We start from the raw sequence: 124,201 nt of genomic DNA, 5'->3' as shown, positions 1-124,201 counted from the left end.
ATAGCAATGTATTGCCCACACGTGTGTAGTGAGCTAGCCAACCAGGCCCAGGTGAGAATCCTGGCCACAGGAACTTTCATTTTATCCACACAAGTGTCACGTTTACAGGAGGGAACTTACCAGAAAAGCCGGCAGGTAAGTGTGGAAGGCAGCAGAATCAACTAGGCTGGCTTGTATTAGGTTGAAAGACTGTGACCCAAGTGGGAAGAACTGGCTCGGGTAAGTGACAGCTGCCAATTCACAGAGATGGCTCTGTCATTCTGCACTCTGTCCTGGGCCCTAACGTTGCTAGAATTTTATTAATAACCTGGGCACAGATTCACAGCAAAGTCAATGAAATTTTCAAATTGAAGATGTCTTGGAGAGATACCTAAAACAGACGAAGACCAACAAGGTGGGAATTTGCAGGGATGAACATGAACCTCTGCCTTTGGAGCAGGCCCCTCCCCCAGGCTCACCGTACAGCCTCCTGATTGCTGAGTGGAGAGACGTGAGAATTCTGAACGCGGCTGTGTGTGCACAGCAGTGCTGTCTGACTCTGGCGTGGCACTTAACAGTGTTTTCTCATACATCAGCTTATCTGATCAAGCCTAGAATCTGTGCAAGAAGCTACCAGAGATACTTTAAACGCATTTTATAGACAGGGCTCAGAGAAGCCATGTGACTCCTAGAATTAGAGTGAGCTGTTTTGGAAACTGGGTGTTTTATCCCAAATACTATGTTCATCCCACTCTGCTCAGAGCCCAAGGAGGGGCTGTGCACCATGGGCCGAGGGCAGAGCCTTAGCTTGGACTCTAAATACCAGGGGCAATCCTTTAGGCATCCAGATAAAAAGTTAAGGGAAAGAAAAACAGACTTTGTCACTTCAGTAGCACAGTACAGTGGGTGGAGTGTTTTCCATCCAGTCCAGTGGTCTTTATGCATAAAGGTAACAAATAGTTTTGGAAATGAAGAGTTGCAGGGAATACTTTTCATATGAATCCTTGAGGAAAATGGGACAGGATGAGCTATAACCCAGCATAGGGTGACTAGGAAACATGGGCCGTGGCTCAGCCATGAACATAGTTGAGAAAACTGGACTGAAACTGAGGGGTTGGCACGGAAGACTAGCTGTCAAGCTAACAAAATATCCATCTCACAATAAATGTTAGAAGACTTAACTCATCCATTAGGATAAAAAGGATTTTCAAACTGGACTACTGTATTAAACATCTATTGCTGGGTAACAAATCACCCCAGCTTAGTGGCTGAAAACGGTAACTATGAATCAGTAACAGTAACATGTTCTGTGGGGCAGACTTGCAGCACATGAGGGTCCTGCTCAGGCTCTCACGAGGTTGCACAGGGTATTGGCTGACCCTGAAGCCCCGCTGGGCCTGGAGGGTCCGTGTCCAAGGTGGCACCCTCACACCAGGCAAGCTTGTCTTTCTCCCCAGTAGCCTCTCCACGGCTGTACTCCAGGGTCCTCACTGACGTGGCATCTTTCTCTCCAGAACAAGCAATCCGGAGCCCCATGCAGAAGCCACAGTGGCTTTTATAACCTAGCCTTGGGAGGCACACAGCATCCTTCCTGCCATCATCTACTGGGTACACGGCCCAGCTCAGGCTGGGTGGGGGGACCTCACTGGGGCCACCATGGAGGCTGGCTGCCACCATCAGGACACACACCCAACTCTACAGCTGTGTTCAAGACACTCGCCCAAAACAGTTACTGTAAAAGGGTAGAAACTAGAGGATAGGCAAGGTGCACACACACACGCACACGCGAGCGTGCATGCACACACACACACACACACACACACACACAGAAAGAAAAGGCAGAGGTCATAGCCTTAATACAAGACAACAAAGTAAAACGATTTGACCCTGGAGCATTATAATTGACATTTAAGATGTAACAGTAATGATATTAATACCCTAAATATTATAAAAGAAACTTTGAAAAAGCAGAAATTACAGAACATACAAGGAAATAGGCAGACACGTGATTTAGAGATTTTGTTTGTTCTCTCTGGTTGTATTAACCCTTATTTGGGTTATTTGAAAAGACTTTTCAGTATTCCGTTTTAAATGATCTTTTATCTTTCTGGCTATACCTCTTTACATAATTTTCCTAGCAGTTTCTCTAGGGATTACTGTGGGGGCCCGGCCTACGGCCGAGGCTGAGCCCCACTCCAGCTGGACAATGCCTTAAAGATGGCACCTGCTTCCCTGTTGGGGATTGGCCCAGCAGACTTCCGTACCGTGCACAGCTCGTGCTGCCCGCTTAGGGTGGCGCGTGACACCTATCCGCTTAAAGGTCACGCATGATACTGTCCCGGATTGGTTGGGTGACTGAATATAAGGGAGCCCGCCGGGAGGGAGAGGAGCTTCCCGACAACTGCTGTAACCGCCACGAGAGATTAGACAATAAAGCCTAGAGAAGAATCAAGACCTTGGGCGTGTTGCTTCGGTCCCTGAAGGGTCGCGACAGATTATAATAGACTTACCACTACGTCAGTCTTCTTAGAGTTAACACGTTACCACTTCAAACTGTAGCAGCCTTACAGCCACGCTGGCCCCTCTGTCCTCTCCTGCTCCTGTTACAGTGACCACATTTATTACATCTACAGGGTTAACAAACCCAGAACGTGTCATAGTATTTGCTTTCAACAGTCATACACATTTCAAAGAATTTAAGAGGAGAAATGGAGTCTGTTATCTTAACCCAGGTATTGACTATTTCTGTTGCTCTAACTTCATTCACAAAAATTCACAAAAGTTACAGACTACACAATAACTTCCAATTAATTTCAAAAAGGAGAAATAATGTAGAAACACTTTCTAATCATAATTAATCAAACTAGAAACTGATAAAATCACAAAACCAAAAAAGGCCTTCATATAGAATCAATTCCCTATCAATGTTTGAGTCACAGAGGGAATAAAATAAAATGCAGAATTTCTGGGAAACAACAAAAATGAAAATGCTAGAAAGAATTCATGGAATACAAACAAAGCATGCTCATAGACTTGAGTATTTACATCAATAAAAAAGAAATTAATTCAAAAAGTTGGAAAAAGCAGTAAACTGAAGCACAGCAGAAAAAAGCAGTGAAGATAATAGAAAAAATGTTCTGACACAGAATAACAGCTGAATTTATGAAAAAAATAAGTGGTTAATTCCTAATCAAAGAAAAGCGAGAAAATTTAAAAACCCAACTGTGGATAAAATGAAGGTTCCTGTGTCCAGGATTCTCACCTGGCCCGGGTCGGCCAGCTTACTACACACGTGTGGTCACTAAGCTGCTATTGACTCTATATAAAGAGCTCTGCCCAGTGCTCTGGGTGACACGGTAGCAGGGCTGCAAGGACACAGAGGCTGGAGTGGTGGCAGCACCGAGGACAGAGTCCCAGAGGACGTCTGTGTAGGCAGAGGGGCCCAGAGGCAGAGACCGGCTTGCTGCCTGCAGACTTGCTCTGAGTGGGTGGGATTCTACTCATTGACCTGCCACCATGGGAATAAAGTTGGGTATAAACCCTTTCACCCCAGGAACATTCTACTGTCATTTCTTTGGTCTCATTGAATCCATAGTGAACTTGCCCGGGGCTGAAACCCATTGGCAGGACACCAACCCAAGAAGTGGTCAAGGTGCTGTGACCCCTGGCACTGTGCTCAGAGCTCCCCGCATGCCAGCACACTGACCTCTGTGACCATCCCAGACGAGCAGCTGCTGGTGTTGCTGTAATTATACCCATGTCCACTCTTTAAGCGAGACGATCAGGTTCAAAGAACTGACTCAAGTTGTTCTCCCACTGCAGCCGTGGTGTGACTGGACCGTGAGCCCGCACCGCCTGCCGACACTTGAGTGTGACACTACTGTCTCCCATCCGATGACAGTGATGGACTGGCTGTTGGCACAGATGCCAGGCCACTTTGATCTGAGGACACTGGAGGCACTGATTCAATAGGTGGGGGCCCTGGCACCTGCCCCTCACAGCTCCAGGGGCACCTGCTGTACAGCACCACACAAGAGCTTGGAGCCTGGTGAGCATGTCGGGATGGGACCCCAGTATGGATAAACTGAGAGTTCCTGTGGCCAGGATTCTCACCTGGCCCTGGTTGACTAGCTCACTGCACACCTGTGGGCAATACAGGGCTGTTGACTCTATATAAAGAGCTCCACCCAGTGCTCTGGGTGCGATACGGTGGCAGGGCTGCAAGGCTGCAAGAGAGCAGAGCAGAGGCTGGAGTGGTGGCAGTGCCGAGGACAGAGGCCCAGAAGACAGCAGTGCAGGACGACTGTGCAGAGAGGCCCCAAGGACGGCTGTGCGAACAGAGGGCCCCAGAGGCAGAGAGCAGCTTGCTCAATGCAGACTCGCTCTGAGTGAATGGGATTTTAGTGACTGACCTGCCACCTGGAAATAAAGTTGGGTATAACTCTTTCACCCCAAGAACGTTTTGCTATCGATTTCTTTGGTCACGTTGAATCCTAGCAAACTTGCCTGGGGCTGAAACCCATTGGCAAGACACCCAGTCACAGGAATCAGATGTCCTGGTCACAGCCAACTTCTGCACGGCAGTGGTGGCTGCCGTTTGTGGAGTACGCTCTCTGAACAAGCCTGTGCAGAGGGCCTCAAGTCTGTTATCCTATAGCAAACATGAAGGCAGGACATGTCGGAACTCACTCCCGGCTGGGTGGGGCATCTGCGTTTTTTGACCATCTCCAACTGACTCAGGTGTCGCCAGGCGGGAGTCACTGCGCTGGTGGAAAGCGTCCTAGAGCAGGATGCCGTGGCCTTGGGTGCAGAGTCCTCATCTGTCCACGAGGGGTGGGGTGGGGCAGGGTGGGCAGGAGGTACTGGCAGACTGGCCAGGGGCCCAACCCTTCAAAACTGAGCGAGGTCAGCTTTTCCCAAACCACAGGGGAGGTTCATGGGCAGAACTGCCCGACTTTTAACATTTGGTTTCTTTTCCTTGATCATCTTCCCTTCAGCCTTGACACCTGAGCAGACAGTCACTACCACCATGGTGCCAGCAGACGCTCTGTCCCTGTGCTGGAGCCTCCCAGGGCCGCAGGGCTGGGGTCACGCTTCGCACACTGCAAAGTGCTGAGCCTGTGTAGCCAGCTCGGTGCACACTTGGTGCCTTTCTGGTTGGAATTTTATTTTCTCTCAGGTGCACTCCCGGCAAAGGGCATAAGCAATTCATTTCCTGGCTTAATCTGTGCTGTTTACGGCTTTCAAATTCTGACCCTCATGGTTATGCTAACGCTGTCTTGGTGATTTAGAACTTCTTGCCAGCACTCAGTCTGGGTTCCTCTGGAAACCTAATGCCACCAGGCCTGCCAGTTTTAGTGCATCACTGCACTGGCCAGACTCTCCTAATGAAGATGTTGGCAGTCCGTACTGGTGTTTAAGCACACATATCCCAACTTCAACTTCAGGCTATATTGTCCCTTGAGGTAAATATTGATTTGGTATTTAAGTTCCATCAATATTTACCTCTTAAGTCAATGAAGCCTGAAGCTTATCTCAACTGACACTGATAACTGTTCAGAGCTTATTCTCACGTCCGACCTTTAATCAAGAACCTGGGGAAGGGAGTGGGTTTGGTGGGAGGGACAGATCCACAGGCCCGCTGGGTTGTGGTTTAATTTCTCCTCCTCGGGCCTTGGTGTCCTGCATGGTTTGGAGGTCCCTTCGTCCCTGACACTTGACAGCTCCATGATGGCTTGCTTAGAAAGACAGCGTACGTCAGGTGCCTCGGCTGTGGGTGGCAAAACCTGGAAAGTAAAATGGTTGTTCCATGTGGGTGGACTAAAAACACACACCTGGCGCCCATCTCGGTGGGAACTGCTGGGAACCAGATTTCTGGGGAAGTTATGCAAACAGATGGTCTTAAACCCAGGACCCTGGGACCAAGGAAGTGAAGATTTTGGAGGGAGCAGGAAGGCCCTGCAGTGCCTCCCAGAGGAAAGGGGCTCTCTACCCAGCCCTGTACCAGCCCTGCCCGGGCCAGCACCCACCCTGCCTCCTGGGAGGTACTGGAGGTCAGCTTCGTGCAACTGAGCTGGAAGATGGAGGTGGGTACTGGGCCTGTGCCTGCCTCCTAGGAGGGCAATGCTTCCTTAGCACCGTGCTGGACCAGCCATCAGATGCCAAGCACACCCTCCCAGATCCTGGGAAAGGGAGATGTGAGCAGCCTTCACCAGGCATGATGGATAACTGGACATGTCCACTTGGCAGGCCAGGGGTGCCCAGACATTTGGGGTGACACTACTGGGGTTATGTCTGTGAAGGTGTTTCTGGCTGGGATTAGTATGTGAATCTGTAGACTGAGTGTAGGCCCCTGTGGGCGGGCCTCGTTCAAGCTGACAGAGCCCTGAAAAGAACAGAAGTGGATGAGGGAGGACTTGCCCTCTGCCCCGCTGTCTTCCAGCTGGGACATCCACCTCCTGCTCAGGACAGACCCCAGGCTGCCAGCTCTCCTGGGGTCCAGCTCAGGGATGGAGCTGATCTGGGGACCTGTCAGCCCCCTCAGCAGTGAGCCGATTCCTTACGAGGCGCGTTCACCTCTGCGTCTTCACTCGCTTCTGCCTCTGGAGCCCCTGGCCGACCCCCAGGCCATGCAGCAGGCCCCCAGGTGAGCTCTGGCTGCGCTCTTAGGCTGAAACTCTCAGCTCCTATGGCCTCTGACCCTGGCTCTGCCAAAGCCGCGGCAGTGACATCTCCTGGCCACCGAAAGGACTGACTGGCGTGAGCTTCAGGTTCCAGACTGCAGGACTGCGTCTAGGGGCTGATGGAAACAGCGAATGTTCCACAGCGTTTGCTCAGCTGGGAGCAGGGAACGTTCCTGCCAGGACTTCAAGCTGCAGGGGAGACCCGCACAGCCCAGGGCCAGCATGTGCCAGTGTGGGGAAACCCAGGCCGCTGGGGGACCTGGCAAGGGGTGTGGGCAGAGTGGGAAGAGCCAGGTGTGGGGTCAGGTGGGCCCAGATCAAATCCCTGCTTTGCCCCTTGACAGTGGAGACCGCGTGAGCGCTCCCTCTCAAGAGCTCCTGGGGTGTTAGCATGCCTCCCTCCTGGACGGCTGCGGGCACTCAGGGACAGGGTGCATGAATGACTGGGCGTGTATAGGTGCAGCCCCGATGCTTCCCAAGGGTGTCACCTGCTTTCACTGGCTCCAGGACCAGGGACAATGGTGGGGTCCAGACTTTCGGGACATGGGAGCCTAAGGCTGACTCTCAGGGTGAGAAGAGCCTGAGGTAGGGTGTGGGGGGAGCCAGGGGCAGTGTGTGAGGGTGGGCGAGGGCGGCGAGCACACAGGCCTGGAGCACCTTTCTCAATTCCACCCACAGCTCCAGTGGCCAGCAGAGCCCTGTGAAGGCTGAGGTGGAACTTTCCAGAGTGCTGTTAGGACTGCCTGTTGGTGTGATCGGCCCTCAGAGTCAGGTTTAAATGGACACAGAGGGGACAGTGCATGCAACCACGCGTGTGCCCAAGGACAGCCACATGCCCCTGCGGCTGAACCAGCAGAGGGCTCTGAGCTAACGGGCGTCTTCATGAGGACATGGGCATGCTGAGCCCTCCCCCGTGCCCCCAGCAGCTTTGTCTGGGGTCAGAGACACTGCAGGGACCCAAACCCACCCGGGGTGGTCTAGCAGCAAGTCAGTAGGTGAGCAATGTCAAATAGGGCAGCATCGTCTCGGAGAGGTGACCTCCCTAACTCAGGGTCCCAGGAAGCAGTCCAGGCGGGGACACCAGCCAGGACAAGGGCACCAAGATGAGAGTGGCCCTGGGTCTCCAGACTGCAGCCAGGAGCCCAGGGTGGGATGGGCTCCCGGGGTGGGTGTCCTCAGGCTGGCAGGGCAGATGCACCTGTCCCCCACCACGGGCCTCCATGCTGCGCCAGCGGTATTTCCCGAAGTCTGGGTGTGCCTCTGCTGACACAGCACTCCAGTGGCAGTGTGGCAGGCGCCCTCCCTGGCCCACCTGGGCATACCTGGGGGCCTCTTGACCCTTAACTCCTAGGGACCTGGTGGCTACCCTGGCAGAACCCCTCCCAGGCCATCACCTCCTCAGCCCACTGCCCTTCACCCCGTGCCCCGAGCCTCTGCTGAGCACTTGGAGACCCACCTCCCCAAGGCCCAGGGGGGCTCCCAGGGACCCATGGAGTCCCTCCTTACCAGCTCTGTGTTTGTGTGCAGCAAATTTCTTTACCTTCTTCAACCAAAACTACACATCACAACAGTTGGGTGCAGAAGCAGACAGGAAAATCCAGCACCTCCTACTTGGAGTAAAGAGATTTACTAAAATGTAAATGTGGCTGTGTCATAAAATACATTTTAAAATATAAAGGGCTTATTTTTTAAATAATAAACATTTTTTTATGTTCTGGTTTACTTTCTCCATGGTAAATCTCTAGCTGGTAATTTCTGATAGGCTGTAAACATCAGTGGGTCCCCAGGCCCCCAGTAACTTCCAGGAGGGTGAAGAGGTCCTGACGCTGAATGTGCACTTTGCCCAGGGCCACTGCACTGAGCCCCTCCAGCAGACCAGCATCTTGTGTTCCGTGTGGCCTGTCACCTGGGCCTCTCAGGTGAGGCTGAGTGGCAAACACATCGTGTTCTCCATTTTCCAGGCGATGTTCGAGGCCTTCTGCAAATATTAATGCATATGATCGCCATGTAATACCATGCAGTAAGCACCATGCTGTCCCACCCCTGCCACCGCCGCTTACAGAGGGAGCCTAGAAAGGTTAAGACCGCTTGTGGTCACACAGTGCTGAGCCTAGACCCAACCCAGCAGCCTGGCTCCAGAGCCTGAGTCCGGGCTCTCGTCCCCTGGGCTAGGCTGCCTCGCACACTGGATTTTTAGTTACCGGTACTCACTAGCCATGTCCTCTCAAACTACTGCACTTTAACAGCAGTCTTTGATGTCCTGACCCTGTGGTTTTTAAGTCACTGATGGCACCACCTCCTGTGGCTTACAGAAGTATGGTGTGTACAGCGTGTGTCTGAACAGGTTCACCAGGGCTGCTGTGACAAACACTGCAGATCTGGCAGCTTAAGCAAGACATTCACTCCCTCCTGGTCCTGAGGACGGCAAGTCCAGGATCCCACTGGGGCAGGGCTGTCCCGGGCCTCTCTACAGGGCGTGCGATGGCAGCATCACCTGCACAGGGCGTTCTCATGTGCACGTCTGAGGCACAGTCCCCCCTCCGTAAGGACCCCGGACACTGGTGTGGGCCCACTCTGCTCCCTTGTGCGTCATTTTAACTAATTACATCTGCAATGACCCTGTTTCCAAATAAGGTCATACTCTGTGGGGCTCAGGTTAGGACATCATATGAAGGGGGGCAGAGCCCCTAAGGTTTACTTTATACCACAGCTAGGTTTTTGTATTTTTTTAAAGCTTCACTGAATGTACTAGGAAATCTCTAAGGGCTGGCCCTGCGGAGAACCGTTGGGAAGGTGGGCGACCGCCACTCAGGTGGTCCGGTCCAGAGGGGCCCTCGGTGCCCGGGAGCCCTGGGTTCACTCTGCTGTGGTCTGTCACTTCTTGCCTGGGTCCAGTCTGTTTGGGCCACAGGGTCACAGAGGTGCTGGCCTGCTGGTTCAGCTTCTTCCAGTGTGACATATTATTATTTGAATACGGTCAGTTCATAATTTCAACAAGCTTTGGCAAATATGGTAAAATAAATGTCAGTAATAAGTCCTTCGTGGGTCGGCTAGGTTATTCATTCTCCTTGCTGAACTTGGATGCTTTGAAGAGAGATCGTTCTCTTAGTCATATTCGTTTCTTGACCACCTCTTGCAACCCTGTCGTAGAGCAGGTGCTTAGTAAATATTTACTAAACCCAACAGTTGACCCTAAAGATTTTTGCAAAACTATTTGCAAAATCCATCCAAACACCAACATAAACAATCTGACCATATATTCATAGACACAGTACCTAAAGTGGAAGCGTTGTGGATAACCCAGACATATGAAGAGGTGACGAGGGACTCATGACCCAGAACTGCCCCGCCACACCGGGAGCGGGGCACAGCTGCTCTTCCCCCCGTCCAGCCCCCATCACCCCCAGGACAGAACCACCAGAAGTGGCTTTCCCCGAGTCCTTGGGTGGGTTCGGCTCCATCCCCTGGACCTTCCTGTCCCTCACATCCCCAGGGCCACTCACACACTCACACATCCAGCTGTTCACACGATGACTGCTACAGAGACCAGCTGGGGATCTGGGAACTGGGAAAGCTCACAGGAGGCAGAGCCAGGCTCCGGACTGTCTGCACGGAATGGCACGGGACGAGTTTGGATGGAGTAGCCAAAGATATGCAAACCCTCTGAGGGTTGGGAAAAGCCACCCAGTGCCCTAGGAGGAGGGGAAATGCTCAGGGCCATGCTGGTGAGGTCCCGCTCTCAGCAGAGTGAGTGTGTGCTGAGGTTCTGGCAGGGAGGTCGGGATGCAGGAGCGGAAGGCACCCCAGGAAAGCCTCTCTCCAAGTCGGTCTGGGCCAGCGCCGCACCGGGCAGGGCTGTGGCCCAGGAGCCTGTCCAGGTAAGCGTGGTAGGAGCAGGACGATTGGACTGGAGTTACTTTTTGCCTCCAGGATTTGGTGCCCAACTGAACGTCGAGGACAAGAGGAGTGGTTATCCCCGTTAGAGCGCACCTGGGGTTTCCCGCTGAATCGCCAGGAGGCTGAGGGACGATGATGCCATTTACTTGGGTACCAAGGGTCTCGGGGAAGGTGCATATCTGACAAGTGGCATGAGCTCAGTTTGGGAAGGAAACTACTGTTTAAAATAGGAGTAATTGGGAAGAAATGGAACACAATTTCAGACCTGGCATAACACACAATCTAGTTGGAAGGCTGAAATGCACACATATGAAGTGTCTAAAATGAGTTATAAAGGGATTCATCTGTCTGTGCAAAATAACCGAATCTAAACGGACTGTGTAAGAGCTGAGAGGAATGTTGGCAGAGCCACCCAAGAAGTATGAGAACGCCAGGAAGCCTTCCTGCAGGCGGTGAGGGTCAAGCCTGGTTTTACAGGTTGTGGATTGGTGACCAGAATATTAAAAAATGAGGAGCAGTGTGGATAAATGAGAGTTCCTGTGGCCGGGATTCTCCCCTGGCCCTGGTCGGCTGGCTCACTGCACATCTGTGGGCAATACGTTGCTATCGACTCTATACAAAGAGCCCTGCCCAATGCTCTGGGCAACACGGTGGCACGGCTGCAAGGCTGCAGGAGAGCAGAGCAGAGGCTGGGGCGGTGGCAGCGCCGAGGACAGAGGCCCAGAGGACGGCTGTGCAGAGAGGCCCAGAGGCAGAGACCAGCTTGCCGCCTGCAGACTCGCTCTGAGTGAATGGGATTCTAGTGACTGACCTGCCACCGTGGGAATGAAGTTGGGTAAAAACCCTCGCACCCCAGGAACATTCTGCTGTCATTTCTTTGGCCACACTGGATCCATAGCGAACTTGCCCGGGGCTGGAACCCACTGGCAGGACACGCAGCATGAGCCAATACTCCAGAACGGAGGCCTTTCGTGCAGAAGTTTTGTTTTAAGAGAAAATACTGAGGCGGGGAGCCGGGAGCGGGGAGAGAGGCAGAGGCAGAGAAGAGAGGGCAGCCTGTCATTCCGCCTGGGGACAGAGCACCTAGGAGAACGGATCTGAGTGAGGCCTTTTCCTGGAAGGCCCTCCTGCTTTGTTCCACTTCTCTCTAAATGAACTATCTGACCTCGGGTCAAGATGTCTACCCAGCCATAGCGGTTGAGGCGGGTTTATTTAATTGGAGCCATGATTTCAGGCTGCCGTTAGGAATCGGTGAGACCCTCACACCGCAGCCCTCCGGCCCAGGGGCCCATTCACCTTACGACCCTGGAGGCTATTTTTACCCGCTTGATGTCAGAGGGATTAGTAAAGGCAATGAAGCAGTCAGACGGAGCTCCGGGCCACGTGCCTCTCGAGGCTCTCTAACAGCCCTGGGAGGGTTCACAGAAGGAAACCTGGAAGAAATGAGTGGCAGTGAATAAACAGCACCTGAAAAATGATAGACGACCTCATTTCGCCTCCAGGAGAATGTTCAGGAAACCTCGGGAGCAGAAGGCGGCCTGCCGGCTGGGAGGGGAGGGACCCTGTGTCTGGTAGGGGAGGAGCCTCCTGGCTTAGAGGGAGGGGCCTCCTGCTGGGAGGGGAGGGGCCTCCTGGCTGGGAGGGGACAGGCCTGCTGGCTGGGAGGGGAGGAGCCTCCTGGCTTAGAGGGAGTGGCCTCCTGGCTGGGAGGGAGGGGCCTGCTGGCTGGGAGGGGAGGAGCCTCCTGGTTGAGTGGGAGGGGTCCTGGCTGGTAGGGGAGGGGTTTGCTGACTTGGAGGGGTGGGGCCCTGTGTCTGGGAGGGTGGGGAGGCAGGGGGGCCTGCTGGCTGGGAAGGGAGGAGCTTCCTGGCTGGGAGGGAGGGGCCTGCTGGCTGGAAGGGGAGGGTCCTGCAGGCTGGGAGGGGAGGAGCCTCCTGGCTGAGAGGGAGGGGCCTCCTGGCCGGGAGGGGCGGGGCTTGCTGGCTTGGAGGGGTGGGGCCCTTTGTCTGGGAGGGTGGGGAGGCAGGGGGGCCTGCTGGCTGGGAGAGGAGAAGCTTCCTGGCTGGGATGGAGGGGCCTCCTGGCTGGGAGGGAGGGGCCTGCTGGCTGGGAGGGGAGGAGCCTCCTGGCTGGGAGAAGGGGCCTATTTTCACTGCAGCTTTCCCAGGTTTCCTACTTGCATATACCTATGAAGACGTTAAATGTTTTAATGTTTAATAAAACATCTCATTCTTCTGCCTTAATTCAGTGTGAAATGCTGAGAATCTGCTTTTCTGCAGCAGTAAATTGAAGGTGCTGGTAGAAGGGCCCCCAAGACCCACCCTCTATTTTGTGGCTCTTTTTAAATACAAAGTGCTATGCTTTTTTTTTTTCTTTAGTTGTTTCTGAAACATAAGGACCAGCCATTATTTATAGCTACACACCAGGTGAACTTACTGTGCCCACTGAACCTCCCCGGTGTGGGGGTGACAAAGGATCTCAGAGTTGAAGGCCTTCCTGCAGCGGGGAAACAGGACAGAAAGGGCCCGCCCCACGCAGCCCGGCCCGCTGGCCCCATCACTCTCTGGATGAGGGTGTGCGGCAGGCACCCGGCCGGCGGCCAAGGAGGGCTGGGGAGGCTCTCTCCACGCTTTTCAACACAGCAGGGCCGAGCGTCCTGCAAGGAGGAAGAGGCGGTGGGGGTCCAGGACAGGACTGGGGGCTCACGGGACGCTGCACGGAGCAGGGGCTCTGACGCCGGTAAGTGGGACGGAGCGGCCCCGCCGGCCGCATCACGCTGGGCCCTGTGCTGGCCGGCCGTGGACGGATCGTGGACACTGGCCCCAGGCCACACCCTGCCTGGAAGATCACCCCAAGCTGGCAGGTTCAGGCTCTGAGGACTCCATGCTGGGGAGGCCGCTGCATGGCAGGTGGCAGCCTGGCAGAGGGAGGGGTCTGCGGAGCTCAGAGGGAGGCGGCAGAGACGGGGACAGAGACAGGGACAGAAGGATGGCAGGAGGAGGAAGGAGGCAGAGACTGAGGAAAGGAATGGGGTGCTTCCCAGGCCCAGCCACACACAGGCCTCTCTCCTGCTAGGCTCCAGGGAACCCTCTCCCTTACACCAGTTTCTAGCTGGGCTGTCTGGGGAGACCGCTCTGTTGGGGACAGGTTTTTACTGATATGGTAAATGCCCACGAACTTTATGCGAAAAGGTTAGAAAAACTTACCTGCTAGCGAAAGAAAGAGACCCGTAGACTGTGAGGCTGTCTGGGAAGGGGAGGGGTTTCTGGAAGGCGGTCAGTCCTTGCTGGCGGCAAGGATAGCTGATCCCACCCAGCCCCTCCTTACCAAAACCACACTGAGGGTCCGCTACCTGCGCATTACCGCACACCATGGTTTCTTACATTGGTTTCATACTGGCCTTAATCCAAGGGTCAGGCAAGTCCCCCCTTACCCCAAGCCTGTGTTTTGCCCGGAGAGGTGGTGACAGCATATCCAAGTATGCTTTTTGAAGGAGAGGGACCAATAAACACAGCCTCCCGGGTTTCCTGCACTCCCTGTTTACATGCAGCTCCCCCAGCCCCACCAGCTGGAGCCCCCGGTTCTGCGGTGCTGACACCCTGAGGACGCGATACTCATGGCCCAGCATGTGCTCCACAGGACACTGCTGGGAGGCTCAGCCAGATGCCCCCAGAGCAGGCAGGTGCCTCTCAGTGTGAGCGCACCCTGCCCTGGCAGCCACTCTTCTGGGGAGCCACAGCCCCACCTTGGGTGTCCATCACTAGGGCTGTGTGATGAACCTCGTAGGCTCAGATGGGGGTGGAGCAAAGATGAACTGACATCACCCACTGAAAGCAGGTAATAACCTGAGATTTAACAATAGGCAAGGCCCTGGGGATGCCTCTGGAGCAAGAGGCTTAGTGTTAAGGACAGACACTGGCACAGGGGCTCTTGGCTGGCCACTGCCGCTGCTTTGGCAAAGCCACAAGGTGTTTCTGTCTCAATGAATCACGAAAGGTTGCTCCCTGTGGTTGGCAGGATAATGCCCCCTGAAGTCATCCACGTCCTGATTTCTGGAACCTGTGAATATCTTAGGTAACGTGGTAAAAGAGAATAGACAACACAGATGGACTTAAGGTTGCCAATCAGATGACCTGAGGAACGGAGCCTGGTGAGGGCCCTTCAGAGGGCAGGGGGAGCAGGAGAATCCAAGAAAGGCGTGCTGGGAGCAGGCTGGGGGGCACTGCTGCAGGCTCTGGAGGCCCGTGGGTGGGGAGTGTGGCCAACAGCTGGCTGACACGTCGATTTTAACCCAGGGAGGCCTGCATCCTGGACTACAGAACCGTGAGATGACGCGTGCTGCTTGAAGGTGTCAAAATTGTGAAAATACGTTAACGCAGGAGGACAAAGCTCATACAGCCCTCCGCACACACACACCCGCTTTGGGACTGGGTCGTTGAGGCGGAGAGGGATGCAGGTAAGGACGCCTGTTTCTTGTGTTCAGTCCTATCGTTCTCAATCTATTTGCTTCTTGCCAATTTTATATCAACTCAGCACAATAGTGCTATTTATATTACTGCTGGCAGAAATGGGCAATGCCCTTCCGCACTTGCCCAGAGCTGACGGAATTCCTGGAGGTGGTGTTGAAGCACAGGTGGTATCTTTAAACACTGACACTGGGCGCCTTTGAAGTAAGTGCCCTCCCACCTGGCAGGTGAGCAAACAGCAGGGAGGGATCAGGTGACCAGGGGGCCCCGGCTGCCGCTGACCCAGTTCTTCTGCTTTGTCAGCCATACCCAAGGCCCGTGGGGGCCTTTAATCAGTGGACATTCCTGCTGGGACACTTCAACATTGTTTTTAAAGGACTTGGAAACACATTGTCTGCCAGATAATTTAGATATTTTCTTGACAAATCTTGAATCTTTGAAAGTGAGAAATTCAAGCTTAAGTCAGTTGGTGTCTGAATTATCACAAATTCTGAAATTCACTCAGTATAAAGAAACTGGTCTAATAAAAGCAATTCCAGATGTGTAACCCTGAGGCTTGTCTAGACGTTCCACTAAGAAGGACTTCACTGCTGACATAGTGACTTCCTACTGGGTTTTTCAGCCTGGCTACCAAACACTGCCTTGACATTTCATCAAATGAAAAAAATAAAGTTTTACGCCACTTTACCCTAGACACATCCAAGTTCATTGGCTTCTGCTCTAAAACTTTCTCAGGAATGACTCTGCTATCTATCCCCAACAATATTTATGTTCTTTCCGTCACCAAGAAAATAGGAACTATTAGCAAGGACTCTACCTGGGCCGCAAGCAGGGCAAGTTTCTGGCCTGCAGACAGAGCCCCAAACCAAGTTTACAAATAAAAGCCTTGCTTGGGCCTCTGCGACGTGGGCTTTCGTGTCAAGATAGGCTGCCAAGAACACTCTGGGTGGAGCGTGATCATGGATAATTAGAGGGAATGTCCAACCCAGTAATGAGGCCAGAAGAGGCAGGTGTCAGGAGACTGGTTTCTCAGCCTCCGTGAACTCCCAGCCTGTCATTTAACCCCTACCTGTACCAGATGCCTGGCCTCTTACGCATCAGGGAAATGTGTATTAAAGCAGATGCAGCCCCACCACACACCCACCTGGTGCCCAAGTCACCTCCTTGTCATATGGTAGGTCACTGAAGTAAAATATAAACGCAGGAAAGCACAGCCCCACCCACAAACACCGGAATGATGATCATGGAAAAAAGAGCCAGTGCCTGGGCAGCCTTCTAACTTGCCCAGGCACCTGATTTCTGCAACCCCAGGGTGGCTGTGGGGTGGGCATCTTTAGCGCCATCTGAGGGCACTGGATGGCAATGAACCTGGGCTCCAGCCTGAATCCTCCCGGCAACACAGCTGTAAGGAGAAAATGCTAGAAGGCAGGAAACATCGTTCTTTCCCTTAACCTCGGGATTTCACACCTTCTCATCATAAAATGTGTGTGTGACCTATAGTTATGTCTGTCTTCCACAGCCACAGAAGAAAACTGCTTCTCGGACATAATACCTGTTTGTTCAAAATTCAACATCCCTGACGCTACACGCTGCGGTTCTGATGACTGTATCTGAGATAGAACTCAGAATCTACACTTTCAGTGAGACTCCTCGGCGCTTCTGGTACAGGTGGCCATCGGCCACACCGGGACCTTTGGGGAGCAACAGGGACGCAGTCATCGATCAGGCTGAGACCGCAGCTTACTCCGGGACTGAGGTGCGCAAGTGGAGGTGCACGGGGCACAGCGCCGGACCACGCTCCTTAGGACATCGCGAGGAACAGCGTTAGCGGCTCGCCAGGGGTCTGACTTGTGCCCTGCCCATCATGCACATTGGCAGAGGGTTTGCAGCCAGCTGATGGTTCAAAGGCAAAGAGCAGCCACTCAAGTGTTGTCCTGCTTTCACAGGCATGGGAATTATTTTCCAGCATGTGAACTGGCTCCAGCTCCGGGCTGCTCTCCCACCCCGAGGTGCCTCCCCTACGCCTTTACCTATGTCGGTGTCCAGCACCTCCTCGCCCTAGAAGGCCATTTCTGTCCTTATCTCCAAGAAGCATGGCTGACTCAGAGAGTATCTCAGGCCCCCATCACCCCTGCAAGGGGCAGGCAAGCCCTGACCCATCCTGGGCTTTGTCTGTCAGCATACAGCCATCACTGCCCTCTGGGGTGAGGCCTTGGGGGAGTCTGGCATCTCGAGTTCCTACCAGCTGGACCCCACACAGGGGCCTCTAACACTGGCTGAAGCAGTGAGAGGGCAGGGGCCACATGCTACCATCACTCCTTTCTCGCAGGTAAGTCACAGATGAACCCTGCAAGCCTAAGGGCCATGGGGTGGGCCAGGAGTCTCCTCAGAAGGGTGGATCTTTCTCATGTGACTTAAAAGAAATTTACTAGCTTCAAAGACTGAATGTGCTCCTAAAACTTAAAAGCCCACCTTGATAATGAGTCTTAAGACAGTACATTAAGTTGTAAGTCCAAAGGTGGTGGCCTGGACAATAAGAATTTAACTTAAAAGATCTCTGAGCAGTGTTCTTCTGAAAGACTTAAAAGGGAACAATGTTATTAGCATTTCATGTGCATTTAACAAGCATTTTTTGGGCCTTTAGCATTTGCCAGGCACGGAGGGCTCCGAGGGCAGGCTCCTGACTCACTGCGTGGACCTGCCCGATGATGGGAGGTGGCCTCCACTCTTTCCCAAAGTGTCTACAAGGTGCTCTGTGTCCAAAGCATCCTCCCAGGAATGTGGGCAGACACCAGCCCTTCTATTCAAGAGTTTGCACTCGTGGAGGAAGTAAAGCAGTTAAAGTCAGGTCAGCTCAGCCAGCCAGTGACACGGGTGCCATGGGGACCAGTGACATGAAGGGACAAAGCAGGTGGGTGGGTGGGGAGTGACCGGTGGGCCCTGCCCCCACAGCAAGGGCCTCAGGGTCTACCCTGAGGGGCAGGGGCTGGGCCTTCAGGAAGGGCAGTGTCAGGATCTGACAGGTCTAGCAGCTCACCCTGGCCTCTATGTGCAAAGTTGGGGGTCTCACAGCGCCAGAGCAGGGAGCCCCTTAGCAGGCTGCTGCTCCAAACGGGTGAGCCGAGACAGCAGCAGGGCTGGGGTGTCTGAAGAGAGAGACAGCCTGGGCCACATGGTGCCATGCAGGTGAGGGGAAGGGCAGAGCGGGCTTGGTTCCCAGGTGGCAACTGGGCAAAGCGTGGGTGTGAGAACCCAGGGAAGGTGTGGATTTGGGGGGGAATCTAGATCCTGTTTCGCACACATGAAGCATGAGGCGCGCTGTTAGGCTGGCAGTGAAAAACCCACGACAAGGCAGGCAGCGCCACGCCCAGAGCCGCCCTGAGCTCAGCACTGTTGGCGTGACTCTGTGCAACCACTTGTTTTCCAACCAGTAATCCACGCATGCCTTCTGTTCACTGCTAATCGCTGCATGGCTGTGTCAGCCTGAGCCCCAGGCACTGCGTCCTCACGGGCTACGGGGAACAGCCAGGTCTCAGTCGGCTTTGCCCTGGGGCCTCCCAGCCAACCCCAGGACTGGCAGCGCTTTGCCTTCCTCCTCCTTGGAGTTGGTTCTGGAGAACCACCCTGCTTTAGACAGAGCCAAAACAATGGGCAAAACGTCAGCCCTGTCCGCAGGCGGCATGGGGGCAGTACAGGGATCGGGGACTGGGCAAAGTGGTCCTCAGCCAGCAAGAGCCACGCACAGGTTTCACCCCCTCCCACAGGGGGTGCAGTCACCACAGGCAGGGGTACACAGAAGAACCCTCGCAGCCCGCAGATTCCAGGCCCCCACCTTGCCCTGCCTTTTCCCTCCTGCCACTCACAGAGGCAGATGATCCCTCTCTTCCCAAGACATTCTGCTACCCTGGCTCAGTCTGAGACCACCCAGGCACAAGGGGCAAACAGGTCAGAGGTCACAGTTCACACATGCTTGGTGCCCCCTCGGCCCTCTGGGTCCCGGGACATCATCACCTGCGTGCTAGTAGCACATGCTGCATAGTGTTCAGCAGAGGGGACACTATTGGTTTGTAACAGCTGGTGGAGGGACTAAGGTACCACCTGGAAGCGGGCAGGAGCCGAGGGACAGACCAGGAGAATAAAATGTGATCCCAGTGATTCCGAGGTGGCCCAAAGAGGCCAGGCTCTTCCATCTGCCAATGACTGCAGCCGCAATCAACACATAATGTAAACTCTGTTAACTGTCTCATTTACAGCAACACACACTTGAGTCCCGCCAGGTGAGAGGCCTGGACAGGTCCTACCTCCAGCCCAGAAGGAAGCGGCCCACACTCCCAGTCTCCAGAAGCGGGGTGATAACCAGCCGTGTTTAAGCTGCCCTGTGGCCTTTGGTAGGGCCGCCCAGCAAATGCATACAGCTCCCACGGCAAGTGTCCCAACTCTGCCGGGTCTCATTTGTGATGGGATCTAAGAGGCTGGAAAATAACCTCTCCCCCGCCCCCCTCCCTGGGTTCCCGGAGGTACAGAGTGTGAAGGAGGGGCAGCTGGACTGCTCGCAGGAGGAGGATCGTGAAAGTCCATGCAAGTGGGGTGTACAAGGCGAGGACCAAGGCTTCAGACAACGTAGGGGTAGCGACAGGAGTCACAAGTACCGAAAAAGAAAATGAGGGACCCCAGATGCCAGGAGGCTCAGCCAACGTCCATGTGGCCTCAGGGCAGAGCCCAGGTGAACTGCTCGAATCAACAGCCCACAGTCCCCAGAAGGTGGCAGCGGCCCAGAGCCCCTCCCTGCCCCTCCCCCTGGCACTCTGCAGTCACCCTGGAGGTGCGGGGCTGGGAGCCTGGAGCCAGCTGTTTCTTTTCTTGGGGTCAACCAAGTCTCATGACAAATGGTGTGACTTAGCAAGCTTCCCACTTCCAGATGGGGTGGCACCACTTTGCACTGGGTGACTTCCAAGTTTCCAGAAAACATTCTGTTCCCACACTTGGCTCGCTGGAGTAGGAAACATTACACAATTGCAGGCGGATAGGAATAAGCCGGGTGCGCTCAGCACAGGGGCCACTGCGTGGCAATCAGGGCTCACAAAAGGGCGAGGGGGTTGAAATGGGCATTGGGCACATTTTTAAATGATCTGTGCATCTCTCCTGTCATAGGACAAACACCCATGGCTCGGAAGGCTGGCTGCGCCCCCCTCTTGTTTCAAGAGCAGCTATGAGGCGAAGGCACATGTGCACAGGAAGAAAGATTGACCATGTCAGCTCTGCAAATAAGGGTTGAAAAACAAAAAGGCTGGGACCCGGAAATCACAGGAGGTGACCACGTGCGGTCGGGTGGGTGTGCACTGCATTCAGTGGGCTTCAGTAGGGGATCCTACAGATGGAGCAAATTCCCATGGGGGGAGGAAAAGAGGATTTTGCAATACTGTCCTAAAAATGTGCACTCTTACATAAATACACAATGTCAACACCAGCCCTGAAGAGCAACCACACCTCGGTGCTTCGGTCCCCAACCTTCACCCTGACTGTCATGTATCAGTTCACAGCAGCCATGGCATCAGCCAGGAGCAGGCTTTAACAAAGCTGTGACAGCAAACCCAGGGGCAGTCACAGAATCAATTTTTCTTTCATTAATAATATCCCAATCTGTATGATTCATATGGTATAGTCAACACACACAACTACCAATAAAATCACTGAACAAAAATGCCACCTGCCGAGCAAAAAGAACAAGATGAATAAGTGACTTGACACAGCTAAATGAGCAGGAGACACTCTGTCTCCCCCAAACGATGTCCAAAATGCTTGACATATCACCATTATTGGGACAAGGGGCTAAGGAAGGCAGAGACAAGCATTCCAGCCTGCTCCATGGAAGGATGAGCTCCAGGGTATCTGTGACTCTGGCAGGTCACCACAGGACACTTCCCCGAATCCCAGACAGGGATTGCTGGCTGCTCATCGGGTACCCTCCTCACCCTGCCCTCCTTCCTGGGCAGCCCCAGGCCCCAGGGCAAAACATTTAGGCCACAGTGGTGCCACCGTCAGACCAGGTCCTTGTCTTCCTCCAAGCCTCATTGATTTTTGGCCAGAAGTGAAGGCGGGACTGTTTCCGAAGGCACCAGAGACTGCAGGAGCGGAGCCTCGGCGCGGCTGGCCAGCCCCTGCATGGACAGTGGCCCAGGGCTGGCACAGTGTCAGGGGCTGGGGTGAAGGTCACACCTGGGACCTGGGTACAGAGCAGCCCTGGACCCGGAAGGCAGAGCAGCCATGGTGGAGGGCGCCCTGACCAACCGTACTTTCTATGGTGACAGGAACATTCTAGAACTACAATGTCCAGGGCAGCAGCCACCCATGGGCCACATGTGAACGGAGCCCCTGAAATGTGGCCATGGTGATTCAGGAATGAAATTGCCTACTTCATTCCATTTTAATGAATGTAAATCTAAAGAGCCCTGTGTGTCTGGTGGCCACTGCTTCCAACAGGGCCTGGGAGGCATCCCACACCAGGAATAAAGGCAGTGTGGGTCCCTCTGCCCTTTCCTGGCTGTGTGACCTTGGGTGACACATGTCACCTCTGTATTTCTTTGTCTGAGGCACGGGGCATTGGATTAGCAGATCCCTGGGTCCACTTTCTGCATCCTCACTTAAATATCTGAGCCACCTGCTCTGTTCATATTTGCCATCTTTCCAAAATCTTAGCTGGCTCTACACTGCTTACCAAACATGGCTTCTGGGTGTGACTGGAGACCTTCACAGCCTGCACCCCTGCATCTGCCACAGGATGCTGGTCACACCTCCTGTGGCCCTGTGGTTCCCCGTTACTCTCACCCAATCCCGGAGGAGACCTGCTCGGTGGCAGGGATGGGCTCCAGGGGCTCCTCAGACCCACTCGGTGGGGGCTGCAGCTCTGGCTTATCTATCCCTCCTTATTGTTTATGTGCAGGGATGTTGCGCTGTCATGGCAACAGCAGGGCAGCGCAGCTCCCACTTGGGGCTGGCAGGCAGCAAGGGGAGACAGAGGCCTGGGAGTTCCGTCCCTGCCACTGAGCCATGGTGTGGCCTCGGGAGGCCCTGAGCGCCTCCAGCTTTGAGGCCCTGACCTGAACATGACGACGGCGACTCCCCGCCGCAGGTCGGTGGGAGCCTGACCCAAGCCATTGCATAGGCCGTGCGAGCCTCCCTCTCACCCCCGGGGACAGGCCACTCCTCCGCTCGCACCGGCTCCCAGCAGATGGTGAGAATCTGATGCCAGTTATGGGGCAACATCTCAAGTGGCTTTATCTCCACCTCCCTTACTTAACCGGCCCCAAGTTCTGTAGAATAAAATTGTAAAATGGTAAGGATGCCTCCCTGCTCTCCCACTTCTGTTCTGGATTATCTCTGCCCAGTCCCCTTGGTTGAGTTTTCTCATCTTCCTCGTTGTAAAAAAAGGAGGTGGAGGGGGAAGAACGGAAGCAAGATGGAGAAGGTGCTCTGGAGTCGTTTGTGTCCCACCGACTATAAGGGGCAATAAAACCGGGGGCAGTGGGATGCCTGTGACTCCTGACCCCTTCTCCCAGGCCCCAGGCTCAGGACTGAGGTTTGTCTCCATCCTGACAGAACAGCAGGGCCACAGTGAAGGCTGAGAAATGGGGGGACCAGAGGCCAGCACCCCATAGCCTTTGACTCCCTGCCCTTTATTTCTGTGCTAAGATCTATAGGCAGCTCCATCAGTAAGTTGACAGAATTCTCTACCTTCAGGGACCACATTTATCACCAGTTGTGTTGTTTCGTCACTGCAGTGATGACTTCTGCTTTCTCGGTCGTCGTCGCGACAAGCCACCTTGCAGACACGGTGCTGACAGAAGCCGGGTGAACGGGGAGGGCCACATCTCGGGGCCCCACAGAATGGGTGTCACTGCTGCGCCCTGCGGCCAGCAGGGTGCTGCCCAGGCCCCTCCCCAGTCCCTTCTCCTCACTCCTCCTGCCCCTCCCATTTGCCCAGCAACATTCAGTAGAAACCCATCACCAGCCACATGCATGAGGTTAAATTTTCTCATAGAGACATTTAAAGAATAGGTGGAATCGATTTTAATATTACGTGCTTTCAATGTAATAGATCCAAAATAGATCCAAAATAGATCTCAACATGCAATAAAAAAAATTATGTCTTTGGATTACTTACAGCATATTTCACATGATTGTTTCTTCATACTAAGGTTTTGAAAACCAGTGTAGATTTTACACTCTACAGCACATCTCAGTTTGGACTGGCCACCTTTCAAGTGCCCAGAAGCCGTAGTAGGCAGCTCTAGTCCATTCGGATGTTGTGAGCTGAATGTCTGTGTTCCCCCAAGTTCATATGTGGAAGCCCCGACCCCTGGCGTGATGGCCTCTTGATGTGGGGCCTCTGGGGTGTGACCCTAGAGGTCGTGAGGGTCGGTTTAGTGTCCACGAGGACTAGTGTCCTTATAAGAAGGGCTCTGTCTCTCTCCCGGCCTCACTCGTCCTGCCACAGGAGGCCACAAAGAGGACATGGCCAGCCACAAGTCAGGAAGAGCGTCCACACCAGAACCAGCCTCCCTGGCATCCTGATCCCAGGCTTCCTGCCTCCAGACTGGGAGAGAGAAGCACCTGTTCAGTGAGCTGCCCCATCTGCGGCGCTCTGCGCTGCTCGGCCACCTGAGCTGACTGCGAGTTTCCGCAGACAAAAGCCCCTGAAAGGTCAGGCAAGCCTGAACTGTCCCAGAGGGCCAGGCGGGGGCAGGGGTGATGGGGCGGGGGCCTCTGCACATCCTCACCATGCATCTCGGTGCTCCACGCCAGTTACTGCACTTGGCCATGTGTGCAGAGAGTTACATGTCCAGTTTCTAAATTCACGAGGCTTCCCTGTTCAGTGGGGGCGACAGGATAGTAAGACTCCTCCATGTCGTGCTTCACTACTGGACCCACTGCATATTTGGGGAAAAGGGACAGAAGACCCACAACCAATACATGTGTAACTGAGGGGGGAAAATGGTGCGGGGCTAGGGGGCCTCCAGGTGGAAGTGGGATTATCTGGGGACCAGGCAGGAGGAACCCACAACTTCTACTACCTACTGTTGGAGATCTAAGAGGTTATACTTGTCATCGTCAAAAGGCCACCGACCAACACAAACAACAACGGTGTCCGTGGCAAGGGCCACGATGGCATTCGATGTGGCATCTAATGTGACTCCCCCTCTTCCCATGGTTTCCAGCTGTCCCTGGGCCACATACTAATTTTTTCCATATATTTTCAGATGCTACCTTTTCCAACTGATCAAACATAAAGGAATTAAAGGAAAAAGTGGAGATGCAAGACCTGGGAACCATTAAAAAATTAATTGCTCAGATTTATCTAAGTGACAAAAAAGTCCCAAACTTTCTCAAGGTCAGGATTTTAAGTGTTTGAAAAGGGAGACCTGGAGAAGTTAGAAAACACTTGCCTCAAATTGCCATCACCAGCCATCATCATACCAGCAGCTCCTACAGACCAGGTTAAGCCACATCAAGGGACTCCCACACTCCTAGATTCACAGAAGTGTAAGAAAGTGATTAAACAAAATAATCAGAAATGACTGGCAAGTACCAGAAAGAGTCCTTGAGTAAAAAGATAGGATCCTGGGATCAATCTGAGAACAACCTGAAATATCTGACATACAGTCTCTGTATTTTCATTGGCACAGGAGGCAGAGAACTCGAAGCCCCACCCTTGGCTGTGACAACAGAGTGTAGTCCGGTACGGCCAGCCTGACCCTTACCGGCCTGACAAGGCTTACAACCATCTCTGAAACTTTGGAGAAGGCAGGCGTCCGCTGATTCGAGCAGAGTGGACAAGAGGAAGCTTAGAAGAGGAACAATATTATAAATTGTGCAAAAGGTGCCCTGGAGAAAGGCAAGGAATAGCGCCACTGACAGGAACCAAGCCAGGAAGAGCTGCCAAGGGGCTGAACCACAGAAAATTAACCTGATCACAGGGCCAGGGCCAGGCTGGAAGAACACGCTGAGGGGCTCAGTGACAGCGTGGCCACAGAACGCTCCAGCCCCGCTGCTCAAGGACAGCCCACCGCCTTCCCCCGAAAGCTCCAACCAATGCTGCCCGGACTGCACAGACGCTGCACAGATGAGGACACACAAGGACAGATGTCCTGCTGTTGCCCAAGGGGTCACATGGCTGCAGCAGGGGCGGGTGTCCCCACCACAGAGGGCTCTCCCTCGAGGTGCATATGAACTTGAGTCTCATGAGAGCAACAACTATCTTTTCTCAGGATATATGGCATCTGTTCCCATGCCATAATCTTATTAAAAGGCACTGGCTGCAAGACCTAAGCCAGAGTTCACCGGGCGTGCCAGCTGGGACAATGGGGTTCCACAGCTGCCCCACCCAGCATAGCTTTGGGCTTCTTTGGCAAAAAGTGTCTCCCCAAGTCCTAGGGTACACTTATCGACTGAGGAATTTTTCGTTAACACTTTCTGGCCCTAAAGGTCCTTCCCAGACCTAAAGGACGTGTCATGAGGTGTGTTTAGGGTGATGGAGTCACCCAGTGACCATGTCCACAGGGCATGCCCGGGTTCCCTGCATCCTCCCCACCCCCTTCCAGACTCTAGCCCCTGCCAATCAGATGGAGAGCAAGGCAGGCCCTGTGCAGAGGAGAGACCAGCTGCCAACTGTTGCTCAAAAGAAGCACATGATGAGCCTCGGAGGCATGACATGGAGGCAGCTCGTATCTCAGGAGGGTTAATCTGGAGGGGACTGCCTGCTTATCACATTGGGGTTGACATGTACCGATTTAGGGACAAGCTAGTGTCGTAGCTACTGGGGAGGCTTGGCATGTGTTTGGCGGTCCACCCAGACTCCTAGCACATCGATGTGTCCACCCAACACACCCCTTCCGGCCTCAGGAACTCAGGCACAACAGCGCCCTGGGTGGTACCGCAAAGCCCTGGGTGGCCAGGCAGGAAGCCCTGTCACTGCCCCTTCTGCCAATCCCTGCCTTTTAGAAATCGAGCTCTAGGAAACCAGGCCCTGGCAGAACTTGGGCTTCTATAGTGCTCAGGAGCATCTTTCTCAAATCAAGTGTCTGGCTTTGGACCCACGAGGAGCAAAGCATTACACTTGGCCTAACACGTAGAAGAGGGAAGGAGAGCCTGGTTGCATGGGCCCTTGGGCACCGGCGGAAAAGGCAACAAAAGCAAGTGACTTGGGATCAGGGGGGCTCAATATCCAGTACAAGCATTACTGCCTGGCCGCCCCTCTTGCAATGTACATGGAGAAGAGCGCCACCCACAGGGGCCTCACCAGGACACAGGACAGAGCTGCTGGAAGGCCAGCGGAGCTGATGGCGTTCCCTGCTGCCACAGGTCCTAGGCTCTCTGCTGCAGGATGGGCCCCCTCCACGTGCACGACTCTGCAGGCAGGAAGCCTGCTGCAGAGAGCCGGCCCGGGGACCGGCTTAGCCTTCAAGGAACAGGACGAGGGACTCAGGGCAGCTCAGCCACTGGCGGGGTGGCCTCTGCTGCCAGGAGACCGAGGGCACAGGGGCAAACCCGTGGAGCCTAACGCAACTTGCCCTGCGGGGCTTCGTAACCACTTTACTCCTGCCAGTGTCTCCTTTCAGAGTGGGAATGCCCTCCTCCAGTGGCCGCCCCTTCTCCCTCTCCCACCCACCGCATCATGGGATCCAGTTCAGCCATCTGTGAGCAGCAAGGGGGTGAGCTCCCTGCAGGCCAAGGCGACAGCTGGTTCGGTGTGCATTTCCCCCAGGGCACCTGCACAAAGTGGCAGACGGACAATCTCTGCTAACTTGATGGAAAAGCAAAAACATTGTGCACCAGTTTCTGCTCTTGCTTAAAATCTCGCAGTGCCTCTTGAAGCTCTGCTTTAAATAATGCTCCTTTTGATAGATTCTGAATGCAAATAGTCTCCCTGCCAGATTACTTGAAATAATAATGAGATATAGTATAATGTTCTCTTTGTAAAATCCAGTTAGATTGTTAAAGATCATAAATTGTTCTTCATTTTGCAAATCTTTGTGGTGTCTAGTGCAGTAACCACAAACACAAGCACTGTTTCTTGTGTTCATTCATTGATTTATAGTTTATTACCCACTTCCTCCAAGCAGGCTTGTTACATCTTTCAATTCTTAGACCCTGACGGCTGGCCTAACATTGGGGAACTACCCTGGGGATTGATGGCTTCCTGTGTTACAGCCTTAAGAAGAAAAGCTACAGGCCTATTTCTGGCCAATGAAATGTAAGTGGAATTCTGCTGGCAGGGTTTCCAGGAAACAAAGGGCCAAATACAATTCACGCAGGCCTTTGTCTCCTTCCTTCCCCTAGTTACCTCTGGCTGGAAGGTCTGTATGAAGCGTGGAATTCTGCAGCCCTATTGAAACCATGAGGTGACTGACAAGTAGCAGGTAGAAAGCTCACAATGTAAGGACAGGAGAAGCCTGGATGTGCTCCTTTGCCCTTCTAGGTCCACTGCCCACTCACCCCCACCCCCTCAGCACTGTCCCCAGATGCTGGCCTCTATGGGCTGCATGGGCTTCTTCATCCTCTGGCTTCTAGCGGGGTTTATGCAAGGAGGAAGGTGGGAGGCACCGATGACTGTGGGGGTGGGAGGAAAAGGAAGTCAGTCTCTTCCTCCTCCCTGTCCTGCTGGCAGCGGTTCGTCCCTCCTCTGAAAGCACAGCTCCTGTCCAGCAGGCCCCGGATGGCTGCAGGCCAGCAGCAGCTCTCCCCAGATGCTGCCCATCGCCCCTCGCTTTGCCCTGTCAGGCTGCGGATGGGAAGAGCTCCCTGGGAGCTTATCCATCCCAGGCTGGTTTCCCTGAACTACTCCACCCCTTTTTAAATGATAAATCCCGCCCCCCTTTTTAATGCTCCTAAGCCACCTACTGGAGGGGGCCATCGTCTTCTCACTGGAACCCTGAGAGCAGCTCAGGAAGCACGAGCGGGGGGGGGGGGGGGGGGGGGGGGGGGGGGGGGGCAGCAGTGTTGCTGAGCAGTGGGAGGGGCACCTCCCTGCCGACCTCATGTCAGCTGATAGATAAGTAATCGGCACTGGTTGTCACTGAGGGCACCTTGCTCACACCTGCACTGAACTCATTCCCCCGGGCTGATTCACTAACAGATCCATGAGATGGAAGTTCTGTCCTCAGTGAGACAGCCTTTCGGGAATTGGAGACACATAAATACATGCATAAGAAATAAAGCTATTTTTTAAAAATAATAGTTCTATTAAGATGCATGGAGGATGCTGAGGAGAGAAATATCCTAGGTTGCCAGGTTGGAGAGTCTCCATAGAGGGGCACCCCAGGTAGGGCACAGGTGGACACAGAGCTGGGAGGCAGGCAGGGCTCCCATAAACCTCCCGTGAGAAAGTCCTAACACTTAAAGCTTGAGTGGATGGTGTCTGGGGTGTCGGGGTGGGGCATGCATGCTGAGCAGCAAGGCTGGAGACAGGGCCTTCCTAGGGTGACAAGCCCCAGCCAAAAGGGGTCCCAGAGCAGACCCATCTCCATGGGGAATGGACAGAAATATCTGGGTGGGGCGGGGAATGGATAAAAGGCTGCACCTCCCATATTCATGGTCGGGGTCTGCTATTTGCAAGTGAAAAAAATAATGATGCCACCCTGGAGAAACTGTGGGTTAACACTTGGGTTTCTTAGATAATTGGCCTCAGTATAGTATTTCATTGAAAACAGATTTCCTGAACTTATTTTTTTTTTAATCTAAACCCTTGGCTAAGATATTTCTTACAGGAAATTTATAGATTAAGCCCTGAGAAGAACCTTGGGTTTGCTGGAAGTAAGAAGAGAAAAGGAAAAAAAAAAAAAACGCTGGAAAACTGGAGCAGTGCACTTGAAATCTGGGAGATTGTCTTTCTCTCCCAGACAGTTTCAAGTTTAGAAGTGAATGTTTTGTTTTTCACATTGGGTTTTCCCCCTTTCTGCTTTTTAATCAGTGAAAGTCAACCTGCACCAGCAAATAGGTTCTGGAATGGCCAAAGCTTTTGGAAATCAATCGGTAGTTTGTTTCTCTCAAGGTTAAGAAGAGAGTTCACATGTCAATAGCACACCTGTGTTGCAACTCCCTCACTGCCAGCCCACACCACAGCAGGGGTCCCCATGTTTCCAACCCAACTCAGTGGGAGCTGCCTGGCCTGCAGCACCTGCCCCAAGACACAGACCTCTGTCCCCTAAGGAGGCCATCTACTGACTCCCCAGTAATTCGAAGGAACACTGATGCTTGAACAGCGCTGTTTTCAAAAGCTTCAACTTACCAGTAAAGCAACAAGAAGCTGTGGGAAGCACAGACACTCCCCCACCCCACACCTGCCCCCACAGAGGGAGGCCCCGAGGTCATTCAAGCAGGAGATGGTGGAGACTGCCTCTCGGCACTGAGCTGGGATCGCCAAGAAGAGGGCCTTGGTGTCAAACTCCAGGAAGCAGTCCGGTCTTTGACTTGATGTGCCAAAGGTCTCTGAGGTCGGGAAAGAGCCACCCGAGGATCAATCAATAACCCGAACCAAACATACACTCTGACGCAGGCACCGCAAGTCATGACCAGAGGGAGAGAGGGCAGGAAAGGTAACACCTGCTAGAGGCACACACGGTGCCCGACCTCCAGCTCTGCTCTGAGCCATCAGGTGCCCACAGAGCAGTCCTGTTCGACATCATGTATCTGCTTGGTTGCGTTAGAGGCGCTTTTATTTCTACAGCTACATTTTACTTTGAGAGAAGGCACAGTGGGTGGTGGGGGCTGCAGCAGGTGGCAGGTATGGGGCTGACGGCTGGGGGTACCAAGCTTGCCCAGGGCTCCCCAACCGTGCGCACATTCTGCACACACCCTTCCCGGGTGCAAGACCCTTCTGAGACAGCGATGAGTTCTCCCAACTCTGAGTCCTGCTCGATGAACTCACTTGCCCGACAGCGCATGCCGGTGAGCGCAGGAGCGGGATTTGTATATTTGTACTGGCATCTGTTCAATGTGGTTAAAGCAATTCCCTGAAAAGAACGGGGGATGGATAATGCAGCCCTGGAACCCAGTACTGCAGACATGAATTCCCACACACAAGGACTGACAGTATTTATTGCTCAAACACAGGTCAGAAAGTACTTCTAAACTTATTTAAAAATTTTCAGTACTTTAATTATATATATATATATTCGTATCTTTTTCCAGGGATTTATGCAAATATGCTTGAAACACACAAAGCGAAGAATGGGAGAAAGAATGGTAAGAAAATGGGACTCAGAGCTGTGAACGGCCTTCAGCACTGCCTGCTGGTCCCTGATTGTCAGCTGATACTTGAGGAAACTGAACTTCAAGGAAGGTTATGATTTATTCCAGGTCACATGACGAGTTGCTAAGCCAGAACTGGAACACAGAACCTCTGATTCAGAGGCCAATTGCCTCATAACACTCTGCCTTTAAAATCAAATAAATACACTTCCTTGGTTATGGACACACGGAATATTCTCGTAAGTAAGAATGACACACTAAAGATGGCTCTTAAGACATATTTAAGGGAGCAGCTGCATGGAGATAGGTCTTGCTCTTTCTATGTCCTGCTCTGTGAAAAGGGGAAGTGGGGGGTACTCTAACTACGTCACTCTATTTCTTCTGCGAGTATCTCACATCTGAAACACATTAATAAAATAATATTTAGAAGTGCTGTGGAAATAGTAGTATTTTAAGTAAAGTAGCAGTACAAGCCTTAATATAATACTCACAAATCAAGCAGCATCTGGAGCCCACAGGTAGGCAGTTACAATATAACCACTTTATGCAAAGTGCCCCTTAAGATACCACTCCTGAATGAATTGGTCTAAAACAGTGGTTCTCAAAGCATGGTCCCAGGCGTGTCAGCATCTTCTGGGACTTCTCAAAATGCAAATGCAAAATGCAAAATACAGCCCCCCTGATCAGACAGGCTGAGGGCAGGACCAGCGGCCCTCACTGCCCACCCCACCTCCCCAGTGGTGTTCCAGTGTGGTCTCATGTTTGAAAACCTCTGGCCTGCCACAAATGAGGTTTCTGACTTTCTGGTGATGGGAGGTCTAAGATAAACACTGCTCCGGTTGGTCATCTATCTTACATACCCTGTGGTTTGATGATTGCCTTTTAACTGGCATTTATAATCAACCATTTTCACCCCCACAAGAACCACAGGCTTCTCTTTGGTTAAGATCATTGTTATGCAGGTCAGTGATGAATCTTTAATAACAAAATCAAGCTGAAATAACTTTCTATCAACATGATTTATCATCATCAGTATTACGCCCTGAAAAAAACGATTAAATATATAAGAAATCCAGTTAGGAAACGTTGCCTCACTCCCTACCAAGGGTCAAAAACTAAGGCTCTAATAATAAAAAGCACTTGGAAAATTCTCAGTGTTCCCAAGTAGATGGGGAGTGGTTTAATGTGCCAGCAGCCAAACATCTGCTGCCAGGTTCCTGCCAGGGAACCCTGGATCCTTGGGCCCCACCCAGACTCAGACCTCAGAATCTGCATTTTAACAAACTCCCTGGGAATTTGTATTCACTAGCATTTGAGAAGAAATGAATTAGATGAGACGTGATGAATATTTGGTGAAGATACAGAATTTCCTACTCTTTTGCTTTTTCTACACAATGAAAACCAAACTGCTGTCAAAATAGGTATATTATTATCCATAATGACACTACTGAGCAACTATTAAGTGCTTTCTGTAAGTATGACATTGGACGAGTCATTTTTTTTTAAAAGAGGACCTCATTTTTATCCTTCCTAAAAAGACTAATTTGAATTAAAGTAATAACTGCCCACTTATTCACAGTTTTGAAGTTTTGAAAAGTCTCTTGAAGAAAGAAGTCTTCACAAAATTTCTTCAGGTTAGAGAAAATTTGAAATTTAGGAACCAATGGAAAAAGAGATTTGGAAGTAAAAGAAAGAGAGGTTACCGGAAAAATAAGTATCTCAGGAGCAGCATGATGGAGTCCTGATAGCTCTTGCCATGCAGAATTGGGGTGTGGAGAAAAGCAGAGCGGGGAGTGAGAAGGCCGGGACAATACTTGGGTGGTAGGTGGCCTCCGGGAGGTCACGTCAGGGTAAGATCATTTGCCCAGGAAATGGGAAGTGAACTGCTGTGGTTAATTCACTAACAGACCCCACTAGGCTGGGGTGCGGGCTGAGCTGCCCGGCAAGCAGGCATCTGGAGGAGACCCTGGCATAGACTGTGCTTCTCCTGGCCCTGCTGTTACCCAGGAGGAAGAGCCCAGAAGGCCAATGGCTTTACAAAAGGTACAAATCCATCTTTCATGTTGAAAGCACTCAAACAGTCCTGCCTCGGGGCCTGGCATTCTCTGCTGGGAGGGTGGACCCTACTCATAGTAAATGCATCTACAATATTCTCTTTAGTGGGAAAAATGCCCTCACCATCTGCTCCATTATTAATGGCTCTCCTAGGTGCTGGCCTAGTATTCTGACACATCCAATAGTTTCATCTTTTCATTTGCTTGCAGGTTGCTGTTTTCTGTTTTCTGACATAACTCCTAGAACACAAGCCACCTCCTTAGCATCTTGCTGGTGAATCAAAGGCATGCGTATCTCTGGTGAAAGAATAAAATGTATTGACTGCAAGAATATAAAATTATTCTCCAGCCTTATAAATAATGTTCCCTTTCAAACACTTTTCTCATAGCACATGTATTTCAGATCAACCCTGGATCAACCACATCACTTACAAAGACAAGTTTCACAAACACTGTTTGACAGGGAAGCAGGCCCCTCTCTGCATGCCCTTCTGGCTGTGTCCTGACAGTGAGGTCATCACAGATGCTGCAGGAGATCCACCAGCCCTGACTGCAGCGTCCACGGCACCAGGTGCAAGTCCTGCCTCCAGCTAAAGATGAGAGGCTGAGCGTCACGGTGCAGCCAGACACACCCCAGGGAGGGCCTTGGTGTGTGCCAAGGATGAGCGTGTTTCCTCCTCTTCGTAACGCAGGGAGTTGTTTGAAAACTATAACTTTATGTGCTTTATATCCATGTAACACACATGGCAGCTGTGGCACAGGTAAAGTGTAGCAAGCAGATTTTTTTACAGGTGCATAGTGTTTACATTTATGTGAAGTGATGCAGTATTAACTCTAAGGACACAGTGACAAGTGAAGGACGTATATTGTAATCCCTACAGTAACCACTAAAAAAAAAATACAAGAAGAGAGACAGTTTCAAAAGACAACAGATAAAATGGGGTTCTAAAAACTAACCAACTCTGAAGGCAGGGAAGAAGACAAATGGCAAAATGGTAGACCTCAAATCATTTCCATACAATAAATATAGAGGATTAAACCCTCCAAAGAAAAGCCAGGGATCCTCAGAGGGGATTTTTAAAAAGGGAGGCTCAATGGTGTGCTGGCTACAAGACACCCATTTTAAATATAAACACAGATAAGCTGAAGGAAAGAGGACACGATCACCCACCATGCAAAGGGAAGGCCTGTGGAGTGGCTAGGGTAACATCAGACCAAAGACGGCAAGACAGAGAGTACTCCAGGAATGAGGAGGGGCATTTCATGGTAATAAAACGGTCAGCTCATCATGAAGGCAAAACAGTCCTGACTGTGTATGAACCTGGAGCAGAGCTTCAAAACACAGGCGGCAAGACCCGAGTGCCTAGGCGCGCCCCTCGCGTGCAAACGCAGAGCTCCCCGCCCGGCAGCCAGCCACAGGTTCCCTACGGATCACCCGCGCTTCAAGAGAAAAGCCCCGGCCCCCGCTGGGGTCAGAGATCCTGGCCGGCTGGGGAGAAGCCAGCACGCCAGAGGACCCTCTCCCCACTCCCACCCATGCTTCCTACTAGAAGTAGCACTTGCAGGTGGCTTAGTGGTAAGTTCGACTGTAAAAGGTCCTGCTGTCTCTGGCTGCTGAACAGGCCTTGCTGGTAAGCTGGCCACTCTGACGGCAGCCCGGTGTCCCTTAGCAAGGGGTCATCTGCTGCTTCTCCTAGAGCTGCTTTCCCCTCAGGGTGGGACCTCTGGTCAGAGAATAGCAGGGACCCTGAGTATGGGGAAGGGGGAGGTTTATTTCTTTTCTCAAGTGCTAAAATATAGAGATTTTATACCAAACACCCCTGAATCTAAGGAAGAAATTAGTCTAACACTTAATTACAATTACTAAATTATAATTTGTAGAATTTGACTTAACTGCAAAAAGGAAAAAGGAGCCCATTAGCTAGATTCTATGGTTTGTCATTCAGCAAAATTAAATATGTAACAAAAGCAAGCTGGTCGTAGCACCAGTGAAATGCACATGCCTTGTTCATAAATGGCTGTGAGCTTTAGACACTATTGTAAAACTGCAGCTGAATATTTAAAAGAATAAGCAGTTTACAGATTTCCTGTTAAATCAGATTGAAGCTCCGCTCTGATTTTAAAAATATAGGGAAACAGGAAGTCACTGTGAATGAAAAGCAGAACAAGCAAGGGCCATTTGTCCCCCAAGTAACTGGCAGGAGATGAAGATGAGTGGTGAGATCATCACTGATTCCACCTTGCTTCCATCTGAGGGCCAGCAGGAGCGCCACGCCAGAGATAGAACTGATAAGGAATATTAATTCCAGGGTCGGAAATCAGATGGAATATAAGTGATCAAGAACTGCACACATTTGCTGGGCACAGCTGAACCTCCGTCTCATCCCCCATCTCTGGCCAAGCCCCAACCTGCAGGCAGCTAGCAAGGGGGTCTGGAGATGCAGGCAGCTGCAGGGGCCAGACAGGGCTGAGACTGGGCACACGGGCAGGACCCAGTCCAGGGAACTCGGGGAATCATCCTTAGAGAGCCGACCCAGGGCACCGCCCAAAGGAGGCTCAGAATTCCCAGGTGGCCCCTTTAGGCAAATGTTAACGTCAGTGGGCAAAGATAATGAAAACAGAGAAGTCAAGCATCAGGAGACCATGGAAGAGAGACCAATGAACATTAAGAGAAGAAACTCAAAAAGGAAAACGAAACTGAACAAAGGCTGGGCGCCAGCCTTGCCTTCCTTCCTTCCCAGCCGCGCTGGCCCCACCCAGTGGGCGACAGGACGGGTGCAGGTACAGTCGGGGGTAAGGAAGAACCAGCTGTGTCTGCCTTCATCCACCTGTCGCCCCACATTTACTTACTGTAGCTAAATATACGTAACCCATGACTTACCTTTCTTACTGTTAAACACACAGCTCTGCGGCCTCCAGCACATTCACACTGCTCTGTGGTCGGCACCATCACCATCTCCAAAGATGTTCGGCTCTGCAGACTGCCTCTGTGCCCGTTAAGTTCTGACTCCCCACCTACCCTGCCCCTCACACCCCTGTAACCCACCACTCCACTTTCTGTGTCTCCTCTTGGGACACCTCACAGAGTGGCTCCACACAGTCTTAGTCCTGTCGTGGCTGGCTTATCTCACTTAGCATAGTGCCCTTGAGGTCCATCCCTGTTGCTGCAAATGGCACGATTTCGGTATTTCTTTGGCTACATAATACTCCATTATATACACATATTTCTTTATCCCTGCATCTGTCCGTGGACATGTGGGTTGCTCCCACCTCTTGGCTTCTGTGAATAATGCTGTGAACATGGGTGTGCAAACATCTGTTCAAAAGTTTACCTGCCCTTACTTCCTTCAGGTACATGCACCTCACGGATCCCTGTCCAGGGCTTCCTCACGCCCTCTCCCCAAGCCACCACCACCCCTGCTCTTCCTCCAGGATCCACGATCCTGAGCTCTATGGCAGCTGGGAACCTCCCTCTTCCTGCCACCTCCCCAAGGAATCCCAGCACCCGCTGCTGGGATGCGACTGGCCCTGCCTCAAATCCCAGGAGGTCTCTTACCCTCTCTCTCTACTGCCACCATCGCTTTATCCCTTAGGGCCTCCCCTGTCCACGCCCCCCACCCCAAGCCTGGCTACAAAACAACCACATTCCCTCTCTCTTGTGAATCTCAAGCAAGGGTGCACAACGAATGCCCTTCTTTTGTTTCAAAGATTTTGTGGCCAATAACCACCGGGAAACTGACAAGGGACTGAAAACAGCAAACAAGGAGAAGTTACAGGCACTCCACAGTCCTCCAAGATTCTCAGAGGCGCTGTTCCCAGCCTCTAGCCCTCAGCTGCCTCCTGAGGTGGCTGGTGCGTAGAGCCAGGGATTTCTACCTTCAGCACTGGGTACTGGGCTCTGTGCCCTCAGCCCAGCCCCGGGCTCAGCCACGTAGACAAGACGATCAACTGTGTGATGCCATTTCTCCTTCACAGATCCTGCACTGCAGACGCTCAGGGTCGCAGGGCTCGTCCCAGCCAGTCCCAGCCCCCGTCAGCCAGCGCCCGTCGTCCTGCGACCAAGGCGAGAGACATCACGGCCAGCCACGGCGCTCCACATTAGAGCTGCCAGGCCAAGGCCACCTTCGGGACTACAGCACGAGCCATCATCACACTGCGGCCTGTCTCCCGGACAGTTAACAGCAGCCCACCCAGATACCCAGCCGGCAGCTGGTCGTTTTCCAAAGCAAACAATGTCCACTGGGCTCCTGAGCTCATGGCACCAGGCACCCAGGGCTGGGCAAAGTGTCTCTAGAAGAGAAATTCAGTTCTGCTAACACTGTCATATAGGTTACAATGGCACCTCTACCAGCCAGGCTTCCAGCTGCAGGCATTGCCCACATGGGGTGCAGGCACGTGGCCTCAGCACCCCACTGTGTCCTATCTCAGTCCAGCTGCTCAACTGCAGCTCCTGAAGCAGCCTACAGAGCAGCCTGACTTAAATATTGCTTTATAATCCTTGTAATTCTTATACTTACATAATTATAACAAGATCTTATAATTCTATAAGGAGACGGGGAGTGGCCATGAAAACATTTTCGCCCATGCAGAACCCGTCTATCTCATGTCGAAGGACTTTAACAAAACTACAGAACTTGAACACATTTATCAGGCCCAACCAAAGCTGCTGCAACAGGAGATGAAATAAGCGGTGACTGAGACAGCTCAGCTCTCTGCTGCCACAGCCCGAGGAGCGTGGCTTGTGCTGTCGTCCTGAGCTCGGTCTTGTGGAGTAGGGCACTGTCTTGCCTGTATGGTGGCAGCTGGCTCACCTTCCTGCCCACGCTCCCTGGTGCACGAATAGACAGATTCCAGGCAAGTGTTTTGTGCTTAGAGATGAGCCAGGAGGTGCCCACGGCACTAGAGTGCACGTCCCATCGGCCCAGATGTAGGCCCATGACCACACCTGACTGCAAGGGAGCCTGGCAGATGTGGTCTCTAGCTGGTGGCCGTGCATCCAGTCAAATCTCAGGGGGGTTGTTACTAAACTTCTACTGCTTATGCATCTCATAATACACACAAGGTAACATGGTGACATGTATACAACTTATAAACGTTAATATACTTCAGGGGTGAATGTAAATTGTATGTGTATGGTACAATTTGTAAACATTAATCTACTTATTTAGAGGTGCAGGGTGAATACAGTTTAACGAACAGGAACATGAGATCCAAAAAAGATTTGGAGCCATCGCCCCGCAGGACAGAGGCTAAGCTTTTGGCATGGCCCTCCCTCAGGGTCGGCCCGCCTGTTCTCTCCCACCTCTCTGGACACACAGCGACATCTCCAGCCACGCTCAGTGTGCTGAGGGCCTCGCACCGTTCCGCCCTCCCCGCTCCACAAGACAGAGCTCAGACGTCACATCTTCTGAGCAGCGCTGCTGATCATGGCTCTTTGGTTCTCATAACGTTCCGTGGACTTCAGTGAGAAGGTCCCTGCCTTGTGCCCTGAAGTGGTGTTTGCACATGTCTGGGGGCAGAAGGACAGAGCTCCTCTCTTTTGTCCATGTTCTAGTCCCTGGAACCTGAGACCATGTCACCCCACATGGTGTATACATGTGCCCAAGTGATTAAGCCAAGGATCTTGAGACCAGAGATCCCCTGGTTCACCCAGGGGGGTCCTGTGTGAGCACAGAGACCTTGGAACTGGAAGAGGCACATGACAGAGAGATGTAAGGACAGGAGCAGAGGGGACTGATACCCTGGGGGGAGCCACATGCCCAGGAAGGGGGCTGCGGGTGGGCGGTCGGGGGGTGGGGGGATTGTCAAGACGCAGGGTTGGTAGGGAAAGGGATTCTCCCCTGGAGCCTCCAGAGGGAGCTCAGGCGCAGACACCTTGGTTTTCGCACACTGGATCCATTGCAACTTCCGACCCCCAGAACCAAAGATAATAAACATGTTGTTTCGAGCCCCTAAGTTTGTGACAATTTGCTACCAGCTCCAGGACACCCACGGTGTTCTTCTTGCCCCACACGTGAGCTCCCTCTGTGTCTAGCACAGGGCACACAGCAGACGCTCAGCGAGGGTTTGCGGAATGAAAAGCAATTGGGGGACAGAAGCAGCTTTGGACCCGGACCTGAATTTGAATCCCTCCTCTGACATCTGCTATGTGTGACTTCTTGGAGCAAACGTCTTCAGGACGCGGCTTCTTCGCCTGCTAGGTAACCACGGACACCTCTTCAAGCTGTGAAGATTCAGTCACAGAGGCCATGCAGGGACCCATGCCCACGGGCAGGCCTCTCTCCCGCAGGCCTCAGCGTCTGTCTGTGCCTGTGTCCTGGTGCTGCCTTCACAAAGCACCACATGCTCAGGGCTTAACACAGCAGACAAGAGTCCCCCAGCTCAGACAGCCAGGAGCCCAAACTCTCGGCGTCAGAGAGCCATGCTCCTTCCGGGGGCTCTAAGGCACAATCCCTCCTTGCCCCTCAGCTTCGGGGTTCCTGGCTGCCGGTGGCCTCCCTTGGCCTGCAGCTGCCCCACTCACCTGTGTGTGCCCCATCAGTGCGCAGCCTTCAGGGATACCAGTCACTGGAGAGGGCACCAGGGCTGTTGCAGCCTCATCTTGACTAATCAGATATGCAATGACCCTGTTTCCAAGTAAGGTTTATTTTGAGGTCCCAGAAAGGACATGCATCTGGGGGGAGCCATCCAACCCAGTGCACCCTCTTTGCTACAGCCAGCCACCAGTCTCCGAGTCCATCTTCATTTCTCGGGCACTTGGGACCTGGCACATGGCCCATCTCCACAACCCGGACCAGCTATCAGCCAGAGCAACTTGGTCCTCCTCGAGCCCGACCCATGCAAACCCCGGCCTCTCTATCCCCAGACCTCCACCGCCCTGTGGCTCTGGCCACACCTCTCCAGCCACCAATCCCAGGGCCACTCTGTGGACTTTGTCATCATCTGCAGCTGGTGTCCCTCTGAAGCCATCACTCACAAAACGTCCTGTGTGACTGTCTTCTCCTCCCCATCGCACAGCCAGTAACAGACCCAAAGGTGCTTGTGTTAAGTCAGCGGGCCAAACAAGCCCCTGTGTCAGCAGAGCCAGCCTGCAGAGCGCGCACGGGGCCGCCTGCTCTCTGATGCTTCCTGCTGGGCACAGCCAGGAGGGCAGCTGCCTCCCCATCGGCCTCCTGTTCTACTGCGAGGATTCCAAGACTCCACCAACCCCAAGTCAGCATCCAAAACATCCTCGTCCCCCATCCTTTCTTTGTTCTGCCTGGAAAAGCCTGTGCAGGGTCCCCAACACCACCCCGAGGATGGCACAAAGGAACAGTCACACCCCTGCAGGCCCGGGGGAATTGGCATAAGCCTTAGCCAGGCCTCAACTGCGAAACCTGTGATCAGTGTCCCCCTCACTTTTTGCCTCTCCTTCCAAACAGAATCCATACCGCCTGGGCATTGCCCTCGGGCCCACCCACCACTTCCAGGCCTTTCCACCCAGCGTTACACTAAACCCCTACGTGGCTTCCTCTCATCCTTAATCCCCACCCAGCCTCGCAGGCTCTGAGGGAATCACCCACACGTTCCACCTTTTTCAGTCTCTACTGGAATCTTTTACCATCATTAAATGTGCTCATGTCTCTCTCCTTTTTAAAACAAAGGGACTCCCTACAGATCGCCTCCTTCTTCACCTTCCACCCTCGCCCCTCCTTGTGCACACTCACGTAGCACTGTCCTCTCACGCCCCCTGACGTGCAGCAGCCTTGCTTCTCTGCACTGCTCGACTCCACGAGGTTCCCACAGCCCGTCGCCACGCCCTGTGGACGGGGGTCATGTGCCCCCGCTCGCCCTCCCTCCTGGCCCGCACTCCCCTGGATTTCTGCATCGCACACCTTCTTCCCAGCACTTAGCAGCCTCTCCTCCTCTCCGCCTCCAGGGGTGTCTAAGGCTCATTGATACCTCAGCCTTCTACTGAAAAAACAAAATTTAACCAAGTAAATTTGAAGATCTAATTGGCTTTATTATGCGATTTGGGCAGCAATCCACCCAGCAAGAAGAGATCCGAAGCAATTGTACAAAATGGGAGGTTTTATAGGAAGGAGGGGGGGTGGGCAAGGAAATTATTAGCAAAAGCAAAGAAAGGACTGTCAGGCCAGGTCACCCGCTTAGGGGAAGTGCATTCTCAGCATGAAGTGACCTCATCTTCTGGGGATGAACAGGGCCCACGTGACAGAGTACCTGATTGGTGCTGTCCAGAAAATTCCAGATTGATTATTAAAAGGTCACATTCCCGGGACAGGTTTGCAATTGTAAGCAAGCCTTGTTTGGGGGTGCAAATTCCTCCATTTGGGGCTTGTCTCTTTTTCTCCACACTGCACTCTGCCTGGCCCATCTCCCAGAGGTTGTGGCGCCACGTGCAATGGCTTCTGCAGCTGCTCCACCTCGGAGGGCTGGTGTCCTGGCTAGTCATGACCCCTCAACTCCCCCTCCCAGGGACGGAGGTAGGCAGGACAGTCTGGCCCCACCAGACCTTACAGAAGCAGCTCTGGGTTCTTCTAGTCCACTGATGCGCCTGCTGTTGGCTGTGGAGTCCGGCTGCCCCGAAGCTGCACTGAGGGGCTGAGCCCCAGAACCAGGAGAGCAGAGGAGTTAAAGACTGTGGGGCAAATCTGAATGGACAGGAGCTGGAGACAGAGAGCTAACAGGTAAATTTTTTTCTTTTTCCCAAAGAACTGTTCTTGTAAGGCCTGGTGGCTCTCCACATCCTGCACGGAAGACAGGCTGATGGCCAGGCGACTGGGCGTTCCCCTGCACAGCGGCGCTGGCTCGGTGAGGCCCCACCCACAGCTCGCTTTCCTTCTTCACTGGCTCACCTCTTTCCCCCTCTTGTTGGGCTGACACTCAGCAATAAAGCCTTAGCAAGCGAGCTAAGACTCCCCAGCACACGGGAATACCATCCTGCTGTCAACAGGATGACGTGACACCTCGTACCCACTGGGATGAAAGACTCCAGGAGTCAAGTAATAACAGGGATGGACAAGGGCATTGAGAAATCAGAGCTCTCGTGCCCTACTGGTGGGGTTTTGAAATACTGCAGCTGCCATGGGAAATGGCCCAGCAGGGCTGCGGATGATCCAAGAGAGTTACCCAGGCCCGGCTGCACTGTTAGCAGCCCCACCCAAGAGCAGGAGAAACACAAGTCTCTGCAGAACTTCCACACAAGCATCTACAGAAGCACCATTCATCACAGCCACAGATGGAAGACAACACAGCGGTCCCATCAACTGGCCAAGGAATAAACAAAACGCAGTATTTCCGTATAATGAGATACTGTTCAGCCCTAAAGGAATGAAATACTGATACAAGATACAATGTGGATGAACCTGGAAATATTATGCTAACTGAAAGAAACCACTCACAAAAGACCGTGTACTGTCTAATTCCATTCACATGAAACTCCCTAACAGCAAGACCTAAAGAAAGAAAGCCGGTCAGTGGCTGGAGACGGGAGGATGGTGGGGATGGGTAATGGGTGACGGCTAAAGCATGTGGGAGTTTCTTTTTGGGGTGATGAAAATGTTCTAAAATGAGACTGCTGATGGATGCACAGCTCTGTGAATGCATCAAAAGCCACTGAATTGTACACTTTACATGGGTGAATTGCTCAGTATGTGAAGTTTATCTCAATAAAGCCATTAAAAATGATGACATAAGGATGCTCACTCTCCCCACTTTCATTCAACATAGTTCTGGAAGGTCCTAGCCATGGCAATCAGACAACACAAAGAAATAAAAGGCATCCAGACTGGCAAGGAAGAAGTTATACTGTCCCTGTTTGCAGATGACATGATATTGTACATAAAAAACCCTAAAGAATCCACTCCAAAACTACTAGATCTAAAATATGAATTCAGCAAAGTTGCAGGATACAAAATTAACACACAGAGATCTGTTGCTTTCCTATTCACTAACAATAAACTAGCAGAAAGAGAAATCAGGAAAACAATTCCATTCACAATTGCATCAAAAAGAATAAAATACCTAGGAATAAACCTAACCAAGAAAGTGAAAGACCTATACTCTGAAAAATACAAGACACTCATGAGAGAAATTAAAGAAGGTATCAATAAGTGGAAACACATCCCATGCTCATGGATACAAAGAATTAATATTGTCAAAATGGCCATGCTGCCTAAAGCAATCTGTAGATTCAATGCAATCCCTGTCAAAATACCAATAGCATTCTTCAATGACCTGGAGCAAATAGTTCTAAAATTCAAATGGAACCACAAAAGACCCCAAATAGCCAAAGTAATCCTGAGAAGGAAGAATAAAGCAGGGGGGATTATGCTCCCCAACTTCAAGCTCTACTACAAAGCCACAGTAATCAAGACAGTTTGGTACTGGCACAAGACCAGACCCACAGACCAATGGAACAGACTAGAGAGCCCTGATATAAACCCAACCATATATGGTCAATTAATATATGATAAAGGAGCCATGGATATACAATGGGGAAATGACAGTCTCTTCAGCAACTGGTGTTGGCAAAACTGGACAGCTACATGCAAGAGAATGAAACTGGATTATTGTCTAACCCCATACACAAAAGTAAACTCAAAATAGATCAAAGACCTGAATGCAAATCATGAAACAATAAAACTCTTAAAAGAAAACATAGGCAAAAATCTCTTGAATATAAACATGAGCAACTTTTTCCTGAATGCATCTCCTTGGGCAAGGGAAACAAAATAAAAAGTGAACAAATGGGACTACATCAAGTTAAAAAACTTATGTACAGCAAAAGACACCATCAGCAGAACAAAAAAGCATCCTACAGTATGGGAGAATATATTTGTAAATGACAGATCCGATAAGGGGTTAACATCCAAAATATATAAAGAACTCACATGCCTCAACACCCAAAAAGCAAATAACCCGATTAAAAAATGGACAGAGGATATGAACAGACAATTCTCCAAAGAAGAAATTCAGATGGCCAACAGGCACATGAAAAGATGCTCCACATCACTAATTATCAGGGAAATGCAAATAAAAACCACAATGAGATATCACCTCACACTAGTTAGGATGGCCAACACAGAAAAGACTAGGAACAACAAATGCTGGCGAGGATGCAGAGAAAGGGGAACCCTCCTACACTGCTGGTGGGAATGTTAGCTAGTTCAACCACTGTGGAAAGCAGTATGGAGGTTTCTCAAAAAACTAAAAACAGAAATACCATTTGACCCAGGAATTCCACTTCTAGGAATTGACCCAAAGAAAACAACTTCTCAGATTCAAAAAGACATATGCACCCACCCCTACGTTTATCACAGCACTATTTATAATAGCCAAGATAGGGAAGCAACCTAAGTGCCCATCAGTAGATGAATGGATAAAGAAGTGGTACATATACACAATGGAATACTATTCAGCCATAAGAAACAAATCCTACCATTTGCAACAACATGAATGCAGCTAGAGGGTATTTTGCTCAGTGAAATAAGTCAGGCAGAGAAAGACAAGTACCAAATGATTTCCCTCATTTGTGGAGTATAAGAAAAAAGGAAAACTGAAGGAACAAAATAGCAGCAAACTCAGACTCCAAGGGACTAGTGGTTACCAAAGAGGAGGGGTGTGGGAGGGCGGGTGAGGAGGGAGAGAGAAGGGGATTTTGGGGTATCATGATTGGTACACATGGTATGTGCGGGGTCATGGGGAAGACAGTGTAGCTCAGAGAAGACAAATAGGAACTCTGTGGCATCTTACTACACTGATTGACAGTGACTGCAATGGGATATGGGGGGGATTCGATAATAAGGGTGAATGTAATAACCACATTGTTTTGTGAAACCTTCATAAGAGCATATATCAATGATATCTTAATAAAAAAATGATGACAATCTATACTGATTGACTCTGAAAAATACTCTTGACCTCTGAAGAACTGGTCCATTCTATTGACAGCAGGATGTGAAGTCTGATCCTATTTATGTTTTTTTTTTTAAAAAACATGCATTTATGCATAGGACAAATATCTGAAAATACCTCAAAATGCTGCAGTGAGCAGACTCAGAGACTCCAAGAATGAACTAGTGGTTACCAAAGGGGAGGAGTGTGGGAGGGCAGGTGGGGAGGGAGGGAGAAGGGGATTGAGGGGTATTATGTTTAGGACACATGGTGTGGGAATCACAGGGAGAACAGTGTAGCCCAGAGAAGGAACATAGTCGATCTGTGGCATCTTACTACACTGATGGGCAGTGACTGCACTGGGGTATGGGTGGGGACTTGATAACATGGGTAAATGTAGTAACCACATTATTTTTTCATGTGAAACCTTCATAAAAGTGTATATCAATCATACCTCAATAAAAAAAAATGCTGCAGTGAGTATCTCTAGGTGGTGGAATGATGGATGCTTTTAAAAATATTTCTCCATATTTTCTGAATGTTTTACAATGAGCACATGATGTTTTGCTATTAAAAATAATATACCTAGTCACATATCCCATTTTAAAAATTATTATAAATGGTTATTAATGTTATAATAAAAACATAGCAGGAATACAGACTAGGGGAGTAGATGGCTCACGGCATGACATCTCAAAGTTTCTAGACCATCAGCCATGATCCTTGTGTCCAAAAAAGCTACAGAAGCCTTGCGTCTGCAGAGATTTGGGGAGTAGGTACCATACGAAGGTGCATAAGTAATAGCAGACTTCCTTGCATCATAGCAGGCGATGATGAATATAAAGTGGTGCAATTAAGAACTAAATTGTACCTCATGTACATTTCCCTGAATACTTAATGCAGAGTAACTTACTGGGGCTGCACAGACTAGATCCCATGATATTCAACACTTCCTAGAGAAATTACACCAGTAACAGCTTCCCCAGGGATAAGGGAGTTTCAATTTCTCAAAATATTTGAATATGGTTTCAGACATCAAGGCTGCAGTTTCCAAAATGGTAAATTCAGATTCTTCCATCATCATTCTCTAGACTGACTTTATTCATGGGACCAGACTCCAAAGACATTTAGGCAAACCACATACCCTGGGGCTGCAGTGACAAACTCTACCTAAGACTGAGACCATACTGATGACCGTCTGCAGGGACCCAAGGAACTCAGCCCACATGAGTTCCTCCCACTTTTCCACATGCCCAAAGGTCCCCTCCGGTGCTCCAGGAGGCCCCCTGGTTCACAAAGTTCCAGTAGAGATACAAGAGGACATGAAAAGTCAGAGGCACTGGGCTGTATTATAGTATCAGATGAGGAGAGAAAAAATGGTAACCAAGTGAACAGACCTTACACCAATTAGTGAACGGAACTGCTAGTCCCTTTCCACATGGGAGACAAACAACACAGAAACCCACAAAATATTTTATACAGCATGTACTTGTCCATAAGCGATGTGACAACAGAAAGACATTGGCCAATATGCACAGCCAAGCAGCAGAGCGGAAGAAAAGAGATCAGGAAAACCGAATACCCCTGCGGTCACGAGGACACACTGATTCCTGTGCAGAGGACTCCACATTCACAGCAGCTCTAGGTAAGCAAAAAACTGTCACCTCTGCTTAGTGGACCTCATGTACCTGAAAAACAGTTTTTGAAAGCTGATATGCTAAAAAGAAGCTTCCTGCCTTTGCTGATGTTTCCTAACTAAATCCATGACATACCTACATTTCAGGGTCAAGACTGTGATGTAGATGCGTCTCGACTTCCATCGGTGCTTCTCAACCTGAGTATGTGAGACTTGAGGTTGACGGCGGCATAGGAGAGAGACAGTACAGGCTTCTGACGGTTGGGAAAGGGCTGACTCTCAATTATACGACATCCCACTGTACAGACGTGCAGTCATTTATCCAACTATTTGCCTATCGGTGGACAGTTGGACAGTTTTTGTTTTTGTTTTGCTTTTGTTATTACTAAGTTCCCATGTTACTGTGATGGTGTATCTTCATACACATACGGTGGAGGGGGGGTAATGGCTAAGACCCAGGTTATAGTATTTCTTGGAGTCTAACTGCTTTGAACCTTTGGGGACAAATTATACAGCGATGACCAGGGCTTAGAGAGGAATAGAGAGTGAGGTCTGATGCATCCGTTCACTCCCACTTCGGGTCACGCTAAGTGAATGAATACTGGTCACATTAATAGCAAATCCTACTTCTCGATTGAGCACAAGGGTTCAAGAACAAATTTCAGTTGTAATCCAGGGTGATAACACTTTTTATTTATGCTCTCATAGAAACAGAAAAAATTAAGTCAAATTCATGCCAGGCTGTCCACAGCATAACTGGGCTGTCTGGCCTGTCAGTTAGAGGTGGCAGAAAAGAGAAACCAGTACTGACCCTGGGCAACAGTACCAAGCTAATGAATGGCAATGCCCTTACAGAGAGCTTCTCAAAACTTTCCTAATGCAACATTCCTTAAAGCCAAGGGGTGTGAACACAGCCACTGCAAGCACTTTTCCTTGAAATCTCTGGTCCTATCATTTAAAATTCATGTGAATCCCCCTCCCCTCAAAATAAGGTTTGAGAAATATCAATATCTCAGGAAAATGTTTTCTTTTAAATGTTCTGGCATATAGCCACAAACCTGGATGTTGAAGACTCCACGATGGTCTTCCAAATGCCTAGGCCTGTAAGAGGATTTGCTATTTAGGGCACAAATTTCCTCTTTCAATCTCTGCTCATCCACAGGTAGGTATAAAAGACCACTGACTCTCACTGTTGTTGCTGAAGAACACCTTGAATACTATGATCTAGCTCAAAAAGATGTGGGGTTTTAACTAGCATGGGGCCTGCCCCCATACTTAGATGGCGTGACACAGGGTGGCAAACAGGATATAAATACATCATCACACATCAACAAAATAATCTGTTTCGTAGATAGAGTTTAAGAGTTTGTATTTTTCTTGAACGATTTTGATGGTTTGCTTTTTCCAAATGTCAGGAAGACAATTAGAAACTGGGAGCAATGTCTGAGTGAAATTTTTTTCATTTACGTTTCGTGAAGGGCTTTCTATCAGGAAGTTTCTGAACCGCCCTGGCAGCTGGGGGACATGAACGCACTTCGCTCGCACACGCACTTGCACAGGGAACTCGTACCTTGGCGCCCTGCCTCCCGGTGTGCCCGGCGCCTTCGGGTCCCTGCGAGCATCAGCGCATTTCACTGGGGCGGGCGTGGCGCCCATCAGGAGCCCTGGGACGCGGGACACGGAACAGGGTCGCAGCATCACCCGGTGGCACCGCAAGTGCGGAGTGACCACCTACCGGCGACCAGGCGGAGGGGACCCGGTTGGAAGGGGAGGCGCATCCGTGGGCCGCGGCTGGGGGAGGATTTAGGCCAGCTGTTCAACCTCGGAACACCGAGGGGAGGGCGACTGCTAAGGGCTACGCGCTCTGGACATCGCTTTCCCGCCCTCGCGTCGGGTCTGCGCGCCGCCTCCCTCGGGGGACAGCCCGGAGCTGCACCCAGGATGGGGGAGGCGCCGCTCTCGGCCGGCCCGGCCCTCCCTGCCGGCCCCCCAACCAGGCCCGTCCGTCCGTACCCACAGACCCGCCTGCCCGGTCCAGCCCGATACGTCCGCACAAGCCCAGCCGCCCGCCCCATAACAGTCCCCGGGCCATCCGTCCGTCCGCGCTCCCGGGCCCGCGCGCCGGGAGCGAGGCGGCGGTGGCGTGTGATGACGTCATATGGGCCGCCCGCCCCCGATTGGCCGCGGCCGCCTCACCAGACCGCGGGCGGACGGGCGCGCGGGCGGGGCGGGGGCGCGCAGAGACCACGCCCCCAGCCGAGCTCGTCTCATCACGTGACCTGGCGCCGCCGCCCGCCTTATAAGCTGCGCCGCGCTCCCGGCGCCGCGGGCCTCACTCCAGGCTGTACCGTCCGCGAAGTGTTTGCTGGCGAACCCCGCGGGCGCTCCTAGACAGGTACGCTGGCCGGGCGGGGGGCGGCGCCTCCACACCCACACCCCGCGCCGCGCCGTCCCGCGTCTCTCGGGGGCGCGACGAGGCGGGCGGCCCTGCCTCTGGCTGCGGTACCGACCCGAAGCCAGCCCGGAGCAGGGTCTGTGCGCCTGACCCCGGTGGGCCAGGCAGGGCACCCCGTCTGAGCCCCGGTACTTGTCCTGGGGCGGCCTGTCCCCGGCTGGGCTCTGCCTGCAGCCATCGAGCGGGGTATGGAAAACTTTGGACGGGCGGGCACTCGGAGCTTATGCAGAGGGCATTTGCGGCCGTCAGCCGGGAGGGCTCGGCCCCGGTTCGGGGCAGCGCCCAGGTGTACCGAACATGTGGCTGTCGCTGCAGGCACTCCGTGCATCCCAGGTGTGCCGTGTAGGCATGTTCCGGGCAGTCCTTGCCAGTCCCTGCCCCGTGGGACCAGAGGCGTGGGACGTCCTATCTGGCCGACTACCCCAGGGACCTACCTGGAGGGTGGCGGGGCCTTCCTGGACCTGCCCTGTTTCTTGGAAGTGAATTTGATCAAGGTTCCCCCGCACCCCTTTTCCTTATAGGGAAGCCTGTCAGACTCTGGAGACTGATGCCCAGACTGGACCGGCACTTCTGGAGCTGTTCCTGCACCAGGCACAGAAGCCACCCGAGAGCCTGCGCCGGAGGGCTGGCAGCCAGAGTGGGAGAAATGATCAGCTCCTCAGCGTCCCGCTCCTCGCGCCTGGGAGCCCCCAGCGGCCCCGACAACGAGCCCTCCCTGCGGCCTCGGAGCACTGGTGTCGGGGGCCATAGTGGCAGCTGGCATCACCACCTGGTGCAAAGAAGCCTGGTGCTTTTCTCTGTGGGGGTCGTCCTGGCGCTGGTGCTCAACCTGCTGCAGGTCCAGAGGAACGTCACCCTGTTTCCCGAGGAAGTTATTGCCACCATCTTCTCCTCAGCCTGGTGGGTCCCTCCGTGCTGTGGGACAGCAGCTGGTGAGCATAAGTTAAAGATGTCTGTTTGGTTAAAAACGTTTTCAGCCCATCAGAAGCATTTATTTAAAAATGGGACCAGCCTCACTTTTCCAGCATTTGTATTTAGGAAAGGAGGCGGGCGGGCAAGGAGGATACAAGAACCCTGGGTGCTGGTGGCGGGAGGCTGGAGGGAGCCGGTTGAAGGCGGTGGGTGGGGAGATGATGGGCTGCGCCCGGCCAGCCGACGGGCTGCTTCCCGCTCACTGACCTGGCCCTGAGGACAGTGTGGAGGGGAGCCCCGCAGCTGTCAACGCGAGCGAGCAGCGCCCCGATTGGCTGCCTGCAGAACTGGTGAGCGGCGGGCTTGGAGTGCGATTGGCTGCCCCCTCGAACATGCTACACTGCTGGGTCACTGAAAACAAACCCATCACATGGGCAGAGGCGGTGCCCGCAGCCGCGGCTCCCACTTCCTTTTGCAGGGCGGCCTAGTGAACGTGGCTGAAGGCAGGCCCTTCCCCACAGAACTCTTAGGGCTCAGAGGTGAAACACGTGAGCACAGGGTCAGGCTGCATTGTGGACAGGTGGGCTGTGTAGAATGTCTTGACTATTTAGCTGGTTTTGTAACAATGCTGAATCGATCTTGGCCCAGAAGATCACTTAATACTTCCCTGGTCTCATGGCATCTGTTGATCAACGGACGTTTCCCAGGTGCTCCCGGCAGCCTAAACAGCTCCAGCTGTTGAAATCCAGAATGAGCGGACAGCCCAGGTCCTAAGCATTCCCTGGTCTGGAGGGCACAACAGACATGTGTCATGGCGAGGACAGAGCCATGGGAGGACTGCCCTTGTGTCTGCCCTGTGGCTGATGTTCGTGGGCTGCTTACTTGGCGCTTTGTACGGCTGGTCCGGTTCCTCCTCACAGCAGTACTGTGCTGTGTGTGGCTCCATTGCACAGGTGTGGAAACAGAAGCCAGAGGTAAAGCAGCTGCCGCCAAGGGGAAACAGTAAGTGGCAGGGCCACCGTTCATCCATTCAGAACTGCAGACTGCCTCCCCGGAGCCCGGGGTGCCCTCTGCTCCGTGAAAGTCCCTCACCTTTTCAGCAGGCTCCCTTCAAGGAGCAGGAAGATAGGAGGCTTGGAATGGGGAGCCGTGTGTTCCAGCCAGGACACAGGCTGGCAGGGGCGCTGGAGTTCTAGGCAAAGGTGGAATGTTTTCATCTTTGTTCTCGGAGAGATAGGGCCCTGTTTTGTTTTTCTAAGCCCTTTAAGTATATGGCTATGCTATTTAAAATCCTTCTTCGGAAATAGATCTAGATATAAAATTCCATTTTTTTATACACATTCAGTGCAATAGTTTTTTTCTTTGAATCAAAAATATGATCTTATAAATGAAACATTTTAGATTAGGACTTATTTGCAATTGAAACATCCAGGAGTTCCAGGAATCTCTGGAACAGTTAGTTTCTCATGCCTTACCTTTTTCTTTTTATCTGTCAGGCAAGAGGATAAGGGGAGACTCCCTGGTACATTTTTACCTATTTAGTTTTTAACCTTAAAAGGTAAGGTTAAGTTATAGTCAAGTAAGTTATAGAATTGTTTGGGTTCCATTTTTCAAAACTCCAAAATTAGAACTTGATAAAATGTAATGGAAAATTGAAACTGAAAGTCTTTCATTCAATGTTTGTTTAAAACTGTGTTTCTTGTTTCCCTGTTCAAAAACCTAAAACTGTTACTTCTTTCACAGGACACCAGGGTGGAACCCTGCAGGCTTCAAGCCTCAGTACTTGGGGAACTTTACGGGGGCACCTTGTGTCCCATAGTCGGGAACCCTAGGCCTGGATCCCCACTGGTCACCACACACCCTGTCTTCTCCTGCCCTTAATTCCTCCATTTTTCTTCTGTCCTGGAATGCCAGCCTTCCGCCCGGCTAATCCTCTTTGTACTCCCTTATGCTTTAAAGTTCTGTCTGTAAAAACTTCCCAACTCACCCAGGCCACAGTAAGCCCTTCCTCCTCTGCCTTCCAGTTACATAACCCTCATCATTTTACACATGAAGAAACAAACAGGAGGAGACAGGTCCCATCAGAGCCATTTGGGAGTAGAGGCCCTGCTTTCTGTGCCTGGCCCTGTGCTCTTCCCACATTCAGGGCCTGGACTGGGCCAGCAGCTCACACCTGGGAATGGTGCACAGTGTGTGCTCGGGGTCTCCGACAGAAAAGACTGGAGCCCCTTAACAATGCAGTCCACTGCCATCCTCTGGGCAAATGGTCTTTCTGATCCAGATGTCAAAGTCAGATCCATGTACATGTGCCCAGAATCATGCTGGTCCACCAGAGGAACATCAGAACCTATTGTACAACTTGTGGTCTCAAGGTGCTTATAAAAGCTTATCTTCATTATAAAATGGAAACGATAGTGATGAAAATGAAAGGCTAATGAGCAGGCATTTAGGTATTTTGTACTTTAGGCCTATATGGATATTAAACCTCTGCTCGATTCACTTGTGTTAAAACAGCAGTTTTATTTTAAATCTCTCAAAACAGCATGATTTGTGTTTGTACAAAAATATAAAATTAGTTTTAAAAACTATTACAGCAGATAGATCCTCTAGTTAAAGGGCCATTTGAAGAAATATTAAAGAGTTGCCCCATGGAGATCATACGATTTTAAGCCGCTAGATTCTAACACCTCTCTTTTCTGTAACAGCTGTTGTCGGCTTGCTGTACCCCTGCATCGACAGCCACCTTGGAGAGCCCCACAAGTTCAAGAGAGAGTGGGCCAGCGTGATGCGCTGTGTGGCGGTTTTTGTTGGCATTAACCACGCCAGTGCTGTATCCTTCAGGGGCTGTGCTGTGCGCCAGTGTTTTCTCAGGTTGTATGTTGACGCATTCTGTTACTTCTAATGAGTATGTTCCCTCCGAGGTTAGTTGCACAATTTTCTTCCAAGTATTTTATCATAAAACATATTGCTCGGTTTACACTTAGCAGGAGATTTCGAAATGGTTCCTGGAGTCCTTTCAGTTAATTTCTGGAAACATTACCAGAGCTAGAGTGGACTTATTTATTCTCTCCTTTGCTAGACTATGGCTTGGCTCCCCAGAGTTTGTTTGGTGATTCCCCTTCTGCATTTCCACCCTTATCCTTGCATTAGAAGACCTGGGTCCTCTTACCCAGTAAGAAGTGGCCAGAGGGTCATTCTTCCTGGGGGTCACTTCTTCCAGAGGTTGAGGAGAAGCCTGTCTCTGCTCCTGGCTGTGACTGTGGAAGCTCCAGAGCCAGTCAAAAGTGGTGTCCTCTGGAATGGAAGGCATTACACAGAATATGTGGGTGTCTGGACAGAGGTGCGTTTTCTGGGAAGATGGGCCGTCATTTACCAGGTCACCAAAGACTTTAGCATTTCTTTAGCACAACTTGATTATATTTTACTATCTTAAAGACATTTTTAGAGTTACTGATTCTTATATCTGCTCTCCCCCTATTTTAATGGTGACAGTGTGAAACTGGCATATTATAAGATATCTTAGCTCTGACAGATTTGTTTTTTCAGCAGTTGATAGGCAGTGTTGTGAGGAAGGCCAGCTGCGTCTCTACCAACTGTAAGAGTGTGACACTGAATGCCTTTCTGATGAGGTGTCTTTAGCAGACGTGGAGAGAAGAGTGTTTGCTCAGTTCAAATTACTAATAGAAGCAAACAAGAATGGGACTGCAGGTGGCTTACTAGCAAACTATGTTTTGTGGTCACAACACCAGCAGAATTTTATGTATAGCTCAGAAAATTTACTTTCAAAGTTAAGTTTTTGATGCAGTGATCCCAGAGAAGTCTCAGATCATCTTGATCACAGTAATCTTGTATCTAGCAAATTGTTTCTGCAGCTCACTGGGCAGTTTTATGGATGCCCAATAATAAAAACATCCTAGAGTTTTTTATTTGTTTTTGATCATATCAAAAATGTTAAACTTTTCCTTAACTGTGCATCACCAGAAATTGGATTTTGCCAATAACATTCAGCTCTCCTTGACGTTAGCAGCCCTGTCTTTGGGCCTTTGGTGGACATTTGACCGTTCAAGAAGTGGCCTTGGGCTTGGAGTCACGATTGCCTTCCTCGCCACTCTGATCACTCAGCTGCTGGTGTACAACGGAGTCTATCAGTAAGCGTGAGCTTTCAACGACCAACTCCATCCTGAAGCTGTTATTTAGCTTTTACTAAAAACATCCATGAAGCTGAGATGTTTCACCAGTATGCATGTGACATTGATTTAGGCCTGCTGCTTATTGTGGGTTCACCTGTTAAAAATGCACCATCAGTAATTTGATATAGAGGAAAAGCAGGCCGGAGCAGTGGACATCTCATGCAGGTGTTTGCGTCCCACGGCCTCGTGTGCTGGCTGGCGTCATATGCATCCACATTTAAGAAAAGCTCACCTGGCTGCCCATTAACCTTGGTGGTTCTGATTGCTCAGGCACCTTCTCCTTCCTTTTTCTCCAGGTACACGTCTCCGGATTTTCTCTACATTCGTTCCTGGCTGCCATGTATATTTTTCTCAGGAGGGGTAACCGTAGGAAACATAGGACGGCAGCTGGCTATGGTACGTGACTGTCCCATTGGCTCCTTACACTAGGGTCAGATGACGGAATTGCTTAGCACAGCACGTTATGATTTGTGTTGTTAAGTGTCTAGTTAAGACTCAAGAATAGTAATTGAGAAAAGCTTACGTTTTAAAAAAATGGGCACCAATACCCAGGTAATTCTGTGCTAAATTATACAGATTCGAGGCTCTGTGCATGCGCGGTGAGAGCCGGGAGGCAGGCTGAGGTCTAGTGCGGCCTCCCCTTACAGATGCAGCCAACAGGTTTCCTGAGCTCACGACTGCTCGAGCACCTGGCAGGGGAAAAGCCACTGAAGCGGCTGACGAGTGGTTTCCTCCCCTTCACGGTGGCGCAGGGAGGCCACAGGCTGAACTGCAGAGACCCTGTGCCCGGCGGGCCTGGGTCAGAGCATGTCATCAAGGGCAGCGGGCTGGCACCCTCAGGGTGCGCTCAGCATTGGGTAGATGCCGCCCCCGCCCGCTGCACAGCCACTTCCGGAGAGCCGAAAAGGCAAACGAAGTTGGTGATTTCAGCAGTTCTCTTCATTAGTTCAGAACTGGCACTTGATCCTCTAATAAAAGAAAACCAAGTGCAGACACCTGTTACTTCCAGTCGCCTGCAATTCAAGGTCTTGAGCGAAATGAACTGAAGAAAAAAAAGCTATATAGTTTCCTGAGGGCCATTGCTCAGAGATTAATTCTGGGGCTTTCCTAGAAAATGTATCTTGGTGCTGCAGGCTATTTTTAAAACAGACGTTTATTTGTAACAGCTAGTACTCGTGAGCCGAACTTGAAGGCTGCTTGGCTGTCTCACAAAAGCAGAAGTCATTTCAAAACGGTGGAAGGTGTAAGGTGTTCCACTGGTTCCCAAGTCCGAGCCATCCTTTCTTTCCACTCCTTTTAAGTCCCTGTGGCTCTGCCACCAAAACACATCTGTTGAGAAATCTCTCTCACGTCCCCTGGCGAGAACCTAAGGACTGTGCTCTTCTCCCTCTAGCAGTGTGGTCGGCCACCGAATGCCTGTGCTCTGTCTTCTGTGCATGAGCTCTGCACCTTGGGTGCCAGCGTACAACTGGGCAGGGCCTTGATGGCCCATCGCTTTGCTACAGCAGTGCCCTGCCGAGAATTCTTGATAAGGCTTCCATGACAAAAGTGGCCTCAACCAAGGCGACTTCATAAAATCAAAGTGCAAATAACATTCAACCAGTTGGTTATTATTTTGGGATGGTGGGCTGACGCTGTTAAATAATGTGATGGTTTTTTTAACTAGTTTTAGGAAGCATTTTTTTTGCACAAGATCTGCCATCTAGAAATGGTTGGAGGGAAGCTGTTTTAAGAGTTGTACAGATGGTGCCGTTTGCGGATGCCGCCCCTGGAGGTGGCTGTAGTGAGTGGCCCTGGTGGTGCTCCCTTGATGCTTGTAGCAAAGGCCCCACAGGTGACTTAGCGGGAGATCGCTGGCACAGCCCTCCTCAGGGAAGCTCGCGCTCCTGTTTGCTCTTTACAGCCGGGGGAACTTAGAGTAGGGTGTTGTTATGTCTTGAAACTGGAGGAGAGCAACTGTCCCTTGCCCTCCCAGGTCCTCAAGACAACAAACTTTCAGATCTCTAAGCACAACCCCACCTACCATGTTTTCCATCGGGAAGACCTAACTCCTTACCCCTGGGTCCCAGCTTAAGGGCAGTTGGCAGACGCAGACCCGGGAGGCTTAGTTCCCTTCGAGCAGGCCGACGGGCACGCCACAGCCCAGGATTCCACCGGGCTCGTCCGTGACGGGAACTGGTGACACTGAGCGGCCGCTGCGGGCTGCTCCAGGGAGGAGGGTGGCGAGGCCTGTCTGCAGGTTTCAGGCCCAGCAGAGCGCACAGCAGCTGGAGTAAGCAAGCGCAAAGCTGTTGCCGGTGCTTGCCCCGGCCGTATTTCCACGGGACGTCAGCGAGAGCATGGCGGGCCGGGGCTCCTGGTGTGGCCACAGCACGGATCTGGAGGCCTGGGAGGGAGGCCGCAGGTAGCCACGGTGGAGGTGGAGAGCTTGGCCTGGTGAGCGGAGGGGGGCGGGAGCGGGAGGGAAGAGCAGGTGGCTCTCTGGGAAGTAGGGCTGCAGCTCATGGAGGATTTTGTTGTGTTTTTCTGTTCTGCATGAAAAAAGTTTACTACGAAAACTGCTTTTCTAATGAGACGCACAAGTGTGATAGAAGCCCGTCGCTGCCCGTGTGGCTGCCTGCACCCGGCTGGGGCTGTGAGGCAGGCAGAGAGTGTCGCCCCGTGGCCCGCCCAGGCCGTCTGTCCTCTGCCTTCTCCGCACCCAAGGCCAGCTCCGCTCCCCAGCGGTGGCCTTGAGTGCCACTGCAGAGGTGGAGACTCAGTGCCCCCGGGCCGTGGCCCTGCCGGATCCACCCCCATCCGGCCTGCCCCCCTCAGGCTGTCCAGGTGGTCTCTGCCTTCCTTTGTCTTGGCTCTGCCCCTGGGAATGTCTCTACGTGAGTCTTAGAAAAGTCATGCACTGGGGAAGCCCGCGATCTCTGTGGGAGGGACTGGCCTTCATGTTCCGACTCTGATGGCTTTGGAACCTCACGACCTGCTCCTCTAAGCAAGTCCTCCGTCCACTTTGAAATCAGGACACTGCCTTTCATGCCACTTCTGTGGGTTGACAGTCTTTCTGAAATTCATGCCACTGCAGCAACAAAAAGATAAGTGTGTGAAGCCAGAATTGTATTTTTCAGGCAAACAGAGTGTAGGAAATTATATCTGCAGATTGTGTCTGGGCTGAACAAAGAGAAATACATTCTCAGGAAGGTTTGCCTTAGGAATCTGGGACCTGCCTGACTATGGCTTTTATAGGACATTTTCTTTGGGGGGCTTTCCCCCGTGAGCAGCACCCAGAGATGGTTGTGATGGGTTGGCGCGGGGCATCACCCTTCAGGCACATGCCTGCAGCCCTCAGCTCTGGCTGTCCAGGGCCCCGTTCTTGAGACGGCCCCGGCTGCTGCAGCTCTGTCACCTGAACCCACGAGCCTTCATCCAGCAAACTGGGGAAAGTGTGTCTGTACTGTGAGCTTTGTGTGTCCCAGAATCGTGGACCTAGAAAATACTGGTTGTGCTGCACTCCTGCACGGGCTTGGAAGCATAAGGTGCACCTGCCAGAACCTTCCTCATCCCCGAGACATGACTCCAGCAACATCTCCATAAAAAGCAAGTGAGGTATTTTCTTTGCAGAGAGGGAGTCAAGACACCTAGGCCTATAACCATCATTGTCTTCTTTCTTCAAAGAAATGAAAAAGTAAAGCAGCTTTCTCATTTGTAACAACAGGCCTAGTCTGTGCTCAGAATCTGGAAGCTCATTTCCACGTGTAAGCCTACGAGCTTGCCCGATGTCCTCAGAGACAAGCTGCCCCCACCAGCCCCTTCCCTGGCTGTGCCACCGCACAGTGAGGTTGGAGGTGCGTCTCCCCGACGCCTGCCTGCAGTCCTTGGCCCTTAGACTGCTTCGACGGGCATTGGAATTGCCTTGGTGTTTTAGGGGTTACCTTTAGGAATGAAGTCCTGGTTTAAAATTGATACCTTTGCCAAGTAAGGCTTTTGTGACAGGGCATGGCAACAGGGAAGATGGAAATCTGAAGGCACAGAGGTTCCAAGGAGGGTGCTCGGGTCAGCACTGTGACCCGTGCGACTGAAGGCAGGGCACCTCCAGGTTGGTGTTTGTTGCTGACGGTCCTTCCCAGGCCCCCGGCGCCCTGCCCCCTCATTCCGTCTCAGTTCTCCTGACATACCTGTTTCACCCTGCCTATGGGTTTCTCCTTAAAAAATGAAATTACTCGCAAGGACAGCCTTGCCCAAGAGCTATACAAGTTGGCTTTGCTTACAGTTAAGTGGTTTTATGTAGTACTTGTCAGCCTCTGTGTTGAAACGAAAATGAGTCTGTAGCATCATTTTATAGAACTTGTATTTGTTGCTATTTGTAGCTTAAAGTATTTTCGCAAGAAAAGTTCCAGCTCTCAGCTGGCGTGGTGATAGGGTGGCTCTGCTTCCCGTCACCCAGGGCCCTGGACGCCCAGCAGCCACCCTTCCCGAAGCACAGAACCTAATCTGCCCTTCCTGTTTGTGACTGAGCCAGTCCAGCTGCTAACGATGGTGACAACATTCTTATTTTTGAGGGCTAACAGCTAGCACATGCTGTACACAAGGCATGGTGCTAAGCAGTTTCATCATCAGCTAATTTAGTCCTCAGTGAAGCAGTTTGAAGCAGAAAATGTTATTCGCCCGCTTTAAAGATGGGGAGGTTGAAGCTCAGAAGACTTAAATGCCTGGTGGGCACATAGAGGGAGCTGGAGCCAGGCTTCTCCAGAGCATTCTGCAGGCCCTTGAACACGGCATCCACCACCACCCACCCTCTGAGTCCTCGGGTCGTGCTGGTGCCCTGTGTCTGCTGCGCGATACCGTCTTGCCACTTAAAATACATTGTTTTCAGGCAGCAGTAACGGGAGCATTGTGCCAACTGTGCCGTCTCGGGCCAATCACTACCACGGGTCTGTAGTTTTCTGTGTTCTTACACTAATGCCAAGCCTAATTGAGGCTCCTGTGGACCATGAATTCCCATGTCCTGCTCTCAGCAGTCATAGTGCCACGCTGCTCATGAGGGCCTTCTCCCCATTTTCTCTGGTTAATGTTTGTTTAGGACCTTTGCTCGCTCACTTAACAGCTTGTAATGGCTTCAAGTCACCTGTTCTGAAGTCTGTGTCCCTGAAGCAGGACCCTGGTGACTGCATGCTGTCTGTGGTCCTGCATATGAGAATTCTTAAGGTTCAGCTCCTTTGTCTTACAGAATGGCTGCTGAAATGGGGGAGGTGGGTGGGAGGTGTTGCGCAAGTTCCTCTGTGCCCTCCAGGAGCTTTAAGCCTCAGGAAAGTCATGGGACCTTTGTATCTGCTCTTTTGAGATGAAACAAAAGTCCTTGTTGAGTGGACGGCAGGTTGGTTGTGCCTCATGGAGTCTTCCTGAGGGTCAGACCGGTGGGGGGCGGTGGCGCAGTGTAGAATGGTTTCTAGTTGCGCAGCTCACTGTCGGAGGCAGTTGTTCTGTGCGGCAATGTGAGACCCATTTCCAACTCCTGTCTCACCAAACCGCTGGAAGGGCAGGCACAGTGGAGAAGCCGGGTGTTCATTTTAGCTGATGGCAGAAACTTCCCTTTCCTCAGGTTAACTGATTTTTGCACAAGTGCGCGTCCTCAAATCGCAGTGTGCAGGAGCTGCTGTCATGCTGCCACCACACTGACGGCAGCAGGGTCCCTTCCTGTGGACGTGGTTTCAGTCACGCTTCCAGCGCAGCCTGCTCACCCGTCCAGTGTGAGCAGGCTTCTTAGAAGGCTTCACGCCCCATTTCACTGGGAGTGACCTGACTTCCCAGGAGGCGGCTGGCCCCAGAGGCAGTTACTGCGGGACTGCGGGTCATGCCCGCTGGCCCAGTTTTGGCACATTTTGTCTCCATCCTCTTACCCCACCCTTCTTCATCCTTCCCCTTGTAGGGTCTGCTTAGTTGGACCTAATTAAGATGGGTCTACATTTTGTGCTAATTTTATCTTTTTTCTCTTTTTACACATAGGGTGTTCCTGAAAAGCCACATAGTGATTGAATCTTCAAACCTACTGACTCTGAAGAACAGCAAGATTTGGGAAGAAAATCTGTGATAATGGGTTGTGACAAAGATTATCTTTTTTCCTCAATAATCTGTTTAGATTGGGCTGATTGTACTGAGTGACTCCTGGAAAAAAAAAAAATCACCTATTTTAGAATAACAAATTGGAAAGAAAAACTACGTATCCTGAATCGTCACCTAGCCTGACTCGCCTGCGCTGTGTCTGCTCAGAGACCCAGGGTCCCCGGCTGAGCGTAAGAGTCCAAGCAGGTGAAGTTTCTCCAAGTATTCGATTTCCTTTCTGTCATTAAAAGCGAGTTGCCATATGTCCAAGCCTTGAACCTAAAGCCTACTACCAGCTCTTGTTTTACATCCATGCCCACAAGAGACAGCTTAGTGGTGCTTAACAAAGGAGAAGTGTGGTCAAATAGGAATAATGTGTCTCCTAAGATTTCTTAAATAGGGTTGTGCAAAAGGCGAGCAGCGGCAGCAGTGAGCACAGGGTGGCCGGGCTCGCGTGTCACCGTCACCCCTCTGCTTTTCATTCCCCCAGGGGACGGTGTGCAGACAATCTTACTGAGAGCAAAAGGCAGTGGGAAGCCATAGTTCTGCACTGCGGCGTCCTGGACTTCTCGCCTCAGTATTGGTGAAGTTGTACCCAGAATCCCTCGCGGTCCAGGCGTTCTGTCCGCCACGCATTTCAGTCTCAGCCAACACTGTTTTCATTTCTTTGATGCTCCAGAATCGAGATGACGGTTTTTTTCCCCACAGCCCTATGGAATTTGCAATCTGTGATTGCCTTGTAAGAGGAGAGCGCTTACGTCACCACGTTAAACATTTGGTGTTTCTAAATACTCAAAGGTATTGGTGAGCACAATGTATTCATTTAATGGCAGAGACCATACTGGACCCAATTTGCAAGTATTGGGTCCTAAACTTCAAGTGCAATGTATATGAAAACCAATCTGAGCCTTGTATTCTCTTAAATATTTATTTTTTTTAATGTAAGAGATGTTAAAGAGGGGTTCTCCGTTCATTTCAGCACTGCATGGAGGCAGAATCCAGCAATAATTTCTTTGAATTGTGAAGTTACCTGGCTGTGACCCCACTGAGCCCTTGTCCTCTGAAATACTCCAACTTCGTGGATCTAGAATTTTTACTTACAAATTTACCTTTTTGTATTTTGCAATTTAAATGTTTTGGGTGTGTTTTAAGTTCTGTGAAAGTAGCTCGATTGAAGGACTCCTTTTGACCAGAAGCGGGGCAGTGGGCGGACGGGTCCTGGGCCCTGCCTGCGGCTGCAGCCCCACACCCTCTTTGTGGGCTCATCCATCCCTGTTGCAGTCGTTGCGTTTTGTTTTGAGGAAAATATCTTTAAGTAAATTTTAGGTTACTGTAGCTAATTTGTTTTAGAGGAATTTTGTTTAAAAGAAAGTGGGATTATTCTGAACTTTGCAGTGACCCCTTACACGTTTTCTGAACATGAAAACAAATGACTAGCTATGTGAAAAGATTTTTCAATATCAGCATTTTATGAAAAACCAGAAGTTATTAGATGAAAGCAGTGACTGAATCTTTAAAATACACTTGATCATGCACAAATGAGTATTTTTTCCTCCTAAACTGGAAGTATATATCTGTTAGAAGTAACATAGCCAAAAAATGTGAATCTGAAGAATTTTTTTGCCAATACTTTACAGCAGGTATATGAACCAAAGTGATGTGAGTTTGTAAAAATGTAACATAGTATGAACAAAATTTGCACTATCCCAGATTTGAACATCTAGTGAGATTCACATTCATACTGAGTTTTCAGCATTGTGTTCTTTTTGCATTCATTTTTTACTTTTATTAAAGGTTCAAAACCAATGTATTTATGAGTTTTTCTTTAAAAAGGAGGGCTGGGGGTTCTTCGGTGTAGAATGTTGGTATTTGGAATGGAAAAATATTTTATAGCTCTTAAAACTTTACTGAATTTCAGTATCCTCCTGGGAAAACGCCACCTGAGTGTATCTTTTTGTAATGGTAGAAGGATGTGGGTTTTTTCCCTTAATGGTGGAATGGAGTAGTGACATTCAACCTCCCTCCTGTCCCCGCCCCGCTGGCACTGAGAGTCGGGGCCCACCCTGACCTCCAAATGCTGTCCTCTGTCTTGAAGTGAAAATGCCCTTTCTCTGTTCTAGATATGAGTGGGGGGCCACTGGGCTCCCAGCAAAAATGGCCCAGGGAAAGGGTGGGGAATCCTGGACAAGGAGTAGCCGGGGGGCCCTGGGGCTGGCTGGTGGGGGACCAGCATGGACCTCTCCTTGTTCCCCCATGCCTGCTGGGTGGCATGTGGGCCAGGACCTGGTGCATGGCATGGAGCCCCTTTGGGGCCCTGCACCTGGGAGGTGGGGGCTGGATGCAGGGGGCCCTGCCATGGTGTCTGGTGGTTCAGGCTTGGAGCCCCTGCAGGTGCCATGCCGGGTGAGTATGTGCAAGGAGGCCAGCACCACATTCTCAGGAAGGCCTGCTGAGTGTCATGGGGCACCTTGGGGAGCCTGGCACAGACCAGGTGCCTGTCACCTAAGGTGCAGACTGACCTGGAGTGCCAGGGCACCTCCCCTGTGAAGGTGACAGGGATACTGAGGGATGCTGGCCCCAGGAGGGCAGCAGTGAGGCTGATGGCAGGACTGGAGGGGTGGTAGAGCTGTGCTTAGGCTGTCACACCACCCTCTGTGGTTCCCGGGAGGCCAGCCTGCCTCCCCCAGAACCTAGACTCCCCAAGAGCCCCCACAGCGCTCGCGCCACATACCCAGGCTCCAGGAAAATGTATTTCAAGTTGTGAAATAGAATCTCAGTGACAGCAGAAAAAGAACTGACATTATACTCAACCCAGTACATTTTATGATACAGTCCAAACCAATAGGCTCTTGGGACATTTAACACAAAACATCCATGGATGCGAAGCCTGGCAGAGCTGGTGACACTCATTCGCATCATCTCAGACGCACAAAGGTTTTGCTGAGATGAATCCGATATGTGGATCTGACAGAGTAATGTCCACTTTGGACCAGTCCAAGTCTGTGTTTTAGAGTACATTTAAGAAGTGGGACATTTCCTGGAATTGCTCTGGTCTGTAAGCAAGTAATTGAATTGCCCTATTTCATTAAAAGGTAAGGTATGTACTTCACAGATTTTCCTGCTTTTCAGCTGCATGAGCAAAGCTGAGTAAACGGGAACTCAGGATGGACACAGGGTGTTGTGTTTACTTAGCTGGTTTTCGGTCACCTCCAAATTTACCTAATGTTAGTGTAAAGACTCAAATGAGATAAACCAAGTCACTCGGGGCCCTGGCCTCTCCCCCCTTTGAATTACAGACATTTCATCTCAGTGGTAAAAAAGAGACAATGGAAGGAACCAAGCTTAAACCTAACTTGTCTTCTCTACTTCAAGTGTTAAAATAGACCTTTTGCTAAAAATGTTCACTTTCTGGGAGTTTCAAATTAGCTCAATAATGCAACTGGCAGATAAGGCCTTGGAGTAGGGACATACCCTTTGAGAAGCACTGATGCTGTGAAACATTAATAAAGATTTGGAAATTCGGCTTCAATGCATAGTATCTTATGCAATGAGGTGCTGGCCTGAGACCCACTGATCTACTGTCGGGCTGCTCTTGGAGAGGCGACAGGCTGGTGAGCCACAGGTGAGTCACAGGAGGAAGTTCGTATTGATCCCTGAATGTGGCCAACACACAAAAAGAGAGATGTGTGAAATACACCCAAGTCCTAACATCCAGACACAGCGCTCTGTGGATTTTCTGTCTCTGTCTTCCTAAGATTTGCAGCAGAATTCTTACCTGAGCATGTATAAAATCACCTAAGGGGACAAAGAGGTGGGTGGTGAGGAAGAAAGGGGGCATTATGACTAGCATGCATAATGTGGGGGGTGGGGGCACGGGGAGGACTGTGCAACACAGAGAAGACAAGTCGTGAATCTACAGCATCTTACTACGCTGATGGACAGTGACTGCAATGGGGTATGTGGGGGGAACTTGGTGATCGGGGGAGTCTAGTAAACGTAATGTTCCTCATGTAATTGTAGATTAATGATACCAAAATAAAAAATAAAAATAAATAAAAATCACCTAAGAGTGCCAGGCATAAGGCAGACCCCTCCTTGCTCCCCAGCATGCTCTGGACAGGTGAATGGGCTGAGATAGGGTGTGGGTGCAGCTTAGATTTGGGACTTCGAAGTCCAACAGCACAACATGACAAGTGGCTCCTCGTCTCTGTGTCTGCGTATTAGACATGGATTCCTCTCAGTGTTAACACCTCCCTCACTAGCCGTTCTCTGCGGCTTGGGCTCCCTGGAATGCACGTTCTCAAGTTCAGGAGCACAGGGAAGCAGTGAAGGAAGATGCAGTTTGAAGCCACAGCTCCGTCCCTGGAGGCATTTTCTCAGTAGAACCCGGCTCTTCATGTTTGTTCTGTGTCTTCTCTCAGGCAAATCCCCTTTTAAAACTGCACAGTTCTTAGTACAACCATTGTGGAAAGCAGTATGGAGGTGCCTCAAAAAACTAAAAATAGAAATACCATTTGACCCAGGAATTCCACTCCTAGGAATTTACCCTAAGAACACAGGAGCCCAGTTTGAAAAAGACATATGCACCCCTATGTTTATCGCAGCACTATTTACAATAGCCAAGAAATGGAAGCAACCTAAGTGTCCATCAGTAGATGAATGGATAAAGATGTGGTCCATATACACAATGGAATACTATTCAGCCATAAGAAGAAAACAAATCCTACCATTTGCAACAACATGGATGGAGCTGGAGGACATTATGCTCAGTGAAATAAGCCAGGCAGAGAAAGACAAATACCAAATGATTTCACTCATCTGTGGAGTATAACAACAAAGAAAAACTGAAGGAACAAAACAGCAGCAGACTCACGGAACACAAGAAGGGACAAACAGTTACCAAAGGGAAAGGGACTGGTGGGGGGTGGGTGGGAAGGGAGAGAGAAGGGTGGGGAAAAAGAAAGGGGGCATTATGATTAGCATAATAGTGCGTCGGGGGCACGGGGAGGGGTGTGCAACACAGAGAAGACAAGTAGTGACTCTACAGCATCTTCCTATGCTGATGGACAGTGACTGTAATGGGGCATGTGGGGGGTACTTGGTGATGGGGGGAGTCTAGTAACCATAATGCTGCTCATGTAATTGTTTATTAATGATACCAAAATTAAATAAAAAACTGTACAGTTCATTCTTATTCATCCTTCAGACCTCAGCCAAAGTGTCGTTTTCTTGCTCTCTGCATCACGTTGAACTTCCCCAACGGTCCTAGGGCTGCAGGGCTGCTCCAGAGAGGACCGAGTTGCTGTCCTCCAGCCATGCACCCTTGGGTGGAAGGCTGGTCCTTGTTTGCCATCTGGTCCTGGTGCCTGGCCTCAGGGTCCGGCCCCTGACCCATCAAGGCCCACCCAGCCGCCCAGCAGCCATTCAGCAAACGCTTGTGGGCCTGTTGTCCGTAGGAGGGCAATGCCACTGTGGCGATACTGGGGTTGGTTTTCCCAGGCACAGGTTTGGGGTGTGTCAGGCCGTCCTTGCCCCTGCCTCTGGTGCGGCTGTGTTAGCCTGTGCTGGCTGGGCTGTAGGGCTCAAACCCCGGCCAGCACGGGCTGCTAACTGTGACTGCAGTCAGAGCCTTGGCCAGCCCCAGGCACATCTACACCCTCAGAATTTGTCTTTTTAAGGCAAAAGTGCACATTGACCTGTGACAGACCTGCTGCCTCCAAATTGTGTCTCATTTGCCTTCAGACTACCTTGATATCTTTCATGCCCGGGGCCCACTGACCCTTGCCAATTTGAACTGTGGGCATCACCCTTTCCCCTGATTTCTCATCAGTCATATTAGTCACAAAGATCCAATTAGGGCAGGGGACGTGCGAACCCCAACACTCTGAGAGAGGTTCCAGGCTGAGGAGGCAGCTCGGCAGGACCCCCGAGTCAGCTAATGAACAGCTTCCTGCCTCCAGGCCCTTGCCCAGGAGAGACATGTGAGCCTGCACTCAGAGGCGCCTGTCCAGTCAATGTCTGGCCACGACCACCGCGGTGGGCCGGGTCTAGGGCCTACCTCCTCCTGCTGGAGCCCCTGTCTTCCTGAAACGTCCAGCCGGCTGCAGAGGCCGTCTGAAAAAAGGTCAACATGCCAACGATACACTCGAAAGATCGTTTCAAAGTCCCACGCATCCAAAATGAGGGAGGTCTGCACTTCACTACACGGCACAGGATTTGACACAAGCGTCAGGGCCTTTTATACATCTGGGTGCATGGAGAAACCTGCCGAAGGTTTCTCACAAATGCAATTTGCTGTATTTCCTAAGTGCATACGCAGGTATTGGCAAATGTACAATTCGTCATTTAAAAACATTAGAAAACATGTTACTGAACACTCAGTGTGCCAGAAGTTGCTTTGTGCACACCGGGAGCAATAGATCCCAGCCTGACAGTGGCTGTTAGAGGGCCTGTGTCCACAAGGAGATCTCGTTTACACTTTGGGAGGCGTGAGCTGAGCTCCCTGGGGGACACTCTCTCTGTTCATCTCAGAAACCTCATTCCCACTCCACAATCGGTGTTCCGAAGACATTTAAGAAAGACGGAGGAGGGAAGGAGAGGGGAGAGAAGACAGGTAGGTAGGCAGGCTGTCACCCATCCAGGTGTCGACATTATGAAACCAATTTTTAACTTAAAATAGCCGACAGTTTTAGATCGTCTGTGAAGAGCCTCAGATAATCACTACCTTGGCTGTCCACAAAGGAAGAAGGAAGAAAAGTAGGGAAAAGCTTCCTTTTCCCAAATATTATGCCTCCTGATTTTAATCCAAGGGCTCCATCCGCGTGGAGACATTTTCCCCGGCAGCCCGTTGTTCTCCACCATGTGTCAGGGGCTAAGAAGACAAGTGGAAGGCCCCCACCCCGACACCTCAGGAAGTGACCTTCCTCGGGAAGAGGACCTTTGCAGATGTAACCAAGGTAAGACGAGGTCACTAGGGTGGGCCCTGGTAACGTTAGGACTGACGTCCTTGCCAAAGGGGGAAATGCAGACACAGACATGCCAGGGGAAGACACACAGAAGCTGCCACATGCGGGTGAGGACAGGAGCGATGCGCCCACACGCCAGGGTGTGCCAGAGGCGGCCAGAAGCAGGACGAGCCTGGGACGCGTCCTCCCCGCACTCCAGAGGGTGTGGGTCTGGGGCACCCTGGCTTTGGGGCCCCTGGTCCCCAGAACCGGGAGAGGGTAAATCCCTGTCTGCTGTTTCACTGTTCCAGGATTAGAAGAGAGCAGCGGCTCTGTGCTTTTCGCCCATTTTATCTGAACTTCTGCAGTTTCTAGAAACGCCAGACCCCTTTCCTTCCCTGCACACGTATTTTGAAACCTGATCCACAGCGTCCATGCCAGCCTCAGGTAGGGCGTCTGTGTCATGGTATGGGTAGCTGAAAATGGCAGTGAATATTTACTACAGAATCCGTTACTTTAGATTTCTGTCAGGTAGGGAGAGAGAGATGAAGTGTCCCTCCCTCCTGGGAAAGTACTTAACACAAAGCAACCAGGAGACACAGCAGCACCTGGAAGCTGCATCCTGAGAGGCTCTGAGTCAACAAAGAGAATTTGCTGCTCCATGTGAACATTATTGGCTCAGATTAAAATCAGCACTAACCAGGTAGAATTTCAACACCGAGGGTGCCGTTCTCCTGCTGAGGTTAGTTAATCTGCTCTCTGCCCTGGCCCTGGGGGCAACTGACTCCAGAAAACAAATGACATAGTGGCCCCCCGAGGCAGAGCACCTTCCCCAGCTCAACCAGGCCCAGCCCAGGCTGGCGGCCAAGTGGGCTGTCCTTGGCCCTAGCTCTCCCTAGGCTGGAGGCCCAAAGACCTCATGGCCACAGTGGCTGGAAATCTTTCTATTACTGGGAACACAATCACACGAGAGCTGGGAATGTCGTAGGAGGCGTCCACATCCACCCCTCCCCCACCTCCACTTCACGAGTGAGGAGCTGACCACCCGGGAGGGCCCCAGACATGTTGATCCCTGTGGCCACACCCAGCTCCTGTGTCCATCTGAGCAGCACCTCCTGCTGGGGAGCCCCAGCACCCAGCCCTGGGCAGGGCTCCAGACCAGGCCCTAATTCACATCACTGGGGCCCCTTACCCCCAGCCCAAGGTGCCCTGGAGCAGAGCCCTGCCCCAGGAGCCGGAGCTCCGGCCTTACGGGTGGCAGAAACCTGTGATCAGAGGGAGGCCCATGCCCTTCCTACCACCTTGCTCAGTTCTGAGGTCTTCCCCAGGAGCTTCCTGGTGCTAAGTTAGAGCCCATCCCCTGGTACAGGCCACGGTCTGTTCCACCTGCCTGAAGGTGTCCATGTCCCATAGGCTCTGCTTTGCTTTTCCCAACTGACTTCTACTCTCCCTGTAACAGACCCTTTAGTGGAGATGAGAAAAGGCGGACTGGGACATCGGTTCCTAAGACGAGGCTCATGTCCAGGGCTCCACCCCTTCATAGCTACTTGGCTGATGACTTCTCGGTGCCCCATTTTCCTTATCTGTACAGTGAGCTGAGTGATAGTACCTACACCCTAGGGTTGTGATTACCTGGCGGGGGTATGAGCTCAATCAATGCCAACTATCATCGCCACCACAGTCACCACCACCACCATCATCTCTCTAGTCCTTTCACTTGGTCTGCCCTGCTGGCTTTGCTTCTATGTCGATCCACAGGGGATCTCAGCAGGAGAATTTTATGGCCCATTTTACAAGGCCCTACTTCCAATTTCTAGGAATACTATCTTGAGGCCTAAGAGCACATATTGGGCTCCTAGAGAAGTAAAAATGACAATCCTTCTCAAGAGGGAGAAGTGGTCTGAGCCTCAGCATCCATAAGCATGCATTTATTTTTAATTATTTTTAATTTAGCTAACTAGCTACCATCTATCTCCCTACCTATTGAAACTGTTTAAGTGTTAAATCTTATTTTTTGTGGTTTTTAAAATTGCAATAATAATATGCTTTCCTTCTAAGAATGCCAAGTAATATCCACCCAAAAGCAGCAGGATACACATTCTTCTCAAGTGCTCATCAAACATTTTTCAGAATAGACGACATACTAGGCCACAAAAGGAGCCTCAGTAAATTAAAAAAGATTGAAATTGTACCAACCAACTTCTCAGATCACAAGGGTATAAAACTAGAAATAAATTGTACAAAGAAAACAAAAAGGCTCACAAACACATGGAGGCTTAACAACAAGGTCCTAAATAATCAATGGATCAATGACCAAATTAAAACAGAGATTAAGCAAAATACGGAGACAAATGTAAACAACAGCACAACACCCCAAATTCTGTGGGATGCAGGGAAGGCTGTTCTAAGAGGGAAGTATATAGCAACCCAGGCCTATGTAAAGAAGGAAGAACAATCCCAAATGACTAGTCTAAATTCACAATTATTGAAACTGGTAAAAGAAGAACAAATGAGGCCCAAAGTCAGTAGAAGGAGGGACATAATAAATATTAGAGAAGAAATCAATAAAATTGAGAAAAATAAAACAATAAAAAAATTAATGAAACCAAGAGCTGGTTCTTTGAGAAAATAAACAAAATATAGATAAATCCCTAGCCAGACTTACCAAGAAAAAAAGAGAATTTACACACATAAGCAGAATCAGAAATGAGAAAGGAAAAATCACTACAGACACTACAGAAATACAAAGAATTATTAGAGAATACTATGAAAAATTATATGCTAACAAACTGGATAACCTAGAAGAAATGGACAACTTTCTAGAAACATAAAACCTCCTTACAAGACTGACCCAGGAAGAAACAGAAAATCAAACAGACCAATTATCAGCAATGAAATTGAGTCTGCAATCAAAAAACTACCCAAGAACAAAATTACCGGACCAGATGGCTTCACTGCTGAATTTTATCAGACATTTAGAGAAGACCTAGTACCCATTCTCCTTAAAGTTTTCCAAAAAATAGAAGAGGAGGAAATACTTCCAAACTCATCCTATGAAGCCAGCATTACTCTAATATGAAAACCAAGCAAAGACCCCACAAAAAAAGAAAACTACAGACCACTATCCCTGATGAACATAGATGCAAAAATACTCAACAAAATATTAGCAAACTGAATTCTAAAATACATCAAGAGGATCGTACACCACGACCATGTGGGATTCTTCCCAGGGATGCAAGGATGGTACAACATTTGAAAATCCATCAACATTCTCCACTATATCAATAAGAAGAATATATCCACTATATCAAAAAAAAAGCCAAATAATATAGAAATAAATAAAACATAAAACTTGAGTTCCTCTCCTTCCATTTCCCAGGAGAAAATACAATGTGGTGTGTATATTTGCAGATATTTTTGATACATGCAAATAAGAATAATACAAACAGTAAAATGGTAGAAAGATTTCAAAACCTATTCTTTAATTTTTATTGTGGTGAAGACCACCTGTCGTAAACTTTACCACCTTAAACATTTTAAGCACCCAGTTCACAGGGACCGTATTCAGCAGGAATGTCAGGTTCACGCATGCTGCTGCACAGCCATCCCCAGCACCCATCCCCAGAACTTCTCCATCTTCCCAGACAGTAACTCCATCCCCCTCAAACAACCCCCCACTCCCCATTCCCTGTACCCTAGCAACCACACTTCTACCTTTTGTCTCTATAACTGTGACCACTCTAGGTACCTCACATGAGTGGAATCATATAGTATTTGTCTTTTTGCAACTGGCTTATTTCACAGCATGATGTCCTCAAGGTTCTTCCATGTTGTAGCATGTGGCAAAAGTTTCTTCCTTTTCAAGGCTGAATAATATTCCATTGTTTGTACATACCACATTTTGTTTATCCATTCATCCCTCAATGGACATTTGGGTTGCTTCCACCTGTTGGCTGTCGTGAATAATGCTGCTATGACATGGTGTGCACATATCTCTTTGAGACCCTGCTTTCAGTTCTTTTGGGTATATACCCAAAGGTGGGATTCCTAGGTCATATGATAGTTTTATTTAAAAATTTTTTGAGATACCACTATACTGTTATCCATAGTAGTCATACTATTCTCTAATCCCACCAACAGTGCACAAGGGTTCTAACTTCTCCACATCCCCACCAACACTTATTTTCTGTTTTTCGATAGAAGCCATCCTAATCGATGTGAGTGACAGCTCACTGTGGTTTTGATTTGCATTTCTCTGATTTTATTTATATTAAGCATCTCTTCATAGGCTTGTTGGCCATTGCATATTATCTTTGGAGAAATGTCTGTTCAAGTCCTTTGACCATTTTTTAATTGGGTCAATTTTTTTGTTGTTGAATTGTAAGAGCTCTTTATATATTCTGAGTAGTAGCCCCTTATCAAATATATGATTTGCAAATGTTTTCTCCCATTTTTAGATTGCCTTTTCCTTGTTGATTGTGTTCTCTTATATACAGAAGTTTTAAGTTTTATATAGTCCTTTCTGTCTATTTTTGTTTTTGCTGCCTGTGTTTTTAGAGTCATAGAAAAGAAACCTTTGCCAAGTCCAATGTCATGAAGCTTTTATCCCTTTTCTTTTGGGGTTTTATCATTTGGGGTCTTATGTTTAGGTCTTTAATCCATTATGTTAATTTTTGTATATGATGTAAGGTCCAACTTCATTCTTTGGCATCCAGTTTTCCAAGACCACTTGTTGAAGAGACTGTTCTTTCCCCATTGAGTGGTCTTGGTGCCCTTGCATGAAGGTCGTTTGGCCACACACACGAGTGTATTTCTGGACTCTATTCTATTGTTCTCTTTGTCCATCTTTATGCCACGAACACAGTGTTGACTAATGTAACTTTGTAAAATGTTTGACATCTGAAGTGTGAGTATTCCAACATTTTCTTTTTGAAAATTATTTTGGCTATTTGGGATCCCTTGAGATTCCATTTAGATTTTAGGATAGTGTTTTTCAATTTCTGCAAAAAAATGTTATTGGGATTTTGACAGAGATTGAGTTGAATCTGTAAATAACTTTGAATAGTGTTGACATCTTAAGTCTTCCAATCCAGGAACACAGGATGTTGAAAACGATGCTTTTTCACTCAATAATGTATCATGAATATCTTTTCATGTCAATCATACAAATTCATTCATCTATTTATTCAACAGGTATTTTCTAGGTGCCTACCATGTTCCAGGCACTTGCAATGTATTGATGAGCAGAACAGAGACCCGTTTCCTTGAAGTGCCTTCTCTACCCACGAGCAGACACTAAATGTTAGCAAACAGGTAGATGATAAGGTATTGGGAGATGGTAAGTGCTATGGGGAAAAAAAGGAAAATTAGAGGGGAGGGTGGGGAGGTGGGTTGCAATTTTAAGTAGGATGGTTGAAATAGAAACCTCTTGAGAAGGTGGCTCCATCCATGCTCCCCAGAAAACAAAACCCAAGGCAGGTAAGTGTTCATGCCTCCTCTGGTGGGCGACCCTGGGCAAGAGTACTGAGAACAGAAGGGAGGCAGGGCAGAGGCGGGAATCGGGAGGGCTGACTGGCCCATGTGGGGCTGACCATGCTCCACTGCCGCTGTGCAGACGCACAGCAGCCATTCCCCTCCAGGCAGGCTGCATGGAAAGCCATGCCTGCGGAGGCCCATTGGAGAGGGCAGGAGGACAGCAACCCAGCTGCCTGCACTCTGCCGCCTCCCTGCATCGCCGGCTGCTCCGGGGGTGTGCCTGTCTCTGGGCTTTGTCCCTCGGGCACTTTGGGAGCTGCTGTAGGAACCAGCGCCCAGGTCCTTGGCCTTGGGATTCATCTGAGCCCAGAAAGGGAGGAAGAACCATAGACAGTGGGTGTGGCCAGCCAGCCTCGGGCAGGGGGACCCCTGGCCAGGTGAGTCAGTCTCCCTGCAGAAGCCGGCAAGTGGTGGTGGGTCTGACAGCAGGTGGGGCCGAGGGAGGCCCAGAGGTGTGTCTGATGCACCCCTCTTAGGCCTGTCTGCCACAGCTGCCTGCTCTTGCAGAGAACACGCTTTGAGCTGGTGAAGCATTCCAGGCCGATCATCCAACCAGCACACAGCAGCCACCCTCGTCCACTCGGCTTGTCACCTTGTCCCGAGTATTTCTACCGCCAGAGCTCCAGGAGGAAAACTTCTGGATCCACAGCATATGCATATCCAGCTTTTGAGTAGATGCTGTGAAGTCTCCCTTCACACACATTGCAGCAACTCACACTCCCGCGAGGGAGGGCCTCACGCCTGCCCCTGCTGAGCTGTGCCTTTCAGTGTTTGCCACCTACGGGGGAAACTGGTTTCTCATTATTCCCTCACATTTCTATGATCACCAGTAAGACTGGGAATCTTTCGGTATGTTTGTTAACCTTTTGTGTTTCTCTTCTGAAGTCTCTGAGCAGCTCCCTGGCCCACTTTTCGGCAAGGCTGTTTGCTCTTTGTTGCCGTCTCTGCACTTCTGGTCTCTGCGTACCGGGAGTGTCAGATCTTTGTTGTTTCTTCTGCACGGGGTGACCGCATGTCCTGGCTTGCCAGGGCCACTCCCAGCTCCTGCCTGTTACTTAGCATGATTACGAATAACTGCCCCCTGCATCTCTAAAGGGTCTGGGTTGCAGCCATAAGGTGTGTCTACTGCAGCTCCCTGGCGACCTCTGGCTCCCTCAGGGCTCCGGAGTCTCATTTTCAAAGGCCAAGTATAAGAAAGATAATACAGAATAGACTATCTGAAAGTTTCACAAAGATGTCTGTCTTTGGAGGTAAACATTTCAATTCTCCTTTTGATGAGACTGTTCTTAGTTTTAAGAAAAATCACCGTTTTTTCATGCGAGAAAAGACGTATAAAAAGTAATTTATATTCAACCATATAAAGACAACACATTGCTATATGACTTAGCATAGACATTCAGTAAGTGTTTGCCGAGTTGATGGACAAATGATGGGACGACCAAGCAATAGTATGTTCCTGTTGGGGTAAGTTTCTCCTCAAAGGTGGAATGATGGAAACAAACCAACAAAACCGGATCTGAACCAAAAGCTTTGGATCAAGCAGAACAAACCTCCATGGTCTCCCGGGTGCCCCTTTCCTGAGGTTCTCAGGGACGGAACCTCACGGCCCACCCTGCGCTGTGACCTCAGGCAGGTGCTCTGTGACGTGATCAACGATCACAGAGAAAGCGGAGAAAAGGCTGCTGTGTACATGGAAGCCTCCTGGTCACCACTGAGCACCCAGAAAACATTGCTATTCGTCCTAGAGCCTGAGAGATGAACCCACTGAAGGTACTGGCAATGAACGCCTCTTCTGAAGCCACAGGCAATTCCAAGTGATCCCTGTGGCCTGCTCGGAGGCCAGAGCACCCAGACAAGCCCCCCACACCGAGCATGGTAATTAGAATCCTTGGGGTGTCAGACACTCTTTGGTCACTTCCTCTGTAATAGTGCACTTAGTCCTCATAATAACCTGAGGAAGTAGGCGTTGTTCCCATTTTGAGAGAGGACATGGGGCACAGAGAGGTTGAGTAACTTGCTGGAGGTAACACAGCAAACGGCAGAGCAGGGATTAGAATCCAGGCAGCTTGAGTCTTGACCATAGGTCAGTTATGTGCCTCAACAGATTTTCAACATAGACTGAAAATCCAGGGGACCCTCTGGAACAAATAGAGCCGAGGGGACAAGGGAGTCCCTGAGTCAAAGCAAAGGATTGGCTTTAAGTCATATTAACTTAAAAAACAGCTCAGAACCCAGACCAACCCACGGAAAGGGTCCCTGTGTCCCAGAGCTCAGGAGCTAGTAATCAAGGCGGGATGTCTGGCCAGCTCACCCACTACATAAACAGAGAAAAGACGTATAAAAAGCAAAAACAAACACTCACCAGCCACCTGTGCCAGGTTTGGGGCGACAGCCAGAGTTGAATTCCGGTCCTCAGGCCCCGGGGATTTCCAGCCACCTGACTACATGAGAATAAAATCAACCTCATCATCCCCGATTCACTCAGAACTTATCTGGGGGAGGGTTTTTTAAATTTGTTTTTTAGGTTCACCATCATCACATGACATCCCAAGGTGACTTCTGCCCTTGCTTTGAAAACCATGAAGGTCAAGTTCTGGAGAACCGAGATGGGGCCCGGTGAAGGAGCTGTACCCAGAACTGGGCCGGGGCACGAACAGCACAGCCCTGATGACCGCCCGGGACCTCCTTCTCCCCTGCGGCACTGCACCTGGCCGTGGAGCCAGCTGGGGGCCAATTTCCTGGTATGGTAACAGGTTTTTATAATTAAATCATACATCTCTTTCAGAATACTTTTTAATTTTTGTGTTGTGTAGAAGCTTATTTTTTTTAAGTGTTACTATTTCTAGTTTAGTAACCCCATGCTGGTTTCCTCTACTTACCTTGTCTTTGAACAATAGCTCTGCCCAGGCACCATACTGGCCACTGACTCAGGCAGCTCTGGGCGCTTTCCCCTTTCATAGCCCCCCACCAATGGGGACGCCTGCCCATCCTGCTCCCCAGCTTGCTCACCCCACCAGGGCCCTGGCACAAAGTGGGCACCTGTAAGTGCTTGGGGAGTGAGTGGGGATGGAGTCCTGAGGATGGCAGGATACCCGGCTGCTCGAGTGTCCCAGAGCTGAGGGGAGAGGGAGCTATGCCCCCGCTGGCCAGGACATGCATCTGCACGCGTCCTCTGGTGCCCCCAGCCCTGGGGACCCGCTGCCAGAGCAGCCCTTCCTTAGCTGTCTGTGTCCCTCTAGGCGGTGTGGGGAAAATGGGAGGTCCTATGGTCAGGATTCTCACGTGACCCTAAACTACGTGATGATGTAACTGGCCTCCTGCTGGGCTACTGCTCCCACACCTGTAGGCAATGAGCTATTATGACTGAGTCACTCTCTGAAGAGCTCTGCCCAGGGCTCTGGGGGAGGCAGAGACGGGGGTGGACCATGGACCTGCAGACTGCTGGGCACAGTGTGATTCTAGTGCTCGACCTACGGCTAGGAGAATGAAGCTGGGTATGAACCCTCTGATGCCAAGAACGTCCGCTGTCATTTCTCGGTCTCATGGAATCCATAGTGAACTTGCCCACAGCTGAAACCCTCAGGCAGGACAGCGGGGCCTGCCAACCTCAGCACCAGTGACGTTTGACACAGAGCATTGCTGTGGGGCTGCCCTGTGCACGCAGGCTGCTCGCAGCACCCCTGGCCTCTCCCACAAGATGCCAGTGGCACCTCCTCTTCCCCACCAAAAACGTTCCCAGACATGCCCAATGTCCCCTGGGGCAAAGTTGCAGGGACTGGAGAGCAGGGCCCCTGCCTCATGCACCTACCTGCCTGGCATGGCCAGCTCCATGGCCAGCGGTGCCCTACCCTGACTCTCACCTGCCTGCCCCGGTCCCGACAGACACCCGGGGAAGGGAGGGCAGCCTGCCTGACCCAGGATTCCGCAGACCCGCTGGCGTCCGAGCCCCTCTCCTAACGAGCAGGCGCACATGGCTGACAGGTCAGGACCCCACCCAGGACACCCACCTCGGCTTCACTGCTCTGAAACCCCTTCTCGCACTGTGAGGACGTGGCGGGGAGGAGCTGGACCCTGTTTCTAAACATTCCGAAGGCCGCCAGGGAGCTCCCTGACTTGGGGTTTGGTCTGTTCTTCCAAGGCTTTCCTGTATCTGCACGTGGCTGTATCCAAGGACGCTCCCGTCCCGGCATCCTCTGCACCACTTTCGCCGCATTTACAGGGACAGCTCTGAGCCGGGCGAGCCGGCCAGCACCTTGCACAGACGCAGGTTCCCCACAGTTGCGGGCACGCTGCATCGGTGGGCAGCAAGGTCCTGCTGAAGCTGCGGCGGGGCCCTTTGTGCGACCGGCTCCGTTTCCAGGACGGGCTCTGGGACTGTCGCGGCGCGGCGCCCGCGCCCCCTGGTGGCCACCGCAGCACCTGGGTTCCCGCAGCCCCACTCAGAAGAGGTCCCCTGGAGGGTGGCAGACATTTTTTTAAAGCAAATCTCAGGGGGAGTTTTGACACTGAAAAAATGTTACATGCAATTTTCTTTCTTAAGCTGCATACAAGCTGGATGGAGATTTTGGCAATTTATTCATTGAGGTTCCAGGGACAGGGACTTGTTTCCCAGATGGCGGAAAATCAGAGTTTTAAAACGGGTGACACACACGTGGCCAACGCGAACAACCAGAGGCAGGGTTCATAATGCCTAGAAGCAGCCACGGGACAGCCATGCCACCCTAGCCACTGCACAGGCCGCTGGCTTTTTAAACTAGCTGCTCAGACTCCATTATAAGCTGCTTCTCCTGCAATCATGGCTGGGTTTCCAGGAACTGTGGGACCCGTGAAAACAGTGCTCAGGTGCCCCCAGAGCTCCAGGAGGAAAGTGGATTCCTGCCTACGCCCCGGGCTGAGGGCTCCAGCCCGGAGGGACCCATGCAGTGGGCACTGTCAGCCTTCAGATTCAGGGGGAAGTGGTACCAGGGCTCCAGCGGGGGCACCCCTGCCTCCGGGTGCCTCCGGCTGCCAAGCCCAGCGGTCTGGCCTGGTGGGCAGAGGCGCCTCCATCTGTCCCGGCTGCTCCCACCTGCCATGGAACCTGGGAAAGGAAGGACGGTGCTCATGTGTGGCCACCTGAAACCCCCAGTGAGGAGCTTCCTGGGCCGGGTAAAATGAAGCAGACGCTGCGGCCACTGCCAGAATGACTTTTTTTTAAGTGAGTCACTTCAGTTGCAGACTTTCATGAGGAAAAATACAATTTTTTTCATTCACAGGGGCAAATGGCTGGTGATCAGCTAGTGAGGGGGAAAGATGGAAAAGGCTGGGCGTTCTTCCCTGAGCACCTGAGGGAGATGATGGCACAGCCCCGTCCCTCCCGCAGTGCCCTGTCACTGCGCGCCTGTGCCCCTTGTAGCCAAGGACAGACCGAGGCTGGGGAGTGCCAGGGCCTGCTGAGCCTGCCGTGACAGGGCAGGCCACAGAAGCCATGGGCAGAGGGGAGAGCTCTCTGAGAAACGGAAAAAGGGTCCTCCTAGGCTGCGTCAGACCCTGTCACCTCAAGCAGGTCTTGCTGCCCCCGGCGTCCCTCGCCTTAGGCACAGCCAGGCCCTGGAAAAACCAGCACTCCACACATGCATCCCGAAGGGTCCAGGATGGCTTTCTGGCTGTATAGGCAGTGCCTCGAGGCCCAGAGCCCCAGCAGTGGGTTTGTGGCTGAATCAAGAGCCAAGCTAAGACGTAGAAGCTGGGAGAGACGCTCTCAGTATGGTGCCAGGGCATCTGCCCCAGACATCTCCACGCCAGCCACAGCAGGCCGGCCAGCCACCCCGTCCCTTCCCTGAGTGGGGCCTCCCTCAGGGACACACTGCCAGCTGAGCCAGGCAAGCAGCGGGTCTCAAGTACAGGTGAGGAGCCTGCAGCCAGTGTCCCGACTCGGCACCTGGCCCCCACCCATGGCAGAAGGACCCACCCGAAGCGCAGGGCTCCCTGTGAGGCCGGAACCTGTGCCAATCCTCCCCATCCCAGCGGAGCTGCACCCACAGGCACCAGGCTCTGACACACCCACCTTATTCAAATTTTCAAAGGTTCCAAGGATTTTATCTCTTATTTTACCAAAACACTAGTCTTAAAAGTTCAGGTTGGCCTGATTTACTTGCAGAGGAGCAGAGCATCCCCCCGCAGCAGGTGCCCCGCCCGCAGCCCCCGGCTCCCCCTTGCCAGTTGCTGGAGAGTCCCCCTCCCGTGGATAAATAACCTGACTGCGTTTCCCCCCGTGGAAACCAGCGACCAGCTCCTGCACACGCCCCCTCCTTCCACTGCTCTCTGCCCCTTCCTTCCAGTCTGTCCCGTCATAACTTTCCTTAAACGGGCACCAAGCGCTTACAACATGACAACGCTTACTTTCCTGCACCTTTTTCCTCCCCGACGCTGACAGCTGCCGTCCCACTCGCTGGGCTGTCACGTGGACCATCACTCGTTTCCTCCCACGCAGGACCACACGCTCCCCACCCCGCTGATCAGACAGCCGGGCTCACCCTCCCCCGCCCCTGGGGGGTGGGCCTCTCTCCTGGGCCCAGCGGGCCGCCCCACCCCCGCCCTGCCACCTAGCTGCCTCCCCAGGGGGCCTGGCCCCGCAGCTCTCCTGCCAGCTGTCTCCTCCGGCGGGCAGCTCGGGTGCACAGGCTGGGCTCTGCTCTGCCCTTACCATCATTTCTCTGTCCTGGCGCCTGGGTCACACCTTTTCCACTGTGCACCACGTTAGGACAAATACAAACACAGAGTGTTAAATAAGCACATGCTGACCCTCCCATGGGACACAGTGAACCCCCCCCCCTCGTGGGCGCCTCTCCTGCTCACCTCTCCCACCTCCTCCTCCCTGGAACGACCCTTGTTGTGGGTTAAACTGCCTCCCCCGAAACTGACAAGCTGATGTCTGACCCCAGCACTGCAGAGCGTACCCACATCTGCCAAGATCACTGCAGAAATGACTGGCTGGGTCAGAATGAGGCCCGTGGGGGTGGAAGACTCGAGTGTCCCAGCCACCCGCCAACAGACGGCCAGACACAGGGCCCGGGCCAGGGACATACCCTTCCCCGCGCCCCCTGGGCTGCCCAGCCTGCTCGCACCTGATCTCAGTCCTTCACAGCAGTCGTGAGGCCGTGGCCCCCATTGTCTGGGCCGCCCTGGTCGTGGTCCTTTGCTCCACGGCCCAAGGCTACTGTCCACCCGCAACCCAGGCTGGGCGCACAGCCCTTGCCCACATCCCGTTGGCTTCCCCCGTCCTCAGGAGCTACGGCGGGAACGTGCCCAGGCAGGGAGGCCTCCCCGTCCTGCCGGCGCTCCCGCAGCTGCATCCCCACCCCACGCCCAGGACCCTGGAAGCCCGGGGCTGGACTGAGGCCCACAGCAGCAGTGAGCTGGTGGGCGGGCAGCTTCTCTCAGGGCCCACTCTGTTCAGTGGAGCTGCCTGGGGCCGTGGTGCCTGTGGAAGACCCTCCTTGCCTCCAGGAGTCTTTCTTCCCTTGGGAAGCTTCTGGAACACCTGGGCTGCACTGGGAACGTTCTGCAGAATACCTCACTCCCCCCACCTCCCTGCAGCCAGCCAGGTGGAACCGGGTGAGCAAATGTTGGGAGGCAGCGATGTGAAGCTTCCATGCTACCAGGAAGAGGGACATGGACACGGCGAGGTGAGCTGACCCCTCAGTGCAAGCCGGAACCCCTGCCAGCCGCAGCAAGCAGTGTCACCACCTGAGCCCGCGAGGGAGCCTCTGAAGGGCAGCAGCTTGGCGACTCAGCCGACTGCAGCCCTCGGGGTGTGGCAGGGAGGGGGGCCAGCGCCCTGCTGGTGGGGGGTTTATTTTCAACCTGAAGCACTGTGAGGAAAGCTTCCAGCACAGCAGAAAGGCAAAGCCATTCATTGTTTTTTCATTAAGAATCTAAATTACAGATGGGAGCAGGGGCAACATTATCAGTTCATTTGTCTCTATTCCAGATTTTTAGGCCACATGGGCTCTCCTGGGCCCTGGGAGGAGCTGGCGGGAAGCATTCAAGCCACTGGTCGTTGGTGCCTTTAACAGTCCAAAAGCAACGAGCTAGCAGAAACTCTTCACCACCAAGAACATGGGTGCAGTTCATCCCTAGGAAAGATGTCATGGAATGACCGAATGACCTGGTGTTTTACTTAGACTCAAATGCAGATTCTGCCTCAAAAGAACACTGCTACAAAAATGATTTTCTCCCAGAGCAAATGCAGTCTTGCCCAGAGATGTTGGGGTGTAAATGTGAGTCCTCACCTTTGGAAGTGACCATGCATGCCAGCCACCCGGGGACGCCCCTGCCGAGTTTCTGCTCAGCTGGCCAGGCACTAGGCTAGTACAGGGGCACCACGGGAGCCTGGGGGACAACTGGCTGTCCCCTGATCCTAACCAAACTTTTGGTTAAAAAGATCATCAGCTGCTCTCAGAGGAGATGGGGCGAAAACTGTGGGGCCCCAGGAGGAGGCATCCTCACCCTTGGAGGCAGGTGTAGACCTCCCCAGTGAAAGGGAGGGGCACTGGCACCCTGGGTGCCTCGCCTGGGAGAGGAGGTGGGACGCCTGGAGAGGGTGAGCAGGGGCACCTAAGGGAGCAGCCAGACCCCCTGTGGGACTTCCCCACCTTGGGGCATATGCGTGTATTTCAGGTGGATGGCAACCCCCACCTTTTATTAGATTTCAATCAAGAATGACCCTGTTAAATATTTAAGATTGCCTTTTGAGGATGATATTTTTAAAGAGGTACGAGATGAAGAGAAGAACACGGGAAGCATAAATTTTTAAAATGCATTCCCTCCGTATAGTCATTCCACAGGGCACTCCTGCTGCTCAGTAGCGAGGACCATTCGCAAGGATCCTTCCTGTGGCCGATTACCCCGTCCGTCTCTCGGTCCCGCGGCCCCCGCCCCAATAGCCAATCTCAGCTCTGTTCCCGTAAACTAACACCGTAGGACTAACTAGCAAGGTGACGCAGACCAAACACATGCAGTTATTTTTTGTAGACCCGCTAAATCAGTCTTTTCTCTTGGCTGAATCAGATTCTCTCTCGCCAAAGGACAGCCCCGTCACACATGCACGCTCGCCTTCCTGCACTCCATGCTCCCTCTCGCACCCACACCGCCTCCTCAGAGACCACGCAGGGCACTCAGGCCGAGGCGCAGGAATCTTTGCTCCTGTGGAGCCCACATGGGGACACCAGGCAGCCTCAGCTTCCCCTCTCCTACAGGGAAGGCAGGGACTCCAGCGCCCCTCTGACCTACCACCTGCTGCCACAGAGGCACAAAAGCAAAGAGGGCTGCAAGAGTTGGGAAGTACTGGGGCTACGCCCCCCTCAGCCCCACCTTCCCTGCAGGGCTCTTCCTGCACTATCATGCCCCAACCCCTGCCGCTGGGCGATGTCCCCGCCACCGAGTCCCTGCCGAGGTGTGAGCAGGTACCTAGGACATCAGCTGAGGCTGATTCGGGTGGGTTCCCAAGGTGACTTCTCCAGAATGAGCAGGGATTCAACCAGTTGTATTTGTCTCCCAAGGACGCATTGAGGTTGGTGGTGACCAGGCTCTGCTTCCCGTGGCTGCCTGGTGCTGGCGCCCCACCGTGCACCCTGCCCCATCCGGGCCCACTCGGCCTGACCTAGGGCCAGGAAGGCCTCTCCTATGAGCAGCCGCGCCTTCACAGACCTCAGCCTCAGGGAAGGCAACTACATCCCGGGGGGACAGCTACTGCCTCCACCACAGGCACAGGAGCCCCCATGGGCCTCCTGCTCCACTGCCACCACACCAGGGACACAGCTGAGAAAACCTCTTGAGGTCCGTCTGTGCTGGCCTGAGACTCAGAAAGGGAAAACCTCCAGGCCCCCCACACGCCAGGTGATGAGTCATTTCTGGGGTCAGGGAGCTGCCTGTGGCCACAGGGCCAGCCCCGAAAAGGGAGGGGCCCTGGTGGACATGCGGGAGCCGCATCCCAGGCCATCCTCTCACAGCCGGGCTCCCAGCCCCCCGGATGCAGGAGGCTTTGCTCCCTGGCTGGGCTGGGCCACCTGCAGGGCCCTGAGGGGCACGGGCAGGGCAGAGGACAGAGGGAAGGTCTTCACGGAGGGTTTGGACGTGCAGAGGTCACTGGAGATGCCCCTGCCCTGCCCAGGACAGGTGGCTGCCAGACCCTCTTCCCTCTCCCTGGGGAAGAACCAGAGGTGCCACACACGGTTCACAGCCACCCAGCGGAAGGCTCAAAGGCCCAGGACTGATGAGCAGGTTATTTGGATTAAAAACTATTTTCTAAACTGCTATACCAGGATTCTCCAGAGCAACACGCAGTGTGAGTGTGTGTGTGTGTACCAGGATTCTCCAGAGCAACACGCAGTACGGGTGTGTGTGTGTGTGTGTGTGTGTGTGTGTGTGTGTGTGTGTGTACACGCACACACACACACACACACACAGGGTTTATTTCAGGAATTGGCTCTCCTGACTGTGGGAACTGGCGAGCCAGAACGCCCAGCGCAGATCAAAGTTCAGGTAAAGGCTGATGCGGCCCTGAGCCCAGGTTCCGAGGGGCAGCAGGCTGGGGACCCAGCAGGGCTCCTGCATCAGTCTTTACTCGTAAGGTCTTTACCTGACTGCATGAGGCCCAGCACGTTAGGGAGGGTGGTCTGTGTACTCAACGTCTGATTCCCCGTTAAGCGCACCCACACGGTGCCTTCAGAGCAACAGCGGACTGATGTCCAACGGAACACCCTGGCACCAGGGTGTGAACACGTGACACTCACCATCACAAGTGCCATCAGAAACCTCCCTCCTCCTTCGCCTGCACTTCCACCAATACTTTCTACATTTTCATTTTGTTCTATTTTGAAGGAAATCAGAAACTTTCTCTAGGAACAGTGCCTCTGATGGGCCAGCTTGCCACCTCCAGCCGGGGGTCTGGGCCACAGGGGACCCAGGGCGAGCAGCTATGGTTCTTCTCTAAGGGCTTCAAGGAGCCAAGGAGGATGCCCGGGCAGAGGCCATTCACCTCACTTATCACCTGGGCCTGTGCGGAGGGTTGCCCGCCCGGGTCTAAGCATCTCTAAGTTTTCTGTCTGTGGGACTCTCTCTTCACACCCTGGCAGCCACCATTTTCTTGACATTCATTTCTTACTAGCCTAAAATGACTCTCTGGTAAGATTAAATGTGTTTCATTTCTCTATTTTGTTTTTTTCCTGTCTCCCCCACTCAAACCTAAGCCCCAGGGGCCTTGCGTGCCTTGCTCACCACTGGACATCCCTCCCTAGAACAGGACCCAGCCACCCCATAGCAGGTGCTTAATAATGCTTGTTGAATGAATGAATGACCCCATAAATAGATAACACCTGAAAGGCAAACATCCCAGGGCATGCAGGTGGTGAGCACCTTCCCTGGGGCAGCTACAAACTGTGTATGGCACCTCTGGCATTCCTCTTACCAGGATAAAGGAAGGAAAGTCTCTTCGCAGTAAGGGAAGGGGCAGGCAGCTGCCTGTGCTAGGCAAGGGTATCTCCAGTGACTTCCTGCTCATATTGAATTTAAGGGTTATCAGCTGGTTAGTCATTTACACATTAGTGTAAACAAGTTTTCCATTCTAGTCATGAAAGATCATTTCAGGCAGAGCAAAGGTGGGCACAATCAGAACACCAGGTGTTTGAGCAGGTTGAGGAGAGGGAGCCCTGACAGGGAGGATGTGGGTGAAAAGGGAAGGCATCGAAGGCAAACTGTCTACTTTATCCCTTCCTGGGGTTGTTGGCCCACCTGACTGCTTTCCAAACTTCAGTGGGCAAAGACTGCTTGGTTATCAGCTCTCATAAATGGAAACCATATGCGCTGTTGATCTGCTTCCCAGACCATTCCACTCCCCTTCAGTGTTGCAAAGCGGTGTTCCCGAAGCCCCTGGTGCTGACGTATCCGTAGATGGGACATGGAAAAAGATCCCATAGGACAAGCCGGGTTCAGTGAGACCCCACGGGCTCCGGACATCAGGACTTCCCGGGGCTTACGCTTACAGGAGCCTCTTGGCCTCCAGGAGGGGCCACCGATAGGAGTGTGCCCCAGCTGTTTCCTCCGTGCCCCTTCCTGTCTGCATGCCACGCAGTACTGACATCCAGAGAAGCTAATGTTCTGAGGAGCACCATCTCGGAAGCACTGACGCCGAGGTTCAGGCCAAGCACAGGTTCCCTGGTGCTCTGAGAGCAGCCTCGGGGCCGGGGTTGGTCAAGCACAACCCTGGCTGGTTAAGGGAGACCTTAGTGTGTCGGCTCTGAGTGACAGCTCCAGCCATGTCTATAATGACACATGAAAGGTAAAAGTGCCATACTTGGTCAGACTTGTCCCTGTGTGCAGCTCCGGCCTCCCAAAGGGAGGCAAGGAGAAGAGAGAAGTTGTGGCTGAAGGGGAGGAAGGAGGTTGTGAGGAAAGGGGGGTGGCTCCAACCTGCACCCCTCTGCACCCCTAAACAGACACGCCTCCCTCCTCCCCGGCCCTTGGACTCCAGTCCCTCCTAAGGGTCAGCGGTCAGGCCATGAGGGGCTAGGGCTGGGACACGGCATGCACGTGTTGCCTCAAGGCCGTGTTGCCACTATGGAGACAGCAGCTTCTGTCACCTGTGCACTTCAAGCCAGATGTGCAGCCAGATGCTGGCTGCCCTGGGAAGGGAGCCCAGCACGCTGCAAGGCTGGGCTCTCTTTCCAAGGTCACAGGCCCAGCTCTTCCCTGCTCTAAGCCAGCCAACAGAGTGCTGGAGGAGGGCTGAGCAGTGGGCACCAGCAGATGGGCAGCAATGTGGTGTCCTCAGGTGCCAGGTGACATGTGAGGACCCCCTGGTCTCTGAACCATGGGCATGGAGAACTCCCGTGAAGCTGTGACACTTATCTGCACACAGAGCTTTGCAAATAAAGCAAAAGCCCCCGACACCACTCACATGCCCCGGCTTGCTCGTGCATTCCCTCTCCGTGCCCTGGGCGTCCCTCAGAGCTCGTCCTGGGCGGGTGGGCACTCCCTCCTCCACTGGGAGGCAGAGCTCTGCAAGTCCAGAGGCCCAACCTGTGGATGCCAGGTGCCACCGGTGGGGGGCAGCTGTGTGGCCCGGCTCAAATGTTGGTCTTGGCAAGAGTAAGAATGGACGTTCAAGAACTGTGCAGTGTACATGTATGTTTTCTGTATATTATGGTGTTTGACATCTTGAAAACCTTTCTGGCTAGGGAGGGGAGACTGCCATTCTTAGGGGAGCCTTTCTCAGAGACAGCAAAGGGCCAGCAGGGGGCCTCTGATGTACAACCAAGAGGTGGCACATCCTCAGCTTCCCACACTCCTGTCTCGGCCTGGCCCAGGGCCAGGCACTCGGGACCACCCGTAGCTGAAGCCCACTGTGCTAGCGGCTCACTGCGCTGCCTCTCCCTGGCCCCACTGGCCTGTGCCTTTTGCTTGTGCTGGCGCCCGCCAGGACCTCCCCGGCCCCCGAGGCGTGTGAGTCCCCTCCCTGGGCCCCATGAGAGCCCCGTCCAGATGCCAGCAGCAGCTCAGTGAGTGTTCATGGCACAGAGATGTGACGGGGAGGAACAAGCACATAGCTGAAGGGTGGGGGTCCCCCCGAATGAGAAGCACCCATGGGACATGGTGGTGAAGCTGCCCAGTGCCCCTCACTGGGCTGCACAGCAGGACGGCCTGGTGGGGAACTGCCTGCACGGTGGGCAGCCCCCCCACACTCACAGGGCGCCATGCGACGCAGAAAGTGGCTCCAGCCTTCAGGAAAGGGGGCCAGTCAGCAAAGGCCTGCTTTCTCCCACCCTCCTCTCCTCAGTCTTTGCTGTTCCCCTCAGACTGCCGTTCTCTCCAAGTGCCTGGGATCAGTGGGACGGGAGGTGGTACCCACCAGAGCACACCCCAGGACGCTTTCCGAGGCCCCCTGAGAGCACCTTCCCCTCACGGCCCAGCTGCTGGCAGGAGGTGCCGAGAGTCTTGGGGAGGGGTGGGGACGCGCACTCATCTGGAGTCCCTCCAAACCGTCCAAAGTGGGAAAAGCAAAGCAACGGCCCAGGTGTCACACAAACGGCCCAGGTGTCACACTAGGGCTGTGCTCCTCCCGTCCGTGCCTCATCAGACGTGACGGAGAGGCGCCCTGCCCTCAGGAGGCACCCAGTTCCACAGTCACTGCAAGAGGGGGCTGTGGGGGCGAGGCTGCTGGGTACATAGCCCCCAGGCCCCCTGCAGACCCCCAGGGGCACCTCCAGGGCCTCAGGACAAACTGCATTTACAGACCATGGTGCCATGTAAACAGCCTCACCGGACGTGAGTGGGGGGTGTAGTCAGCACGTTCCTGCATGAAGCCATCCACTGGGCCTTCTGTTGTGGGGACACTCGAGGGGCAGGTGGGCACCTGACGTGTGTGTGAGCTGGGCAGGGTCTCCCCACTCCTGTAACCGCTTCACCCGCACTTCGCTAACTGGGGACCTGGCAGACCAGACTTCCGCACTTGGTCCCCATCTTCTCTCCTTAGACACCCTCTCCTGGGATTTGATTTCCTGTGAATGAAAATCCATTTGCCACCTGCGAGGTGACAAGGGGCTGAGCTCCCAAACTTCAAAGGCTCCCTGCCTCCCCAGACCCCAGCCCTGCGGACATCTTCCCCTTGACAGCAAGAGCTTGGCCCTTTTTAACTTAAACTTTAATTTCGCAACTCTAGATGAAGCCAGTGTCAAGAGGTTTTTTTTCCCCAGGAAAGGTCACTGGAGGCTGGGTGAAAGGGACCCGAGGAGCAGGAAGGCCGGGGAGACCCCAGAGGGTGTTCATACCTCCTCGAGGACAGTGAGACTTCCCAGCGTCCACAGGCAGGGAGCAGGTGAGGCGGGTTGTGTGGACGGACGCCCAGCCCTGCGTCCCCACGGAGATGCTATGTGGGTCCCCAGCAGCTCCCGGAGAGGGTCTGCAAAGAGGCACTTGAATGGGAAATCCAAACCCGCCCTTTCAACGCCTGTCACGTGCACCGTCCGCCCAGAGGGCGCTACGTGAAGGCCACAGGGGGTTCTCCCAAACCAGGGACCTTTGTTTCTCCCGTCATGCCATGTCTCACTATGCGCCCCCCTGCCCGTCTCCTGTCCTCCCTTACGGGCACCCTGGCCTGGGCATCCAGACCCGACAGCGCAGGCATCACTGAGTCCTTGGTCCTGCCGGCGCCTAAGGAGTGGCCCGAGAAGCAGGGTCGTGACAGGTATCGCGTCTTATTTAGGTTCCTCGTGCATCGACACGGAGCCCCCCTGTCGCTGTTTCTGCTCCACTTGGAGGCAAGAGAACAAGGCTCAGAGAGGTCAGGAGATGCACGCAAGGCCACACAGCTGGTGGGCAGGAGGGCCGCGCTCAAGCCAGATCTGCCAGGCTCCAGGCCGCCCCCAGCCAGGATCCTCAGACCCCACTGGTTGTCATTGGGGTTAGAGTCTTGGAATGAACTATAGCAAAACGCTTTGTTTTCTTAGGATGCTAAGTTTTCTAGATATCTGATAAGAAAGCATCTCAGCTTGTAATATTTTACCCGCTTTGGAGGAAGGAATCTCATCTGTTATTGAACACACCTTCTGATGTTTCACTGTGGTGTATTAAATATGCTTGGCTTTTTCTTGAAGGCTTAGGGGACATCCACGTAGGGGGTCAGTGACAGCCTCACTCCAGCCGCGTTTGTGGTGCGCAGTGGGAATGCAGGAGGTTTCAGGAATAACAGTTGCTGGTGGGAACAGGTGTTTAGGCCAAAAAATCCCAAATCGGCTGGGCTGCTGCCCTGGTAGTGGGCGGAAACAGATGGACAGAGGCCAGGCCAGCAGCAGGGATTAGGACTCATTAGATCAAAGCTCAGGATGAAGGGAGCCGGGTGGGGTCAGCATCTGCAATCCCTCCCGGCAGGGGTTGTCGGGCGAGTGGCATGTGGGGCCAGCTGGGAGGATTTATCTGGGAGGATTCGCAGCGTCCTTCAGCAAGTGGCCCTCAGGGACGGGGGTGGGAGGCTCTAGGGATTAAAGGCAGGTGCAGGCGGCCAGGTGGGTGGCTGGACCTCCCTTCGTCTCTTCCCTTGTCTCGCATCTACTCACACTAGATGGCAGGATCCCCCCTCCGGACAGATGTCTCTTTGTGAGAAGTGGTGCTGTGCAGGGCCAGATGTCAGGTGCCAAGTCAAGACCCCACCACTCACGCTGGGCACGCCACCAAGCCCCATGACGCTGGGGTCTTCTCATCAGTAAAATGGGAGGAGGAATGAGACAAGAGCCCACCTTCCAGGCCTGTTTTGGGGGCTGCATTCATAAAGGGTGAGAAAGGCTGGACACATGGTGAATATACTCAGGTTCCAGGCGCCCCTCCCCCAGGCCCTCTGCTGGCGTCCTACTAGGTGATGAGTGACCTTGCCCGGGTCTTCCTTCCCAGTTTCAAAAGTGGAGATGTGTGTACAGGCAGTTCTGCTCCAAAGCAAGGCCCTGGGAAGGTACAGTGTTGGCTCCACTTGTTCTGCCCCCATTTCTGCCCCCATCCACCCTAGCGAGGCTTTCTACAAGTGGTGGGTGAGGAGACGCCTGTTTCCCAGGCCAGAGACGGCCCCTGTGGGTCAGTGGATGTGGTCCTGAGGGGTCAGGGCTCAGAGACAGGGGTGTGTAGGGCTGGAGGGGAATCCATGCCGGGAACCCGAGAGGCTCACCAGGCCGTGTAGTGCTCAGATCCCGGAAGGCTTGTGAAGCCTCAGTCTTCCATGGAATGTTCCATAAAGGATTGCCTTATATCCAATCTGCATGCCCAGGGCTTCTGTCCCCCCACTTGTCACTCACACAGGACCCACTGCAGCTCAGCCCCACACACTTACCGAGGTGTCCTCACATTCCAGGCCCTGGAGCGTGAAGATGGGAGAAACCTGACTGGGAGCTGATGCAAAAATGTGGTAGTTGTGAGACAAGCAGGTTTCTCACTTAGTGTAAAAGGTTCTAAATGGGCCTGTGGGTGTTATTCAAGCCTCAAGCTGTGCTTAAGGGCAGCTTCTCTGTACAAGGGGCACCCACACTGGAGCAAGCTTTGTGCCAAACATCTGCATGGCCCCAGTGCGCCCAAGGTGGTATTTGGCCCATAGCAGGTGCTTCATAAAATATGTTGATTGCTGATAATGAGAAACCTCTGATTCCAGCATCATTTCTCCTGGAGGGCTCTGTCTCACCTCCCTCCAGTCACCCCAGCTCCCTCACTCACCAACTAACTGTGGGTCTCCAACACACATTCTTCGACCACTTCAACAGCTTAAATTCACAAACTGCAAAGTGCTATCTGGTTAGTGGCCCCACCGCTCCCAAGGGCAGGACCACAGCAGAGGCTACCAGCACTCATGGCCACTGAAGCCACTGAGGCTGCGTGATGGGCAAGGAAGCAAACCTGCCCTGCTGGACCCCGTTCGAGCAAACCTCTCAGCTGAGATGGTCACGCTCTGCAGGGTGCTGTGTCTTGCCTTTTCTTGCTGGGCTTCACTCCACGTGCAGCAAGCAGGGTCGGCTGATCATCTTCATTGACCAGGCAGCTGCTATCTGAGACCACAGGCACAGAGCAGGCCCCACTGGGGGTCTGCAGGGTGGGCATACAAACGGGGACAGTAGTAGTAGGTTTAAAGGCAGATCTTGGTCTAATTCCATTTCCTAGAATTTAACTTCTGTGCCTCAGTTTCCTCTTAGGTACTATGGCGATAATAAATGTACCTGAGTCATTGAGTGGTTGGAAGGACTAATTAAAAAAAAAAACCGGTAGAATCCTGAAAGGCCACCTGGCCTGCATGAGCATTCAGTGCCCGCGGCCTGGTTGCACAGCTCCGCTCCGGACACCCTGCGCCTGGCGGCTGGGAAGCAACACCCTCCCGTGCTCACGGGGATGATTCCCGAACCCCCCAACCTCCGCGGGAGGCCCTCGTCTGCATAGACAAGGTATTTTTTCTAGGATGCCGCAAGGATTCGGGCAGGCTCAAGGGACCGGTCTGGGCCCCAAAAGAACACGGTAAAGATCCGGGGATGTGCCCCTTACCCGACCGCAAGGGTTCAGCGCAGCAGCCCGGAAACCTGCGGAGGGAACGCGGGACCCCATCCCACCTGCAAGGATCCAGCAGGCGAGCTTTCCAGTCTTTGTCAGCGAACAAAGGCGGCTGAGCTCGGAAACTGGACCCCAGCGCGGAGGCGGCGAAGGAAGGGCGCCACGACGAAACGTAATCGCCCCGCGGTCGGCGGCCGAGAGTTGAGAACAAACTCCGCCTGTGTCTTCCAGCTCGGCGGTGTGCGAGGAGGACAACGCCCTCCGGGAGAACAGGGAACAATTTGGGGGCTGCTCTGCCACCTCTCTCCGCTCCCCGGGGCAAGCCGTCGGCGCTGCGCGGGTCGGCCTGGCGCGCCCTGCCCTGGGGCGTGGAGGCCGGCCAAGGGGGGCAGCAGGGCGGCCTGGAGCGCCAGCTGGGCGCGGGCCCCTCTTTCCAGGTTGCCGTCGAAGGCATCAAGGCTTCTCCCGCCGCGAAGCCAACCGCCCCGCGGCCCCTCGGAGCTTCTGGGAAAGTCTGCGCCCCTGTGCCACGGCCTCCCCAAGCTGGAGGGGCCTCTCTGTGGGCTCCACGCAACCCCTGAGCCCCTTCTGGAGGGCGAGAAGGGTCAGACTGGCTGGGGCAGCAGCGTCAGAGTCTTGCAGGGTGCCCTGGGCACCCCAAGCATCCGCCTCGCCTCTCCTCCTCCCCCACCCCCACCTCCACGTACTCCAGCGTTACCGGTGGAGGCCTGAGCACGGTGGAGGCCCGGGCACGGTGGACTCGGCACTTGTTCGGATGTATTCCAGAACATTCTAAGGAGAAAGCACATCCGCCTCCGCACTCGACCAAGAGTTCAGAGTGGGAGTGGCGGCGGGTGGGAGAGCCCCGGGAATGTGTCCGGAAAGAACTAGGGTGCGCGTCGCACAGGCGCCCAGACGAAGCCAGCGAGCGCTCTTTCCTGCGAGGCAGGCACAGCACGGGCCCCGGGGCTGGGGCTGCCCTGCGCTTCTCCACGACCCGCCCTCTTAACCGGGGCTCCCCGAGCGCGCTGCCCAGCCCGGAGAGGTGTCCCGCGGGGCAGGTGCCCACGCGGACGGGTGGGAGACGGCCGGCACGGGCCGGCTCGTGGGGTGCCTTCTCGGGGGAGAGAAGCCCAGGGCCCTCCCCCCAACAGCAGCCCCTGGCAGGCTGGCCGGAGGCGGGTGGTGAGGGCGTCCCCGCGCGCCCCCTGCCGACCGCACGCGGTGGGGCCAGAGCCCCGGTTCCAATTCAGAGAGCAGCACGGGTACGTTACCAGAGATAATCTAGTTTAGGAACGAAATCTCCCGAACTGAGCAAAAACACAATCTGGAGGGAGCCAAGTGGGGTCAGTGTTTCCCTCTGAGTAATGTTTGGAGGCGAAAAGACGAGAGCTGCTGCCCGGGCCGCCGGCCCCGGCAAAGCGGGGATCCCTCCTTGCTCACCCCCTCCTACCCACCGCGTTCCGCACGAATCAGGCCTCCAGTCTACCGTCCAGACCAAACTTTAGGACAGGGCATTGGAACGCAAAAAGCTGCAATAATAGCGGAAGCAGAAACTGGATTTTAGAGGCCACATCGGTCCCACCTACCGACACCACAAGGTTCCCTAAAATAGGCCCGAGTGCCCGGGCAAACAGACTGGAGTTAGTAACTTGGGGAGGCCTCTCCGCCTCCGGCTACGGTACGAATCCACCAGCGTGCCATTCCTTAACTCGAGGCACCAAAGGAGAATGGGCCCCACCCCGGGTTTTTGCAAATGGCGTTTGCCGGCTCCCCCCACCGTTCTTTCTGAAGAGACCGGTTCGGGCCGAGTCTCCCCCAGACCACCGCTCCTCCCTGCGCCCCATCCTGCCTGTCTACCCCACACAACCCCTTCCTGGGGGTAACTCGGGCAACACCAGCACCCGGGCTCGGCCGCCTCCTTTGTTCTGAGTCCCCCCGAATGACCTCGAGCCCAAACTGCCTGTCCGGCCCCTCGGAGGACGATGCAAATCCCGCAGCCACGACGCTCTGGGCTCGAGGCGGACTCGGATGGCAGCGAGGCCTGAGCTCAACTGCCCAGGCTTCCTCGCGGGCGTTTCAACACTCCGAATACACAGATGCATTTATTTCTGTTTTTTTAATGTAGTAAATGGGCAGCTAAATGAATTGCAATTTGTAATTTTTATGGTTAATTTGAAATCAAGCTCTTGTGGTCTAATCCTGTTAGTTGGTGGCAAAACAAGGACAGACTCGTGTTGCACTGGTACTAATTCTAATAGGCATTTTATGTTAAATTACGGCCACCGGCCAGAACAAAAGGCGCAGCCGGACTTCCAGGCCCAGCGGCCTCGGCGCGGTCGCGCCGCCTGCGGAGACACAGCGAACCGACTCCGGGTCCCGGGGCTCCACGCGTCCCAGCCACAGCCGCCCGACCGACTTTGAAATTAAGAGGCCTAGTTTAGCACCCCGATTACGGTTGTGACCGTCCCTCGGACCCCAGATCCGCGCCCCGAGGTCTCCGAGCGTCCTGGTTTTGCCACGGTGCGGGGAGTCTGGAGCGCGGAGATGCGACCGCGGGACGCGAGCCAGGCCCGCCCCCGCCTCCTGCGCCTCGTCTCCCTGCTTTCCCGTCTCCCTCTCCGCCTCTCCACGCGAGGCCAACGAGGGGACGCGGCGGTTAGGGGGTGACTTCCCCTTTCCCCTTTCCCGGGACGCCCGTCCCAGGTTCGGCAAAGGAGAGCGGCCCGGCCGGCTTGTTCGGGAGCCGCCTAGGTTGCAGCAAGGGGCGGGAGCCGGGCTGGCCCCGAGTCTCGGGCGCGACCCTGCGGGCCCCGGCGCTCGGCGCCTGACGCGGGCCGGGTGGGAGGGTCCCCGAGGGCAGAGCGCGCGTGGGTGCGGGCGGCGGGGCGCGCGGCGCGGCTTGTTCGCATGCTGCCGCCCGCGCCGTCCTTCTTGTCGCCGGCGCCTGCTCGGTGCCATCCCAGGGAGTTTGATTGAAGTGCGCCTGCGAGAAGGTGTGGAGCTGGGAACGCGGTGCGCAACGCGGGAGGGGCGAGGAAGGAGGCCCGGAGAGCGGAGAGGATCTCGGGAGGGAAGGAAGGGGGCGCGCAGCGGGAAGGGGACCCGGGGGGCAGAGGGGGCCCGAGCAAGGAGAGAGCCACTCCGGGGCGGCGCCGCCGGGACTGCTATTTTGAAACCGGGCGGCGGCCCTCCGGGGCGCAGGATGCGAGGGTCAAGGGTCACTTCCTCTGGCAGTCAATCTCCAATATTCCTTGTAATGTTTCTAAATGGACGAATTCATTACGCGGGGACGCGTGAATAGGTAGAGGCCGTCAGCGCCCTGGGTCAACAGCGTCCACTAATGGTTCATTTTGCACGGAGAGCGCGCTCCGTGGAGCCGAAGCCAGAACCTAATCGATACCGTTGACTTCCTCGCGCCACGGGCGTAAAGGTCACTTAGGGAAGGTGGAGAGGCGCACCCGACAACCCCTGATTGTCCCTCGTCTTTCCCTCAGACCGGTTTCCCTTTCGACCTCCCCGCCCTCGGCCGGAGGGGGCTGCTCGCGGCGCGGAGCCAGGTCTCTTCCCGAGAAGGCACAAGTCCCGGGGCACACGCGTCCCGTGCACACACGACACGCCCACGCCGGGGTCCCCGCGCGGGCCGCAAATGCAGCTGGATTCGGCCACATCTCAGGGCCGAGTTTCAAACACTTACGGGGACGGGGGCCGTGGGGGTAGGTGGTAAGGTTGTTTTTTAAAATACTGGGTGCTTTTGGCTTAAGGGGACTGGCTCTTAGGGAACTAATAGGGAAAATCCATGCCCACTGTTCCCAAGAGGACTCACAAGCAAAATTCAAGGGGAAATAACCCCTTGTCCCTTCCCAGTGGGTGGCTCTTTCTGTCTGCAACTCCACCAGGACAGGAGTGGGGTGCTTGCTGCGTCTCCAGGACAGAAGCTGGCAAATCCGGGGGAGGAAATCCAAAATGACCAGAAAAGGCAACTTCCAGAGATGGGAGCCTGCCCCGGGCCGGGCCGTAGAAGTGAGGGCTTCCCCATGGGGGTCCTGGAGCTCAGAGGGAGGGAAGAAGGTGGAGATGCATCTGGGAAGTTTCTCCAGGTACATTTAAAATGGTCTTGGCTACAGATTACCTGGTGGTACCTGCTGACCTGCTAAATCTCTACGTTTTGTGAAAGGAAATGACTTGTGCCCTCTGCCCCTCCTCCCTGCCCACCTAAAAAAAATAGAAAACTGTGCTTTTTCCTTTTCTTCCAAGGGTTTCCACAGGAAGGAGGTGGCGGAGGAGGTCCAGGGAGTCAAGCTGCCAGCGGACATCAGATGGTTGTATTTGAACCACAGAAACCCATGTAGCTCTGGTTATGGCCGGCCGCCATCCATACACGCGTCTCATGCAGGAGGCGTGTGGATGCTGCAAAGGGCAAACGTCATACAAACCCTACTTGGCTGAAAAGAGATGGCAGGAGGTTACATCTCTGGGAAGTGCAGTGAGCATTTACTCGGGGGATCTACCCCCACGTTTAGGGGAAAAGAGGGTCCTTGGTGTGCATTCCACAAGAAGCAGAAGCGAGCTGCCCTCTGTTCACCTGTGCTGGTGGCTGCTGGGGACCCAAGCATAGGGAGGAGGCACTGTTGTTTCCTTTAGCTACTGGAGGGTAATGCGGGGAGGATGTAAAGGGCACAGTGGTTAAGACAGCACTTACTTGGTTGTTGTGGTGTTACCCGTTTCTTATCTCCCCAAGTTTTAGACATATCTGTTCCCCCCAAGTGTGCTTTTTTAAAAAAAAGTCAGATGTGAGGATGGTTGGCACACTGATTCTTTATAATGGATGCCATCTCGGTTTATGGTCAGATGGTTCATTTTCACCATCATGTGAGAGTCTTCGTTTAAGCAGGTATTTTAAACTGCAATCTGATTTCCTTGGAAATACACATCCCAGAGAAGGTGTGGTTTTCTCCGTTCCATTGTCCACGGCTGTACAGGTTATGTGCCAGGCTATTTCCAAACCTATTCTTATGTTGTCATTAAGCTGCCCTCAGCAAAGCGCTATTTGCTCATTTAAGGAAGTGGCATGGATAAATAGGCAAACGCAAGAAAACTAAAATATTTGGCAAATTAAACCTGGAAATTCTTCATAAAGTTCCAAATTTGAAGTTATCGGTTCTATCTCAGTTATAATGTTAAAAAGGACATTAAGGAGGCTTTTGTGGCCATATTTTCTGTAAAGCAAGTTCTTTTACAATTTCCCACAATAATATATTCTTTTACTTAAAATGGTTTATAATCAAGCCATTCAAATAATAATATGAATGCTGTGTCCTAAATCTCCTGCCTCCTAGAAGCTCTGTACCACAACACTCAAGTAAAGCACTTGCTTTTTATTTGTACATATTAAAATTTCTTCTAAGAATGGTTTCCAAACACAACGTGTCAGCACAAGGAAGCAAATGTTGTTTTAGGGGGAGGTTCTAATAACAACTCCATTTATGCAAGCACATTAGAGCAGAAAGAATCATTTCTGTTAGTTAACATTTTTAAACCAGAAAATTAAAAACAAATATTTAACTTCCCAATTTGGAATTGGAGCTGGCATTTGCAAAACTTTTACAATGCATACTCAATGAGTTAAACACAATCTTTACTAGCCAAATAAAATTTCCCTCATGTGATTCAAAAATAAGTTTAAATAAACTGAAGAATAAATAAAATGCATGGGGATGCCCAGGGAGGGAGCTGATAAGTGTGAATTTGGCCAAGAGACAGCCTTTGGACTGTGCTCAATTGAGGGGTTTTAAGACATCTAATGTAGCTATATTTAGAGAGGACCAATATTAAATAAATACATGTACTTACGCACACTAACAGCTTTTGCTTTGCTCTTTTCACAAGCTGCTTGTACAGCCTGTTGGAGATGAACTTGCCTTTCTCCATGTCTCGTCACTGACGTGGAGGGGTTCCAAAGCATCCCACTTCTCCCTTTCTGTTTGGGGTCCCCCACCTGGTGGAGGGGTTTGTGACTGTGTGGATTTTATCTCCTTTCTCCTGAACAGACTAGCAGTGGGAAGCAGGAATCGCAGTGGCATGGTCCACTGGCAGCCTGAGCCTCTGTTACGCCCAGTGCCCACCCTACAACCTCACAAAGGAACTTCCTAATGTGGGAGCCACCCCAAAGTGTCAACCCTGAAGACTGACCATGATGTTCTTTTTGTCCCAACACACACTTGGCTGGGCCACCCTAAAATCTGGCTGAGCTGCCCTGCTTGGCCCTGGGACTGAATTCCTGCCAAGTGTCTCCTAACATTTCCCCTAAGCTCCACCAGCATGCTTCACATCTCCAAATACCCTCTCGCAACCAAAACAAAACCATGACACCTTAGAGTGAGCAGCTCAGCTCAAGCCTGATCCAGGGCATGGGAGCAGGGCCACCCCGCGTGGGCCTGTGTGACCCCTGGTCCTTTGATAATCAGCACGCACTGAGAGCCTGTGCAGCTCGCGCCTTCCCCGCTGCGGTGTCGCCTGGGTCTGCTCTGGACCCCGGGCCCTGGATCCTTGGAGCTTGGGCCCCAAGTGCAGACAAGCCAATGCTGCAGCTGGAGGCTGCCAGTCCCGAGGCCCACAAAGGCACAAGTACGGTAGCTGAGGCCCACCCGCCTCTGCGGTGTTGGTGATTATCACTGGCAGTGTCTGTGGGTTGCAGATGGGGGGCAGGGGTGCAGACTAAATGGCCTGAAGGAGAAGGCCCAGCCTCTGGGGCTCTCCTGTGTTCCCTGGAGTTACTGAAGAAAACACTGCCCTGCCTAGGAATGCCCGCGGAGGACAGAGCTGCCAAGCCTTTGTGCTCTGCTCCATGGCTGCCAGCACATCCTCGTTTGCCTGGGAGGACGGCTCACCTTTCCTTTTAGTTTCCAGCAGCAGGAGCAATGCTCTTAACAGGGATAAGGACGGTGTCCCTCTAACAAGTATGCCTGCTAGTGAGGAACAAGCGTGGGAGTCAGCAGGGGGATGTGCAGCCCAGCCCAAATAAAAGTGTGCAAGCAGGTGTACATTATATGTTTTTTACACATTCGACCAACTCCCAGCTATTGAAAATTCCCTTCCCCGCGGCTGGCTCTTCTGTCTTTCTCTTCCACTGAGACATTTGTTCAACACACCGCGGCCTGGGGACCCCCTCCGAATCCCGTTAAGTTCAGAGTTCCAGCAAAGTGAACCAGAGGAAAAGGGCAAGGCATTAGTGGGGCGACCAGGCGAGCTCGGCTCATACTCCCCTGTCACATGGCATCTGTCCTCTGAGTTTCAGGTGCTGATGCAGGACATGTGAGGGAATGAAATGCTCACTGGTAGGTATAGGCTCAAGGAAAGGAAAATACCAAGATTTTATGGCTTAAAGATGGGGAGAGAAGAAGGCAAAAAGAGTCGGTCTATCCAGGCCTCTGGATCATTGTAATGGTCTTTGTACTGAGTAACCAAACACAGGTGAGACTTAAGAGGCCACGGGTCTCATTCCACCTAAGAAAAAATAACAGGTCCTGGAGCTCTGAGCCTTAGCAATGAGCTGGATCATTAATTAGTTTTTAAAGAGGCATGATCTCAAACCAAGTGATTAAAACATGGAATCGGTGAGGTTTGGCCTAGCAGAAGTCCATTACTTCTTACACACACGCATATCTACATTAAATATGGAAAAGAGGATACATCTTTTGAATAAACAAAACCCTGATTCTCCATTTACCAGATTAATCAAAAGGTAATCATATACTTCTTGAGTTCACCTAAACAAACTCCCACAGGGTGCACTATAGAGGTGCCCCGTGCAGGCACATTCAGCCTGGCCGCAGGCAGCCCCCAGACAGCAGGCAAACAATGTGGGCAAAGCCAGCACTCAGGGGAAGCAAACTTCTCTTTCCACTCCTGCAGCAGGAAGAAACAATGTGCCTCCATGGGCGGACAGAAGCTCTCAAACTCGCGTCTGCCACACTTTCCCTGAGTTCTGACCCTGCACAGTCCTCGTGGGGCACCTGTCTCTTCCTATGGAAACTGGTGTTGCAGGTCCGTGCTCAGCCACCCACTATATGCAGCATCTGAAATGGAAGCCACAATCCCGTGGCCGTCCTCTATTCCAGCCCTTCCCCCAAGGGGGAAACTTTGATCAAGCATAACTTTCTTTTCCTTTGGCCCTGAGCTTCTGCGACTGTGCATTTCAGAACCTCAAAAACCCTTTGCATAGATTCTGTCCCCTTGGCTTTCTGTCTGCAGTTCATCCTGAAAAGGACCTTCAGGAATGCCATAGATCAGATTCAATGGCTTCCCAAAGGTTCATGAACCACCAGCCTTGGCAACCAGGGGAACTGTGGCCCTCTGCCCCCAAAGTTCGTTGCTAAACAATTTGCAAACTTAAAACGATTATAAATGCTCCCTTGCCTCACCCCAAAGAAATTATGTTAATTTATGACACGCACACAAGCTGATAACAAATCTAGACTTAATTTGCATGTGGCAAAATGTAATACAGATACACATTTTTTTCAATAATATGAACAACAGGTTTTTGCCATTAAACTCTTTCCACCCACGATTTAATGATCTACAATCTCTGTTCATATGTTTTTAAACACCGACTTCAGGTATTTAAAAAATGAATCGACTGGCAGTCATCTCCGTGCTCGCCAGTGGGGAAGAAGCCCCTTGGCAGACACGTCTGCAGCAGCGCGGGTGTCCTTCCATCAAAGCAACGCCAGGGGGCAAGAGCATCAACAAAGAACAGGCGACGACACTCCGCCTTTATCTGCCGGTGCATGTCACACTTTACAGGGCAAAATGTCGTTTTGCAAGGTTATACATTTCCAATTCCACACAGAGCCTTATCGCTCATCATTTAACTCTTGGGCACAAACAAACAGGCTCTTTAAATAAAACCAGGGAAGGGAAACAGACACCTTTGTACAATTAAAAATTGCACCAGCATGCCAAAATGAATTGAACCTTGCCGTTAATCCGACTTACCTTGCTGATACTTTGGCCTAATCCTATTTTCGCCTCGCATTTGAATGATTCTGCAAGGCCAGGTTTTGTTCTTCGAGGACGGTTTACCTGGCCGAAGGGCGGAAGGGAGCGAGGCCCCCAGGCACCTAGGCAGCCGGCCCGGCCCAGCATGCTGGAGGTCCCAGGGCAGAGCCTGCTTGGCGAGACAGAAAGCAAACGAAATCACTCAAGGGAAACTTGGCTGGAGACAAAACACATTCAATTTCCTGAGTCCTCCGCTCTCTCTCTCGAATTATTTGCTTTTTCAGAGGCACATTAAACAAATTAAACACTGAAAATGAAGCCTCCTTTGCTCCCTGGCTCCGGAAATAGTTTTTTTTTAAGGATATGGTAACAATAAAAATGAAAGAAAATAGTAAGACCCTAGCTCTTTAAAATAAACTTGTTTTGTCACCTAACGTCCTTTCGGCAAATCCCTATGTAGCCGGGCAGCGCAGACAATGGGAGCTTGTCCTACGCTAGCAGCGCTCTGCTGATTTCCTGGAGGCTTCCGTTGCTCATTTGAGCATCTTTTCACACCTTCACCTTGCAAAGGGCAGGCCCTGGTGACCCCGACTTCATCGGCCCGGCTCCCTCACCCAGAGATGTCCTGAGAAAGGGACCTGGTCTGAATGGGTGCGATGAGGTTGCTGACCGGCACCGTGGGGAAAGAGTAGAATATTGTCATCTCGGTGTTTTAGGATTTTGCTTCTCCTGCGCACCCTCCCCCTCCCTCCTCCCCAGTATCATTTCTCTTTGAAATGTCATGAACTTGGCGCTTTCACACCAAACCGCCGGCTCGGGCCCCAGACAATGGGATTGTCAGAAGGCCAGCGCTGGGCTTTTTCTGCGTGTTCACCGAGCGTTAAGCCTTTATCCCACAAAACGGCTGTCTGACCGGGTTCACAAAAGCCAACTTCCATCTTCCGCTTGGAAGGGGATCTGCGCAAAGCCCGGCCTCCGACGCTGCGCGGCCCCTGGGGCGTCCGGGCCGCCCCCGCCTCACCCTGACGCCCGCGGGCAAAGCCGGCCCGGCGGGCCCTGCCCCCGCTCCTCGGGCGCCCTCCTGCTGGCCCTCCCCGCGCCCGCGGTGGCCCCAGGCCGCCCCCATCCACTCCAGGGCCTTCCGCCCGAGCCCATCCCTTCGGGGCCCCTGGCGTCACTGGACACGGCTCTGCGGACCGGCGGAGCCCCCTGTGGGCGGTGAGGGGCCTCCGGGGCCCTGTGCAGGGCGGCCGGGCGCGCGAGAGCGGGTGCGTGTGCATCGTGTGCATGAGCGTGTGTGCAAGGGCGGGCGGTGTGCCCGGCGGATGGCTGCCTGCCTGCCCGACGCCCAGAGGAGAAAAGCCCGCCCTGGTTCCGGAAAGACTGTGATCGGAATCCCGGCGCGCTCGTGGCGGGGGACCGCGGCACCGTTCGGGTGAGTGTTGGGGGGCATTTCTCTCCTGCCGCGCCTTCCCCGCGCGGGTGCCCTGCAGGACCGGGGGGCTGCGAGCTGGGCTGTGGGCCGGCCTACGTCTGCTCAGCGCGCCCACTGTGCACCCCCCAGAGGGGCGCCCGCCCTCGGGTGCTCAGAGTTGCACCTGGTCCCCATCGCGGTCAAGGGCGGCCGCGTGGAGTGTGCGGGGCGGGGGGGGGGGCAGGGAGTCCGACAGGGAGAGGGGGGGCGCGCGCCGGGGGGGCAGGCGGGAACCTAAGGCGGCGGGCGGGAGGCTCCAGGTAGGCTTCGGGGGACGGTGAGCCCGTGCAGGGCGTGCGGAGGCAGGGATTTGGGCTTCGGCGTGCACCCTGGAACTGAGTCTCCGTGATGGGCAGGGGCGGGCTGGAGGGAGGAAGGGGCGGTGAGCCCGGAATGCCGCCCCCGCCCCCCCCCGCGAGCAGTGGCAGATGCCGGCCGGCTCCCCAAAGCAGGGTCTGCAGCACCAAGTCGGGGATGGAGCCTGGGCGCACAGGCGGTCACGGCAAGAGGGTGGGTGCTGGGCCCAGGCTGGACCCTGTTGGGGTGGGGGGGCTTGGGAGGCCCGTTTTCCGTCCCAGGGCATCCCTGGAGTGGTGGGGGTCTCCGGAGCGGAGCGGGTTGGGGTCCCCAGGGCTAGAGTAGGAAGCTGGGGGTAGGATGGGCCGCGGAACTTGGTCGAGGTGGGAGGCCCTGAGGTCGCTGGAGAAGGAAGGGGGAGAGGAGCCGAGGGAGGAGGCGCAGCGCCGCCCTGCCGCCAGCTGGGCCACCAACGACCCTGTGGCCCGGAGCAAGGCGCCTGGGCTCTTCGGCTTATCTGTGAAGAAGCTGTGTGGATGGCGGGGTCTCCGGTTGCTTCGGGCTAGAACACGCTTTCTGTGCAAAGTCCCCCAGTGTCTCTGCTGCAAACTCTCCGAGTCAAGCCCGCGGCCCTGCGTCTTCCCTGGGACCTGCCTTCCTCCTGCTGGCGGCTGGGCGACATGGAAAATGGCCTTGTGTGTGGAGAGCCACTTATTTAAGAAATGATCAGGTGAAGCTAAATTAAAACAAAAATGTTTTTCCAAATGAAAACAACTGGGCACAGTCAGACTGGAAGAGCTGAAGGCAGGCTGGAGAGGAGGCAGAGGGCAGGGTGAGCTCAGCACGCCCGCGGCAGGGCCAGGCCAGGCAGATGGATTGTAGGGCTTCATGAAAATAAAACTATACTTGGCCTGAGAGGTTCCTCCCTCCCTGCAGAGGCCACGGTCCTCCCCCTCCTGGCCGAGCAGTCGGACACCTTGGCAGGCAGCTCTCGGTGCTGTTCCAAATCTCGCAGGCTTGGGCTTCGACCATTCTCGGAGGCTGGGTAATGCTGCTCGCCCACCACTCTCCACCGGGACTAGGAAGGGGGCCTTGTGTGGGGGCTGGCCAGTTTGGGGACCGCAAAGTGCCACCGAGTTATTTGGACACCCTCTGTGTCCCAGAGACCAGTCAGGGCTTGGGAGGCCAGGGTGAGCAGGCACACCTTCTGAGGGGCTCACCACCCCTGCTTCTCAGGCAGGACCCCCAGGTGTGGGCTTGGCCCCAGCCCCTGGTCCCGGCCCTCTCTGGGGGATATAGGCTGGGGCATTCTAGCTCATCTCGAAGCTGCGGGATGGCTGCAGGTGGACTGGACAGTCTTCCCCTGGCCTTGAGGCCCCACCCTCCTGGCACAGCAAGCCGCCCACTTGTCACGTCTCCCATCTCTGACAGCGTCCAGGGGCTGCTGTGACGCAGTCCCCCAGACCTGGGGGCGTAAGAGAACAGTTCTGGAGGCTGGAGGCTGAATTCAAGGTGGAGGCGGGCCCTCCTTGCCTCCTCCTGGCCCCTGGCGGTGGCCCTCGGGCCTGGTGCTCCTCGGCTTGTGGATGCAGCACCCCGAGCCCTGTCCCCATCGTCACATGGCTGCTTTGTCACAGGTCTCCTCCCTTCACCGTTCCACAGTGTACGTGCCTCTGCTCGGCTCTGGCCTAAAGAGGGCCTCGGGCAGCTGGAGAGGTGACCCTGGGTGCTGGCAGCCCATGAGGCCACCAGGGGAGAGCAGAAGAATAGCAACAAGGCTTGGGGAGTCCTGGCACATCCCCTCCCTGCTTCCGAGGAGCAGGGGCTCGGGGGTGATCTGGGGGCTGCACTGGCGTCCTCTCCCCCCAGAACCGGCCCACCCCAGATGCCTTCAGGGCGCTTGCCCCTCTGGGCCTTATCCCATCCCCACATCCTTTATGAGCCGGAGCCAGGTGGAGTCGAGACTAAGCACAGCAGCTTGACATTTGCGGTTCCCATGAAGGGCTTGTGACAAAACAGCTCATCCCCAGAATACTCAGGGCTCTCTGGCCCCCTGGAAAGTGAGGGGTTCCAGGGAACCTGAAAATGCACACTTGGCAGCAGCCCCACTGAGTTTCTGGCTCAAGGGGGTCTGTGCCCGGCTGGGACCTTGGGCCAGCGGAGTAGCAGGCCCTGGGCTTGCAGACTTGGCTCCATGCCTCCCCTGCCACTTCTACATTTGGCCACTTGGCCTTGTGAATCGGCTTCCTCCTCCATGAAATGAGAAAACCATCCTCCGCTCCAAGCACCCAGTGGGGCTGCCGATCAAACAAGGCACAGGAGATAGAGTTCAGGGGCTCTCAGCCCTGGCTGCAGGTGCAAGCCACCTTGAGAGCTTTTTAAAGCTCTTTGCGGGAGGGGGTTCAAAGCAGCATCACAGTAGAGACCCGCTGGCTTAGCTTTGGGGTCTCTGCCACCTGAAACCTGTCCCTACTAGCTGGTTCCTTCCAGGACGACCCAGGCGACCAACTTCCCTCGAAGGCCCTGGGGACAGGAGCACCCTTGGTGGGCCCAGCCAGCTAGGGACCAGGTGGGTCACTGTGGCACTTCCTCCAGAGCCCCTGTTGGTTTTTTGTATTTTGTATGTGTCCAGCAGCCCTGAGCGGCAGGTCCTGTGACTCAAAGGGTCTGGGAAGCTGCAGTATAAGCAGAACCTAGCTCCGCCCAGAGGACGCCTTCCTTGCTGCCGCTGCCCCTGGCTCCTGGCTGCGAAGTGCCACTCTGGATTCCTGCGGCACCCAGCACTGAGGTCTGTACAGCACGGACCTCTTTGTGCCGTGAGATTGTTCCTGGTCTGGCCTTGTGAATGTAAAATCCTGATGCTGTTTCTGCATCCTCAGGCTGACAGGGCCTTTCACAGGCCTACATGCAATAGGTGCCTAATTAATGGATGTGAACGCATCTCTGGCCACCTCTCCCTTGGCAGCAATAAAGGGGACACTCTACTGATTTAGGCCCCTTTGCCTGGAAATTGTGTCCCAAGAAGCCACAACTATGGTAGCATCAATGCAAACATCTTTTCCACCCTGAACTCTGCATCTTGAGAAGCCTTACTGCACTGGGAGGAGGAGGTCCACTAAAACCTGGACAAGTGACCCCTAACCAGAGAATTCGGGATGCAGCCTGTGTGTGCGGGGGTGCCAGCCTTCTCCAGGAGGGGTGGGACAGGTTGGCACCCCTGTGCACCACACTGCTGCCCCCTGATGCATGAGCCCCAGGGTCAGGAGCTGGAGGTCCCCTGTGAGCCAGCCCCCCTTGATGCCTCGGGCCGTGGTAACATTCTGCCCTCCGGAGGGGCACTTCTGCTTCCCAGGGAGTTTGCTGCTCCCTTGAGCCTGAGGAGGAGGCAGACAGCCTTCCCTGCTAGCACCCCGGTGCTCACAGGTTCCCTGACCTGGAAAGTAACTTAACTGTAGTGATGATGCGGTTTGTATCTGCAGTGCTGAGTGAATGCACGTCTGGATAGACGATAGATGCCGTGATTCAGATCCCAGGCAGCAGGCCCTCTTCTGCACGCGTTGCATATGTTAACTCATTTAATCCTCCTGAGCAGCCCGAGGGTGATGTTTTCACTCTCCTGCCTTCTGGGGGAGGGAAAAGATGCAGGGAGTGGTGGTCATGTCAGGTCAGCGCATGGGAGTGCTGGCGGCTCTGCTCTTGCAGGCGAGGGGCTCTCTCCAGCCAAGGCCAAGGCTTTGGTCCCACAGCTTGGCCTGAGTCAGGGGCCCTCTCTGCTGCCCCCCCCCCCACCAGGGGAATATGCACTGCAGGTCCTTTGGGGGACGATCGGCATTGTTGTGAATGGATTAAGGCAAATCTACCATCACCAGCATGGGGTGTCCCCAAGAACTCGGGGTGCTGTGTGTGAAGGAGCCTAGGACTGGACGAGCGTCCCTTGTTGCAGTATCGAATAGGTCTGGAAGGCTCGGGCAGCTCCCCTCTGTCAATGTGATCTCTTGGGCGGGCCGTTTCCTCATCTGCAGAATGAGGCTGCCAAAGACACCTCCGTGGGTCAACCAGACCATCCTAACTGAGAAGAACATCAGGCACTGTACAGAGGCAGCCCTCTGCTGTCAGGGCAGCGGGCCGTCTTCCAGGGCAACAACCCTGTGCAGGTTCTGGTCGCTTGTACCAGAGCGCACAGCCTTTCTGCCACACAGAGGAGAGGAAACAGACTGGGCGTCAGACCATGTGGGTTCCAGTCTGTCAAAGCCTTTCAAGTTTTCTGGCTTATTGAAGAGTGTCTTAAATTATTTTAAGATCCTCTTAGCTCAAAATATTTGACATCTTATATTTGAAGACGGGGCAGTAGATATACCCTCAGCAGAGTGTGACTTCTGTGGACTGTAGGGCTAGAAAGGGTCAGTTGAACTGGCCCATCTGCGCTCTTTCATTCAGACCCCATGTCTGAAAAGCAGTGTTTTCATACCGGGGATACAGAGCCCCCAGATGTTCCTGGAGCCATGTGGCCATTGGAAGGGGATGTGCTAGGGGGAGCCCGTTTGAACTATAAGACAGAACAAGATGAAAAGGGGATAGGCAGCCCTGGGATGGGAGGAACTCTGATCAGAGGGGCACAAGGCCCGCAGTGGGGTGCCTCTGCTGCCCCAGCAACAACGAACCGGACACTCCTCCAACCACATTGTTTACAAAAGAAGATGCTGACGTTCTCAGTGGCCCACTGAGTTACCCAATACCCTGGCCTATTCATTCCAGTTTGTCTCTCCCACACTTACTGAACACGCCAGCCCCCAAGTTTGCGCTAATGAGTCCTGCCTGAGAATTTGACAGTCTGCTCAGGAAAACAAAACCAGCCCACAGGAAAGAGAACAGTTAGGGCGAGCATGTAACTGTGAGGACTGTGGTCCGTGTGCTCAAGTTCTGGAAGGCAGGGAGGCTTCGCAGAGCCAGGGCGGTCCTGAGGGCTGGCTGCACGGCCAGGCATCCACCGGGGCAAACTCCTGTGTGCCAGCCCCACACCCTGCTGCCCAGGACACCGGGCTTCCCTGCTGGGGCCCGGGGTGACCCCATGTGGACAGGCTGCCCGTGCCCCTCCTCCAGCCACTGCCATCACCTTCCAGGGGAGCCCACGGTCTCCAGCATCAGTGCCCCTGCGATTCAGACGTGCCATACGTGGTCTGCAGCTGTGACCCAGGATCGCCCCTGCCCCCCTGGGCTATGCACTGCCCGGGGCTGCACGCGAGCTCTCCAGGTGGCTGTTAGCTGCTGCAGCACTCCGGCCAAGGGAAGGGCAGAGCCCCCCGGGATCAGGGGCTGAGGAGGTGGGGCGAGTGGCAGTGCAGTGCAGGGGGCCTGGGTCAAGTGGGAACAGGGCGGGGGTGTCAGATCACCCTCACAACACTGGGGCAACTCCCCTTTGCGGTGAGGAAACTGAGCCCCAAGAGGGCAGATGATCATTGATTGAGGGTCACCAGCCAGTAAGGCATGGAGGCAGAATTGAAATCTGATTTCCTATTGTCAAGACCTACCAACCAACCCACTTCATGGTGCATCAACCCTCAGTCCAGGAGCTGCCCCCCACACACAGGGCGCTCTGGACAGCCCTTCTCCTTAATAGAACAAGCCATTGCCCATACGGAGAGGGGTCTCCGGAAGCAAGCCAATGCGTGGGGTGCCCCACCCCAGCACCACAGCCCTGAGCTGCATGTGCTGTGGGGGTGGGGAGGGGGCTTGTTCCGAGGAGTGCGACCTGGGAGGCTGGGAGACTGAGCAAGCATCGGCCTGGTCCAGCTGCAACACGTGTGAGCTGCGCTTCGGGTCATTAAAGGAGCCGCCTGGGAAACGCAGGATGGAGGTGGAGGGCCTGTTCCAGCAAAGAGGCCCGGGCCAGGCTGGGAGGAGACAGGGCCTGGCCCATGGGCACCCCTGGGGACATCCATCCTGGCTTGAAGACCATGTCCATTGAGGATTGTTTGGGAAAGCAAGACCTGGAACAGATTTGGGGCTCACCCTAAAGACAGGGAATTACCCGTGAGTGACTAAGTTAACGAGCAGCTCGCTGTAAAGTGAGGTACCTTGTTATGTCGGTTCCCAAGGGAGGGGAGGTGGCCCACCGAAACGGGCAGGTGCAGGAGGTGTCACGTGTGGCAGGCTTAGGGAGCACGGGCCAAGTGCAGGCTCCTGGGCTGGCACTGGCAGGAGTGGCCACCACCCCAGGGCCTGTGGGGGCAGTGCCTGAGCGCAGAGGGAGGGAGAAAGGAAAAGCAGCCTGCACATGTGACCTTGCTCCCCTAAAGCAGGGGACAGGGAAATGCCGCCCCACTGTCCTCCCCACTGGGATTTCCAGGGCGCTGGTCTCTGCCCTGCAAACCCAACCAGAGCCAAAGGGCAGGGAGCCCACTTGTTGTGTCCACATGATTCCTCCCAGGCTCAGGGCCTGTGGCAATGATTCAGCCCCGAGGCTGCAGGCGAGACCTTTCCTCCCCCTGTGATGAGGAAGCCCCGCCACCACGGCCCCTTTATGCAGAGACCAGTGCTGGAGGTAAGTTGGAATGAATTTTCTTCCAAAACAGTCCTTTGGTGCAAAAGCGAACAGTCCTTTGCACCGGCCCACGTGAGGGGCTCTGCGCACACGCGTCTGCCCACCCGGCCTTGCCTCATTGCTCTGGTTACCTCCATCGCCCACAGGGCTGGCTTGCACAGGATGTTGGGTGGGGCTAGCTCGCGGGCGGCACGTCACCCAGGGCCGCACGGTCCCTGCCCCAGTTCTGAGACGTTCAGGTGACGTGCTCAGCCTCCTCCCCTGGTCAGGAGGACGGCTCAAAGGCAAAGGTGCATTTGTTAAGCGTGAGTAGCCCCAGTATCCTAGGATTGTCACGTGGGAAGTCATCACCCTTTCCCATGTCAGCGGCTGAACTGACCTAGTTTCTGAAGGAAGCAAGGGGACCCACACTCTGTAATTTACGTCCATCCTCAGCTGTGGTCTTACTGGGACACAGGAAGGGAGACCTGCAGAAACACCTTGGCCCAAAGCTTAGGAAGCCGTGGTGGAGCCGACACCGTCCTCAGCACTGACTGTGAGATACAAAGGTGGCTGGACAGATAGACACACATAAACTCACTAAAATCAGAGCCAGCTGTGCATCACGTACCAGGGTGGGGGGGCCGGGGTGTCCTAATCAATGGCAGTGACATTCAAGTCACAACAAACTTACTTCTTGACAACAGTGAGCGTATCTTCACAAATTGTGTCTGAGTGGGAAAATCATTAAATACAAAAACTCACAGTATGGTATCTCTTGGAAAATACTGCAAAATGAAAAGCATAAAGCAAATATTTTCCAATTTCATTAAAATATGAGTGTGACACCCCCTGTGTGAGAGGGTAACATGCTGAGCTCACAGCGCCCACTCGGCGCTTGAAATCCTGCCTTCTGTGCAGGGCCCCAGGCCGCCAGAGTCCCTAAAATGTGGGAGGGCAATGTTTGACACGAGCAGCGTGGGAGGCAGGACAGGGCAGCCTCCCTCACAGTCACAGGTTCTAAGGCTGCAGAGGAAAGGCAGCCGATGAGGCCCGAGGAGCCTGCAGCCCACAGCCTGGAGTCAGACGTTTGCAGGGCGAATGGGAGGGGTGGTGCCCTGGGAAAATCTGCAGGTCACTCGGAAACCCAAATATCCCCCCATCTCCATTTTCACATTAGATCTGGTGGCAAAATGATGCAGTTAAAGAAGCTTGATGTTTTTAGGTAGGACCCAAGCATTCGTTTACATGCAGAGGTCTGGGAGCCCCTGGGGCCCATCGCAAGCTCTGCCCCAATCATGGCTGAAATGGTGGGTGCCGCAGAGAGCCATTCCTGTGGGGCAGGGACATCTTTTCCGGGAATGAGCGGGCTCACATGAGTAGACAGGACAGGGAGGGGGCAAAGGGTCGGTGCGCTGGGCATCCTCCAGGGCTGAGGAGGAACTCAGAACAGAAAGCTCAGGGCCAGTGGGGTCTGACAGCCTGCTTTCAAAAGGGCTCTCAAAATGGGAAGTCGAGGCACTATATAATTCTCTAAGGTTTTTGGAATTACCATCCTAAACCTTGGAAAGAAATGGAAAAATACAAAAATATTCAAAAAATAAACAAATGTAGAAAGTAGGGGGTAAGAAGAACCCATTCACCACTACTCAGAGAATTAAGTATAACGCAAATGGACTCGCTTTCCACAGAAAGCTTGAAAAGCCATGCCTTTCCTTCAGGAATTGGGCTGGACTTGGAAAGCTGCTAAAAACAATTCACAAGTTCCATTTTAGATGAGCAATGCTTTCTGTGGCATCTCCGTCTTGTGCCCGGTGCCCTGGCAGTACAAGATCATGTTTTACTTAGTATCAAGTGGATTGCTTACTCAGAAACTCCTAAGTCACCATGGAGGGCAGGGCCTCCCCACCCCATGACCCCACGGCTCCAGCCACAAGAAGAGATGCTTCCTCCCAGGTCTGTTCAGCAGTGTAGCCAGGACAGCACAACTTCGGTACCGACTGGACTTGAAATACCTTTCCCGTGGTTGCTTTTGGAAAGGCACCGGTTTGCTTCAGATGTTCTCTGGGCGGTCTTGGGATTGCCACCGTGAAGGAGTCCCCAGGGGTCTCTCTGGTGGCAGAAGGCAAGCACCACGGCTGGGACCCTGTCTAATTCTGCTTTCCCCCACTGGGACAGGCCGCTGATGCATGTGGCTAGTGGACCTCCTGCCTGGCCCTCACGCCAGAACCGAGCCTGTCTGGTCTCCATGTAGCTATTTGCTTCTCTAGGAGCCCAGGCAAAGCCATGAGAGGCCAGGCAGTGGGGCGGCAGGCTGGCATTTGGGGCCACCCGCCCAGGGTGTAGCTCTGCTGTGCAGGTGGCCCAACCCGAGGTTGTCCTCTGGACACACTGGCACACAGGTGCCTCTCCACGTGCATGCCATGGTCCAGGGAGGTTCGGGTAGGTGCCAGGAGCTGGCATTACCCTCAGCAGCCTCTGAACCCCGCTGAGAGGTTTGGCCCCAGCGCCTGTGAGCGCTCAACGTTCCTGCCTCGACACTAGCTCCAGAGCCCTCGTCTGGGTGTGGACAAGGAGGATGGGCTGGCACAGCCTTCCCAAGGGCGTGGAGAGTTTCCCTGTCTCCCCTTTCTCCCAGACACCACAGTCTGCTTCTCTGCACCCCTCTGTTCCCCCGGCCGCTGTCCCAGGTCCACAGTATTCAGTTCTGAAGAGCAGAATGATTCCTACCTAGGGGTGCTTTGATGATGGCGTGCACAGGGCCGCTGTCCTTACGCAGCAAAAAGCCTGTGCGACGGCCCAGGGGGCCAGCATGGTGGGTGGAAACCCTCCTGCAGGGGACCCCCCCCTTGGCTCAGCTTTCAGTATGCATCTTAATGCAGTGATGCTTTTAATATACAATGTTAATACACAAAGGGCACTGTGGTCAGTGCCGCCAGCTTCCTCAGCTTAGTCCGTGACTACGGGCCACCCAGCTCCCCGAGGCCAGCAGGGTGCTGTCATAAGGCAGCGCTCTCCTCGCCCGCTGAGGAGGCTTGGGTGAATCGCGGGGCGACATTGTGGCATGCAGAACAAGGGAAACACAGACCTCTTACCCTTACCCCTTCTGACTCCTCGCCCATGCTCAACCCCATTCCTTCCATTTAAAATAAAGTCCATCTTTACATGGGGAAAGGGACACTAGTCTATGAGCCAGAGCTCTTATCGCTTCATTCTGACACTGTCTTTGAGCCCAGAGGCTGCTCTATACGGGGACCTGGCAGCTTCTAAGCGCACACAGGGCAAGGTGGGCCAGCTAGGGGAGATGAAGCATGTGCATGGCTTTGGCCAAACTGAGCTGGAATCCTGCCACTTACTGGCTGTGAGACAGGAAACTTATTTAATCTTTCTGCGTTTCCATTTCCTAATCTCTACACCACAGTCACACATAGTGGGCATTGTAACTATCAGACGAGGCCATGGTTCCCAAGCCTGCACAAAACAGTGGACACGCTGCATCTGTGTGATGCACCTGTGGCCCCATCCGGGGTTCTGGTTTGGGGTGCCACTCACAATGCAGCATATTCACTGAGCGCCTACTGTGCACAAGCTGCTGAGCGTGGAGGGCTGGTGGCCCTGTAGAGAGAGACCACATGTGGTTCTGCCCTGGAAAAGCTCACAGATCATACAGATTTAAGGACAAACAGGTTACCGGCTGCTTGACAAGTGCTGGGCAGAGTGCATGGGCCCCAGGTGGACGGGAAGGCTGTGCCGAGGAGTGGCCTTTTCAGCCAGATCTGTAGGGGTGAGCCAGAGCTTGGAGAGGTGGTCAGGCTAAGGAAGGGTATTTCATCAGAAGTTGCAGTGATGAATGCACAGGGTCATTGAAATCCTGGTAAGTTCTGCCACTAGGAGGTCGGAGGTGGTGGCCTCGGTGGGAGCAGAGGCTCAGAGAGGTGCTGTAGGCGGGTGGCCATGGCTGGAGTCTTACTCTGTGGGCTGGGGGACACCAGAGAGGTATCTGATCAGGCAGATGAGTGTCAGCATTTTGCTTTAGGAAGATCATTCTGCCAAGAACGCTTGAATGGATGGAGGTGGGCGGCAGCCCAGGGAACAGCTGTCCAGAGGAAGGTGGAAGGCACTGTGCTGAGGAGCACAGAGGCTGCCCGAGAACCGAGGGGCCGGTGAGGAGAGGGAGCAGGTGACAGTGGAGCCCCAGCCGGTGGCGCTCGGGAGGCTGAGGGGGTTTTCGGCTGAGAGAGGGCCTTCCCATCAGGGTCGGCTGTTTTCAAAGTACTCTGCCATGGCTGATCTCATCACAGCCGGGTGGGGTTGGCTGGTCAATTGTTTTTTTATTTTTTTATTATTTTTATTTTGGTATCATTAATCTACAATTATATGAAAGGCATTACTTCACCAAGTCCCCCCCCACATACCCCTTCACAGTCACTGTCCATCAGCGTAGTAAGATGCTGTAGACGCACTACTTGTCATCTCTGTGTTGCACAGCCCTTCCCATGCCCCCCCACACACATTATACGTGCTAATCGTAATGCCCTCTTTCTTTTTTCCTGCCCCTATCCCTCCCTTCCCACCCATCCTCCCCAGTCCCTTTCCCTTTGGTAACTGTTAGTCCCTTCTTGAGTTCTGTGAGTCTGCTGCTGTTTTGTTCCTTCAGTTTTCCTTTTTTCTTATACCCCACATATGAATGAAATGATTTGGTATTTGTCTTTCTCCACCTGGCTCATTTCACCGAGCATAATACCCTCTAGCTCCATCCATGTTGTTGCGAATGGTAGGATTTGTTTTCTTCTTATGGCTGAATAATATTCCATTGTGTATGTATCACATCTTCTTTATCCATTCATCTACTGATGGACACTTAGGTTGCTTCCATTTCTTGGCTATTGTAAATAGTGCTGCGATAAACATAGGGGTGCATATGTCTTTTTCAAACTGGAGTGCTGCATTCCTAGGGTAAATTCCTAGAAGTGGAATTCCTGGGTCAATGATCAATTGTCATTATACCTACTTTACAGATGTGGAAACAGAGGCTTGAACAATTGAGTGATTTGTGTACAGTCACATCTGGCAAGAGCCGAAACCAGAACGAGGCTTCCGACAGCAAGTCTAGTGACTCAGTGTCTGACCCCCAGAACCCCAAAGGTTTCAGAACAAGTGGGTCCCCACCACTCCCTTTGGGATCCCCCTTCCTCCATCTCTGGTGCCCAGGGGCCCAGTCAGGACTGGCTGGCCAGCTGCACGTGCTCGTGCACACATGCTGCTCAGCGGACAGGCCGGGGCGCCCCTGCTTCCGGCTGAAACGACTCCCCTGGTACCAGTGGTTATCTTGGTCCGCCCAGCAGCTCAGGTTGACATTGCTGGTGACAAGTGACAAGTAATTTCTACTTCAATAATGCAGCCTCTTTGTTAGAGGAACTATTTCAACAGTGAAAACTGGCTGGGGAGGTGATTGTTAAAAGGTAGTCAGCCTGGGAGAGGAAAGATGCAGGGCCGTTCCTCCCCACGCGCCTGACTCTGCCACGCTTCCCTGGGGCTCCTGGTTGCCCCAACCGACACTTAGTGACAGGCTACCAGACGGGCCGGGGGCACTCAGTAGGAACCCTGTTTTCCCAGCTGTGAGCACTTCTTGGAGGACCAGCCTTCTTAAGTCTCCTGTTACTGTTGGTCTCTGTTCCCACATGCTGAGCACCCACATGCTGAGCACCCATATGCCAAACACCCTGCTTCAGACATAGTATTTGCTGGATAAATGCAGGAGTGAGTCTCCCCTGAGCAGGGTGAGGAGGGAGAGAGGGAGTAGGGACCACCTAGGCAGTTTCTTTCAATCAAATGCCCTCCACCTGCACTTGCACAAGCTGATGACACAAGGAGGTCTTGATGCATCCACAGAGAGGGGGCTGCTGGCCATGAAGGGGCCCCAAGGACATGGTGGGAGTGGCCCCGGGGACAGCACAGGCTGGTGAAGGTCCTGGGCACGTCTCTTAATAGCTCCTTGTCCAGTCTTCAGTTTTGAGGCTTGAAATTGGCCACGATAGGCGCATTCCCACCATGGAAATTGGCAAACAGCTGGAGCCGGGGCTGCCCCAGGTGGGCTGGCTGGCGTTGGGCAGCACACCCCTGCTGAGAGCTCTCTCATGCCTGAACGTGTGCCTCCCGGAGGATTTACTGTGCTGCCCTGGGAGGCAGTGAACATAGGTTGTAAGGGTCTCCTCTCTTTTTTTTTTTTTAACCCTGGACATACAACGAGGTCTTAGTCCACATTTGCCCAAGATGCTTTGGGCTCTGCAGCCTGAGACAGGCCATTGCTACCTCCCCATAATTGAGGGCAGCATCTCACATGACTTTTCTTATCGGCACTTAGTCCACGCAGGCCGTGGAGCAAAGGGTCATGCCTGCATTCATTGTTTAGCCAATCCAAAACCCTATGGGGCAGGTAGAGTTTCCACACTCTAAATTTGAGTGAACTGAGTCCCCAAAAAGATAAGCTGCGGTCCTAACCCCAGGACCTCAGAACAAGGCCTCCAGAAATGGGGCCATTGCAGATGGAATGAGTTGAGGCCAAGCTGGAGTGCAGTGACCCTAATCCAGCGTGACTGGCGTCCTTTTAGAGGTACATTGGATCCAGCACGTGGGGAGATGCGCCAGAAGCTGGAGGCGGAGGCCGGAGCCCTGAGATAGCAGCAGCCCCTAAAGCGGAAAGGCCTGGGACCCTGCCCCTCGCAGCCTTGGAAGCAGCCAGCCTGCTGACGCCGGATCTCAGGACCCTGGCATCCAGAGCAAGTGTCTGGAGTTAGCGATGCTTTATCACATGGCCAGGGGACCAAACACACTGAGCTTCAGAGAGGCTGGGAGACTGAAGCCAGGCGAAGATTGGGAGAGGCATGGAGGGGGCCAGAAGGGGCCAGCCCTCACATCGCAGGCACCCCAGGGCACAGGATCACAGCTGTGAGGGCTCCTGGGGACCTTCCAGAGCTATGAGGGCTCCTGGGGACCTTCCAGAGCTAGGATCTAGCACCATCATTCACAGATGAGGACACTGAGGCTTGGGGAGGTCGAACCCCTCCAGTGTCACGTGGCTGCTGGACCCGGCCAGGGCCAGTGGCTCTCCTGAGTCCCCACACCCTCCTGGGATGCAGCACATCTGTCCTGCTGCTTCCGGTCCCACCTCTGTGCCCACCCCCGCCAGCCTACCGGCCCCAGCACACCTCCTGGCTGTGTTCTTTCAGGTGGGGTCTGAGGACTCGAGTTTTCCGAGAAAAGAGAAACACCATTTCCCCCCACGTTGCCAGCTTCCTAGTCTCCACTCGTCTCTCTGCACCCGGAGAGGGCTCCACCTTATGACGCTCGGACCTCTGACACCTTCCCTTTCAGGCAGCAGGAGGCTACCAGCAAAGGCTGACGTGGGGCAGAGACGGTGGGGCCGGTGAGAGTACACAGCTCATGGGCCCCGCAGGAGGCACTGAGCAGCTCCTCTTCCCCCGAGGCTACCCCACCCTCTCGCCTTGGTATCCTGAGGCTGGCACTCAACCGTGCTTAGTGAGGGTTCGCCCCGTGGCTGGGCCCTGAGCCCGGCTCCAGTCCCGCTTCTGCCACAGAGCTGTGCTCTCAGGCAGGCTGTCAGATGTGGGCGAGTCTATTTCCCCTCTGCCGGGTACTGTGTCACAGCCCCAAGGTAAACACACGCCCTAGGGAGCTGCAGTGACCCCATGAGCGCATCTGCCCAGGGCTGGGCACTCAGCTACAGGAGCACCGCCCTCCCGCCAGCAGGGCCAGCCAGGGCCCAGGGGGCCCCGCGGGGGTGCGGGCAGCTGAAGCCCAGGCCCCCTCTGCCTTGCTGCCCTGCAGGCCATGCCCTGGCCCTCGGCCTTGCTCCAGGCAGCAAGCAGGAGGAAGAGGGCAGTGGGGGCAAGCAGCTGCCTGCACCCTGCTCCGCCCTCACCAGCCAGCCCTGGCCCAGCGTTCAGGGGCCACTTGGTGAGTTTCTATTACTGAAAGGAAGGAGGGGAGACTGGGTCCTGGGAACAATAGCTAGCTTGGCCACGCAGTGTAACGTACAAAAACGCCACCGTCTTGAAAGCAAGGCTCGCGTGTGGGCGACACAGAGCCGAGGCACCGTGGGCTCATCCCCCTGGCACCATGCCAGTCCCGGCGGGCCTCTGCATGAGCACATCACACTTCCCACTTCATCTCGTAGGCGGGGTCCCCTCCCTGCCGACTCACCCATCACACAGCCCTCCTGCAGGGTGTCTCTGCAAGTTCTCCCTGTAGGGCTCAAAACCCAGGGGGGCCTCGGGCCCATTTCCTAGCTGGGACATTTTCACAGCAGGGGGCAATTAGTCTGCCTTCACAGTGTGCACTTTGTGCATCTGGGGTTTGAACCCAGGCCTAACTTCACCCTCCGGGCTCCTGGTCGCCCTCGGCTTGTGCGTAAGAGAAGCATGAACACGTTCGGCTGGTTGATGGCGAACAAGCATGACTCGTGGCAGACGGGCTGAGGCTTTCAGCAGGAGCCATGATGCTCGCTTCAAGCAGCCCTGGACCTTTCAACACCACCGTTAGGTCCTGATCATATTACAGGTGATCTAACCGACTTCCCGTTCAAAAATGCAAGTCACGTGGGGAAGTCTGGAAAATGCTGAAGGCTCCTCGTGTGAGCCGTAAAGAATCAGAGTTCGCTGACTCTGGCAGCTCAGCCCAGTGCACTGACAGGTGCCAGCTCATGGCATTTGTGTCAGAAGCCCAGCTGGCATGCAAGTGGGCTTTTAATCCAGCCTGGAGTGGCCTCCCGCATTCAGAAATTCTTTGTGTGACCGCAGAAGTTTGAAGCAGGCTTCGCTTTCCCTGGAGCTAGAGGAGAAGCCTCCGAGAAAAGCCGGCACCACTCTGGGAGTCAGATCAACACGCCATGTCGGGGGTGGAGGCCAGCCAGCCCAGCTCTGCCCTTCACTGCCCGCCCTGCCCAGAAGCCAAGGGTCCCACCCCTCATGGCTGGAAAGGGCCGCTTCGAGGAGGGGAGGTACGCAACTTGTGATTTCAGCAGTGTTAAAGCCAAAGAGGAAACATCTTTGCGGAAAGAGCAGGAATCTGTGACCAGGGTTTTCTGCCACTGTTTGTCTCCCTCGGTACCGTTCTAGCTTCCGGAGCCTGGCAGAGTGAGGCCCCCCATCAAACACCCTCAGCCATTCCCCAATGCCTGTGGAATAAAGTCCAAATGCTTTTGCTTGATTCTTTTCTTCATCAAAAAAAACCAAAATGCTTTAAAATTAATGATGACGATGATGGTTATCTGGGCCTGCAGGCTCCTACCCTGGATCCCCTGCTACTTCAGGCACTGGACGGGCATTGGGCTGGAGCATCAGTGGGGGCCCATCTGAGGCGGGGAGGGGTGCCCCAGCCCACATCCCAGACCCCGGCCAGTGTCCCTGAAGGACAGTTGACCATGGGTCACATTCTGTAACCCAGGAGGGGCTGCTTTGGGTCACAGCTCTGTCCCATCTGCTACTGGGATCCCAGCATCATGGCAGCTAAATCACAAAGTTCTCTGTGTGCCCCACAGCACAGGGAGTCCAGTCCTGGGCAGCACCCACAGCCAGCTGATACCATCCTGGACACCCTCCGAGCCCATCTCTGCAGTCCTCACCCACAGGCCCCTGGGCACCAGCAGTTCCCTTCCATCAAGGGCCCTGCCCTCTGCCCTCTACCTGCACAGACCTGAGGGTCCAGATCAGATGCCACTTCTTCTGAGAAGGCTTCCTGCTTCCACGGCCACAAACCATTTTTCTGCTGCCTCCATGGGCACAGCACAAGGGCGCACTGGTGTGCACTGTCCTGCGGCTGCCTATCCATGCTCTGGGCACCGGTCACGGCCTAGCAGGTTTAAGTCCCTGGAAGAGAAGGCGCCTTTGTCACTTGTGTCCCCCTTCTTGATGCTAGCACGTAATTCAATGACCTCACAGGGTGGAGAAAGCTCTGAGGGATGAGTTATGGGTGCCTTATGTGTCCCCAAATTCCTATGAAAAGCCCTGACCCCCAGGACCTCAGGACGTGGCAGTATTTGGAGATGGGCCTTTAGATAGGTGATAAGGTAAAATAGGGCTGTTAGGGTGGTGCTGACCCAGGGTGGCTGGTGCTCTTAAAAGAGATCAGGACACGGATGCACAGAGGGACGGCCATTGAGGACACATGGAGGACGGTGTCCAGATGTCCAGGAGAGAAGCCACCTGCCAACCCCTCCATCTGCCTCCAACTGTCTTTTCCACCCCTTTTCCCCAAGCAAGGACCCTCTTCTGACTTGAGGGGACAGGGGGCCTGTAGGAGGCATCCTTGTCCTCCTTCGTGCACTTGAGGACACAGGGGGAATCCCTAGAGCACTTGCTCTGAGGTCAGAGGGCACAGCCCTCTCTGGCCACCCCACAGCCCTGAGAAATGAAGGGTCCTTCCCCTGGGCCCCTAAAGAGCCCCTGACCTGCTCTTATGCCAGAGCCACTAGCACCCAAAAAGGGACAGTGGAGGCCGAGGAGAAGGGGGACAATGGGAAGAAGAGGCAGGGAGGCCACCCCCCAAAACCCCCCGCCAGGTGGAGTGGCCCTGGACGTGACCGCTGCGCCGCCCTGGTCCTTTATGGCCGCCGCATTTGCGCCTCGGGCACAGCCCTGCAGGGAAGCTACCACCACCCACGGCGGGAACAGGGATGGAAGCCGCGCCGTTTTGGTGTCCCCTGCTGGAGCACATGACCTCATACAGCTCGGGGGCTCCGGGCAGGCGGAGGGGCAGCGAGAGGGCGCTGCGGGGTGCCTGAGCCCCGCCAAGGCTCTGCACGCTGAGGGTCGCTGGTCCTGGCAGGCGGGCGGGGCGTCACCCCTGCCCACACCCCGGGCACCTAGCCAAGCACTGCGGTGCCTCCCCAGAACACTCCGCAAAGGCGGCGTTACTGTCTCCACCAGGCGGTTGAGCAGACAGCCCCAGAGCCCGGCCCGGAGGTGCGGGAGCCGGGACAGGCCTCTGGGAGCACCAGGAGAAGGGCCAGAGGCTGGGGGTGGGGTGCCGTGGTGCTGTGAGGGGGCGGGGGGGTTCTCACTCAGCCACGGCGACGGGCGTCCTGCTACAGGTCGTTTCTGCATTTGGGGGGCATTTTCACACCTGCTGTCATGGTGCATATCCCCCCACGTGTCCCTGCCTGAGCCCCCCTTTCTCCCTAAGTTTAATTCCTGCTCCTCAGAGACCACCAGGGCTCCCAAGTCCTGTGCCTTCCAGTTACACAAATTACACAAATAGAAAAAAAAAAAGATGTGAGGGAAATGTATCAAAACACCTTGATTATGTTACAGAACTGGCATTTGCATACAGCACTCACCATGTACCAAGCACTGTGCCAAGTGGTTTATAAATACTAACTTATTTAATCCTCAAAACAGCCCTGCAAGGTGGGTCCTTCTTGCTAGAAGGATGGGGACAGTGAGGCACAGAGAAGTGAAGATATGCACTCAAGGTCACACAGCTAAATGCGGCACGGTGGATTCCGATGCAAGCACTCTAGCGCCAGAGTCTATTATTCTAAGCGCTCTTTGCTACAGGAGCAACTCTACATATTTTTCACCTTTTCTAACTGTAAATACCTGTATAGTAATGTGTTACCACAATGTCTGTGCATTGCTTTTAGGAAGGCGCCCCGCGAGCTCCCGGTACGGACAGCCCGGGGAGGGGAGGTGGAAGTGGGCCGGGCAGAGCTGGAGAGGTTTGCTTTGGGCTCCTATCTCTCCTCTCAGCCTTTCCTGCCCCTTTCAGGCCCGCCCGCTGCCTCCCTGCCTCCGCCCATCTCCCTGCAGGATCCCACAGCTGCTAACACCTTGGTGTAGATGCTCCTGGCTACTAAACCTCCCAGGAGGAAACGAAAGCTCAGCCCCAAAGAATTAGCCTCTAATAGTGAAATTCCAGGCGCAGCGGCCCCTTAACAGGGCATTATTTGAGGTGGGGAGAAGGATTTCCCCACTGCTCCTCACTCAAACCCTGGAAGACGGCTAGCCGCTGTGTTCGAGGACCCCAATCCAGAACGGCGTGTGGCGCACAAGTCAGGCTCCTGGCAATGCTGGGTGGGCACCTCTGCAGAGGCAGGGGCCCCACGCCTCCGGCAACAGCCGTGTCGGTAAATGGGCACACGTGAGGGCCATCCCATGGTGCACCCAGGCATGTCCCGGTTAGGGCCCAATGTCATTCCTCCCTGGGGCCCTGCTGGTGGCCTTGCTAATGGAGGCTGGGGGCTGCACCAGGTGCCAGGTGGGAATCAGATTCCTAAGGATGTAGGTGAAAATACCCAGAAAAGAAACCCAGGCCGACTGTGCCACTCGCAGCCTGAGGTCCTAAATGAAGGAGGCTCAGTGGTTCTCAATGGCTCAGGATGGGTGTGAGTGTGAGTGCACAAGCACGTGCACGTGGTGATCTTGTCCTAAGCACAGCCTCCTATAACTAGGATTTCCTGTCCTCGGGTTGAATCCTAGGAGCTGGTCTTCTGGAGAAACCAGGGGAGCCACTGAGATTTGCTCTGCTCTGCTGGTCTCCTGCCCCAGATCTCTTTAAGTCCCAGGCAGCTGAGACACACTGGCCTCCCTTGATTTGGCCACACTTTCAGATGACCGTCGCTGTCTTGCCAATGGGTTTCAGCCCTGGGCAAGTTCACTATGAACTCAGTAAGACCAAAGAAATAACAGTAAAACATTCTTGGGGTGAAAGGGTTATACCCAACTTTATTCCACAGTGGCAGGTCAGTCACTAAAATCCCACCCACTCAGAGTGAGTCTGCAGGCGGCAAGCTGGTCTCTGCCTTTGGGACTCTCAGCCCGCACAGCCGTCCCCTGGGCCTCTGTCCTCGGCACTGCCACCACTCCAGCCTCTGCTCTGCTTTCCTGCAGCCTTGCAGCCCTGCCACCGTGTCACCCAGAGCACTGGGCAGGGCTCTTTATAGAGTTAATAACAACGTATGGCCCACACGTGTGTAGTGAGCTAGCCAACCAGGGCCAGGGGAGAATCCCGGCCACAGGAACTCTCATTTCATCCACACCCCACCCTTCCAGAATTCTCTCCTCTCAATCTATGTGCCCTCAATCCTCCGCAATGGTCCCTGTGCGAGAAAGCTGGAGCATTGTAACCAAATTCCATAACAACAACAGAGGCTATGACAATATACAAATAACAAAAATTATGACAAATTATAATAACCCTCAGACCTGAGGAGACCCATTGCCACCAGGTGGTCATCCCGGCTGTACTCAAATGTGTTCTACTCAAAGGAGTTGACCGAAAGGACCACAGGTGGGCCTGATAACACTCACCTCCCACCTCCAGCAGGAAGTCCTGCAGACACACAGGCCGATCTTGTGGCTTTGTCTCCGCCTCTGCTTTGTCCTCAGCAGCTGGCAGCACCGGTCCGGTTTCTCTCCGTCTGCTCCAGCCTCTGAACCAGCCCACATCTGGGTCCTCACCACCCTCGCGGGGCCCTTTAAATTCTTCCTCCGAGAAGCAGACTGTATTTCCTTTTGTGCTTGAGCCCGAGGATAGAAGCAGAGCCTGGAGCGCCCCACAGCCTGAGAAGGGGGCGGCACCTCTCCTGGGGGAGCCCGCGGTCACCAAGTCCTTCTGGTTCTCCGCCAGCTTTCAGCCAGGTGGGGTCTCAACCGAGGAGGGGCCGACGCCTCTGGCCCTGGCAGGACCTCCACCCCCACCCGTTCGTCACACCTCTGCTCCTCCGTTTCTGGGCTGACGGCTCCGCGACACCCTCCGCCTGCCCCGCGGCACCTGGCAGCCTGCACTCCCGACTGCTGCTCGGGCCGCTGCTCCTTCTCGGGCTGCTTCCTCTTGGGCCACAGCACTTGGTAGTGATGCCATTTCAGTCAGCTTTCTCTTGGCGTTGACCCCAGTCCTCCACCCCCTCCCAGTACCGCATGTCCACAGGGGACACCCCAGTGCCTCCCCATCCACAGGTGCAGCTGCTGAAGCACCCCTCCCAGGAGGGCAGCCTGCTCTTTTTCCTTGGTCACCAGTGAACCCTGCTGACTGTCGCCAATTGTCTTGCCAATGGGTTATAGCCCCGGGCAAGTTCTCTATGGATTCAGTGTGACAAAAGAAATGACAGTAGAATGTTCTTGGGGTGCAAAGGTTATACTCAACTTTATTCCCATGGTAGCAGGTCAGTCACTAAAATCCCACCCATTCAGAGTGAGTCTGCAGGCAGCAAGCTGGTCTCTGCCTCTGGGCCTCTGTCCTCTGCGTTGCCACCACTCCAGCCTCTACCCTGCTCTCCTGCAGCCTTGCAGCCGTGCCACTGCATTGCCCAGAGCACTGGGCAGAGCTCTTTATAGAGTTAATAACGACATATTGCCCACATGTGTGTAGTGAGCTAGCCAAACAGGGCCAGGTGAGAATCCTGCCCACAGGAACCTTCACTTTATTCACAGTCACCTGCATCTCATCAGCCTCCTCTCCACGCACAAGTGCCCTCAGGGGTTGTCAAGGCTCTGCATCCAATCCAGTGAACCTGCCATGCATGACCCCTGGGGGCCTATGGGCTGTGCTTGCCTGCACTTGGGCCTCCCCCCAGCCCTGTGAGGTTGGGCGGTAGCTCCATCCCAGGGGCCCATGGAGAATGCATGACCTGCTGACGTCACAGAGTGCCCCCAGCCCTGTCACCTGGCCAGTGAGTCACCAGGCCTGCACATGCAGGGGAAATCACTCCAACAGCATCTTGCCTTGAGCCAATGCCCAGGATTGGGGGGCTGGAGCAACGTGAATGGGTAGCCCAGCGACCTGCACTCCCCTTTCCGAGGAAGGCCCTGACTGCTGCAAGCTGCATTACCTTAGCGGAGATGAATGCTCTCACCCGACCCCTTGCTCCTGCTGGAATGACAAGTAGTAATACCACACCCTCCAAGCCTCGGCAGCCTGGGCACAGTGCGAAGCAGTTTCGGGCATCAGGCCTTTTCCTTAGCATATTAGTTTCTTGTTCCTGCTGTAATGCATTATCACAAACTTAGTGGCTTGACTCAACATGGATTTATTTAGTCAGTTCTGTAATTCTGAATCCATGGGCACCAGGGGCTGAAGTCACAGGTGGCAGGCAGGCTCCTTCTGGGGCTCCGGGGCAGCAGCCACTCCTTGCCTCCCCAGCTCCTTGAGGCGCCTGCAGTCCTTGCTCATGGCCCTTCCTCTGTCTCTCACAGCCAGCAGCATCCTCCCTGGCGCCCTGTCCCTCTGGCTGCAGCCAGGGGAGGCTCTGCATCTGAGGGTGGTGAGATAGGGGCCCCTAGGGAATCCAGGGTACTGTCCACCAAGTCCTTAATCACATCTCTGATGTCCCCTTTGTCACACAAGATAACATAGCCACAGGGCCTGGGGATGGCCATGGACATCTTTGGGGGGTGACCATATCCAGTCATGGGGACCCCAGAGGCCCCCATGTCTCCAGCCAGGGGTCTCCATGAGCTCTCCACCTCTTCAGTCATGACCATGGAACCAGCCCAGCTCCTGGGCCCATGCCTGCTCCTGCTCTGGGAGCCCCGCCAGCGCCGCCCTGGGCCTGCCCGCCACCCTGCCCCTCCCTGAGTCGGACCCCACCAGGGCTGTGCCATGGCCCTGCCGGCCCCAGCCGCTCTCTGAGGGACTCAGATGAGCCTCCCAGGGAAGGACCGTGAAGGAGGCCCTCAGGGGGCCCTGCACAGCTTTGCACCCAGAAGTGGGCCTGCCGCCCCCCAGGGCCCTGACTTCTTGGTGCTCCCCGATCCCAGGCCCTCAGCCAGAGATATGGGGGCATCCTTCCCCTTCTGGGCAGCATCAAACATGTACCCTGAAACCCTGAAACCCAGCCACCTGGCCCCAAGATTGCCCCATCCACCGAAAGTGCAGTAGCACATGCAGAGTATGACTGGGAGAGTGAGTCTCTCCAGGCCTCTGTTTACTTGCCTGTGAAATGGGGGTGAGGGTGACAGCACTCGCCTTATAAGGCTCCTGTGAGGATTAAAGTGGGACAATAGGGGCATCAGTGTGGCCCCATGCTCAGTAAAGGTCCACCATCATTATCAGCATCCCCACCACATCCCCCTGGATTGTTTAGGAGCCCAGGTGAGCGCCCGGAGGCGACCTCATGCAGGGGAGGCATCGGTGCCCAAGGGAGGGAGGAGCCTGGCTCCCGATCCAATTCTGCCGATCTGATTCTGCCGCCAAGTCCTAGAATTTGACCAAAAGCCACCTGCCCCTTCTGGACCCTCCCTGCCCTGCAAAGGGGTGATGACACCTGCCCCTGTGGCCGGGGCGAGAAGCAAATGCGTGAGGCCCACGGTTTTGAGAAGCTACAGGGGTACCGTGAGCACTTTCTGGAACAACGTGGGGCAACGAGCAAAGGCAGGTCTCCAAGTGCCCGATTCAATCCTTGTTGCCAAGTCCCAGACGTGAGAGGCCCGGGGCCCAGGAGCGACCTGCTTCCCAAAGCAGCCACATCACCAGGCAAGGTTGCAAGAAAGAAGCCCCAGGTGTGGGCACCCTGTACGTTCTCCTGGGTGCTGGGGGCGCCTACCAGTGGGCTCTGCCCTGCTGAATTAGGGGATCCTCACTTGGGTTCAGAACATGTGCTCTTTCCTCAGGGAGCTGGCGAGTGCCCAGTGCATGCCCGCCCTGCGTGGGGTGCAGGGCGCATTCTCCCTCGCGCTGTTCTGGAATGGACGAAGCTGGATGGGATGACTCAGCGTTACACTTTTTAAAGAGCTCGGTCTTGTTAACGTATTTGGAATCCGTTTGTTCCTCATTCATTCCTACCATGTTTCCTGGGACCTCCTCTATTCTGAGCACGGTGGATACCGCAGCGAACAAGACAGACACAAACCTGTCCC

General features: G+C 53.4%; 1 protein-coding gene and 2 long non-coding RNA genes across 7 annotated transcripts; 2 read left to right on the top strand and 1 right to left on the bottom strand.

The window, feature by feature from the left end:
* Positions 1–5,542: 5,542 nt before the first annotated feature.
* Positions 5,543–47,963, bottom strand: LOC118968522 (uncharacterized). 3 transcript variants are annotated; one of them, XR_012132029.1, is made up of 8 exons: positions 47,427–47,963; positions 11,882–11,992; positions 10,174–10,268; positions 9,548–9,803; positions 8,386–8,640; positions 8,169–8,272; positions 6,556–6,778; positions 5,543–5,765 (listed from the first exon to the last, which is right to left on the bottom strand). It is a non-coding gene; the product is annotated as an uncharacterized lncRNA (long non-coding RNA). The 3 variants fall into 3 exon arrangements; XR_012132028.1 differs by lacking the exons at positions 6,556–6,778; positions 10,174–10,268 and having other exon boundaries at positions 11,856–11,992; XR_012132030.1 differs by lacking the exons at positions 6,556–6,778; positions 10,174–10,268.
* LOC108393104 (uncharacterized) lies at positions 13,001–23,129 on the top strand. The gene is made up of 3 exons (XR_005056308.2): positions 13,001–15,015; positions 16,545–17,354; positions 20,177–23,129. It is a non-coding gene; the product is annotated as an uncharacterized lncRNA (long non-coding RNA).
* Positions 47,964–48,117: 154 nt separating the features above from the next.
* INSIG1 (insulin induced gene 1) lies at positions 48,118–61,309 on the top strand. 3 transcript variants are annotated; one of them, XR_005056274.2, is made up of 7 exons: positions 48,118–48,251; positions 48,833–49,243; positions 51,929–52,053; positions 53,205–53,371; positions 53,710–53,809; positions 59,408–59,710; positions 59,994–61,309. XR_005056274.2 is itself a non-coding variant. In XM_036999320.2 (6 exons), the coding sequence occupies exons 2-6, from the start codon at positions 48,859–48,861 to the stop codon at positions 59,435–59,437; spliced, it is 807 nt and encodes a 268-aa protein (XP_036855215.1). In that variant the 5' UTR covers positions 48,118–48,251; positions 48,833–48,858; the 3' UTR covers positions 59,438–61,309. The 3 variants fall into 3 exon arrangements, 2 of the variants coding, with proteins under 2 accessions (XP_036855215.1, XP_073094252.1); XM_036999320.2 differs by having other exon boundaries at positions 59,408–61,309; XM_073238151.1 differs by lacking the exons at positions 59,408–59,710; positions 59,994–61,309 and adding an exon at positions 54,807–55,005.
* The last annotated feature ends 62,892 nt before the right edge of the window (positions 61,310–124,201 follow it).

The sequence above is a fragment of the Manis javanica genome, chromosome 6 (assembly GCF_040802235.1).
Source record: "Manis javanica isolate MJ-LG chromosome 6, MJ_LKY, whole genome shotgun sequence".
Taxonomy (NCBI): domain Eukaryota; kingdom Metazoa; phylum Chordata; class Mammalia; order Pholidota; family Manidae; genus Manis; species Manis javanica.
Note: the sequence above shows the minus strand (reverse complement) of the source record. Positions and strands in the feature narration are given on the sequence as shown.

Bases quoted from the DNA above. Each gene is read 5' to 3' on its own strand.
- INSIG1 (XM_073238151.1), top strand. From the start codon at position 48,859: ATGCCCAGACTGGACCGGCACTTCTGGAGCTGTTCCTGCACCAGGCAC. The intron at 49,244-51,928 runs GTGAGCATAAGT...TTTCTGTAACAG, and splicing joins GTGCTGTGGGACAGCAGCTG to CTGTTGTCGGCTTGCTGTAC. The intron at 52,054-53,204 runs GTATCCTTCAGG...GTGCATCACCAG, and splicing joins GCATTAACCACGCCAGTGCT to AAATTGGATTTTGCCAATAA.